Source organism: Onychostoma macrolepis, chromosome 23 (genome assembly GCF_012432095.1).
Source record: "Onychostoma macrolepis isolate SWU-2019 chromosome 23, ASM1243209v1, whole genome shotgun sequence".
Taxonomy (NCBI): Eukaryota; Metazoa; Chordata; class Actinopteri; order Cypriniformes; family Cyprinidae; genus Onychostoma; species Onychostoma macrolepis.
The window spans coordinates 2474824-2619002 of NC_081177.1; the positions used below are offsets into that span (position 1 = coordinate 2474824).

Sequence of the window (144179 nt, forward strand, 5' to 3'; positions counted from 1 at the left end):
TTCAGTAAGAATATCTACCACATATCATGTATCTTGTGAACCTGTTGTTATTCTAATTTTAGTCAAGTCAAGTCAAGTCACCTTTATTTATATAGCGCTTTTACAATACAGATTGTGTCAAAGCACTTAACAGTATCAAATTGGAGGATAGAGTGTCAGTAATGTATAATGATAAGATTAAACACTCAATTTTCAATTTTCAGTTAAAGGCATTTCATTATTGAATTCAGAGATGTCATTGTCTAGCTCAGTTTAGTTTAAATAGTATCTGTGCAATCAAATCGGCGATAATCGCTAGAAATTAAGTGTCCCCAACTGAGCAAGCCAGAGGCGACAGCGGCAAGGAACCAAAACTCCTCTGTGACAGAATGGAGAAAAACCTTGGGAGAAACCAGGCTCAGTCGGGGCCAGTTCTCCTCTGACCAGACGAAACCCGCAGTTCAAAAGTTTATATTTCTATTTTAATTTTGTTGCAATTTCTAACAATAGTAGTATTATGTAGTTAGGTATTTTATTATATTTTAGTTATTTTGTTATTTTTGGTTGATATATCTGGGGATATATCTCTGGGGCTCATCTGGGTGTCCTGGTCTCCGCTGACGATCAGGGCTGTAGACATCATCTCTTGGTGCTGATCCACCATCTGATCGGATACGGACTGAGAAACAGAATAGGAAAGAAACAGACAAATATTAGCGTAGATGCCATTCTACTTACGATGTAACGAGTACATCGTGTGTTATGGGGAGTGTTCCCGGTTCCGGTTGATCTAATTAATGCAGCCTAACAATCCTTTAACGGATTTGAATAATAGAAGCGTATTAGTGTGTTATGTGTAAGCCAGGCTAAAGAGATGGGTCTTTAATCTAGATTTAAACTGACAGAGTGTGTCTGCCTCCCGAACAGTGTTAGGTAGACTGTTCCAGAGTTTGGGTGCTAAATAGGAAAAGGATCTGCCGCCCGCAGTCGATTTTGATATTCTAGGTATTATCAAACAGCCAGAGTTTTGAGAACGCAGCGGACGTGGAGGACTATAATGCGATAAGAGCTCGCTCAAGTACTGAGGAGCTAAACCATTCAGGGCTTTATAAGTAATTAACAAGATTTTAAAATCTATACGATGCTTGATAGGGAGCCAGTGCAGTGTTGACAGAACCGGGCTAATATGATCATATTTCCTGGTTCTAGTAAGGACTCTAGCTGCTGCATTTTGGACTAACTGTAGTTTGTTGATCAAGCGTGCAGAACAACCACCCAATAAAGCATTACAATAGTCTAACCTTGAGGTCATAAACGCATGAATTAACATTTCTGCATTTGACGTTGAGAGCATTGGTCTCAATTTAGATATGCTTTTAAGATAAAAAAAATGCAGTTTTACAGATGCTAGAAACATGGCTTTCAAATGACAGATTGCTATCGAACAGCACACCTAGGTTCCTGACTGATGAAGAAGAATTGACAGAGCAGTGTTAGATAATGTTCTAGGTTATTACATGTGGGGTTTTTAGGTCCGATAATTAACACCTCTGTTTTTTCAGAATTTAGCAGTAAAAAATTACTCGTCATCCAGTTTTTTATATCGACTATGCATTCCGTTAGTTTCTCAATTTGGTGTGTTTCACCGGGCCGCGAATAAATATAGAGCTGAGTATCATCAGCATAACAGTGAAAGCTAACACCATGTCTCCTGACAATATCTCCCAAGGGTAACATATAGAGCGTGAAAAGTAACGGCCCTAGTACTGAGCCTTGAGGTACTCCATACTGCACTTGTGATCGATATGATACCTCTTCATTCACTGCTACGAACTGATGGCGGTCAGATAAGTACGATTTGAACCATGCAAAGGGACTTCCACTAATGCCAACAAAGTTTTGTAGTCTATTCAAAAGAGTTATCATCCGCAAACAAATCTGAATTTTGAATTTTATCGAATCTGAATCTTGAATTTTACACAAGCCACGTGGTGTAGAATGCATCCACTCCCCCCACCAACAATCCCTGCTGGACCTGAGACTCGAACCCACAACCTTCAGGTTACAAGTCCGACTCTCTATCCATTAGGCCATGACTGCCCCATGAGTGTTAATCAACAACAGTATAAATAATTCACCACTTATGTGGCATTGCTACATAAATCCCCCCCAGCCATCGGCATTGAGAGCAACCATACCAGCGTTTCAGGTTTACCACATTAATTTTGTCTGTTTTAGGTGGGTTGCCCCAGCGAATGGTGTAATTTATTGGCCCCATTCTTTTTATTACTTCAGCCAGTCCCTCCCACTTGAGCGCTAGCTTGGCAGAGTATTTATTCGAGGCAGACGGAGAAGATCTTTCCTCCGGTAACTATAGTTTTTCGCTTGTCTGGCCTTTTGCACATCCACTCTATGTTTTACCTCCTCTGCCATCCTGGCTTGTCTTTCGATTATAGGCTGTTTGATCTGGCATGGGGGGCTTGTGAATTAATCTTTCCAGGGGTCCCTGTAGTTGGCGGCCAAGCATTAATTCAGCAGGAGTCTTGCCAGTGGTCTCTTGATAGGCAGAATTAATGGCGAAGCGGAACTCAGGTAACCAGTGATCCCATAACTGATGATATTGTCCCACATACGATGCAATCATAGTTTTTAATGTCCTATTTATTCTCTCTGTCAGATTCGTTTGCGGATGATAACTCGTGGTGAATTTCTGGATGCTTCCCCATGTCTTGCATAGTTCAGACAGTACATTGGAAGTAAATTGAGACCCCCAGTCAGACACAAGATAGTTCGGGACCCCTCATCTGGTGAAAATGTAATCTCTGAGTATCCTCACAATTTTTTGTGTTTTACTATCACGCAGGGGAAATAATTCTACCCATTTAGAGTAGTAATCCACTATTACCAGCAGATAGGTGTTTTGTTTCTTGCTGCATGGGAAAGGTCCACCCCCATTATTTGAGAAGGTTTGAGACTTGAGTTGTCTGTAGAAGTCCACTAGGTTTTAAATTGTCGTGTTTGTATTTTTGACAGATTTCACATCCCTTGATGTAACTCCAAACGTCAACACGCACTGTCAGCCACCAAGCCACCTCTAACAGTCTCTAATGCCTCTAATGTTTTTAGACGGCCCAGATGTCCACCTAGCAGGTTGTCGTGGAAGTAGTGCAGAAATCCAGATATCAAGGTTTGAGGGACCACCGCCTGGAATTTGTTCCCATTTTTCATTGGAACCTGTCGATATTACACCCCCTGATGTTCTTCAAATGTAATCTGCTGGTCTTTTACCTTCCTGATTTTAAATTCTGCTTTCAGACGACTGACCATGTCATCGCTGTTTTGAGCTTGAGCTATTTCGGCAAGTGAGTGGGGAATGACTGAAGAATGTTTAGCTGGTGTTACCGCCAGACAAGGTGCTTCTTTTTCCTTTACAGACCCAGGGGCTCTAGATAGCGCGTCAGGTCCTTGGTTAAGGCAGCCCTTCCAATGGTGGACTTTTTTTTCAGATTGTTGAGGGGAGCTGTGATATCTGCGAAATGAGGTATGAATTTGAGATACCAGCCAGCTAAACCAAGAAAGTGTTGGAGTGCTTTGAGATCTTTGGGTGGAGAATATTGAACAACAGCTTTGGTTTTTTCAGCGTCCACTTCGACTCCTCTTTCGGAGACCATGTGTCCCAAGAATTTTAGCTGTCTTTTAAAGAAATGGCACTTTTTCATGTTGAGGGTGAGCTTGGCCTGGGTGAGTCTTTGTAATATCATGTTTAGATGTGATGTGTGTTCCGATAATGATCTGGAAAAGACAATTATATCGTGAATGTATACAAAGCAAAACTGTCCCCTAAGTTCTGCCAAAACCTTCTCCATCAGCCTCTGGAACGTGGCCCCTGAATTCCTGAGCCCAAGATCGGTATTGATATAGCCCCTTGGTGGTAATAAAGGTGATCTTGTCTTTGCTGCTCTCCTCCATCTCCACCTGCCAATAGTCTGATTAGAGATCTAGGGTGCTAAACCACACAGCTCCTTCCATGGACTCCAAAATATCATGTACAAGAGGCATGGGGTAAGCATCCGGCACTCTCTTGCTATTAAGTTTTCTGTAGTCTACACAAAATCTGTATGAGCCATCTGGTTTAGGAACCAGCACAACCGGTGATGCCAAAGGGAACAAGAGGGCTCAATGATGTGGTCCTTCAGCATTTTTGTCTGTTCTGAGTGAGCTCCAAAACTGCTCCAGCAGCCCTCAGAAAGTCCAGGCCAGCCAAAAGCGGAAATGCTAAGTGAGCATCTTTCATTATGATGGTATTTAAGTTACATACCTTATTCTGCCACTTATAACTGATCTTTCTCTGACCTATCGTTTGGTGAACTTTTCCATCAGCCATGATGAACTTTTGGGGAGGGTCTGAAGGTCTTGTTGTAGCTTCACCTCCTAACCATCTCCACAGGGTGTCCTGCATTAATGTAAAGGTGCTTCCTGTATAGATCACTGCCTTCAATTATTTGCCTTGCACCACCACCGGAATCAACAAGAGGGATGTCGCTGCTTGGGGTTGGGCTATGGATAAGCCAGAGAGATATTTGGAGGTATTTCTTTCAGGTAGTTTTTTATCTGCCCTTTCCCTTGTATTTTGACTGCCAACTTTCTGCCAATAATCCTTTGCCCCCATACAGTCCTTCTCCATCATTGAACCCACTTTTACCAACTGTTCTACTGTCTTTTCTGTCCCTCTTAGGCAGCCTGCCACCCTGGGGTTGATATTATTAAGGATATGGCTCACCATCTCATCCTCGGAAATATCAGGTTTCCACTGTAGTCAGATAGTCATAGGCAAAGTCTCTCAGGCGCTGTTTTGGCTGCTGTATCATCAACCTCAATTTGTCTTCGACCTCAGTGAGGTAATCCTCTGGTAAAAAAGCAGCCATAAATGCTTTCTTGAAAGACCACCAATCCGTTATCTTCCTCTTTTCCACTTCCACCAGCTCAGAGCAGGACCCTGCAACACTGTGCTAAGGGTTCCCACGAGCTCAGCACTGGGCAGTGGCCTGATTTTCAGGTAGTTCTCACACTGTTCGATGAACATGAGCACATCTGCCGTCTCACATGCATCCCCAAAGGTGGGAAACTCCAGTTTGATGGGAAGCTGCGCACAGAAGGGCATAGCAAGGATTGAGCACAGTGGTTAGCGGAGAGTTGACCCGGGAGACAGCATATGTAATGTCAGTAGGTTTAATTGACGGTATTTTAGGTCTGGCAGCAGGAATCTGGAAAAAGAAGTAGCTGGAGTGTATGATTGAAGGAGGGACAATGAAGGGGCACATGTGTAACGCATTTTTTTCAACTGACTCTCCCATTTTGCTTCTCTCCTCAGGAAACAATCGGTCACAGCCTTCTCCAGCTTCTCCAGACTTTTCTGGAAGCATTCCTCCAATTCTGCCAAGCCAGCATCCACTGCCTGCCTGAAACTGGCCTCTCGATTTAAGGCGATTTCAACTGATTGTTTAAAATCATGCTGCCCAGCCTGTACCTTTGTGCTAAGGGCCAATAAAGCCACCTATAGTTTATCAATATTTGCTTGCATTGTTTGTTTAACTTTAGCCTAGACCAAACAGCTAGTCATCTCATCATCATCAGTTTTATCCTCAGTGTCAGGGAACTTAGCATAGATGTTACTTCTGCAGTAGGATTATGTCGGGTTACAAATGGACCTGCAGTGAAATCTACATCAGGAGTAACACCAGAATTATCCACAACATCAAGCTCTTCAGCAGGATCATTTAATGTCTGGATATTATCATTAGCCAGAGCAGTCTGGGTTTCAGTATCTTAATTATCCATATTTACAAACATAAACCACAATAACTCAAATTGTATAAACAGAACTTCCCTGTATGGGCCACCATTATGTAACGCTCCGCGTAATATGCCATGGAGATTACACAAACAATAAGGGAGGGATGTTTGTTTACCCAATAAAGAAGAGAGATTAATCATAAACATACACAAAATCTGTATCACATACCCCAGTGTATTATACAAGTATATCACATATACAGCCAACACAAAAATGAGTGTGTGAGGTGTGTGTGGTAATGTAGATTGTCTTTGAGTCCAAGATTTGAATCTGTCTCACCGGTTGAAAACCAAGCATGAACATCCGAGAGCAGATCCAGATAAGCAACCGAAACTGTTAAAGTCTTCCTTGGTAAGTAATCCACTGTCCAGAAAAAATAAACTCACGAAAACTCCACAAGAGAGGCAACAGTATAATCCCAAAACAGATCAGTAAGTATTCCACAAACGTTTGAAGACCCGGGCAAAAATAGATATGAACAGTGAGAGCACCAACGCTGCCGAACGCTGTAAGCCGGCTACCTATATAGTAAAACGAACTTCATTGTTATGATCACGTGGAAGTTCGCGAAGCCAGGTAAAGCGTAACATCTCGCAAGACTGATCTCATCCGGGGCAAATACACACACATATGAGGAGGCAACAATACAGATATCGGGGTGATAATTAGATTATACGATCTGTACATGAGTGTTGTCATGTAAGGGCCTATAAATAAACACTTTCCTGATCAATTCTCTATAGAGTGGGGGAACTATGATGTCACTTTGTAGGTGAAAACCCGGAAGCGAGTTAACATTTTAGCACTTCCGTTTCCATCGTCTCAAAGTCAATGGGTTTTTTGAATGGGATTTTGGTTAAATCCCTAAAATAAGGTCCGTGGTTCACATGGGCTCAAGATACTTTCACGTTTTATTCTACGACATAAAACACACCAGTCACACCACACTCGTGATTTTTTTAAGCTGTTACGTTTCTTAAAAAAGACGGTTGCTAACAAGTTGCTAAATGGGACTACAGGCGCTGTCGGCGACATTAAACATCATCACGCCGAACAGTATAACAGTTTAGTATTTTCCAGTTGTAGTATAATTTATAATACAATTAATTTTAGGATAACCAATAAATAGTTTACAGCATTTTATATTGTTGTTCGACAATGTTTTTTTGCTTTGCCCCGAAATGCGACATGTCTTCGGAGGGAAGAAGCTCGTTTTATCGCTTACTGATGCGGAGACTCTGGGTTCGTACCACAAGGTAAATTCATATTATGATTATTACATGTAAACACCACATTTACTGGCTTTACGTGGTGAAAGTGAAACTTTAATGATGCATAGTGCTTAAAGCCACGTCAAAAATAAATGTGTACAGCCCATGAAGTTGTTAGAAAGAGATTGTAGAAGCAAGGATAAAATAATATTTTGTGTACCCACCCTAACAAAATGATAGCTGAAAGTTTAAGTTTAATCTTACCATATCCAAAGACTCGCTCACTCTGCTGTTATTTAAAAGATTAAATACGCGGGGATGTTTTTAATTAAAATATTCATATTAATCAAGGATATTGACTTTCAATGCACCTTATTTCGAAATGTACAGAAATACGTGCTTTAAATGTCCTTTAGTTATGATTATTTCATTTATTCACTATACTATTTATTACTAATGTCTCATTTCAGTTTTATTTTGGCTCTAGTTTTGTATTTATTCCAGTTTATATGAAAAGGTTCATGTAGTGTGGATTAAAATTCATATACAGAGTAAATACGTTTCACTAAACATGTTAGAAATTAGTTTGAAACAGTTGTCGGGAGCGCGGTGGTCGTGATGCTGAAGACGAGCGACTGTGGTGCTTTAGTTCGTTTATAGCCTAAGTTTAGCTTTTTAGTTTTGGCGCTTTTATTTAGGCTTCAAAATTCAAAGTTATATTATTTTGTGAAGATTATCTTGATGGACAAAACGTGTAAGTTTCATGAACTATGATTGAACACAGAGCTTATTTTTTGCGATTATCCAAAAGTCTATGGAAAAATCCCATTGGCTTTTTGTCGAAAGAACCAGTTTCATGCTAACCGCCGATCCGCCTACAAAGTGACGTCATAGTTCCCCCACTCTATTGGAAACAGTAATCATGATCCAAGTAAATTAAATATTGATTTTGATGATTTGATCATTAAAGGATTGCAGTTGGAAGAGAGCCGGAAAATTAAAAAACAAGAGAAAGAGGAGCGGCGCCGCCAGACCAAGAAGAGACCTGGAACATCAGAAGAACATACATTTTAAGATGAGAACCATAATAAAGTTGATGCGAAAACAGGAAACATGGAATAAGAAAATGAAACTGTAAAGAGAAATGGTTGAACACAATTTTAATCTTGAGTTACAAACCTTAGCTAGTGATATAGAATCATTGAAATCTAAAGCTCCATCTCTAAAGTTATAGAAAGTTCCAGATGTACTTTCTGATCACATATCTTGTTCCTAAATCTATAAGTGTTGAAGGCTGGTGGTTTAATTGCTATATGCTTTGTAAGACGATGGAAAGAAAGAGGTATGTATACTTAGGCTATGCTTTTAGAGGCGTTACAAATATTTTTGTAGGCTTAAACAGAGGAAGATACTCATGTTGCGACGGCAGAGAAAACGTATCCGGACCCAGAATAATCAAAAGGTACAATAACCCACACAGCCACGGTAGTTCAGCAAAAAGAGAAGTTTTTACCATCTAAACAGAAGTGATATTAAAGGGGGTATTAATTTCAAAAGGGGGCAAGGCCAAAATAAACAAAGGAGCTAACTGTGTAAACCAACTGACTAAACTTTAAAGAAAAGAAAATACAGCAGATTTAAACTAACTCCCTAAACTAACATAACCAGGAGAAAAGTAGTAATACAAAACGGCACCCACCTTCCTACTGAACCCCAAAACAAGAGACATAAATAAAAGTTTAAGATTTAATATGGACTACTGAAATTAACACTCACTTCTCTGTAGATTAAGGATCGGTCTTAGCTGTAATCAACAAAACCAACAGTAGAAACTCTACTTCAACACTCAACACAATTGAGATAAAGGTACACCAAAGCACCATTTAGGGCTCCACAATAAAGTCTGAAGTACAGAGAGGAATTCTCAGCCGTCGCACACCATCCAGCCACCACCATCTGCTGGTCTGAGAAACAGCTGACGTTTAAATACTCGCTCTCCTCTCCCATTTTCCAATCACTGCAGAGCTCTTAATTAGCCTCAGGTGGGAGAGACAGGTTCTGCAGAGAGAGAGAGAGAGAGAGAGAGAGAGAGAGAGAGAGAGAGAGAGAGAGAGAGAGAGAGAGAGAGAGAAAACAAGACACGGAGTTCACACAACAGAACCTTACGGCTCTAGACGTAACAGTCAGCTGTTCGTCAGTCATGTCCGCTGGCCGCTCGTCAGTCAAGTCAGCCGGCCGCTATGAAGTCAAGTCTGTCACCCGCTGCTCACTCAAGCCCGCAGCCGTCCGCAGCTCCACTGTCAAGCTCAGCTCCAGTGTCGGCTCCAGCCTTATTTGGTCCTTCCTGTTTCCTGTCCTAGTTTTGTCTCATTATTGGTTCATTTGTGTCTAGCTGTGTTTAGTTATCTCGTTTAGTTTGATTATTTACAGTTGGGTTAAATGTTTAACCCATCCTTCTGGGCAGTAACCCAGCTGCTGGATCAAAACAACCCAATCACTGGGTTTGTCTATATTTTACCCAGCGCTGGGTTGTATTTAACCCAGCATTTTTTAGAGTATACTATTTTTACTATGGTAACGTTAATGGGTAGCGTGCACAGTCTTTTGCATCGCTTATAAATATTTCTGCCTTGTAAGGTGATTATAATCCACATCGGATCTCAAACAGAAGTTATTTCAAACACTCGCTGCTGTCTAAAAGTGAGTTTTGAGCTAAAATTATTTTATAAGTCTTTAATGCTGGTGTGTTAACTTTATGAAATGATCCACAGCGCTGATGCTCTCCAGATGCGGAGAAAGTCCGCCTTTGTTCATAACCACTCCTCTAGCCCCAGTTGGCCTCCTTTGGCCCAAGGTTTTTGTTGGGGCCAACGGCCAGGGTATTTTTGGCCCGACGAATTCCAGGAAATTATTCATGGGGTGGCCAGAGGTGGACAGTAAAAATCCTAGGGCCGCATACTAAAACATACACAGGATAAAGTGGGAACCTGCAATTTCAAGGTTCTATTTCTACTTTATTTAACCCACAATCTATTTATACTCTAACTTCCGTTTAATTGTTTTTTAATTTGTTCTCCCATAAAGCACATTTAAGCATTAACTGTATAAAAAAATAAAAAAATAAATTTAAAAAAAAAATCACAGATTTCTGCAATTGTATTTTCATTAGCTGTTTTATATCAACTTTTTAATAATAGAATTGTGTTTCTACTCTAATCTGTTGGTGAAATATTAACAATTAAAGATGCCAATAACTTGTTTTCATGACAGATTTATTAAATTACATTAAACAATGAAGACATCATTATAGGTTAATTAAAAATATACATCATGCTGTCACAGATCAGCCAGGCTCCACCACCAATCCATCACAGCGATCTCAATCACCTGAGTATTAATTCAGAGCACCTGCACCTCATTGGCATCCAATCACCCCAGCACTACTTAAGCACACACCCCACGCCAGTCAATTGTCCGATCTCGTTAATATGAAGTGGACTCTTATTACTCTTTGCCTACTACTTACCTTTTACTAACCTGTTTGTGTACTTTCCTCCAGTTATCTCCATCGCTGTTTCCCTGGATCCCCATCGTCTGCTCCACTCCGTGGATCATCCACTCTCTCCTCCTCCGGCAATCTGGGGTGTGTGCTTCTCAGCATCCACGAGATCCTGGCAAGATACAAGCCACGTCAGTTTATCCTTTCTCCATAACTTCAAGTATTCCAAGACCCCACTTGCCTCTATTGACTCCTTACCCTCTGCTGAATCCAATAAACATCACGTTGTGTTATAATCCTCTGTGTCCAGTCTGCTTCTCTAACACATGCACATATTTATAGAACTCCTCCTCTCTAGAGCTATTTGTCTAGTTAATTTTTTTTTTTAGTTAATTAAGTTTGGTAACACTTTATTTTGATCAGTAAGTAACTTTGCAACTACGTCAACTAGCAGTCATTAGAGTATTAGTAGACTGTCTGCTTAATATCTTCTAACACTTTATTTTGATGGGTCCACAACATACTCACTATGAGAAACTTTGCAAGTATATGTTAACTTATTCTACTAACTCTAAACCTAACCTAACAGTCCACTCTGAGAGTTAGTAGACATGTAGGTGCAAATTAATGAGAATTAGTTGACATGTAGTTACTTATAGTCCACTTTAGATATTCTACTGACTATCGAAATAGTGTAACCACAAATTTACAGTGAATAGCTTTCCTGAGGTAAATATGATGTTTACGTGACATTGGTTACAAGCTGTTCTAGGCTGGTGTCTTTTTGATCGCTGATTGAGCGATTTATATGATATATGGTTCATAGTACTGTACAAGTTGTACTGTATCTTTCAACACCATCGGAATTCATGTTTATTTGCTGCTGTCAAAAGAAAGAGATGATCGGTTTTCTTGCTGCTTAAACAGAGGCACTACAGCGATGTCACGACACAAAAAGAGCGGAGGTTTCATAAAATATACAAAATTTGAAAGCTAAGGCTTTGTTTCATAACAAATCACAAGCTTTATTGCAATTAATATTATTGGATGGTAGGTGTGCTACAAATGTGAAGTTGTGTTCATGCATCAACAAAAAAAACAGCATAGACAAAAGTATGATTGTAAAATTTAAGAATCCATATCAATTAAATCGAGAAATCTAAATTGTCAACATAGCTGTATATAACCGATGTACAATCCAATTAGTTAAAGTGCTCCTGTTATGGATTTTTGAAAATGACCTTTCATGCAGCGTGTAACACAGCTCTAAGTGAATGAAAACATCTTGCAAAGTTTAAAATCTAAAAGAGCACTGTGTATTATCAAAAGAAATAGTCGACTCTGAATCATTGAAACAAGTTGTTTTTAAAATGAATCCCTAGCCGTTTCATGTTGTCAACATGAAACATTAGCATATTGCCCACCCACTTGTTGGTCTTTTTGCAGTGGTCTGAATGAAAATACAAATTCATTCTTTGCCACTAGGTGCTAGTGTGTGCCAGGGCCAGTCGCATTTCCACTGTCACTTCTGGGGCTTGATCGTGATCGTCGGTGCTTATATATATATATTAGTGCTGTCAAAGTTAACGTTAATAACACGTTAACGCAAATTCATTTTAACTGTACTAATTTTATTACATTTACATTTATGCATTTAGCAGACGCTTTTATCCAAAGCGACTTACATTGCATTCAAGTTACAGTTTTTACATTTTATCAGCTCTTGCTTTCCCTGGGAATCGAACCCATGATCTTGGCGTTGCTAGCGCCATGCTCTACTATTTGAGCTACAGGAAACGCGCTATTAACGCAGCACGCATTTTCTGTTTGACCCGTGGCCTAGCCCGTAGTTGGAGAAATGGAGATGCACAGTGTTGCCAACTTAGCGACTTTGCAGACCCCTTTAGCGAATCCCCTCCCCACCAATTCAAAAAAGCGCCTAGTGACAAATATTTAGCGCGCACACACACCCTTTTCTCTCTCTCTCTTTTCAGCGAGCAGAGGACAGGAGAAGTGCTTTCAGTTAAACACAGATATTATGATGCTTCTCTAAATTTACATGCAATTATAGTCGAAATCACAGCACAGCTATTGTCATTATCTTATGTGTATTTGATTTTTATCAGACAACGGCTCGATCATCAGGATTTTTGTGCAGATTAACATCTTGGCAAGGAGAGCTGGTTATGTAGTCTTAATGTCACGTTGGTGTCTTCCAAGAAGGGTAAGGAGACGAAGGAACGAAACTTAAGTATTTTAATGATGAATAATGGTTCAGAAATCACATTACAAGATGACATACATCCTCACAACGACACTACTTAACTTTAAGACACGACAAGGGAGAAAACCAAACTGAATGCTTATAAAGGAAAAAGGAACAAAAGAGCAAACAACATAATCAAACTCAGGTGGGGACAATCAAACGATAATGAACTAATGAGGGCAGGAACTAAACCAAATAAGGGAAACAAGGACTGAGAACAGACAGACATGTAACAGTATCTCCCTCTCCCGGCAGGCGCGTCCCGCGCCGTAACAGTTCCAACCGGGGAGGGGGGGGGGGGCGCCCTGGATGCCGGGGCAGGACGGAGACCAAGACACAGAGGAGGCATCCAGGGCGGATCAGGGAGCTCCGGCGGCCATGGCGGGTCAGGGGACTCCGAGGGCCATGGCGGGTCAGGGGACTCCGAGGGCCATGGCGGGTCAGGAGGCTTGGAAGGCCTAGGCGGGTCAGGAGGCTTGGAAGGCCTAGGCGGGTCAGGAGGCTTGGAAGGCCTAGGCGGGTCAGGGGGCTTGGAAAGCCTAGGCGGGTCAGGGGGCTTGGGCGCCCAAGGAGGATCCAGGGGCTTGGGCACCCAAGACGGAGCAGGAGACACAGGGAATAGCCCCCAAATTTTAAGGCTGAAATTTGGGGCTATCCATATTTTTCTGGACTCTTGGGGACGCTCGGACAGGGCAGAGACAGGGAGGCGCCTTCGTGGCGCAGGCACAGGGGTGCGCTCTGGCAGTGCGGGCTCTGGTTTGCGCTCTTCCAGCGCGGATTCGGGGAGGCGCTCTTGCAGCGTGGAGACAGGGAGGCGCCTTCGTGGCGCAGGCACTGGGTGGCACTCTTGCAGCACGGATTCTAGGGGGCACTCTTGCAGTGCGGAACTGGACAGGACCAGCGGAAGCGAAGATGAGCTAGACGGGACCAGCGGAGGCGAAGGTGAGCTGGACGGGACCAGCGGAGGCGAAGGTGAGCTGGACGGGACCAGCGGAGGCACAGGTGAACTGGAAAGGACCAGCGGGCTTGCCATACTTTTTGGCGGGTTTGCCATACTACTTGGCGGGTTGGCCGCACTCTCTGTCGGCGGGTCGGCCGCACTCTCTCTCGGTGGCGGGTCAGCCGTTCTCTCTCTCTGCGACGGGTTGGCCGCTCTCCCTCTCGGCGGCGGGTTGGCCGCATTCTCTGTCGGCGGGTCGGCCGTGCTTCTTGGCGGGGTTCTCGGCGGGATCGCCGTGCTTCTCGGCGGGGTTCTCGGCGGGATCGCCGTGCTTCGCGGCGGGCTCCCAGGACTGAGGACGATGGCGGTGTTGAGGAGGACTTGGGGGTATTCGGGGTTGGGCAGGTGGTCCGAGCGATTGGCGCGGTATGTGGGGGTTCCGGGCTTTAGGTGAGCTGGAGCGATGCGGCATGCTTCTGCATGGGCTGGACGACTAGATTGACGGGGTTCTACAACTTTGTGAATTTCGAAGTTGGAATCATTTAACAACAGTACCAGATTAAGGAGTTCTTTCAGGGGAAAATCCGAGGAAGATCGCATCGGATAATATCATCGTCCAGCCCCTGCAAAAAGCACGCACCAAGAACGGCGTCGCGACAGCTCAGCTGATGGGCTAGCTCGCAGAATTCCTCCACATACCGCTCCAATATCCGACCAGCCTGCCGTAAAGTCCACAGCCTGGTTTCCGCATTCCGCATTTTCAGTGTAGGTCGTGTCTTCTGTCACGTCGGTGTATTCCAAGAAGGGTAAGGAGACGAAGGAACGAAACTTAAGTATTTTAATGATGAATAATGGTTCAGAAATCACATTACAAGATGACATACATCCTCACAATGACACTACTTAACTTTAAGACACGACAAGGGAGAAAACCAAACTGAATGCTTATAAAGGAAACAGGAACAAAAGAGCAAACAACATAATCAAACTCAGGTGGGGACAATCAAACGATAATGAACTAATGACGGCAGGAACTAAACCAAATAAGGGAAACAAGGACTGAGAACAGACAGACATGTAACACTTAATGGGTCGCGTTTCAGTCACTATTTCATATTCATTCCTTTGTCTGACAACAGAAACAGTAAAATATACATATATAAATATATATATAGTAAGGTAATAATCGCGATTTAAAATTTTAATCGATTGACAGCCCTGAAATATATATATATATATAAATATATATATATATATATATACACACAAATATAACAGACTGTAATCGATACCTACTACACCTAGCATAATACATTTAATAATGTTATGATGACACCTATGATAAAGCTAATGCTATAATTAATGCTTAATGTGCTTTTTGAGAGAAACTCAACTGTTTAACTCTTGGGGAGTTGGAAAATGAGCCTATTTTCAAAAATAGTGGAGTGTTCCTTTAACAAACACAAATTGTGGATTTAATAATACATTAGTAAATGCTGAAATTTACGGAGCCCCGCACATGACATGCAGGAAAAAAAAAATATTAGGCTAAATCGTGTGCACGATTTACTATTTCGTTTCCTCGATTTAAAATTGTGCACACGATTTACTAATTCGTTCCCTCGATTTGCTAAATCGTGCAGACGATTTATGAATTGAGGGAATTAATTAGTAAATTGTGCGCACGATTTAGCAAATCGAGGGAACGAATTAGCAAATCGAGTGCACGAATTAGCAAATCGAGTGCACGATTTAGCAATTCAAGGGAACGAAATAGTAATCGTGTGCACGTTTTAGTAAATTTATTATTTTTTTCTTGCATGTCATGTGCGGGGATCCGTAGAAATTAACTAAGATCAAGAAATGCTGTAGAAGTATTGTTCATACTTAGTTCATGTTTACTAATGTTGTTAACTAATGAACCTTATTGTAAAATGTTACTGAACAAAATGAAAACTAAAAGAATTTCAAATCACATGAGCCAATATTTTATTCACAATAGAACACAGATAACATAAATATTTAAACTGAGAAATTTTACAATTTTTTGCGCAAAATGAGCTAATTTCAAATTTGATGCCTGCTACAGGTCTCAAAATAGTTGGGAGGTTAGGAGTTTCTGGAGTTTTGGTGTTGGAATTTGGTCCCATTCTTGCCTGAAATAGGTTTCCAGCTTCTGAAGAGTTCGTGGTCGTCTTTGATGTATTTTTCGCTTAATGATGCGCTAAACGTTCTCTATAGGTGAAAGATCTGGACTTCAGGCAGGCCAATTCAGCACCTGGACTCTTCTACTATGAAGCCATGCTGTTGTAATAGCTGCAGTATGTGGTTTTTCATTGTCCTGCTGAAATACACAAGGCCTTCCCTGAAATAGACGTCATCTGGAGGGGAGCATATGTTGCTCTAAAATCTTTATATACCTTTCAGCATTCATAGTGCCTTCCAAAACATGCAAGCTGCCCATACCATATGCACTTATGCACCCCCATACCATCAGAGATGCTGGCTTTTGAACTGAATGCTGATAACACGCTGGAAGGTCTCCCTCCTTAGGCCGGAGGACACGGCGTCCGTGATTTCCAACAAGAATGTCAAATTTGGACTCGTCTGACCGTAGAACACTTTTCCACTTTGAAACAGCCCATTTTAAATTAGCCTTGGCCCACAGGACACGACGGCGCTTCTGGACCATGTTCACATATGGCTTCCTTTTTGCATGATAGAGCTTTAGCCTGTTTGCCGACAGTGGTTTCTGGAAGTATTCCTGGGCTCATTTAGTAATGTCAATGACAGAATCATGCCGATGAGTGATGCAGTATCGTCTGAGGGCCCGAAGACCACCGACATCCAACAAAGGTCTTCAGCCTTGTCCCTCATGCACAGAGATTTCTCCAGTTTCTCTGAATCGTTTGATGATGTTATGCACCGTGGATGATGAGATTTGCAAAGCCTTTGCAATTTGATGTTGAGGAATGTTGTTTTTAAAGTATTCCACAATCTTTTTACGCACTGATTTTCACAGATTGGAGAGCCTCTGCACATTTTTACTTCTGAGAGACTCTGCCTCTCTAAGACATCCCTTTTATAGCTAGTTGCTAGATGTTCTCTCAGCTGAATATTTTTAAAATTTCTTGCTTTTTCAGCCCTTTGTTGCCCCCGTGCCAACTTTTTTGAGACCTGTAGCAGGTATAACTTTACTTTGAGCAAGTAAAGTCATAACATAATGATATCTTTTCAAATCATTAGCTAATGATTAATTAAAGCAGACAACTGGAAGTTGAAATGCATGACTTCGACCCATTGTGGTAATTAACACATGAATTTACACTATTACTTAACATAATATGTTATTATGGAAATAATACATGATGACACATTTCACTAATGACAATTTATTGATTAATTAATCTATGAATCATATAGAATGTTCATTTGTTGCTGATGCAGTAATTATTAATAAATGGTTTAGTTCTTCATGAGTTATACATTAATTTATGATTATCTGTGCATTAGTTAAGCATGGATTAATGTATATTAGTGGCACCGTATTGTAGAGTGTTACCAAAAATGCTTTTGCCTATGTCACAATAAGAGGTAAATCCGGTCCTGCCGGTTATCGTAACACTTGTGACGTGCCACGATTATTTTTTTTATTGAAACTTCATTTGCATAAATACACAAACACTCACGTTCTCTCCCCAGTGAACCCAGGCACACTCACACACTCTCCTTAAGGCTGATAACATAATACACGTGCTGCGGCTCTGCGTCAGGTGAGTGTAAATACGGAGCTGATCAGGTACAACTAAGTTCTGCTAATTAGACTGAAATCTTCGTTTTAAGTCATTGATTTTCTTGCTGCATTAAATCTCATATTATGTGTGTCCTGTGATCCTTTTCTGAGTTCATGTCATCTGACAGCTGAGGATTTGCTGTTCCTCAGGGTTTCCAGGTGTAATGGCAGACACGACCGTTCAGATGATCGGAGTTGGAGATCTGAACAACAATGTGTTCAGGATACCGGTGTCCACCAGAATGTCCTTCTCATCGGCTAGACGAGCAGCGACTGTGAGCTTCCACCACATCAACTACAGCGTGAAGATGGAGAGTGGCTTCATGTGCAAGAGGAAGGTCACACAGAAGAACATCCTCATCGAGCTCAAGTGAGTCTTCCACTCTGATGGTGTGGTGTCAAATCTATTGCTGTTTGATCACATTACTTTTGTGTCCCATGGTTTTTCAATAGTAAGGCATTTCATAAATACCATACCATGGTATTTTTAATAAGCACCTTGGGTAACACTTTAGAATACTGTTCCGTCGTTAATGAATAACAACAAATGGCACTATTAACATTGTAGTAACTACTATTAACTAACAAGAAACTCTGATTAACGATTTATTAAATAATAGCGCTAAGTTGAAACTGGTAGTTCACTATTAGCTAACCAATAACTACTATTTTTTTCATATATCCTGAGAACTCCTAAGAACTACTTTATACAGGTTCATAATTACTGTGAATTATGCATAATGAATAATTAATTCTAAAATGAAGATCATGGTAACCCACTAGTAATGACTCAAGTATTACCAAATCCTTCTAAATGAACTACTAATTACATGGATCAGTATTCTAAAGTGAAAATCGTCATAACTTCCTAATATTGACTGACGTCATTGTGAGCTTTTGAGATATACGTAAGGTTTTGGATAGTAATGACTCAAGTGTTACTATACATTCTTCTGAAGGAACTACTGATTATTTGGATCAGTATTCTAAAGTGAAGATCACGGTAACCCACTAGTAATGATTTAAGTGTTACCAAATCTAGCTAAATGAAATACTAACCAGGACCTTACAAAAACCTCAAAAGTTTACAATGACGTCAGTAATTACTACGGAGTTATCACGATCTTCACTTTAGAATACTGATCCAAATAATGACTAATTCCTTTAGAAGGATGTAGTAACACCTGAATAACCACATTCGACTAAGCACTATTACTTACTAATTCATTAATCAGAGTTGCTTGTTAGTTACTAGTAGTTACTTGAGTGCTAATATTGCATTACTCATGTGTTCTTGTGTAGTTATTCATTAATGATGGAACAGTATTCTAAAGTGTTACCGCACCGTGGAGTAGCACATAAATAACATGGCTTATGAATTTCAGCACACTGATACTGTATCAAAGTACTGCTGAATTCTAAAGATGGAAACATAATTCATGTATTTAAAATTTTTTATTTCCATCTCTGTTGCAACAGTTTTGGAAGTGTTTAAAATGACTGTACCCATATGTACAAGTCACTGGGGCTTGGTGAAGAGTTTTTGGCTCAAGGTCTGCATTTAAATTCACACCAGACGTGTTCAGCTGGGTTTCTGCAGACCAGTTAAGTTCTTCCACACTGGCTCAGTCAATCACTTCTTTTTTAACCTTATCATGTTAGAATAGAAAAGGGTCCTGCCCAAACTCTTGCTATAAAATTAGAAGCACACAATTCCCTACAATATCATTATTGCTTTAACATTAAGTTAAGTCGTGACGTATTGTCAAGTATGGTGACCCATACTCAAAATGGTGCTCTGCATTTAACCCATCCAAGTGCACACACACAGCAGTGAGTAGTGAAGACACACACACAGTGAACACACACCCAGAGCAGTGGGCAGCCTTGCTCCAGCATGGTATTGAAGGTGGAGAGAGTGCTGTTCATTCACAATCCCCACCTTCAATTCCTGCCGGCGCAAGAATCGAACCAGCAACCTTCAGGTTACAAGCCCGACTCCCTAACTGTTAGGCCAAGACTACCATTGAGATTTGTATTCATTCAAATGACTGAAGCAGACAAGCCTGTTCATTAGAAGTGGCTGTCCTAATACTTTTGTCCATATAGTGTATTTTACAGTAACATTATGATATAGAATATGGTAATCAAAAAGTACCATGGTATATATGCTGCAAATTCTATTTATTCTGCATTTACATCTGCAAGATGTAATTTTTTGTGTTTGCTCATCTAAGTTGTTTCATATCAGATGTCAAATAGACGTCTACAAAATGCTTTTAAGATGTTTATGATTTCTGTAAAACTTGCATTTTAAAGATCTTTATCAGATGTTTGTTCCTGATAAAGCCATCTTTAACAGACATCTTGCACATGTAATATCTGGGGTGTTATGCAAAACATCAGCTGAGCTCATGAATATTATGTCATGTTACATAAGTCTGTTATGTAAATGCAGCATGTGAGTGCTATGCATAATCAGATGTGAGTTGTTGTTGTTGTATTTCACTGTGGTCAAACAAAACAAAATACAATTTTCTTCCATAACGAAACTGCATTTCAATTGAGGCTCGTCCAATCAGCGATGTGTGTTTGGTTTTATCTCGTTTTATGTGATTATATGATAATGATGATAATGTGGTGATGCTAATTATGAAGTAATTCTGTATTATTTTCTCTAGTGGTGTCATTAGGCCAGGACTGAATGCCATATTAGGACCAACTGGGAGCGGGAAATCATCGTAAGAGCTGACTGTCTGTCTTTATCTGTCTGTCCATCAGTGTCTTGGTTTTTGTAGAATAACCAGTAGGCGTGTGACAAGATCTCATGCCATAAAATCTTGCAATATAAAAAAGTTATGAGATTTCTCATTGTAGTTGTTACAACCTCTTAGCTCTTGTCTCTGTTTGCACTTTGAATATTGAGAGAGTATTGATTATACTTTTATCTGACGATATGCGCAGAGATGCAGGTTTTTTTTTTTTTTTGCTGTTGAATGAAGGCATCTCTAGACACGCAAAAAACTATTTTAACCCAGAAAACAACAAAAAACTGATCACAGTTTAATAAAAACATTGCAAGCTACTAATTATTTTATTTCCACGGTTATTCAAACAGCGAGTAAATTATAGAGCAAGCGAGTAAAGAACATTTACAATCACATTATCACTGACTGTCGTGAGTTTAAGCACTCTCAAAAAAAACCCCCAAAAAACGTTATAATCAATGAAGCCGTCTACACTGTCAAATGAAACTTGTACTTGCATCTTACATATATTTCAGTAATAAGCGGTTGTGTTCTGACATGAAAGTTGTGTGTTTTTTAAATCAAATGTAAATTCATGTCCCAGTCACATTTTCTTGGTAAAATAAACAGTACTTACACTTTCAGAAACAGAAAATAATCAAAAACAATTCTATTTTGTATTTTTGCATTAACAATGTAATCAATATTATTTATTAAAGGCAAAAACTAATCTCATCAAGTTAGTGTTTTTAAACATTTTACATTTATTCCAAATTGATAACTCAAGGCAGTAACAATTTAAACACTATTTTTGAACATATGTTCATCTATTCTTGAATTTTTCGGAACATCGATCATCAAAGCTCAGTAAATATTGGTCACAGATGGAGATTTACTTTAAATTTCAATTAAATTTGCTAATTGCTAATTGGCATGTTCTATTATTTTTTATTTTTTTATTTTTTATTATCTCTTACAGTACTTTTAATTGCTGCTGGACAATAATTTGTATTCTATTATAATTTTCCTATATATTCCTATATATTTCCTAAATTTTATGAACGATTTATAGCTATACAAAGTACAAACACTCTTTTTGCTATGTTTATCACAAAATAACGCGATCTACAAATGTACAGGACACAATTGACAAATGAATGCGAGGCAAAGTTATGCTTGTTACGTAAAAAATATATTTGTGAATATGTTTTTTATTTGCAAATCTCATTTTATTTCACTGAAAAGAGACTCGAAAGAATGATTAAATCATGAATGATTGGCATCGCAGGTTCATTTGGCAGAAATACGGAACTCAAAGAGATAACCGCTGATATATTCGCTGGGAAAATGTTTCTCAGGTCACTCAGAGTTTTCATGGTACACTCAGTACCATCAGGCATCACTGACTGCAAAATGTTACAAAATGCACCTGCAAACTATTTTTCCAGTCATGTATTTCATCATTTCTTGAAAATACTTTGTAAAAATCTTATTTCATCTTGTTCTTGTGATCCCAATCTCATGTCTTGTGAATCAAGTGTCTTATCACACTCCTAGTAACCAGTGTTAAAGAGCAACTTAACGTAGTTCAAATGTTTTCAAAACAGAGCAGCTTTTTCAGCAACAAAAAAGTTACATTATAATGTGACAAAACACAAAACTGTTTTTAAAAAACTATTTATTAAAAAGAAATATATATATGTGTGTGTGTGTGTGTGTGTGTATATATAACACTTTATTTCGATAGTCCACTTTAGACATTATACTAACAGTAAGTAACTTTGCAACTACATGTCAACTAACAGTCAGTAGAGTATTAGTAGATTGCCTGTTTAATATCTTCTAACACTTTATTTTGATGGGTCCACAACATACTGAGTATGAGAAACTTTGCAACTACGTATATGTCAATTCATCCTACTAACCCTAAACCTACCCTACTGAGAGTTAGTAGACATGTAGTTGCAAATTAATGAGAATTAGTTGACATGTAGTTACAAAGTTACTTATAGTTAGTAGAATGTCTAAAGTGGAATATCGATATAAAGTGTAAACTATATATATATAATACATATAATTTTTGAAATAAGTCTCTTCTCCTCACCAAGGCTGCATTTATTTAATAGAAAATGCAGTAAAAACAGTAATATCATGAAATATTATTGCAATTTAAAAGAACTGTTTTCTTTTTGAATATGTAAGAAAAAATGATGAGGACTTTGAAGATATTGTTGAAGATGTTTATTGCAGCATAACAGTGACAAAGTACATGTTGTACCTTGGGTTCAGCGGAGTTGGAATGAACCCAGAACATCCTAAGTTCAAACCGTTTATACAGTTACAGTTTACTACCCTTCATGTAAATGAAGTTGCTCCTGTCGTAACAGCTGTAGTCTGTATGTTAATTAAGTTCTGACATTTCTTTGTCTGAGATAGTTCTCATTCTACAATTGGTCACCATTTGCTCAGAATGTGATCATCCCAAATGGTCTACAAACAACATAACTGTTCACTTTCTTCTTCTCTATAATAATTAAGCCATCTTTGGGAAATGAACATGATCAAACATATACTGTGGAGTGGAATCTGGGTCGGGGCAGACTATAGATTCTTTCAAATATGTGTTAAAATGTAATTTATTTCTGTGATCAAAGCTAATTTTTCAGCATCATTACTCGTGTCACATGATCCTTCAGAAACACAGTGATTGGCTGATAGTCTCTCTCAGAGATTTATTCATAGAAATATTGCAGAGTGCGATATTATGTTGCCACATTCAAATCAAGATTTTAAAATGCAGGATAAGAGTCGCTAATTAAATTATAAAGTATATGTTCAGCTAATTGTCAGCCTCTTACATGTGTGCTTCTCGTAAACAATTAGTGAATATGCATATAAAAAGCCTTTTAATTAACAGAGTAGAATAATCATGGCTGATAGTAAGACATGCAAACGTAAAAGAAAACCAAACTGGACTCAAGAACAGCTGTTACTTCTTGCCCAAATGATTAATGAAAACAAGGATATAATCAAAGGAAAATTTGGAGTTGGGATAACCTCCAAAACCAAAGGTGATACCTTTAAAAGCTCATTATCATCAAATGTTTCTAAAATGTTTACGTTCAGAGGCAGATTGCCGGCAACAGCTATTGTAGGATAGTTTGTGGCTTGGTCTTAGAGTGACTTAGGACTTCACTACTCATAACGTTTCACAGATTTAGGAGCTAGTTTTAGTGCTAAAACGCTTTGTGAAATACTCTTAGAGCAAAACTTTAGGAGTCCTAAATTTAGGCCCATTATTTTAAAGATTTTCTTCTAAATCGGCAAGTTATGAGCTACTTTTAGCCTTCAGATGTTTTGTGAATAAGGGCCCTGATTTGTTGCTGAAGAAACACTGCTGATTATTATCAATGTTGAAAACAGAAACAGTTCTGTTTCATATTTTTGTGGAAACCGAGAAACATTTTATTTTTCAAGATTCTTTGATGAATGGGAAGTTTAAAATAACAGCATTTGTTTGAAATAGAAATCTTTTGTGACTTTATAAATGTTTTTGCTGTCACTTTTGATCAATTTAATGCAAGAATAAAGTATTAATTTCTTATGTATATTTAATATATATTTAATATATTTGTATATTTAATATACATATTAACAAATGTTTGTGTTTTACTGAAGGTTTCTGGATGTTCTGGCCGCTCGTAAGGATGCTGCTGGTCTTTCTGGAGAAGTTCTTATAGACGGAGCTCCACAACCTCCAAACTTCAAATGTCTGTCTGGATACGTAGTGCAGGTATAAACCACACAAACACTCATTTACTACATTTCCTTTCTTCTGATCATTTAGTGAAGTAGCAGCTCTTTCTCCTTACGTCTGGAGCACAAACGTTGAATTTACACATTAGACATAGACTCTCAAAACTGAATTCAGCAGTTAAAACTTGTTATTCTGTAGAATTCATATCATGACTAAAGGGAATTGTGGGATCACTGACTAAGTTTAGAAGAGCTGGACCGAAACCATTCAGCAGTTTCATTTGTTTTCTTTCCATAAATACTACTGCTTTATTTTTCGGTAACACTTTAGAATAATGGTCCGTTGTTAACAAGTATGCATGCAGGAAGTAATAGGTAGTACTACATTAACACTTAACTTTTAACTATTAGAGAAGCAAGATCATCTAAGCAATAAGTAGTAGCAAATTTAGGAGAGAGGTAGTTCCTCGTTTGGTAAGAGTAGTACTAGTCACAATTTTAAAATGTAGCCGACTTATTTGGGGGATATCATATTCATAAATTAGTTTCCACAAAGAACCCAATTGTTCACTTTTAAGATGTTACTGTTATTAGTAATGAATTGGTTATTCTTTATTAATTGGTCATAGTTTGCAAGTAGTTCTCAATGAGGTTATTTTTATTTAATAATTATCACATATCTAATAAGGAACTACTTTTGTCCTAAAATTGTTACTACTTACTGCTTAGTTAATCTTGCTTCTCTAATAGTTAATAGTAATAAGTTAAGTGTAAATGTAGTACTACCTATTACTTCCTGCATAACAACGGACCATTATTCTAAAGTGTAACCGATTTTTCTTTAGGAGTTTGAATTCCTCCAGTGATAGTGTAATCTCATCTCAATTCACACCAGCATGTCATGAGACACCTTGTGTCAATTAAACCTTTGTGTTTAAAAAATGCTCTGTCATGGTTTAAACATGAAAAATGCTGATAATCAGGTTTTGTGTTTAAAACTAGGACTGTCTTCATATCAGATTTTCACTACATGTCTATCATGACCACAAAAATTCATGATAACGATCAGGAGTGGAAAGAGTACTGAAAAAAAGAAAAATATATTCAAGTAAAACTACTATTACTTTCTAATAATTTAATTAATAATTAATAATTTATTATTAATAAATTAATAATAAATTAACTTTCTATTTTTAAAATAGCAGGGAAAGACTGTTACAGAGATGAAAAGGTGAAAAGGGCATTTTTAGTACACTACAATAGAATAGAGTTTCATTGCTTTCAATGACCTTATCTAAATTAATTTAACTGTTATATCATTACCCTTTGATGTGATATGTGATTATGCATGTATGTCACTACATACATGTTTTTTCTTATCTCTTACTTGTAATTGGCTAAAAAAAATTATATGCTGCTAGAAAATAACCAAGAATTTGTATTCTGCCCCCAACATTTTCCAAATGACAATTTTATGATTAGTTTGTATACTATAAACATTTGTTTTCTATTTTATCACAGAATAAGGCAGAAAATAAAATTTATAGTTTTCATAGGCTACTGCAATAAATTATATGTCAGTTAGCACTGCTTCATTCATATACTTTATTTATTTATTACCTGGGAATGACTTGGAAAAACACACATAAACCATTTCACGAGTTCACTTACATATAATAAATAGAGTAAAGTTTATGTGTATGGACTACTTGCACAACTACTTTTTTCTTTTTTTTTTGTACTAAACAAATTTCATACCTGTTGAATGTACAGTTTTAAATGAATTTGTCTGATAAACACCTGTCAAGCCCCTGGACTGTTTTGTTGTGTTTTTGCTCCCCATGTGTTCCCTGTGACCCAGTTTTTCCCCTGTCTTGATTATTAATTGATTCCAGGTGTGTCCCCTTAGTTCCTTGATTGTCCTGTCTTTAAAAGCCCCAGTCCTTTCAGTTAGTGTTTGTCGGTCTTTAAGTGTCTACCCTGCCTGTGATCTGTGTTCCTATTTGAATATTAAACTCCTCTGTTGTGAATTCCTCGTCTCCTCGTTCCTGTTTCCCGTGCTCCCCGTGAGCTGTGACAGAAAGACCGACCAAAACAGTAACCTCCGTATTTTTCCCTCCGTTTTGTTTCCTTGATTTTACCCAGTGTTTTTTGTTTCTGTTGTGCCCCATGTATCCCCTTGTCCGGCCCGAATTCCTCCTCCTCCTCCTGCTGGAGCAGGGGGACAGATCTCTCGAGGACCACACAAGACTGTTCCTGTGTTTAGCTAACTCCACCAGCTACCCGGATGGCGCGCTCTGCTCTTTCTATCACGCAAGCTTGAACACCGCGTGCAGAGCGTTGTCGTCCGAGGATGGTCCTCGGGAGGATTTCGCCGCCTTCGTGGAGTGGACTCTGGTGAGAAACGGATCGCCCCTCACCGTCTCCATTGAGGATGATCTCGCCAGATCCACTCCAGACCCAGAGCCCAGCCCAACAACTCCCAGCGGTGCGGAGTATCAGCCCGAGCCCACCGATGACAGAGAGCCATTTCCCGCCGCGATCTGCGAGCCAGCGCGAAGCCAAGCGACTGAGTGGACGATCGTCCCGGAAGTTGAGCCCAACCCGTCAGATCAGGTGCGAGAGCCGGCCACCCTCCCACCCGCTCCTGCCTCCTCCACCTCTGTCGTCTGGCAGCCCCTCTGCTCGCCCTCAGCCCACCATCAATGCGGTGCGAGACCCACGGTACTGCCATCCTCCAGTGTTGCCGGGGCTGGAGTATCCCTCACCTCCGCCTCCAGCCTCCTCGGCCCAGACTCCGCCTCAGCCCGTTGACCCAGCAGCTCCACCTCGGCTCCTAGCTCCTTCGTCTCCACCGTCACCCGTTGATCCTCCAGCTCCACCGGGCTCCCTCGTCCCTCCGGCTCCGCCTTGGTCGGGCGTCGACCCGCCATCGCCTCAGGACTCCTCTCCTCCGGCTGCACCTCGTCGCTCCGTCCCACCGGCTCAGTTGGGCTCCTTCCTCCCGCCAGCTCCACCTTGGTCCTCAGTCGCTCCGGCTTAGCCGCGGATCTCCGGAGCTCCGCCTTCGCCTCGGTCGCCAGAGCACTTGGCTCCACCTTGGCTCCCCGGATCCTCGGCATCCCCCTGGCTCGTCAGCTCTCTGTCTCCGCCTCGGGCTCCTCCACCACCTGCTCCGCCGCCGTTGGTCAGCCCCCTGGAGTCGGAGGCCATTCCTCCTCCATAGCTCCTCCCTCCGTGGGCTATCATCATGGCTGTGGCCTGGGTCCTGCCAGGCTCCTCCTGCTCCGGGTCCCTCCTGTCTCCTCCCTGGCTCCTCCCTCCTTAGTCGCCTAAGTGCTAAGACGCATGTTTTTATCATATTGATTGCATGATCAATGTCCTACTATTGGGAGAGAATTCGTCGAGAGGAATTGAGGTGTTTATGCTTGAAAACAGGGAGTTATGTGGAGCTGACAGATCGATTAAAAGGCGTTTCTTACCTAGTATTTTCCTAGTAGCCACTTCACTGGGCTAATGCAAAACTGAGAAGGCGGGGCATCGAAAGGGCTGATCATGAACCCTCGTTTAATTCATGCCGCCTATGGGGAAAAAAACTGAACAGATTATTTCTGTGAAATGACTGAATGTAATGAAAAACTTTTGATGTCCACATTCAAGGATTTACAATTGCTGTAGCATTTCTGTTGTAAAGAAATGGCCAACTATTAAAGATTAAGTGTACATTTAAATTGAATGTGGTTTAGAATTGCTTATTGCTTTAGAATTGTGGTTTAGCCAAATGAGAATCAAATTGCACAGTGACGTGTAAAAACGATCGCCGGGCCGTTGGTGCCCTCTGTAGGCTTTTGATATAATGCGTAATGTACATTATTTTGTTTAACAGAACCATATTGTTACTTGCTTTTGGTACTTTATTTGAACCAATTATTATGGCCTCATTGCTATTATATACAGTATCTCACAGAAGTGAGTACACCCTTCACATTTTTGTAAATATTTTATTATATCTTTTCATGTGACAACACTGAAGAAATGACACTTTGCTACAATGTAAAGCTATTGAGTGTACAGCTTGTATAACAGTGTAAATCTGCTGTCCCCTCAAAATAGCTCAACACACAGCCATTAATGTCTAAACCACTGGCCACAAAAGTGAGTACACCCCTAATTGAAAATGTCCAAATTGGGCCCAAAGTGTCAATATTTTGTGTGGCCACCATTATTTTCCAGGACTGCCTTAACCCTCTTGGGCATGGAGTTCACCAGAGCTTCACAGGTTGCCATTGGAGTCCTCTTCCACTCTTCCATGACGACATCATGGAGCTGGTGGATGTTAGAGACCTTGCGCTCCTCCACCTTCCGTTTGAGGATGCCCCACAGATGCTCATGCTTGGCCAGTCCATCACCTTTACCCTCAGCTTCTTTAGCAAGGCAGTGGTCGTCTTGTTTGGGGTCGTTATCATGTTGGAATACTGCCCTGCGGCCCAGTCTCCGAAGGGAGGGGATCATGCTCTGCTTCAGTATGTCACAGTACATGTTGGCATTCATGGTTCCCTCAATGAACTGTAGCTCCCCAGTGCCGGCAGCACTCATGCAGCCCCAAACCTGTAGGCAAGACACACTTGTGTTTGTACTCCTCACCTTGTTGCCGCCACACACGCTTGACACCATCTGAACCAAATAAGTTTATCTTGCTCTCATCAGACCACAGGACATGGTTCCAGTAATCTATGTCCTTAGTCTGCTTGTCTTCAGAAAACTGTTTGTGGGCTTTCTTGTGCATCATTTTTAGAAGAGGCTTCCTTCTGGACAGCCATTCAGACCAATTTGATGCAGTGTGCGGTGTATGGTCTGAGCACTGACAGGCTGACCCCCCACCCCTTCAACCTCTGCAGCAATGCTGGCAGCACTCATACGTCTATTTCCCAAACACAACCTCTAGATATGACGCTGAGCATGTGCACTCAACTTCTTTGGTCGACCATGGCGAGGCCTGTTCTGAGTGGAACCTGTCCTGTTAAACCACTGTATGGTCTTGGCCACCATGCTGCAGCTCAGTTTCAGGATCTTGGCAATCTTCTTATAGCCTACGCCATCTTTATGTAGAGCAACAATTCTTTTTTTCAGATCCTCAGAGAGTTCTTTGCCATGAGATGCCATGTTGAACTTCCAGCGCCCAGTATGAGAGAGTGAGAGCGATAACACCAAATTTAACACACCTGCTCCCCATTCACACCTGAGACCTTGTAACACTAACGAGTCACATGACACCGGGGAGAGAAATTGGCTAATTGGGCCCAATTTGGACATTTTCACTTAGGGATATACTCACTTTTGTGGCCAGCGTATTAGACATTAATGGCTGTGTGTTGAGTTATTTTGAGGGGACAGAAAATTTATACTGTTATACAAGCTGTACACTCACTACTTTACATTGTAGCAAAGTGTCATTTCTTCAGTGTTGTCACATGAAAAGACATAATAAAATATTTACAAAAATGTGAGGGGTGTACTCACTTCTGTGAGATACTGTATGTATTTTAGGTCATTGTAAAGGCTATTGTTTGATTAGGCCTATATTTATTACCATAAAAATAAATTACAATTAACAATCAACCGATAACTCTGTTACCAGATTTATCGTTAGTCAAGTCAAGTCACCTTTATTTATATAGCGCTTTTACAATGCAGATTGTGTCAAAGCACTTAACAGTATCAAATTGGAGGATAGAGTGTCAGTAATGTATAATGATAAGATTAAACACTCAATTTTCAGTTAAAGGCATTTCATTATTGAATTCAGAGATGTCATTGTCTAGCTCAGTTTAGTTTAAATAGTAGCTGTGCAATCAAATCGGCAATAATCGCTAGAAATTAAGTGTCCCCAACTGAGCAAGCCAGAGGCGACAGCGGCAAGGAACCAAAACTCCTCTGTGACAGAATGGAGAAAAACCTTGGGAGAAACCAGGCTCAGTCGGGGCCAGTTCTCCTCTGACCAGACGAAACCCGCAGTTCAAAAGTTTCTATTTCTATTTTAATTTTGTTGCAATTTCTAACAATAGTAGTATTATGTAGTTAGGTATTTTATTATATTTTAGTTATTTTGTTATTTTTGGTTGATATATCTAGGGATATATCTCTGGGGTCATCTGGGTGTCCTGGTCTCCGCTGGCGATCAGGGCTGTAGACATCATCTCTTGGTGCTGATCCACCATCTGATCGGATACGGACTGAGAAACAGACTAGGAAAGAAACAAACAAATATTAGCGTAGATGCCATTCAACTGACGATGTAACGAGTACATCGTGTGTTATGGGGAGTGTTCCCGGTTCCGGTTGATCTAATTAATGCAGCCTAACAATCCTTTAACGGATTTGAATAATAGAAGCGTATTAATGCGTTATGTGTAAGCCAGGCTAAAAAGATGGGTCTTTAATCTAGATTTAAACTGACAGAGTGTGTCTGCCTCCCGAACAGTGTTAGGTAGACTGTTCCAGAGTTTGGGTGCTAAATAGGAATAGGATCTGCCGCCCGCAGTCGATTTTGATATTCTAGGTATTATCAAGCGGCCAGAGTTTTGAGAACGCAGCGGACGTGGAGGACTATAATGCGATAAGAGCTCGCTCAAGTACTGAGGAGCTAAACCATTCAGGGCTTTATAAGTAATTAACAAGATTTTAAAATCTATCCGATGCTTGATAGGGAGCCAGTGCAGTGTTGACAGAACCGGGCTAATATGGTCATATTTCCTGGTTCTAGTAAGGACTCTAGCTGCTGCATTTTGGACTAACTGTAGTTTGTTGATCAAGCGTGCAGAACAACCACCTAATAAAGCATTACAATAGTCTAGCCTTGAGGTCATAAACGCATGAATTAACATTTCTGCATTTGACGTTGAGAGCATTGGTCGCAATTTAGATATGCTTTTGAGATGAAAAATGCAGTTTTACAGATGCTAGAAACATGGCTTTCAAATGACAGATTGCTATCGAACAGCACACCTAGGTTCCTGACTGATGAAGAAGAATTGACAGAGCAGCCGTCAAGTGTTAGATAATATTCTAGGTTATTACATGTGGGGTTTTAGGTCCGATAATTAACACCTCTGTTTTTCAGAATTTAGCAGTAAAAATTATTTGTCATCCAGTTTTTTATATCGACTATGCATTCCGTTAGTTTCTCAATTTGGTGTGTTTCACCGGGCCGCGAAGAAATATAGAGCTGAGTATCATCAGCATAACAGTGAAAGCTAACACCATGTCTCCTAATAATATCTCCCAAGGGTAACATATAAAGCGTGAAAAGTAACGGCCCTAGTACTGAGCCTTGAGGTACTCCATACTGCACTTGTGATCGATATGATACCTCTTCATTCACTGCTACGAACTGATGGCGGTCAGATAAGTACGATTTGAACCATGCTAAGGCACTTCCACTAATGCCAACAAAGTTTTCTAGTCTATTCAAAAGAATGTTGTGGTTGATAGTGTCGAACGCAGCGCTAAGATCCAGTAGAACTAATAAAGAGATACAACCACGATCAGATGATAGAAGCAGGTCATTTGTAACTCTAATGAGAGCAGTCTCAGTACTATGATACGATCTAAATCCTGACTGGAATTCCTCACAGATATCATTTTTCTCTAGGAAGGAATATAATTGTGAGGATACTACCTTTCTAGTATCTTTGACAGAAAAGGGAGATTTGAGATCGGTCTGTAATTAACTAGATCTTTGGGGTCAAGTTGTGGTTTTTTAATGAGAGGCTTAATAACAGCCAATTTGAAGGTTTTGGGGACATATCCTAATGACAACGATGAATTAATAATAGCCAAAAGAGGATCTAAGACTTCTGGAAGCAGCTCTTTTAGAAGTTTAGATGGAATCGGGTCTAACATACATGTTGTTGGTTTAGATGATTTAACAAGTTTATACAATTCTTCCTCTCCCACAGTAGAGAATGAATGAAATTGTTCCTCAGGGGATCTATAGTGCGCTATCTGATGCGATACTGTAGCTGACGGCTGCAAGGATACAATTTTATCTCTGATAGTATCGATCTTGGAAGTGAAGTAGTTCATAAAGTCATTACTGCTATGCTCTTGGGAAATGCCAACACCTGTTGATGCTTGATTTTTCGTTAATTTAGTTACTGTATTGAATAAATACCGAGGGTTATGTTTGTTTTCTTCTAGAAGAGACGAAAAGTAATCAGATCTAGCAGTTTTAATGCTTTTCTGTAGGATAGGGTACTTTCCCGCCAAGCTAAACGAAATACCTCTAATTTAGTTTTCCTCCAGCTGCGCTCCATTTTCCGGGCTGCTCTCTTTAGGGCGCGGGTGTGCTCATTATACCACGGTGTTGGACTCTTATCCTTAATCTTCCTTAAGCGTAAAGGAGCAACCGCATCTAAAGTGCTAGAAAAGAGAGAGTCCATAGTTCCTGTTACATCATCAAGTTGTTCTGAGCTATTGGATATACTGAGGAACTGAGATAAGTCAGGAAGATTATTTATAAAGCAGTCTTTTGTGGTAGAAGTGATGGTTCTACCATATTTGTAACAAGAAGTTGGCTTTACAGCTTTAGCTATATGGAATATACAGGAGACTAGATAATGATCTGAGATATCATCGCTCTGCTGTAAAATTTCAACGCCACTGACATCAATTCCATGTGACAGTATTAAATCTAGAGTATGATTTCGACAATGAGTAGGGCCTGACACGTGTTGTTTAACACCAATAGAGTTTAGAATGTCTATAAATGCTGATCCCAACAAATCTCTTTCATTATCAACATGGATATTAAAATCACCAACGATTAGGACTTTATCTGCAGTCAGTACTAACTCCGATAGAAGATCAGAAAATTCTTTAATAAAGTCTGTATGGTGCCCTGGTGGCCTGTATACAGTAGCCAGTACAAACATCACAGGATTTATCATTAACACTTATTTCTTTGGATAACGTTATATGAAGCACCATTACTTGAACGAATTATACTTGAAACCTGACCTCTGAGAGATACTGAAAATATTTCTATAAATTGTAGCAACACCTCCCCTTTACCTTTTGGACGCGGTTCATGTTTGTAACAGTAATCTTGGGGTGTAGACTCGTTTAAAGTAATGTAATCATCTTGTTTTAGCCAGGTTTCTGTCAAACAAAGCACATCTAGTTTATGGTCAGTGAACATATCATTTACAAAAGTGCTTTTGAAGAAAGGGATCTAATATTCAATAAGCCAAGCTTTATCATGTGTTTATCTGTATTATATCGTTTTTATTTGTTGAACATCAATTAAATTGTTACTATTACTTTGGTTTGGATGTTTTCTGTATTTTCTAGTTCGGGAACAGACACAGTCTCTATAGCGTGATATCTAGATGAAAAAGATTCTATGTGCTGAGAGTTAACTGCCTTTGGTGACATGAGGCGGCTAGCAGACGATCGGTTTAGCCAGTCTGTCTGCTTCCTGACCTGGGCTCCAGTTAGTCAAGTACAAACTCTAAGACTATGTGCCATATTTCTAGAGAGAAGAGCGGCACCACCCAGGAGGGATGAACACCATCTCTTTTCAACAGGTCAGGTCTGCCCCAAAAATTCTTCCAATTGTCTATAAAGCCTATGTTATTTTGCGGGCACCACTTAGACATCCAGCCATTAAGTGACGACAGTCTGCTATGAATCTCATCACCACGGTAAGCAGGAGCGGACCAGAGCATATTACAGTGTCTGACATCGTACTTGCAAGTTCACACACCTCTTTAACATTATTTTTGGTGATCTCCGACTGGCGAAGTCGAACATCATTAGCGCCGACGTGGATAACAATCTTACTGAATTTACGTTTAGCATTAGTCAGCACTTTTAAATTTGCCAAGATGTCAGGCGCTCTGGCTCCTGGTAAACAATGGACTATGGTGGCTGGTGTCTCTATTTTCACGTTCCGTACAATAGAATCGCCAATAACTAGAGCACTTTCATCAGGTTTCTCAGTGGGTGCTTCACTGAGTGGGAGAACCTGTTTGATGTTCTGATCGAACGGAAGAGTGGTGTTTTGACCCGCGACTATGCCGCCTCACTGTCACCCAGTTGCCCTGCTGCACGGGCTCAACCGAAACCGAACAATGTACAGGACTCCCTGAGCTAGTCGCATCCAAAGCAGTATCTACAGCCCTCACATTCTTACTGTCCTCAACTAAAGTTTGGATGCGTGTCTCTAGTTCTAAAACCTTCTCTGTCAGCCTAACTATTTCCTGCATTTATCACATGTGAATCCCTCGCTGCTGACAGAGACAGATAAACTATACATGTGGCAGACAGTGCAAACAACAATAGCAGGAGAAGAAGCCATTACTCACCTTGATTGATGAATGATACCAACTTAACTTACCACTTACCACTGTTGTTTGATGAGCTCGTGAAAAACGGAGCGAGGAAAAAATAAAATAATAATAGGCGCGAATAGAAATGCAAATGGAACCGCAAGTGACAAGCTAACGGGCTAACAAGCTGCACTCGCGGTTTTTAAAGCGACGATCAAATTAGTTAGATTAGTTTGAAAGATAACACCAGAAATATGGTGAGAATTAAGTTATATTTTATCACTTTAGACAAAAGGGATTGAAAGTAAGGTAGAGATTCAATAAAAGCGAAGGTACACGGAGCTACAAACACAAACCTCACAGCAGCACAACAGACTGAAGCAATCGAACTCAGAGTAAGCCTTAGAGACCTAGTTAGTGATAGCCTTAGATGTCCGCACCTGCCAGGATCTGTGCTCAGATGTTGTGAGCCATTGGAGGTGGCTCCGAGGCAACAGCATTTGGTGGGACGGGCAGTGATGTTGCAATGAAAAGAGAATATTGTGATTTTAAATTAAGTAGAGAGCTGTGAGGGAGTGGAGCAGGGGCCGCAATTTTCAGCGGAAGCAGCCTCAAGCTTAATATTGGCCTCTGGGTCTTGATGTGGGAAACAGAGAAGAGTAAGAGAAAAATGGAGGAACAGAAAGAAATGTGTGGGTCTGTGTTGCGAGCAGAGGCAGCCTCACGCTAGTGTCTGCTAGGAGCTGCAGGCCACTGAAGAGGAAAAAGGGGTTATTAGTAGAGGGAGGAAAAAGGCTGAGATGTGTGTGCCTGGGATTGGGAAACGCTGGGTTAAGCAATGCAGCTGCCATGATGAACAGCAGTTAGCACCATCTACTGCTGAAATTAAAGTTTTCTATGCATGATTTGATTTAACAGGAATCACAAGACTGCTCTCTCCCTGGCCAATCACATTGATGGATAAAAATTTAATTTAAAAGAAAGCATGTAACGCATTACAAGTAACGCAAGTTACATAACACAGGTTACTTTTTTCCCATTTATTCATTGGCAGATTTCCTGTCCCTGTGTTGAGAGAAATTGAAGCTTATTCATTTCACTTTTGGTGTGGAAGGGTATTTACAGTTGGTAAAAATTGATTTTTGTTATTAAAAATTAATAAGCAAGCCCAGCTCAGATGTCCATAAGTAAAGCAAAAGTAACGTAATACATTACTTTCCATTAAAGGTAACTAAGAAGTGCAATTAGTAACTTTTTTTAAGGAGTAACTCAATATTGTAACGTTAACTTTCTCCCACACTGGTTACATCACTTCAAATGCACTCATGTAAAAGTACATAATTTTTAAACTACTTTAAAAAGTACAATTTCTGAGAAAAACTACTTGCCATATTGTTCCAACGTGTTACAATAATGTAAAACACACACACACACACATATACTGTACAGTATGTGTGTGTATGTATATATATATATATATATATACTGTATATATAAAAATTGAAGAGTGCGCACAATGAGCACAGTATAATGGCTGACAGGACAGGAAAGTAAATTTTTATGGCATGATAGGGACTTTTATTTCTTAACATGTTACGAAAATAACGTTAGAATAACGTCACTGACATAAACGGTATAACCCAACAACATCCTATCTAACCGCAGATACTGAATCAGGACAACACATTTTTCTCTGACACTCTCAAATTGCATCTCACGGAAGTGTCAACCGCTTTCACGCAACTTAGAATGTTTGTTGTTGAGAAACACTGGGCACTGATAGCATAACACAGTAATTTTTTACGCTTTTCACGTGCTTGGCACCACCTAATGTTGCAGGTATATTATTGACATGTAAAAGTCTAGACCCTGAATAAAAGATTTTTTTATATGTAGTTTTAAGAAAAAAAAAATACAGTCTTGTATTTGGACCAATATGGTAGTTTCAGTAACGAGGGTACTTGTAATTAGCTACTTTACACCCCTGATAATGATATACCACGATGTCTATAGAAATGTTGAAAAAGTAAAAATGTCAAATTCTTATTCATTTATTTGCCAATGAATCACATCATTGCAAACAAAAATAATAATTACACTTAATAGAAAAAACTAAAATGCTAGCCATTTTTGGCACAGTGTCAAAATAGGATAGTTTGTGAAAATAACAACCTAATGGTGCAGGATAATTATGTGTCATATTATTATACGTGTTCTATTAATATTTAAGTATCACCAATACCGGTAAATGGCGGCTAAATTTGAAAGGCATGTTTTTTGCAGGATGACGTGGTCATGGGGACGCTGACCGTTCGCGAGAATCTGCGTTTCTCAGCGGCTTTAAGGCTCCCGAAGTCGATCTGTCAGCAAGAAAAAGATGATAAGATTGAGAGACTAATTCAGGATCTGGGACTGAGCAAAGTGGCAGATTCACGGGTAACAAACCAAACACACCTTCATCTGACTGACTACATGTGCAATAAACACAGACTTAACATTCTCAGAAATCAGTAAAGAGTATACAGTATATATTCTCATTTTTGATTTAGATGTAACGGCTGTCTAAATAATTTTTAAGTGTTTTTTTCTTTTCTCCTCAAATGTATAGCTAGATAAAACATATAAACTCTCTCTCTCTCTTGCTCCCTTAATCAGGGGTCCCCACAGCGGAGTGATCTGCACAGATAAAATATACAAACTAAATAAGTAAATTGACGGCTGCTCTGATTGGCTGGTTTTACAGGTGGGCACGCAGCTGATTCGTGGTGTTTCAGGTGGAGAGAGGAAGAGGACAAGCATCGGCATGGAGCTGATCTTTGATCCACCGGTGCTTTTCCTGGATGAACCGACCACCGGCCTGGACGCCAGTACGGCCAACTCTGTCCTCATGCTGCTCAAGAGGTGCGTTTATACAAAACCGGTCATATTCCACACCTAAACCTCAAGAAAGACATGTTCATTTGAAATTAGGTGTGAAGGTATGTAATAGTTTAAAAATATATAAAGATATTATTATAAAAGTATTTTTTATATTATATATATATATATATATATATATATATATATATATATGGGTGATTCTTCAATTGGGGGAACTTTTATGTCCCCAGGTTATACATTAATGTTAAAAATATTATATTATAAAATAAATAGTTTAGTTAATTCAAATATTATTTATTGCACCAAAAAAAAAATGTTAGACACTAAAATTAGTATGATTTCCATTTTTAAAAATGTTTTCATCACTAATATTTGGCTACTCAGGCCTTGTCCCCAACCCAGACATTAAAACTTATCTGCTCTGAAAATGTGATAAAATGTTATCAGTTCATTAAAAAATCACAATATATGTTTAAACAGTAACTTAAAAAGGCACTTTATGCATAATTCGGGTTCATATCTGTGCAATTTGTGAATATTTTTAACAATTTAGTATTGTCCACAACAATACTGTCATTACATGACAGTCTATGATTACAACAAGGATATTTTTGAGGGTAAGACTTGTTTATGCCGTAACCATGGAAATGAAGACTAGCAGAGGAGCACATGTCAGCCATGGAAGAACAGTGATATTTGATGTCTGAAAAAGTAAGTAATTTAATCATGAATTCCTTCTGATCATGGAGTAGACTTATTCAGCGTCATTACCATAAATGCTGTAGCAGCAATATTTTGATAAATATATATATATATTCACATGATTTATGTGTATTTAAAGTTCTTTTTGTATTGTTGAGTGATGTTAGCAAAACCATGACCTAGCATCTTTTTTCCTGAAAAAAAATTTAAATGTCATTACCGCAACACGTCATTACCAACACACAGCTTGTTGTGATGGTAATGACAAGTGATGGTGGTAATGACATGTTCTGTGTCACTATCTATATCATATTATGTGTTTATAAATTAAGTTAAAGAAGCATAATAGTGTGATTTTGCAATGAAACTTAAGTGAGATGCCTTACTTCCTAAAACTATTTCTTCTTATTTTTTAACCAGAATGGCTCCCAAGAAATCAACTGAAAGGTCTAGAGATTATAGAAAAAAATTGAAGGAAGATCCAGTAAAATATCAGCAGTACATTGACAGAGAAAAGGAAAGATACAAAAGAAGAAAAGAAACAGGAAAGCTTAAAGTAATCTCACAACTTTCAAAACGGGAGCAAAGACAGAAACGCAAACAATGGAGAGTTAACCAAAACAATAAAAGAGCCAATGACAAAACTGAAAGGTTGTTGGTGTGCTGTGAAATATGACAGGGAGGTATATCCAGGAATAGTTCAAGATGTGGATGCAGAGAATTGCATTCTTGTTAAAACTTTGAGTCGTGTAGGCCAGAACCGCTTCTTTTGGCCAATGAGGGATGATATTCTGTGGTATCAGCCGCATGATTTTCTGGGTCTTATCCCACCACCTCAGCCAGTGACGAAAAGGCACATGATGCTGCCAGTAGATGTCTGGGAGAAATTGTTCTCCCACTTATAAGAGATCTGTCAAGAGGGCGGTCCTTGGAGATATATAGTTCTATAGTTAGAGAATATAATATTTCACCTAATGGTAATATTCATAGTTATGAAATGTTTATGAAGGATATGTTTATGCTGTTTATCCCATTGTGACAATTGATTCTCTAGAAAATATTGTATGGTTTCTGCATGATTGAAATAAACATGTTCAAGTTGATGGTTGTGTCATATTTATATACATCTCCTCACATCTGTCCATTTCTTTCAACAACACTCACGAGAAGTCATTATTTAAGCCTTTAAATTTGCTTTATGTATCAGTGCACTTTTCATTTATGTCATTACCAAAACACTATGTCATTACCAGAACAGTATGTCATTACCGCCACGTTGCTTAATTTACAGCAAACATACCTTTAAAACTGTTTTATGTTCAATCTTGAGGTGCTACATGAAAAGCCTAATGAAATACTCATCCACCTATTCAAAGAAAAAACATCTAAAATTAATTTTCCAGAAATTAAACAAATGTGTGCTTTGATGAACACAGAAAAACACATTTTGATGGTAAGAACAAGAAAATATATGTAATTCGCTGAATGGAAACATTTTGTTTTTTATACGTATTGTTGAAGGTTAACAATGTTTGCAAGATAAATGAGTTTAAATGATCTCCTTGATAAATTCTTTGCATTATGAGACTTTTTGATGTTGTGATGGGAATGACGTTTTGCAGTGCCAGTTGGCAAATAGATATAAAATACTCAAATTATATTTAAGCTCAGTCGTGGCCATTATTATATCTTTACATCAAAGGATGTAAACATTGTCTTGACATAATTCTAACAAAATTCAACCAAATTTAATTCATCAAAATGTAAGATGGCAAAATAGCCCCCAATTGAAGAATCACCCATATATATACAGTTGGTACGGAAAGTATTCAGACCCCCTTAAATTTTTCACTCTTTGTTATATTGCAGCCATTTGCTAAAATCATTTAAGTTCATTTTTTTCCTCATTAATGTACACACAGCACCCCATATTGACAGAAAAACACAGAATTGTTGACATTTTTGCAGATTTATTAAAAAAGAAAAACTGAAATATCACATGGTCCTAAGTATTCAGACCCTTTGTTCAGTATTTAGTAGAAGCACCCTTTTGATCCAATACAGCCATGAGTCTTTTTGGGAAAGATGCAACAAGTTTTTCACACCTGGATTTGGGGATCCTCTGCCATTCCTCCTTGCAGATCCTCTCCAGTTCTGTCAGGTTGGATGGTAAACGTTGGTGGACAGCCATTTTTAGGTCTCTCCAGAGATTGGGTTTGAATTGGGTTTAAGTCAGGGCTCTGGCTGGGCCATTCAAGAACAGTCACGGAGTTGTTGTGAAGCCACTCCTTCGTTATTTTAGCTGTGTGCTTAGGGTCATTGTCTTGTTGAAAGGTAAACCTTCGGCCCAGTCTGAGGTCCTGAGCACTCTGGAAAAGGTTTTTGTCCAGGATATCCCTGTACTTGGCCGCATTCATCTTTCCCTCGATTGCAACCAGTCGTCCTGTCCCTGCAGCTGAAAAACACCCCCACAGCATGATGCTGCCACCACCATGCTTCACTGTTGGGACTGTATTGGACAGGTGATGAGCAGTGCCTGGTTTTCTCCACACATACCGCTTAGAATTAAGGCCAAAAAGTTCTATCTTGGTCTCATCAGGCCAGAGAATCTTATTTCTCACCATCTTGGAGTCCTTCAGGTGTTTTTTAGCAAACTCCATACGGGCTTTCATATGTCTTGCACTGAGGAAAGGCTTCCGTCGGGCCACTCTGACATAAAACCCCGACTGGTGGAGGGCTGCAGTGATGGTTGACTTTCTACAACTTTCTCCCATCTCCCGACTGCATCTCTGGAGCTCAGCCACAGTGATCTTTGGGTTCTTCTTTACCTCTCTCACCAAGGCTCTTCTCCCTCGATAGCTCAGTTTGGCCGGAAGGCCAGCTCTAGGAAGGGTTCTGGTCGTCCCAAACGTCTTCCATTTAAGGATTATGGAGGCCACTGTGCTCTTAGGAACCTTAAGTACAGCAGAATTTTTTTTGTAACCTTGGCCAGATCTGTGCCTTGCCACAATTCTGTCTCTGAGTTCTTCAGGCAGTTCCTTTGACCTCATGATTCTCATTTGCTCTGACATGCACTGTGAGATGTAAGGTCTTATGTAGACAGGTGTGTGGCTTTCCTAATCAAGTCCAATCAGTATAATCAAACACAGCTGGACTCAAATGAAGGTCAAGTCAAGTCAAGTCAAGTCAAGTTGAGCTTTATTGTCATTCCGCTACATGCGGGGGCATACAGTGGAACGAAATGTCGTGCCTCACAGGACCACGGTGCTACATAAATACAGGCATACAGCAATGAAGTAAAACAAAATAAACCTATACACAACTATCCTACTGATAGATTTGACTATAAATATGCTATATATAAAAATTTGTTTTACCTATACATAAACTAAAAAATACAAACTATACAAACTATACGAGTGCTTCAGATAAATACTGTACATGTGCGAAGAGAACATTGTGAGTCAGCATCTGGCTGGGGAACAGTGCAGGATGATTTGTAGTGCATGAGCATGTAAACATACGTATATTACTGAGTCTTTTTGTGGGATTTGTATACACACAGCAGTGTGTGTGAAAAGTGACTAGTGCGCATAGAGGAGGAGAGTGTGCTACTACAGGTGGTTTGTACAGGCCCACTCACCTGTGTGTAGCACACTTCGATTGCACAAAAAAAGTTCCATAAGTTTCAGATGGTCCATGTTTCAGGAGGTAGGGGGTTTGTATGGGGTTTCAGAGAGGGGCGGGGTGATTTGAGTTCAGGGCTGTTGAGCAGTCTGGCAGAGCGGGCTCTGATGCTCCGGCACCATCTTCCTGATGGTAGGAGCTGGAAGAGACTGTGGGAGGGGTGTGTGGAGTCCTTCACGATACTATTGGCTTTGCTGGAGCATCGTGTGAGGAAAATGTCCAGGATGGAGGGGAGAGGGGCACCGATGATCCTTGCAGCTGTGTTCACTGTCCGCTGGAGGGTCTTGCGGTCTGCTGCGGTACAGTTCCCGTACCAGACAGTGATGCAGCTGGTCAGCACACTCTCAATGGTGCCCCTGTAGAAAGTGGTGAGGATGGGTGGAGGGAGACTTGCTCTTTTCAGCCGGCGGAGAAAGTGTAGGCGCTGTTGTGCCTTCTTGGAGAGTGCCATGGTGTTGGTGGTCCAGGTGAGATCCTCTGTGATGTGCACCCCCAGGAATTTAGTGCTGCTGACTCTCTCCACAGGCGAGCTGTCGATGGTCAGTGGGGGGTGATCACCGGAGTTCCTTCTGAAGTCCATCACAACCTCCTTTGTCTTACTCACATTGAGGGACAGGTTGTTAGTGCCACACCATTTCGCCAGCTGTGCCACTTCCTCTCTGTAGTGCGTTTCATCATTGTTGCTGATGAGACCTACCACTGTTGTGTCATCAGCGAACTTGATGATGTGGTTGGAGCTGGACTTGGCAGTGCAGTCATGGGTCAGCAGGGTGAAGAGCAGCGGGCTGAGCACACAGCCTTGTGGGGCACCTGTGCTCAGTGTGGTAGTGCTCAAGGTGTTGTGGCCGACACGGACTGACTGAGGTCTTCCGGTTAGAAAGTCCAGAATCCAATTACAGAGGGAGTTGTTAAGGCCCAGCAGGTTTAGTTTATTTATGAGCTGTTGTGGGATTATTGTGTTGAATGCTGAGCTGAAGTCAATGAACAGCATTCTAACATAAGAGTCTTTTTTCTAGATGAGTAAGAGCCAGGTGGAGGGTGGAGGAGATTGCATCGTCTGTAGAGCGGTTTGGACGGTATGCAAACTGGAGCGGGTCGAGTGTGTTGGGGAGGCTGGTTTTGATGTTGTGCATGACTAACCTCTCAAAGCACTTCATTATGATTGGAGTCAGTGCTATGGGACGGTAGTCATTTAGACAGGACACAGGTGATTTCTTTGGTACCGGTATGATTGTTGTGGATTTGAGACATGTGGGGACGACTGCCTGGCTCAGCGAGGTGTTAAAGATATCTGTTAGGACATCTGTCAGCTGTACAGTCTTTCAGTTCACTGCCAGGTATGTTGTCGGGACCCGCAACCTTGAGTGGGATGATCCTAGATAGGGTCTTCCTTACGTCGGCTGGAGACAGACAGAGCGCCTGGTCGTTAGGAGGTGTGGGCAGTTTTTGTGCAAGTGTATCATTCTGCATTTCAAACCGTGAATAAAAGTGGTTGAGTGTATCTGGGAGGGATGTGTCATCATCACAGGCCTGTGGCGGGGGCTTGTAGTCTGTGATGGTCTGAATGGCTTGCCACAGACTCCGTGTGTCTCTGCTGTCTGTGAAGTGATTGTTGATTTTTTGAGCATATGACCGTTTTCCATTTTTGATGCTGCGGGACAGATTGGCTCTTGCTGTTTTGAGGGCTGCTTTGTTTCCTGATCTGAAAGCTTCATCTCTGGTCTTTAGCAGCCCACGAACCTCTGCTGTCATCCATGGCTTCTGCTTGGCGCGTGTGGTGATGGTCTTGGTGACCGTCACATCATCAGTGCACTTTTTGATGTAAGCAGTCACAGTTTCAGTGTACTCCTGCAGGTCTGTGTGGTTGTTGTAGGTGGCCGCCTCTTTAAACATGTTCCAGTCTGTGTCCTGGAAGCAGTCCTGCAGTGCTGAGGTAGCATTTTCTGGCCATACCGTGATCTGTTTTAGAACCGGTTTGGCAAGTTTGAGAAGTGGTCTGTATGCTGGGATTAGCATAACAGAGATGTGGTCCGAGTAGCCGAGGTGGGGGCGGGGTTCGGCTTTGTATGCGTTCTTTTCTGTTGTGTAAACAAAGTCCAGTGTATTATTTCCCCTTGTTGCAAAGTTCACATGTTGGTAGAACTTTGGCAAAACTGTCTTTAAGTTTGCGTGGTTGAAGTCACCGGCTATGATGAAAAAGCCGTCGGGGTTATTTGTTTGTTGTTCGCTGATGGCGCTGTACAGTTCACGAAGCGCGTCCTTAGCGTTTGCACACGGGGGAATGTAAACCGCGACAATAACAGTGGCCGTGAACTCCCGCGGCAGATAGAACGGTCGACACTTCACAACCATAAACTCCACCAGCGACGAACAGTGTTTTGATACTAACGCAGCATTGTTACACCATTCTTTGTTGATATACACACACAAGCCACCCCCGCGAGTCTTACCAGACAGTGATGAATCTCTGTCCGCTCGGTAGCAGGTTAGCCCGTGTAGCTGAATGGCGGAGTCCTGGATGTTGTCGTTTAGCCATGTTTCAGTGAAAACAGACACACAACAATCCCTTGCCTCATGCTGTGTAGACCGACTGAGTTGAATTAAGTCCAGTTTGTTTTCCAGAGAGCGAACGTTTGAGAGCATGAGTGTTGGAAGAGCCGGTCTTGTGGGGTTAGCCCTTAGCCTAGCTCGTATACCTCCGTGCTTACCGCGCTTCCGTCCTCTCTCACACCGCTTGCGGCCGCCTTGTGCGGAGTAGCGTCAGTAAGCGAGCCGCGGTCTCGAGGTCCGGCTCCAGCAGTAAACAAAGGCCTCGTAGCTTCTTAGTAGCCGCCAGCGAGAGTTTGTGTTTGTATGTGTTGTCGATATCAGAAAGGCTTTGGCGATCATAGATGTATCCCGGAGTGATCTCCCGATGAATTAGCGGTAAATTGACATTGTTTGGAGACGAACAGACGACATTAAAAGACATAAAAGCACCGTCTTTGGGACCCGGAGAAGCCACTGCGTCTGACCGCGCCGCCATCTTGGATTTCATATGTAGTAGAACCATCTCAAGGATGGTGTAGAACCATCTCAAGGATGATCAGAAGAAATGGACAGCACCTGAGTTAAATATATGAGTGTCACAGCAAAGGGTCTGAATACTTAGGACCATGTGATATTTCAGTTTTTCTTTTTTAATAAATCTGCAAAAATGTCGACAATTCTGTGTTTTTCTGTCAATATGGGGTGCTGTGTGTACATTAATGAGGGAAAAAAATTAACTTAAATGATTTTAGCAAATGGCTGCAATATAACAAAGAGTGAAAAATTTAAGGGGGTCTGAATACTTTCCTTACCCACTGTGTATATATATATATATATATATATTTTTTTTTTTTTCCATACATAACATCCAAAAAGAAAAGAAAAGAAGAGAGTAAAAAAACAAAAAAAAAACAACAGACACATACTCAATATCTCAAAGTCCAGTCAGAGGAAGGGAGAGAAGGAAGGACAAGAAAAACATAAAAGTCACTCCATATATATATATATATATATTAGTGCTGTTAAACGATTCAATGCAATTAATTGCATCCAAAATAAAAGTTTTTGTTTACATAATATATGTGTGTGTACTGTGTATATTTATTATGTATATATAAATATACAAACATACAGTACATATTTTGAAAATATTTACATGTATATATTTATATTAATATAATTTATATTATTTATAAATCTATTTAATATATAAACAAAATTTTTCTGAAATATATACATGCATACATACGTGTGTGTGTGTAATTGTATATGCATAATAAATATACACAGTACACACACACATATATTATGTAAACAAAAACTTTTATTTTGGATGTGATTTTATATATATATATATATATATATATATATATATATATATATATATATATATACAGTATCTGACAAAAGTGAGTACACTCCTCACATTTCTGTAAAAATTTTAGTATATCTTCTCAAGGGTCAATACTACACAAATGAAACTTGGATATATTTTAGAGTAGTCAACGTGCAGCTTGTATAGAAGTACAAATTTACTGTCCTCTAAATATAATTCAACATATAGCCATTATTGTCCAAATAGCTGGCACCAAAAATGAGTACACCCTAAGTGAACATGTCAAAACTGTGTCCCAAGTGTCAATATTTTGTAGGGGCACCATTGTTATCTAGCACTGCCTTAATCTTCCTGGGCATGGAGTTCACCAGAGCTGCGCAGGTTGTTGCTGGCATCCTTTTCCACTCCTCCATAATGACATCACGGAGCTGCTGGATGTTAGACACATGGTGCTTCTCTACCTTCCGCTTGAGGATGTCCCACATGTGCTCCATAGGGTTCAGGCCTGGAGACACTCCATCACCTTCACCTTCATCAGCAAGCCAGTTGACATCTTGGCGGTGTGTTTGGAGTCGTTATCATGTTGGAAAACTGCCATTTGGCCCAGTTTCTGAAAGGAGGGCATCATCTTCTGATCATTCACGACCTGATCATTAGGTTCTTGAGAGATGTAAAGAGGTAGACTGCGCCTTGTTCCCTTTTAGGATCTCTCAATGGTCCTTTCTGGACTGCAGAAAGCTCCCTTGAGCAACTAGAGTCAGTCAAGTTTAAGATCTTCTTTCTGAAGACAAAGACAGAAGCGCTCCAGACCCCACACACTTCCATAAAGAGGGTTGGGAAACTTGTAGGCATTTTTGGCCAGTGAAACCTGCCTTGAATTCTGATTGACTCTCACATTGTCCTGAGACCAAGACGGTGAACTTGCAAGCGCTGCCCTTGAAGAAGGCAGACCCATCCTTGGCATTGCTGTGTCCCATCGAATGTGAATGACTGAAAGGTTTCCCTGAAGGAGGGAGATGTTACATACCTCTTGCCACAACCTTTAACTACACAGCTGAATGGCTGAGACACAGTCTTGGCTCCTTAGCGTTAACCTGAATGAGTGGATGCACACTGCCGTTTTACATATTCGTGTGTACGGGGAGTTGCTAGGCATGCTAAATCCACTCACAAATATTCATTGGCCTGTTTTTTACTACTCAGACGTGATTGGGGCTCCCAAGTAAGACCCCTAATGTCAGTGTTGACATAACGTCTCTGTTCCCTCCTTCAAGGAGGCATTCATATACATTTTATATAAATGTATTTACATAAATTGTTTATACATTTTATTTTTAAATGTAATTATAACTAATTACTTTATACACATTTTATTTATAAATTTAAATATTTATTTTTTATTTTATTTTATATTTTAAAGTAATGAAAAAATGTTTGTTGTTTTGGGGTGAAATATGACATTGACATTGTGGTTTGTTCAGAATTGCAAACAGCGGTCGCACCATCATCCTGTCGATCCATCAGCCGCGGTACTCCATCTACCGGCTGTTCGACAGCCTCACGCTGCTGGTGGGAGGAAGAATGGTGTATCACGGCCCGGCTCAAGATGCCCTGGACTACTTCAGTGAGATCGGTATGAAAACACACACATACGCACATGAACAGACCCTCACGTCCTGATACTGATGTGTGTGTGTGTGTGTCAGGATACACCTGTGAACCTCATAACAACCCTGCTGATTTCTTCCTGGATGTCATCAATGGAGAATCCACCGCCGTCGCTCTCAGCAAGTTATACGACAATGAGGGTACAGCAGTTTCCCTTCCGCTGTATAAAGGCCACTTTGCAGCTTATTTTAGTCAAGAACTAATACTATATATAAATATATATGTATGCATGTGTTTTTATTTTTATGTAATTATGTGTATGTGGCTTTATTTTTATTTCAGTTTTAGCTTTACTAATTGTAGTACTTCAACTTATTTCAGTTAGTTGCCAAGGCAATATTTGTATTTTTCGTTTAAGTATCTTCCGTTAACACTTCTAATTTAGTTATTGTTTTTCAGATTTAAAAAGAATGTTTAAAAGTTTTAGTTGTCATTTAAGTTAACAATAACATCAGACTGAGATTAATATTTATAATTTATTTCAGCTTTATTATGAACCATTAATGCTTTAAGGGTTTTTAAGCTTTTTATATAAGATTTAGAATTTATTTTATTCAGCCATAATAGGAATGTATTATAGTTTTTTCATGTCATATTTAGAACTTATTTCTGCTTTAAAACAATTGTTTAATAGTTGTAGTTTTTGTTTTATATCATCACTGACTGACTAATATTTAGAATTTATTTCATTTTCAGATTTAAAATGAATTTTAAATAGCTTTAGTTTGTTTTTCATGCAATATTTAGAATGTATTTAAGCTTTAATATGAATGTTTAATTTTTTTTTTAGATAGTGACTGAGACTAGTGTGTTAGTGTGAATAATTATAAATGTGTTTATGTGTGTTAGAACTGGACCTGGAGCAGCTGAGTTCGTCTCTGAAGGGCATCGAGGACCGTTTGGTGGAGGAATACAAGAAGAGCATCAGCTACAAACAGACTAAAAGCGAGCTGGAGCGAATCGTTCAGGGACAGGACTACAGCACACAACCCAAATCCAGAACCATCACCTACAGCACGTCCTTCTGCCACCAGTTCCACTGGGTCCTCAAGAGAACATTCAAGGATCTCATGCTGAACCCACAGACCTCGTTCGCTCAGGTCAGCACCACCATCTACTTCAGGCATTCACAGATGTTTCTACCTTTGAGCTGAAATAATAGTTTTTATGATAGTATTTTAATAATTTAACTACACATAACAGAGTACTGTATTAAAAAACAGTAGTTAGCTTAGAATCACTGAGATATGATTATTAGGGGCCAAGCGCCAAAGGTGTAATCGTTGGTGCTCTTTCTCCTCCTCCTCCTCCCCTTATTCTTCTTCTTCTTCTTTTTCTTCTGCTCTGGAAGTCTATGGCAGCCCATAGAACTGCTTGCGGGAAAGTTATGAAATATGGCACACAGATAGTGAACATTCTCAAAATTAACTATAGCTAGCTTTGAGTCTGTAACTCAACCCCTCTAGCGCCAACAACAGTTCAAATTTGCACTCAGTTTATGCTAATAACTTTTGAACTGTAAATTTTAGGAACAGTTTTTATGTAGAGTGAAATGGACACCAAAATAGTGCGGTCAAGAGTACCGACTTTGGTACCATTCGGTACTGAAATTTTAAAAACGTCCATTTCCCGCTAATGTTTGAGCGCTGTTGAGTGGATTCTTAAACACCGCTGACTGGCCATAGTGTTCACGCGCTCAACAGATATGACTGTGATTGGCTACAATGATCATTGCTTCACGCTCTTCACCAAGCGGTCACACAGAAGCACACAGGAGCATTTGAAAGCTGCATCTATCAGCGGATCCCTAAAATATCTGCACATAGATGGATCCGCGCTGATATACGCAGATTTCAAATTCTCCTATGACAACAAAATTGTACAGGTCAAGATTTTTTGCGATTTTTAATTAAAAACCTACTTTTTCGAACTCATCTTAGACGGTTTGTCTGATTCTCACCAAAATTGGCTCAGATCATCTTCAGACCATGCTGGCAAAAAGTTCTAAAATTCAAATTGATAAGTCAAACCGTTCTCAAATAACACGTGTATGAATTTGACGAAGAGCACACCAAAACAGACGAAATGCTATATATCTGCATCGCTTTAGCGTATTCAAACCAAACTTGGTGTGTGTTATAAGAACCATGGCCATACCACGTCAATTTGACAACAGTGCCACCCATGACTATTAACTATTACAGTTTTTCTTGATTGATGAAACACTATAACCAGGCTTTTGAACAAAAATTTCAAAACCATAACGCCATTTTTAAAAAAGCACACCCATTTCCCTTAACTATAAACACAATTCCCCTGCTTTGACATGTGAGTTAGATTTGGTGAACTGTTACTGCAAAACACACAAACCCTACATTTCTCAGTGCTTAGACCATGTGGTCATTTATAAAGCACTAGCATTCAATATTGTTCACTCAAGTCAGCACAGTTTGAGCACAATTAGCACACAATTACCCAAGTGGAAACACTAGGGGCCTCATTTATGAAGCATGTGTACGCTCAGATTTGATCTTAGTGTGCGCGTACACTTAAATTCACGCCAACGCTCATATTTGTAAAAACAAACTTTGACGTGGAAAAGTGCTTAGCGTCACGTCAGGCTCTGAGCAGGCGTATACATTTTTTCTTGTCGGAGTACTGTTCTTGCAGCTCACTGTTCTAAATTAAATAATTTGGATGATGATTGCGATCTTTTACATGTTAATGACATTAATTAGGAGTTGTTTGCAAGGCAGAGAGCTGAAGCCATTAATTTGCACGCAAGTTCAAGATCATTTGCGATTCATAGATTTCACATCTGAAAGAGACGCGTACGTGCGTTTTCTGCATGTTCGTTCATTCTATGAATCACACACGTACGCATATTTGAGAAATGATCGTAAGATCAAATTTAGGATGGTCTCTGCGCAACATTTTATAAATGAGGCCCTAGGAGTCAAAATTTATCACACACCAATCAGAACCTTCAATGGATAGATAAAAGGGCCAAAGTAGGCTCATTCAGGTTTGAATGGTCCCAGAGAGATGTCAAGGACACAAGAGAGGAGGAGGAGAAGGAGTAGGGAGTAGAGAAAGAAATGAAGGAAGAGGAAGAGTAGGAGGTAGAGAGGGAGTACGAAGAGGAGGAGGAGAAAGAGGAAGAGTTTTTTTTTCGACTTTATTCTCGTAATTTCTACTTTATTCTCGAAATATTTCGACTTTATCCTCATAGTGTTTCGACTTTATTCTCGTAACATTTCGACTTTATTCTCGAAATATTACGACTTTAATCTCGTAATCTTAGATTTTAGAGGCACTAAAACATTTGAAATGAGCTCATTTAGTGGATAAAAGTGTAAAATTTCTCCGTTTAAACATTTGTTATGTTCACTATGTTCTATTGTGAATAAAATATTGCATATTATTGCATATTGAATTATATATTCGGATTGTAATAAAGTGTTAAAATAAAGATGAAGTTTTACATTTAAGCTGATATTTCTATATTAATCTGAGTCTTTTTTTTCTCCAGATCGGGGTGATGATTTTACTGGCTCTGGCTGTTGGAGCCATATTTTTTGGAGTGGAGGAGAATTCAAGCGGCATTCAGAACAGGTATGGAAACACATTCATCCAGCTGAGTCGATATTTCTGTGAGATGAATCATTTCTGCTTGAATTAGAATTGATTCAGTGTTCAGATCTGATGAACAGAAGCTGTGACTCTTTAGCCATAGTGTTTTCAAATATAATTTCCTGAATAATACTTTGGTGTAACTTTGTGCACGTGTAATATATTTGGTAAAACTCCCTTTGGCTGTCCACTAACAGTGTGTTTGTGTGTTTATGTGTGTGTGTTTCAGGATGGGCGCGCTCTTCTTCATCATCACAAATCAGTGCTTCGGTTCTATGTCCTCAGCTGAACTCTTCATCACAGAGAGAAAACTGTTTGTGTGAGTAAATACACACACACATACACACACACACACACACACACACACAAATGAGTTTGAGAACTGGTTCTTCCTTTTCATGATGTTTGGTGAAATGAATGGTTCTTAAACATCTACTTCTGGACTGAATGTACAGAAGCACAACTACAACCCTAATTCCATAAATGTTGGGACGTTTTTTTAAAATTTGAATAAAATGAAAACTAAAAGAATTTCAAATCACATGAGCCAATATTTTATTAATAATCGAATATAGATAGCATAAATGTTTAAAAAAAAATTGGGTAATTTTATGCACAAAATGAGCTCATTTCAAATTTGATGCCTGCTACAGGTCTCAAAATAGTTGGGACGGGGGCACGTTTACCATGGTGTAGCATCTCCTCTTTTTTTCAAAACAGTTTGAAGACGTCTGGGCATCGAGGTTATGAGTTTCTGGAGTTTTGGTGTTGGAATTTGGTCCCATTCTTGCCTGATATAGGTTTCCAGCTGCTGAAGAGTTCGTGGTCGTCTTTGATGTATTTTTCGTTTAATGATGCGCCAAATGTTCTCTATAGGTGAAAGATCTGGACTGCAGGCAGGCCAATTCAGCACCTGGACTCTTCTACAATGAAGCCATGCTGTTGTAATAGCTGCAGTATGTGGTTTTGCATTGTCTTTCTGAAATACACAAGGCCTTCCCTGAAATAGACGTCGTCTGGAGGGGAGCATATGTTTCTCTAAAACTTTTATATACCTTTCAGCATTCATAGTGCCTTCCAAAACATGCAAGCTGCCCATACCGTCAGAGATGCTGGCTTTTGAACTGAACGCTGATAACACGCTGGAAGTTCTCCCTCCTCTTTAGCCCGGAGGACACGGTGTCCGTGATTTCCAAGAAGAATATCAAATTTGGACTCGTCTGACCATAGAACACTTTTCCACTTTGAAACAGTCCATTTTAAATGAGCCTTGGCCCACAGGACACGACGGCGCTTCTGGACCATGTTCACATATGGCTTCCATTTTGCATGATAGAGCTTTAGTTGGTATCTGAAGATCACACGGCGGACTGTGTTTACCAACAGTGGTTTCTGGAAGTATTCCTGGGCCCAGGGCTTAATTTGTGCCGGAACAAGCCGAATACGGATCCGGCACCTCCGAAATCCATTCCAGCACCTCATTTTGTCGGATCCCCCTCCTCACGCGCAAAATGAGCACGCAAAAGACTCGACATGTGAACTTCTCTGCTCTCACAAGACATAATGCATGGATCCAATAGCCTATACACATGCTTTCTTTCTCAACTGTTCACATTTACTTAGGAAAAAACCTGGATACTCGCCAGAACGGCCATTTTTGCGTAATTTTGTGTGTGTTTGGCCACTTAAGCTTTGGATGTGACTGAGCACTCAGACGCCGGTTTCACACTGCACGCGTAAGCAGGGCGTATTTTTTTCGGCGTGCATGTTAACATATGAGTGCATTCACACTGGTAGCAGGAGCAGCGTGTGAGCGTCAAGCAGGAGCGTCGTGTGAGCAGCAGTGCCGCGATAGTTTCGACACGAGTCTATTTTTGCTGTGCCGCTTACGCTGAATTAAAGCCACAGTGCATTTTTCTTGATCAAAATTGACCTGATTAACATGAAAAATTACACATTTCACCGTAAAATCACGTGAGGTGTTTCGTGTTTCACAGTCACGGGGTAAAAGGCACACTGTATTGATAAATAGTTTTTTTTTTAATACTAAAGTTAAGTTAATACTTGCTCAAATCAATCACTTTAGCAAAGTTTGTACTAGGCTATTTTCTGCTTATTTTGATAAATAATGTTCAATAAATATACTGTCATTAAAATATATATATATATATAAAAAATACATTTTAAAATACAGAAACAAAATAAAAAGTAAAGATTCTGAAAGCATTGAAGGAGATCCCATAATACGTTAATATAGATTTACAGTAGTAACAACTAATTTTATTTTAATTACATGATATGATTAATATCATGTTTTTAAATATGATGGTTTCATTATAAACATGCTGATTATCTCTAAGGTAGACACCCAAGGTAATAGGCTATATGATATTTACCATCTGAATCTAACCATGTCATTTCAACAATTGGAAAAGTCAGCCATCTATTAATTACCATGTTAATTATTGTGCCTTTCGCCCCAACAGCAGGGGTGCTTTTTACCCAAAATACCATACTTTTACATGTTCTTCTAGTTATTGAAAAACTGTTGCTTTAATTATCTTAAACCAAACTGGTAATCATTAAGAAGACCTTTGTCTCAAAATATATTAAATAATTTTAGCGATTCTCATTTTCTACTTAAAATAAAATAAATAAATATATAAAAATCAAATATTAGATTTAGCACAGAACTGAAAAGCGTGACCGAATGAACGATACTCGTCTGTATTTGCAGTAGCTACACAAGCCGCGGTTGAAACCGCCTCTGGAGGGCGCGAGTACCGATTGGCTTAAAAAGACGTGCATTTTTGTGACAATGCAACAATGACCCGATTAAGCAAGTGACAATTCTGTCAACTGTCCCGAAATGCAAGCGAAAGTGTTGGATCAGGACAGCATGCAGCAGCAGATGAGACGCGCTGATGTGAAGCCGCTTTGAGAGAGTGAAAGAGAGAAGACGCGGTCCAGCTGAATCACCCCCCCACCCCATGTTTTTTTGTTTTTGTTTTTAACAATTATAATATATAAACAATATAATGATGAAAAAGTACTAAATTGTTTTCATAATATTTTGAACAGACACTTATTTTGAATTGTAATGGAGAAGGTTTTTATGACAACAAAAATCGTAATTGCTAAAAATTAAACACTAATTTCATTCATATTGTTTTCATATTGTCATTCATATAGGTCAAGCACCTTTTCAGAAATATGACTGTATAACAGTATAACAGAGCAGGTTTTAGGTTTTTAGATGTTTAGGTGCAGATATGGAAGAATTCTAAAATAACATTGAACATGAAATATTGATTCTTCTTAAAGCAACAAATAAATAAATACAAGAAGCCAAGGCCAACAAATGATTTTCTGTTTTTTATGGATTAACATTGAAGACAGAAAGCAGCTGGTAAATGCTGTGGCTTTAATATTCACATCCATCCACCTCAGATTTATTTCTCAACGGTTTATATGAGACATAAACGAATGTTTTCGATTATATTCGCCAAGCTATCATGTATTCTGAAATAATCTTGTCTGTGTTTGTCCAAGAGAAGTCTTTCTTATTGAGAGAAGTGAGGATGAATGCGAGTGTCCTGCGACACGTTGCTCTGCAGTTAGACAAAAAATATCTCACAAGCACTCATTTTATGTTCTTCTATATGTACTGTGTTCGATCGCTGGAATGTTTTGTTTATAAGCTGTAAAACACATGGAAATTATGTAGTTTGTTGTATGCATTTCTCCTTTCAAACATGGAGGGCAGCTGCAGCGATTGCAATGTGCATGTCAGTAAAACATTAAAAAACAGCTCACGTGCACTCAGTTTAGCTTTGCACTATGTTCTTCTACATGTTTTATGATCAGTCGCTGGTGTGCTTTAACTTAAAAGGCTGAAACAAGTGAAAATAAACAAGTTTAAGAGGACACTGCAGTGAGCTCGCGATCTCGGCGATCAGACACAGACTTCAGTTTCACACAAATCAGCTCACAAACACCTGCATTCAGGTCTTGTTTTGTTCTAATTAGTGTATTGCATGCGATCGCTGGACTATTTTATTTTAAAAGTCTCTAAAACACGTATAAATGCTGTTTATTCGTTCGGACTGCACTCGCTGATCGGTGCGGTGAGTTATCTCCGTTTCACACTCTTCTCTGGCCAGAGAATCATTATTAATGAGCCCTGACCCGGTTATAATCAGATATGTTGGTTTAGCTTGTCAGTGTGAATGAAGTTGATGTATTTATTTGTATTTTTAACCGATGTAAAAGTGAAACTGATCGAGTCATTCGGCTCCGCACGAGGGGAACTGCTCCTCTAGGGGCGCAATTTTTCTCAGACAATGGCAATGACAATCAGTGTTGCCAACTAGTTTTCAGAGAAAGTTGCTAAAGGAAGGTCAATTTGTTGCTAGAAGTTGCTAAATGACGTTGTGATGTCATTGCGCGATGACGTCATTGCGTAAACACGGCGCAAAATTGTGTCACAACATCAAATCTCAGCAAAAATATATTTTATATATGTTCATTTAGATTTGTTTGTAAAATAACATGCATAATACAATATTAAAATATAAATAACTGTATTTTAAAAAACGTTGAATTATTGAACACTTACACATTTTTGAATGATTACAATTTAAGGTTTGCTTTTTTTTAATAGCTAGTAAACTAGTAATATAACACATTCTCAACAATTATGCTTTAAGCAGTGTATTAGTAGTTAGTATGCTACACTCCAAGAAAAGGCTGTAAAAATAGGGCACAATCTACTATGTTAATAAGAAAGAATTTTACGTATTGGTTTTTTACCTGCATTTTAAATTACGCATTGTTTTTTCGGGTTACAGGGTTACAATGGATAATGTATAACGTCCTGGAAAATTACTAGCAGCCTATATTTTCCATTTTTCTTACAGCATACTAACTGATCAACAATCGCAAGTACAAGCTACTAACAAAGTGTAGCCTATCATAAATGAACAATTATTCAATTATTCAGTTGTTATTATTATTATTATTATTATTATATTGAAGAAATGCAAATAGCAGCTAATTCAATTCACGTGATGTGTGTACTGCTAGGCATCTTTGGTTTTCTTTTTGCGTAATTAGGATGGAAAATGTGTGTCTTTTTATTGTCTGAGTCACTTATCAAAAGTTGCTAAAAGTTGCCAAATAAATGTTAAAAAATTGCTAAATTTGTTGCTAGGTGCTTTTGGAAGAAAAAGTTGCTAGGGTAGTCTGAAAAGTTGCTAAATTTAGCAACAAAATTGCTAAGTTGGCAACACTGATGACAATGCCTTTGCCAAGCCAACATAATAATAATAATAATAATAATAATAATATGTATTAAAGTGTTATTTTGCAATGCTTAATTACAATCAGTTTGAAATAACCTACTGAAATCATAGAACATTTTACCTTTGGGGGTTTTAAGAAAAGTTGGAGGTTATCCTAACTTTTTTTTTTCTAAAGTAAGAAAAGAAAATTTGAGTTAAAATAAGATTGTCGTGTGAGTGTGATTAGTGATGTTTTATGTGCAGTTAAAGTTGTGATTGTAATTTGATTGATTAAATGATTGATTGATTGATTATGTTTATGGTGGGTGTGTCCTCAGGCACGAGTACATTAGTGGATACTACAGAGTGTCGGTGTACTTCCTGTCCAAGATCCTGTCTGAGATCCTAGCTCTGCGCACCATCCCGGTCATCACCTTCGGCTGCGTGGTCTACTGGATGACTGGTCAGACACACATTTCCGTCATTCATGTTTGTCTGATGTGGAACGTGCATTCTGATGTGTTTGCATTTCCTGTGCAGGTCTGAAGGCATCAGCTGAGGCATTCTTCATCTTCATGTTCTCCATCATTCTGGTGTCGTACACAGCCACGTCCATGACTCTGGCCATCTCTGCTGATCAGACGGTGGTGGGCATCGCTAACCTCGTCATTAACATGACATTTGTATTTATGATGGTAAAGAAACACACACACACACACACACACACACAAAGCACTATTCCACATGAGGATGTATAATCGATTAATATATTTAATTGTGATTAAATCGCATGATTGTCATGAGTTAACTCGTGATTATCCACAGCTTAATCGCACATTTTTATTTATTAAAAAATTTAAGTATTAATTTAAGGTACATTTAGAACACTCTAATCAACATGGGCATGGACCAATATGGATACTTTATGCAAATGTATGTTTATTATTATTAAAACCATAGTTAGCATAGAGCATGAAGACTAGACATGTTTCAAAGAACTTGTTCATGTCTATTAGACACATGAAAAAAGAAATTCCTGGTTCCCTTTACTTCTCTTTCTTTACACTGAGCAATTTACTGACAAGCCTGTTTACATTTTTGCAGGATAGGGCAGCTCACTTCTTCTGAACATGCAAAATGTACATTTATTATTTATTATTAGATTTGTCTGCCTCTCTGTGTCCACATACTGTATTTTGATGCTGCTAAATTCTCAATAAAACTGTTTTCATTGATAAATTTTACTGATAAATTTTCTGTTGTCAGACAATGAAATGAATATGAAATAGTGACTGAAACGCGACCCATTAAAGTCCACGGACACGGACGGCCGAAGTATACTTTGTCCTTAAGGCTACATAACCAGCTCTCCCTTCCAAGATGTTAATCTGCACAAAAATCCTGATAATCAACTGATGAAATCAAATACACATAAGATAATTACAATAACTGTGCTGTGATTTCGGCTATACTTGCATGTAAAATTAGAGAAGCAACATAATATCTGTGTTTAACTGAAAGCACTGCTCCTCTCCGCCACTCACTGAACAGAGCAGACGCACAGAGAGAGACAGAGAGACAGAGAGAGAGACAGAGAGAGAGAGAGAGAGAGAGAGAGAGAGAGAGAGAGAGAGAGGTGTGTGTGCACGCGCTGGGAAGGCAAGACCTCACGCGGCAGTACCAGCGAGTCTCAGAAACTAAATAAGATTTGGGCAAACCCTAAAGATTTGTTGCTAGGCGCTTTTTTTGAAGAGGGGGGAAAAAAAGTCGCTAAAGGGGTCTGCAAAGTCTCTAAGTTGGCAATACTGTGCATCTCCATTCCTCCAACTACGGGCTTTGCCATGGGTCAAACAGAGAATGTGCGCTGCGTTAATAAATCAGTGCCGTTTAAATTAATTTGCATTAACGCGTTAATTTTGACAGCACTAATATTCTATATATACACACACACACATACATATATATATATATATATATATATATATGTTTCCCTTTAGGTCAGTCAGGCTTGACTTTATACCGATACTGATGTTAGAATTGCCTCTGAGCATTACAAGAAACAGCTAATGAGTATTAATGAGTGGAATTTGCATGCCAAACCACTCCCTGTACATATGGATATATAAGTTGGTGGCATTCATCCACTCATTCAGTTTTTTTTTTTCTTCATAGCTGATCACTTCATTAGCCAGAGTATCTCTTTTCACAGTATGGAGTTGGAGTCTCACGAGCAAGCATGGCCATTCACTGCTGAACTGCCTGAATTTGTTCAGGGGGAAAACAGCGGTTCCTCTGAAACAATTTCAGAGGCTCCTGGGGCATATGGCATCTGCAGTCACATTTACGCCACTTGGATTATTACAAATGAGACAGCAAGTCCTGATATGGGCATGGTGCTGCAGCATGCTCTGGGGGTGTTTTATCCCGATTTGCTGATGTCTTTCCAGCCCTGGTTAGGCCTTGCATTTTGACTGGCAGGTGTGCACTTGGATCAAGTGTGGAGGCCCTTTGCTGTCACAATAGATGCCTCCAGGATTGGCTGTGGCATTGTATGCAATAGGCATACCTTCTTGGGCTCCTGGATGGGACCTCGACAGCAGTGACATATCAGTTGCCTTGAGTTGCTGGCAGTACTGCTCGCTCTTCACTGGTTTTCCCGATACTCATCTGCACGAACAACACTGCGACAGTTGGGTACATCAGCCATTAATGGGGAGTTATGCTTTTGTTGTATGTTGCAGCTTCCCTGCCATCTCCTCATTTGGAGTCAATCATGGCTCAAATCAATGCATGCTGTTCATGTTCTGGGGGAGCTCAGTTGTGCAGCTGATGTGCTTTAACAACAACTGACCCTTCTGGGAGAATGGAGACTCCATCCCCAGGTGGTCCAGCTGATTTGGAGTCGATTCAGGGAAGCCCAGGTTGACCTGTTTGCTTGTCAGGAAACCTCCCACTACTAGCTGTTTAGTCCCTGACTGAGGCCCCCCTTGGCATGGATGTGCTGGCACTAAGTTGGCCCTAGGGTTTGTGCAAACACACCTTCCCCCCAGTGAGCCTCCTTGCACAGAGTCTGTGCAAGAACAGGGAGGACAAGGTGCAGGTCCTGCTGGTTGGGACCTGGGCCTGGTTTTCTGATCTCATGCTCCTCACGACAGCCCCTCTGTGGAGGATTCCCCTGAGGAAGGGCCTTTCTCAGGGACAGGGCGCCATTTGGAACCCATGTCCTGATCTATGGAACCTGCATATCTAGCTTCTGGATGGGATGCAGCAGACCTCACTTTTTGGTGTGTTTGCACTGCAGGAACTAGGAGTGTATTGAGTTCTAGTTCTGGCTCCTACTTCAGAATAGGGTCTACTACCAGTGATGAAAGTGTACGCTAATTGGCCAAATGCATATGAAACACTGGCCACCTGGCATTTTTAGAATGCCATGTGAAAATATTTACTCCACGAATATGGAAAACAGCTATAACAGCATTTACCTGTTGATATGCAACTCTTTAGTCTTTTTATTTTCTTGCTCTTTAAATTAGGATAAATTGTATGTTCACGTTCCATCTCTGTTATCATGAGACCCACGGCACACAACATTCCTACATGGATGTGTCTCTGCACCCCAGTGATTGCTCAATCAAGTATTGTGAGAATGTTGGGACACTTTTTTTGGCTTCCTAATAATCCTCTTGTACTTTGTATTCCCTGAAGGATGGAATAGAAGTGTTATTTCCCCTCATGCAAGGGTGCAGAACAAGGGTTACATAATGGAAGCGAGATGTGTTCATTGCAGAGAGGTGAAAACAGAGTACTACGACATGTATGAATGAAAATTAACTTTAACTATAAATATATACGTCCTCCATCTCTCTCTCTTTCTGTCTAATATATATATATATATATATATATATATATATATATATATACACACTGTATATAATTTATGCATATCTACCTGTACATGTATGTATGTATGTATGTGTAGTTATATACAGTATATCTATATAGATAATTGTGTGATTATGCAAGTATAATAATAAAGGACAGTTGTATTATGTAGTGTTTGAAATGTGTGTCATTCAATGTGTTTGAATAGTTTGAGTGTATAATCATGGCGACATAAAAAGTGTTAGCTGTAGTGATAGCTGTAATATTTAGTGTTATTTCTCCATGTGTTCAGATCTTCTCAGGGCTGCTGGTGAATCTCCCCAGTGTTGGTGACTGGTTGAACTGGCTGAAGTATCTCAGTATTCCTTATTATGGTCTCGCTGTGAGTGTAAAAATTATCCATGTTCTGCTGGAGTGTTTGATGTGTTTATAATGGTTTACGTGTGTATGTGTGTGTACAGTATATATATATATATATATATACACACACACACACACACACACACACACACATATATATATGTATATACATACAGAACTAGTAATGTTATGTTGTATTGTAATTGTGATTGTATGTACATAGAAGGTGTGCACATGAATGTGGGTGGCAATTGTAATTGTTATGTTAATGTATTAAGTAAAAGCTGAGAATTATTTGTGTAGGTGTTGTATAATTTGTGTTCATAAATTAATTTGTGGTTTATTGTTTTAGTGAACGATAATGTGTAGTTGTGGCTGATGTTGATGATGAATGTGTGTGCAGGCTGTGGAAATCAATGAATTCATTGGCCTCAACCTGTGTGACATGAGGAACACAAGTGGCATAGAAATACAAGTGTGAGTATGAAGGTGCATATGAGTAGCATTTATTACTTGAAATGCATAGTGTTGAAATAGAAAGTGTTTGAAAAATGGCACTGCAAGAAACGTGTTACTTGAAAAGAGCATGTGAATGGAAAAAAAAAGGGCATTTGAGTTTCATTTGTATGTCAGCTTTACTTGAGTGTAAGTATGTTTGCAAGTATATATGTAAAAACCAAAAAGAGAAATGCACAGAAAAGTGTGAGAACCAAGTGAAATGAACATGAAAGCAGATAATATAGGAATGGAACCGAACAGAAAATCTGTGGAAAAACCTGTAAAAAGTGTGTCAATGCAACTGACATAAGTGAGGCAATGAAACACAGCTGAGCGGCTAATCAAGGCCTTCATGATGAGTGGAAAACCATAGCTGTGCAGGAAGGCCAGGTGTGTTTTTGTAAGGTTTGTGTGAAGTGCATGAGTTTCCAAGGCTGTAGTGAAATAAAGATGTGGCAAGAAAACCAATGTGTCCAAGAATCAAAGGATTACATGTGCATTGTTGTGATCGGAGAAGAGCATAGCTGTAGAGCATTTTCTGAAGTGCAGCGTGAAGAATGAAGCATCAGAGACAAACAAGATGGTGTTAGGGAAGAAGCAAGACTGAAAGGAAGAATAGGGAAGTAGAGAGAGCAGACTTGCAGAGATGTAGCGTGCCATGCGTTGCCAGAGTAGTTGCTCGGTGGAGTCGCACAGGTAGAGTCGCAGGTGTTTACACACGTAGGTCTTCGCACACGAGGGCTGCCGCTCCAGCCATTACGTCTTCTAAAATACTGCTTCACTCAAGCATCACAGCTGGACCACCTCGTCAAGCACATTCCCACAGCCTAACCAACACCTCCATCATATCAGCTACAGCTGCTCCATTGCATTTGCACTATCACTTACTTTAAAAGCCACAACAAGCTCATTCCACTAATGTACATTTCACCATGCTACACTACAGCTGCCTTACGTTTTGCACTTTTGATGTTATTTCTAGCAAGATATTAGTACTATAGTAATTAAATATTCGCTTATTTCTCACCAAATCTCCTATTTTGTTGTACACCATTAAACTGTTACATTGCTTCAGAAGCCTGTCCAAAATCAGTTTCATGAGGTGCCTTCGTGCACAAACGCCGACTGCAAACTCATTGCCTCATAAGGCAACTGCCTAGGTTTTCGGATGCAGCCTACTTCTCATTGCAAGCCTACAAAATGCTTTTCTTTCCTTCCACAATTACTCAGCATACACACATACATACTTAACTACTTTTGATCATGTTCTCATCGTTTCTCATTGCAGCTGCACCACAGGCGAGGACTTTCTGAGCGAACAGGGCATTGATTACTCAACCTGGGGTTTGTGGCAGAATCATTTGGCTCTGGGAATCATGATCCTCATCTTCCTCATCATCACCTACCTCAAGCTGCACTTCATCAAGAAATTCACCTAAACACAAGCTCATGCTCTTGCAAATCTCAGTCTTATCATATAACAAAGACTATAACATTAACATTTCCCATATATTCATAGCAAATATTGTACCATAATAACAACAACAAACTCTACTATTATTGCTATTACTCTTTTCTTCATACCATGTCTCATCTTATGTTGATTTAACTGATCGTACTCTACAATAACCATGATAAATACAATTAGACACACACACAGACAACAAACCATGTATATTCTTCACACCTCTATAAACAGTCAACTGCATTACTTACACTCCCTCGTCTACCTATTTTAACCTTTAAGAACTTGCCACAACTTCTATAATGTAAACAGCTAGTTTGGTCACATTTCAATCGCTAGCAGTTAAGCAATATGTTGCTAGTATAAACTACTTACTGTACAGTGTATTTCTCTCAAGTCAGGAGCTCAACAATAAAACATGACTACATCAAACTTCTCAAAATCAAATGTGCTTTTATCTACACATACAACAATATAACACTCCTATAATACATTGATAACAGTGAAACCAGCTTCACATACATTTCAATAGAAAACAAACAGCTGGATGTTACAAGGTGATGTGTGAATTCAGTCCGAAATAACCGTTTTCATACAGCTCTCCTCCTTTAAACAACTATTGCTTTGCCCACTAGTACAACGTCTTCTACTTATAATTGCATGTCAACCAACTACGTATAATACAAAATACTCTACATATTCTTTCCTAAATGCCTTAAATCAGCATATAATCTACTCTGCTGTTTCTCTTTTGTATATTTACATACACTTCATCTCCAAACTTTCTACATACATGCTACTCATCACAATCACAGACTCCATGTGAACATCCAGATCAGTCTGTGTCCTCATCAGAGCCATGTGTCCTGCAGCACAAACACACCAACGTGACATTAAAACATAAAAACTACAGAATTACAACACAGCTACACAATATAGAAAAGACAAAAAAAATGTATACATCAATACAATAAAGAAATCAGTCAAAAATACACCAATAAATTAATAGATAGAATTTTTTTCCTTTTTACTTTACAAAGACCTAAGAGCTACATTTTTCCACAACATTCATATTCACAGATTCTGAAAGTAAATGGCTAATTTTGCACTTCCTATCCCCAAATCAACACACCTGAAGACAAATCTACTTCAGTTTGCAGCTACAAATTACATTCACACTCTGATCATTTCTGAAAAACAGTTCTTGCATGTAACTAATGCATTCATGGTGTGTGGTTTGCTGACCTGCGTGAGCAGCAGCAGGGCATCACACATCCACCGCCGCCGCTGCTCATCCACACTGAAGCGGCCCGATTCTGGAGGATCCTTACACTGCATGATGAACGCCTGCAGATCCGACACGGGCTCCCCGTCCAGCTGCTGATGCTGAGACACACAGACATCCTCACTCACACGTCACTCATCATTTTACTGTTTACAATTACTGTCCATTGTATGGATTGCAAAAAATATCTTCCTCTGTATTTTTGATATCCAACATAAATATTTAAACATCATTAGATCAGATGCGAATGCAACATGTCTTGGAAACAATTAACACATTTAGCTGGTTTGTGCTAAAAACATCAACAAATATCTGTCAATGGCGAATAAAAAAAATTATTTGCCCTTTCAATTGCATAGGAACAAGACAAATGACAAGTATATCTACTGCAAAATGTATTACAATGTCATAAATCTGTCAATTTTATAACAAATGAATGGAAATTGCTTGTAAGTTGTGTTGCTATACAACTCATTGTGTTTCTTCTTACACGTTTACATTTAGCGAATATACTGATGTATTGTGTTCCCTTCAGTTTAAAAAAAGTCTCTAAAAACATATTACAGTAGTCAGCATTTGAAGTGGATCATCAGAAAAGTTCAAGGTTTTTCTACGACAAGAACACATTTTGGTTTTAGGTTTTAGGAAAGGTTTTGATCCACTTCGAATGTTGACTAGTGCACCTTCACCAAACATGCAGAAACCTGTTTGAAACAATTCACACTTACAAATTGCTAGTAAATTTCACTATTCGTTAAAAGGAAGCAGCAACACATTGCATTAAACATGACATTTTGACATCGAAAGACATGCATACTTTCATTTACAGCTTCACAAAGCTTACAGTGTAGCAACACTTCACAGTTCAGCAAGCTGAATAAACTTTGATCGTATCTCATAAACCGGTTACAGTAAAACACAGTCATTCCAGCACACGAGCGAGTGTGACGTGTGTTTCTCTCCTCGCTCACCTTGATGGTGTCGTACGTGTCGGTGATGAGCGTGATGAACAGACTGAGCACCATGTAGATGAACAGAGACACAAACGTGTAGAGATACAGGCGGCTGAAGAGCCACACCACGTCACTCTTCTGCTGCATGTTCTTGAAGGTGGCGAACATGTCGTCGCCGTTGATGAGGGAAAACAGACTCTCGGAAACAACGTTCAGCGTCCGGAACTGATGGACAACACAAACATACAGCTGAGGAAGCCATGCATTTCACATTTCACACAGTAAATGATGTACATTATTCACCTGCTGGCTTATTAACTCTTTACATCACACATGAAAAAAAGATGGATCAGTGTCATTTTAGCATTCATTATTATATAATAATATACTATACAAAATGACACCGTATTATACACTATAAAAATATTTGGAATTATCTTTTTTTTTTTTTTACAGGTTCTGTTTTTCAGTCATTAAGTTTTAGTAATTTGGGCTTTTTTTTTTTTCAATTCTACACTACTTTTTCCTTTTGCCATTTAGATTTTTTATTACTTTTCATATCTATCTATCTATCTATATCTATATCTATCTATATCTATCTATATCTATCTATATCTATATATATATATATATATATATATATATATATATATATATATATATATATATATATATATATATATATATTTTTGCCAATACCATATTTTATAGAAGGTGATTTCTGCCACAGGATAAAAATATTAATTATTTCTTACTTTTTTACTCACAATTCTACGTTTATATCTTGCAATTCAGGCTTTTTTCTCTCTCATGTGAAACTTTATTTCTCACATTTTTAAGTTTATATCTTTAAACTATAATTTTTTTCTTCCTCTGATTTGTGAGATATAAATTTGCAATTGCAAAATTAAATACAATTAAAAAAAAAAATCAAATGAATACATTTTTAACAGTTTAAACAATTATTTTCAGTGTGCACATTAACGGGCAAGTAAATAAATAAAAATCAAATAAATGAAGAAAATTTATTATCATTTATTTGTTTGTTTGTTAATTAATGAATAGCATGACTACTATAATGGTGTAGTGAAGTGTGGTGACATGCCTTGGTGTGGTAGGGTCCCAGTACGATCCATCCACAGAAACAGTAGCCGAGGTAAATCATGGCAGCGCAGCAGGTGAAGCGGATGACGTTCGGTAACGCCACTCGCAGAGTGATGATGAGAATCTGAGCAGAGGAAATAAAACACAGCCAGTTACATGTTACAGTCAACAGAGGGAGCAAACACCAAAAAAAACACTGCTGTTCTTTCTCAGTATTTTCGTCTTGTTTTCCAGTGAAATATCTAAAGATTCTTCAATCACCATAAATTTACTTGATAAACAAAGAGTCATATTTTCTGTGCAATTGATCAAAATTTAGTTTTTCTTTCAAATAAGAACAAATCTCTGCCGATGGGGTTCAGAAAACTCAACTTCATTCAAAGGGAAGAACAACTTTTCATTCCCCGTTGACAAATATTTGCTAATTTTAAGCATAAACTCACAATTTTCTCTGAAAACAGTAAATGATCTATCTTAATTTTGCATCTCAAGTAAATGAATCTTGATTTAAGGATGTTTAGGTATTTGTACTGGAAAACAAGACATCGGTATCATTAATGCCACGGCTACGGCAATTTAAGACTTTCTGCTCGGATTTCAGACTACAGAAACCCTCAAAAAACTACATCCGCTGTTGCGCTTTTCCTACGGCTAAACCGAAATATTCAAATGTATAATAATAAATATAAAATTAAAGTAATAAGAATAATAATTTCATTTTTATATCAAAACTACTAAATATTTATAAACAAAAATACAATAAAAACAATAAATAAATAAAAAAATTAAATATTCACCTCTATAAGCTCTTAAATACTAGCTAAAATAAAACAGGTCATTTGTGTAGATTTAACTACGTAACTACTTATAAATGTTTAAAATCCTGCCATTTTGCTTGTTTTATAAAGTTGAAAAACTACTAACATTACAACTTAATTAGCAGTTTGACAAAAAAATAAACATTTTTAGTTCTAAAAAAAACAAAACAAATTATAGTAGTTCAGATGTGATGTGAACACAACATAACTACATTTCCTTCAATCTCACATTTTTCTTAATAATATAATACTCAATCAAATGATGGATGTCAGCGCTCTTGTTGCAGAAACGCCCAAACCAGAGCATGTGTAACTCGCTCTCTCCTGCTGGATGCGATTAGTGAGAGCATTGTCGTACGTTGTATTTTTTGAAGTATCCCATGTAGCGTAAGACGCCGATCCAGACGAGCATGGTGCCGGTGCCCAGCAGGATACTGCACAGATCGTAACTCGCCACGGCCTGAGAGACCACAGAGCCAACGCTCGTTACCACACAACTGACACAAACACCGTAAAAGAGTCATTTCACTGAATTCAAATCAGAAAATCTTCAGACTGCTCATGTATTACATTCAAATATTATCTATTTGATTTTAACAATTACAACAAAAATGTATTTTATAAATATGCTATATGACATATTAATATCGTATGGATGCACTACCGTTCAAACATTTGGAGTCTATAAGATCTTTTATTGTTTTTGAAAGAAGTCTCTTCTACTCACCAAAGCTGCATTTATGTGATCAAAAATAAAGTAAACATTTGGGGTCGGTAAGATTACTTATGAAAAAAAAGGTTTTATTTAGCAAGAACACATTAAACTGATCAAAAGTGACAAGAAAGACATTTATACTGTCACAGTATATTTCAATTTCAAATAAATGCTGTTCTTTCGAACTTTCTAATCATCTGTGAATCCTGAAAAATAAAATGCATCACGGTTTCCACAAAAATATTGGGAAGCATTTTCAACACTGATAACAATCTGAATTGTTTCTCGAGCAGCAAATCAGCATGTCAGAATGATTTCTGAAGATCATGTGACTCTGAAGACTGGAGTAATGATGCTGAAAATTCAGCTGCGCATCACAGAAATAAATTACAGTTTAACAGATATTCACATAGAAAACAGCTCTTTTATATTGAAATAATATTTCACAATTTTTACTGCATTTTTGATCACATAAATGCAGCCTTGGTGAGCAGAAGAGACAGAAGGATCATCACAAAAATCTTATAGACTCCAAACTGTTGAACGGTTGTGTACATACACAGATAAAATCACCAACAGAGGGCACTAACTGACAAAATTGTATGTGGTCAATAATGACTATAATTCACACATATTACAGTACTGTGATGTTCCACACTTTTACACAGCAATTATCTGCTGATTTGACTCGCACCTTCAGCTGGATGATGATCTTCAGCAGAGAGCCTGTGATGGTCAGAACGTCACTAACGATGATGAGGATGTACCAGCCGTTAATGAACTCCATACGGTCAGAGAAGGACACACGTTTGCCATAATGAATGGAGAAGAATTCTGTATATTCCTGCAGAACAGATTGACATGTTATTACTGGGGGAATTCTGATTGACTGCATACAAATGAAAGCATCATAAAAGTTTTCCATACAACTCATAAAAAAATAACATTTCAGATTTATGTTTTATACTTGCATATCAAATTTCCATCCATTTGGATTATACATTTTAACCCAAAAACGAATAAACTTAGTGTGATGCATATTTGTCAATCATACATAAAACGGTCAGATTTCTGCACTCCAAAAAACCAGCATTTGTTTATTTTTATCAATTTGATTTTGATTTTTATTTATTTATTTATTTTTAAATGATCAGATTTTCAAAATGCATTTATTCAAATTGCTTAGAATCTACATAAATACATTATATTTATAACAACATTTATATTTGTTTAGTTAAGTATGAACTGTTAAAATATGGCTAGTTGTGGAAAAAGCAATATTCAATTACTCAAAATGATTTAAACATATTGGATTTAGTGATGATAAATATATAAAGCTGGTTATTGTGCATTTAAAACACATACAGTTTATTAGTACTATTAGAGAAATCTCACCGGTTTCATTCATGCATGACAGAACTAATAAATTTAATGTGATGTATGTTTGTCAATGTTAAAACTGTGTAACCCAAATGCATGGAAACTCTATATGCAGCTCAAATACATAGCCTAAATCTTAACGCCTAAATATTTTTTCAGTGTGCCTTATATTCGAAGCCTTATATTAAACATCACATGACTTCAGAGGACTACGAATATAAACTTTTATGGCTTGTTTTGGAACGTGACCATATAAATCACCGTCCACTTTCATTGTACTGAAAACAGCAGCTCAGACATTCCAACAGGTTTTTTGTGTGTAACAGTGAAAAAAAGTGTTTTTTGTTTGTTTTTTTCCATCTAAATAATTAATTGCACAAACACCACTGAATGAAGGAGCACAGCACAGCACACATAAACTCACAAACTGCAGCTGAACTCCAGCTTTGACCGAGCGCATGCAGAGCAGCAGCGACAGCACGAGAATCAGAATGACCATCACGTCAAACAGAACCAGCATGTACATGTTCCTCGGGGCTACAGACAGAAAGAAAAAAAAACATTCACGAATGCTTCATGTCAATCTTCAGTGAATCTTTTTTATGACAACAGACTACAAGGAAAACCTTTTTTTTCATGCACTGTTCAGTTATGATATGCTTTCCATAACATGTCTTCTTTTAGACTAGTGGAAAGAAAGCATCCTAAATATACAGTTATACATCTAAATATACATTTTTGTCTAAATGAATAAATGTAAACATAAATATACATTTAAGTGTTTATTTTATTGCACTTTATCTATCTGCGTTTGTACACTTCAATTACAATACATATCTTTGAAGAGTTTTTCCTCCACTTCAGCAGCACTTACACACACCAAACTTAGCAGTTTTATTCCTCTCTATATTCTGAAGGTTTTTACTGAAGGGTTTGTTCATATATCATTCACACTGATTTATATAATATTTTATTCCTAAGAACATTGTGAAAATGTATTTTTCTGGCTGTTGACAGTGTTTTCTGATTTATGGAGCGATAAAAAAAGAAATCCAAATTCCCTTCTGTAATAATCTTTAACTCTAATATGTCAAAAAATTCAAAGAAGAATTTTGAACCTGGCTTTAACCGACGTTCAGATTTATCTTCTGGACGTTTATGTAATTTAGCGTATATTTAATTAGATAATGCCTCATTTGCACATTTATTTAAACATAATATTTCAGAAACCTTGTAATACAAAATTTTTTTGCAATTCTTAAAGTAATCAATCAGCTGGAGAAGTAGATGATATTTATTTGATAAATCTTTTACACTATTCACCTGTGCTGTCTTGCCTTATGATCACAATGCTGTTAGTCAGATTTCTGATCACAATCAAATACATTTTACATTACACTTGTTCGGTTGAAGCAAATGTTCATTTTTGTCAATTTAAAAAACAAGCTTTTTAACTCTTTCCATCCTGTTCATTTTCTTTTCATTGTGTAATTCAAGTCATGATTATTAAAGCAGAAGCATCTTGGCCAAAGCAAATTTCTGCAAGTCTGCTATAGAACGGTTCATAGAAATACTTCCTTAAATGACAACACATTCATTTATTAAAAGTAAAAGATTAAGGGTTTTGCACAACAGAAATGACTCTTAGAAGGATTTGTAAACAGTGGAGACTCATGAGAAATGCTCACATGCACCAGTCACGCTCCAGACTCTGCATTCATAGATGTGCACGTCATTGTCCAGGTCAATCGTGATTCTACCGCTGTGGGCCTTGTTGTCAAAGGTGACCTGCTCATGGAAATAAAATTTTAAAAAAACTATAATTTATAGCTTTATCTTTGACTACCAATCAGAAGCTTGGGGTCTGTAAGGTTTGATGTTTCTAAAAGAATTCTCTTCTGCTCACCAAAGCAGCATTTTTTTAAAATCAAAAATACAGTAAAACAGTAATATTGTGTAATATTATTACAGTTTAAATTAGCTGTTTTCTGTGAACATATATTAAAATGTAATTTATTTCTGTGATGCGCAGCTGAATTTTCAGCATCATTACTCCAGTCTTCAGTGTCACATGATCTTCAGAAATCATTCTAATATGCTGCTCAAGAATAAAAAAAAAAGTATTTATCCAGGATGCATTAAATAGATTGAAAGTGCCAGTAAAGACATTTATAATGTTACAAAAGATTTCTATTTCAAATAAATGCTGTTCTTTTGAACTTTCTATTCATCTGTGAATCCTGAAAAATAAAATGTTTCACCATTTCCACAAAAATATTGGGCGGCACGACTGTTTTCAACATTGATAATAATCAGAAATGTTTCTTGAGCAGCAAATCAGCATATTAGAATGATTTCTGAAGATCATGTGACACTGAAGACTGGAGTAATGATGCTGAAAATCACAGAAATAAATTACAGTTTAACAGATATTCACATAGAAAACAGCTCTTTTATATTGTAATAATACTTCTCAGTTTTTACAATATTTTGATCAAATAAATGCAGCTTTGGTGAGCAGAAGGGACTTCTTTGAAAAACATTACAAATTTGTAATGATTCCAAACATTTGACCGGTCAAGTTAGTCATAAGAGGGTGACGATCATGTGTTCAGCCAGGGAAAAACCTGCTAACTTTTCCAGCTGAGAATCCTTCCCTTTTCATCCCACTCATAGGTTTAAAAATATAAGAGGAAATGGAAACAAATGTCATAGATGACCCATAATGCACTGAGAGACATACCATAATGTCGAAGACGTAACAGTCCGGAAGCTCGTGATACTCAACCGTCTCCAGGTTAATGGCTTTCAGAGTGAAATTTACAGTCACCGTCAATAACCTGAAGAACACAAACACACAAACTGATTCAACAAAATACATCAGTGCCTTTTCTAAAGATCTCTACAATTTTACGTGCAATATTCACATTATTTGTGTCATACAGCATCTATAATATATAGGACACACCTCTCAAAGTGCAGAGTAAAGTTCAGCGGGTTTGTTGTTAAAGTTGAGAAGGGAGGTACTGGATAAATCTGCAAACACTCTGAAAGAAACCAACACAAGATCAGCTGTGCAGCTACATGTGCAGCGCCACTGCAAAGCCAAGGTTTTCTGAGCATGGACTCATCATGACACACGCACGTCACCTTCATCCACCTGAGCATCAATGTTAAAGGTCTCGTTGGCTGGTGAGATGCTGGCGTTGCGGTAGAACTGCTGGCAGATGGTGAGCGGAGTGTAAACATCACCTTCCTTCTCATATTGATGGTTGCCCAACGTTATGCTTGGCAACATCAGAAACTGTGAGGCAAAATAAGACCTGTTCTGAACTGTTTTTGTTTTTTGGAGGAACTTTGAAAGGCCAGTTTGAAGATACATATCTTTAGCCTTGACATCAAGTATCTACATATATGTATATAAGGATCTACACACGATGAAAATGGCATGATATGTATAATTTATATACTCTATAACATGCTATTTAATATACACTTGTGCAATTTATAATGTTCTTTTGTGCACCTTTGAATATAAATATTTATATACATTTCTGCATCTTTTGTGCACTTTAAATAATAATATGTATAAACATTTTTGCATCTTTTGTGCAATTTTTACATAAATATATATTTTTTAATTTTTTTGCATCTTTTGTGCGCTTTTAAATATAACTTTATATAACATGACATTTAAAATACATTTTGCATATTTTTGCACTTTTACATTTAAATATTTACATAGATTTTTGCATCTTTTGTTCACTTTTAAATATAAATATGTATATATTTAACAGATCATTGGAACACAATTTTACAAGAAAATTATATTTCAGTCTTTTTACTTCAGTGTGTTATGTGCCGTTTCTTTGTAATTATTTGTGAAATTTACTAGCAATATTTAAGCAAAGATTGTTTCAAAGAAAATCCTACACCATTTTTTTTTTTTTAGCTTTTTTTGCAGTTTAAAATATAATTTAGCATTTTTTGTGCATTTATAGACATAAATATATATAAAATACATTTTTTAAATACATTTTTGCATCTTTTATGTACTGTAAATAGTGCTATCAAACGATTAATCGCATCCAAAATAAAGGTTTTTGTTTATATATGCGTGTACTGTATATTTTTATTACATGCATGTATATATTTAAGAAAAATATGTTACATTTATACATTAAATATATTTATATATTATATAAATTATAAGAATATAAATATTTTCAAATTATATACTGTATGTGTGTGTATTTATATATGCATAATAAACATACACACTACACAAACATATATAATGTAAACAAAAGCTTATTTTGGATGCGATTAATCGTTTGACAGCACTAAAATATTTATATACGACTTTTAATCACATCTGTACAATTTAATCAAATCCTTTGCGCACTTTTAGATATAAGTGGTTATATATGGAATGCAATTTCAAATACACTTCTGCAAATCATATGTGAATTATACTTTGTAGCTAGTTACTCTTCTACCAGAAAGCCATGAGTTTCAGAAGAAAGATCTCAGATCAATCACACATCATCTGAACACTCACCTGCTTCACGGTGTAGGCGATGTGCATGTAGACGTCATGCTGCGTGTAAATGGCGTAAGTATCGGTGCTGCTGTCGGTGAAGCTCTTCAGGAACAGATGTCTGAATGCCATTAGATTCTCCTCTTTAAACTGAACCACCATCTGATTACTGAGACCAAACAACACCAGCTACACACACACACACACAAAGAGAGCTTTCACCAATTTATTCTGTTTGGACCAACATTTCTGGCTGTGATTCCTCCTCCTGTCGTGATACCTGTACGGTGACCACAGCGATTTTGATGATCTGCAGTATCAGTTTCCAGGGTTTTCTTCCACGAGCTTTGTACTTGTCGCAGGGGTTCATGAAGAAATACTTGAGCTTCCTCCTGAACTTCTCCTGCTCCAGGTGAGCGGACCAGTGGACGGCTCTGTTGCCGTTGGGATCGTTTATGCATAAATAGGCCTCGCTGGAGTCGTCCATGTCTGAAAAACCAACACGATCACCTGCATTAAAACCCATCATTCACATTTATTAGTTTAGGAGATATATTCTTACCTGAGGAAACTATGATAAAATGCAAAGTTGTTTGTATGCTTGGAATCTAAGATTGGAGTGAGGATGGATCAGGGTTACTATAGTTAAAAGTTAAAACTTACAGTACTAAAATAAATAAATGAAATTAACAGAAATCTATATAGACATTAAAAAAACTAATTTAAAACAATGAAAAAAAAAAAAAAACATTTACTACAAAATTACAGTGGAAACAGAAAATATAAAAATTAATTAGATTTTTTGTGTGTGTGTGTGTGTGTGTGTGTGTGTGTGTGTGTGTGTGTGTTTGAAGTGGATCAAAACCTTTCATCAAAGTTGTCCTAAAACCTAAATGCACTCTTAGGACAAATTTGATTAGCTTTTTTGATCAGTGTTATATTTACTTATTATTAAATAAGTTATATATTTCATCAAAATATATCTGACATATATCGAATTTTATATATGATGGAAAAGTTCTGTATTATTTTCATAAAATATGCATTATATGTTTTATAGGTAATAGCGTAAATGTTTTATGTTGTTACATGTGGTTAAAACCTAAATGCATCTGGCATTGTCTATTTTTAAATGTTTACAAAAGAAAAATCAAAATCAGGATGCAAAAATTCATTCATGCAGGAAACCACCAATATTTAGCCTGTGTTATTCTTCCATTATATATCAGCATATACAAATCCTGTTGTATTCACAGCCATCTTAAAATCAGCAGACAACAAAGAGAAAATCTGTTTTATCAGTTTCATAAAAAGTTTCTAAAACTTCACGCCCATATTCTTGGGTTTTATTCTACTAAGCCATGGTTTCTGTGAAGAGAGAAACTCCTGACAGTATTAATAGAGAAATCAAAGACGTGCAGTAATGTGGCTCTTCCACTTCTCAAAGGCTGATGGACTGAATCCAGATCAGATGTCACTGATGAATTGACCCACATTCCTGACTGTAATTATGTTATGTCACATGACTCTCATGTGACTCCATCACACCTGTGCCATCACAAACTACAATCACACCTTGTGATGCCAGTTTCTCAAGGAAAACATGGGGTTTTTCTCATGAATAAGGTTTTTTTTCTTATTTAAAGAGCATCTGATGCGTTTTATAATCAAACATCACCAGCAAAACCCAAACCTATGCAGCTTTTCAATGTAGTTTAGTCAAATAGGTTAATAAAATCATAATGCAGAGTAATGAAACACACATCAGTAACTCACCAGGAGGTCAAAATCATCAATTAGTTCTCAATCAGGAGCTTAAGTTGTCATCAGAAGAGCACATTTATGTCTTTAATCCCAACTAACTTCCATAAAGTCCACAAAAACATGAAGCCAATCCGAATTAAAGCCCATTTCAACTGAAAAGTGCCGCGTTGTGCATCAGACGCGCTCTGTGCTGACAGTGAACAGGTGAAGGGGGCGGGGCTAAGCGAGGATTGCGTGTGCGTGCTGTCAATCAAATGAATCCCCGCCTTTGAAACCAATAGCAACCGGCTGTGATGCCGGAAACCGATGTTTGGATACAGTTCACGCTGTTTAGTCGGAAAAGTTTTTTTTTTCTTCTGTAAAACAACGCCATAAAGCTCTTAATCAGAGGTAAGATTTGTGAATCATACTGAGCTCATATATTAAAAAATATTTATGTTACAGTAGGACAGTTTTATATTTCGCTGGCGTGTGTATTTACATATTTTAGGATTGTATCTGTATATTACACGCTTGAATTGACAGAAATGTTGACATTAATGTTTTGATAGAAGTTTGTAAACAAAAAGAAGTTGTGTAATATTCTTTGACGTTCAAAAGGCTATACCATGGTAAATGAATACTGTTATCATTCAGTACCACGGTATTACCTTCTGAAACCATCACTGTTACCTTTCACACACATTACTTTTTTTTAAGTTTTAAAATTAGGACTTTAATTCACTTTTAATTCAGCTTCGTGTTTAAGGATTTTACAGTAGTTTATAAATAATGTATGGGCTGATTTTTTAAGATAATATAGTAATCTGAGACTTTTCAGTCATGTTAAATATTAAAATATAAATATTAAGGATTAAAGTTACACATTTTAAAAGACTGCGAGATTCAACTGTTTGTCATGTTACTTTTTAACACCAGATGTCGCCCATGTATTTTTGGAGGTTGGATTCCAAATATACTACATTATCTATTTTTTCCCAAAGATATTTTTTTTCATCTCAGCAATAAAAACTTGCATAATTCATTATATTGAATTTTTTATCCAAATTTGTGTTCATCTCAAACAATGACTCAATAGAAAGTGATGTTGACAACCTTGAGCACATTGAATTTGAAAAAAAATAATAATAATTGTCATTCAGCCTATTCCATGCATACAGTAAATTCACATACACATTCACATACTGCAGAAAAAGAAAGAGTATGCTAGCTATTGCACACACAGACTCTGTTTCAGATGAATAGAACCAATAAACCAAGAATTAAATCTCTCTCTTACTGTCTTGTCCACCGGCAGACATGAGTTCAAAGAGACCCAAGAGCAAAGAGGCCCGTAAAATCAAGGGAAAAGGTACAAATATTCAAAAATATGTAATCCTAATCTAACACTAAATCATTGCTCAGGATCCAAAGCATCTTCCGGTTTCTAATGCATTACTTTTTTTGCAGATAAAAAAAAGGAGAATAATTTTCCCACCGCAGATGAAGGTGCATCAGAACCTGGTAAGTGCCTCATATTGCTCTTATAGTGTCATATTTAGCATAGCATTTGTTTGTTTTTGTTTTTAACCAAAATAACTCATAATCAGATTCTCAGATCCGTTTAGAGCATCTCTGGGTGGTTTCCAACATGAATGCACTCGTTCTTTTCCATTCATCCTGGAGCTGTGATCAGATTAAAGATACTGAGATACAAACGACATGTCTGGAGGCACGTAGCCAGACCTCCTTTCTCTCGTCTTTTGTTCCAATTTACCTACTTGTCCTACTCATACAACGTACATACTTTTTAGTATGCTACATATTAGGATGCTACAGCAGTGCCAGGACTTGTTACCACATCATAAAAATGCATCTTGATACCCTTTTGTATTTTGTTTGTGTTTGCACTGAGAGAAAATCATTACCTGACCTCTACTGGCCAGAACATGCTACTGCATCATAACACACTGCTTCTATCAGTGAAATTAGGGCTTGTACAATCATAAACCCTCATTAAAGTCTAACAGGGCTTGTTCAATATCCCAGACAGCTTCCTTTTCATGTTTTCTAAAGGGCACGTGTGCTCAGTTAGTAGAGAAAGCGCAATTATGTAATTATACGGGCTATAAAACCATATGAGTTTCCATTGCAGTAAAGCGCCAGCGGCTCCTCTGGATTAAATGACCTGAATGCTGTCGCTTGTATCAGATGTTACCGGCTACAACATGTTCAGCTGGTTCCTGTTGAGAGAGATTGTGCTGATATTGTCTGGATTTCCCTCAGGTGTCCAAACCTGTGATGTCACACACATAAAATGCACACACACTTTGACATGAATAGATATAGTTCACCCAAAAATGTTCACACTGCTCATTTGGTCATTGTCGAATCTCAACAGCTCCAGTCACCATTGATTACCATTGTATGCTGTATGCCGGGTCTCACGTCCATTGGTAGTCTTTCAGGTTCAGTTACGTCACAGATAGCACTCTGAAGGGAAGCTGATATCTCTGTTTGTATAACACACTCATTTAAGAGCACATCTGTCAGTAAAACACTGGACAAAATGGCTAAGAGCTTTTGGTTGTGTAACACCTGTTAGACAAAAAGAGTGAAAACCCTCAATGCAGGATGCTGGAAATGTTCTAAATCATTTTATGATACAGTACTTAACCTCCCAATAATGTATTTGTAACTTAGCCTTTAAAACAAAGAAGTCTCAAATGAGATCACTTTAATATCAGTACTGAGATTAAACAAAGAGCAATTGGAGGATTTTGCTGAGTCCCCCACACCTAGTAACCACCCACAACACTCTAGCAACTGCATAGAAACCCCCTGGCAACCATCCAAAGCACTCTAGCAACTGCATAGAAACCCTCTGGCAACCGTTCAAAGCACTCTAGCAACTGCATAGCAACCCCCTGGCAACCACCCACAACACTCTAGCAACTGCATAGAAACCCCCTGGCAACCATCCAAAGCACTCTAGCAACTGCATAGAAACCCCCTGGCAACCATCCAAAGCACTCTAGCAACTGCATAGAAACCCCCTGGCAACCATTCAAAGCACTCTAGCAACTGCATAGCAACCCCCTGGCAACCATCCACAACACTCTAGCAACTGCTTAGAAACCCCCTAGCAACGACCCACAACACTCTAGTGATTGCGCAGCAACCCCCTGGCAACCAGCCAAAACACTTTAGTGGCTGCATAGCAACCCCCTAGCAACGACCCACAACACTCTAGTGATTCTGCAGCAACCCCCTGGCAACAATCCACAACATTCTAGTGACTACATAGAAACCCTCTGGCAACGACCCACAACACTCTAGCAACTGCATAGCACCTCTAGCAACAACCTACAACAATCTAGCAAGTGCATAACAACCCCCTGTCAACAATCCACAACACTTGCATAGCAATTCCCTGGCAACCACACACAACATTCTAGTAACTACATGGCAACCCCTTGGCAACCATCCACAACACTCTAGCAGCCAAACTATGCAGCAACCCCCTGGCAACCACCCACAACACTTTAGCAACTGTATAGCAACTCCTTAGCAACCATCCACAACACTCTAACAACCAAACTATGCAGCAATGCTTATTAAACTATGCTTATTATATACCTTAATAAGTGACTCCACCCTTCACAGATCATCCTGACTACATTTTCCCACTGGTCCTGACGTCTGCCACACAGGAGCTGTTTGGTTGCCGGGCAGATGAGGATTTAACCGGAGAAAATCCTTACAAGCTGCTGAAAAAAGAAGACATCATACAGGACATGAAAACCAGAGCGTCCGTGTCTGACTTCAGCCCCATCAAACAATTAGTGCTGGTAAGATTCAGAAACACATTCTGAACCCGTTCATGACCTGAAGAAGATCCAAACCTCGGCAGATGGAGCTGGTTTAGAGTAGCCTAGTGGTTAAAGATCTGGTTCAGAATGTTGAGACCCTGAAAGGAATTCTATTTGTTTTCTGCAGGACTACCCTGAAGATGAACTTCTGCTGGTGTTCGACAGAGACTTCACATACGGACAGAGCTTCTATCTGGTGCTCACAGTAGAGGCCAAAGAAAACATACTGAAGGTGAGGAAACAGGACAGACGGAGGGATGGACAGACAGACAGATGGATAGATGGAAATAGAGAGACAGTCAATCAGACGGATGGATAAAGATAGATAGACAGACAGATGATAGATAGACAGATAGATATTAACCAGTGTTCAGTTGTGTTTGTAGCCTTCAGTACAGGGTGATGATGAAGAGCAGATAAAGCATGAAGAGGAGGAGGAGGAAGAGATGATCATACCAAAAACTCCAGAGTCTCACCCATGGATATCTCTGGGAAGCGAGCAGGAGATCGAGGAAGAGTCGGTCACAGAGTCCAGACCCAGAGTAAGACAGATGCATCATGGGATATTTATCAATGCCATTTCTGATCTCATTTATGGGGCATTAGCTCACCTGTCTGTCTCTCTGTCCAGCTCAGGTATAAGATCTCTCCTCTGCTGCGCCGCTGTGGTGCTCCGGTGTGTTTCTCCGACCGCAGTGCTCTGGACGGGAAGGAGGGATTCGTGGAGTGCCTGTCATACCAGGACAAGAGCTTCAGCATCAGAGAGATGGAGAGACACACGGCCATTCAGGCCTCCAGTGACACCAAACACTCATCCACTCAGACACTGTGGTACAAACACCTCCAGACATTCACATGTCTCAACTCTCAACTCTCTCTGAAGTTTGTTCTGAAAGTTTAGTTAGCAGAGGGAACATATTTACATCCCATGATGCATGAATTACAGGAAGTACCCAAGGAACATGTGGACCCAGTACGAGTCCCGAGAGTTCAGCCCGGAGGAGAAAGAACATCACCTGCGGTCAGAAAACCTGAAGAATTTCATCACATCTGTACTGATAAGGTAGGACGAGAAGAACGTGACATCTCTGAGGTCCCACAACTCATTTCATTAGTCCAATGCAATTGTTATTATGTTAGCTCGTATTGTATGTTAATGTATTCTGAACTCACCTGATGTCTCACAGGTTTGAAATCTCCCTGCAGCAGAATCACATCACGGATGTTTTCTGTGATGACTGGACGGCGTTGTGTGAGGACGACGGCGCGCTGACGGGGAAAACAGAGACGCAGCTGAAGGAATATCAGTCCTTCATGGACCTTCACTTCAGCAAAGAGAAAACCATCAGCCACATCCACTGGCATCCCACCATCAGCGGTGAGAATGAGCTTCACTGTGGACAAATTAAGATTAATACGTCATTTTAGTAAAAGTAAACAAGTAAGGAATAATAAATGCATTTATTAAATAATTAAATAAACAAATAAAATAAAATAGCCATAGTACAAAGTAAAATAAAATAATTAAAATAAAATAGCCATAATGCAAAATAAAAAATAAAACATCCATATCAGAAAAAATAAATAAATAAAATTCAAATAAAACAGCCATAATGCAAAAACAAACAACAAAAAAATCCATAGTGCTATATAAAATAAAAATAAAAATAAAAATAAATAAAATAAAATTCAAATAAAACAGCCATAATGCAAAACAAACAACAAAAAATCCATAGTGCTATATAAAATAAAATAATTAAAATTAAAATAAAAATAAAATAGCCATATTCCAAAAATAAAATAATCAAATTAAATATCTATAGTGCAAAATAAATTAAAACAGCCATTGTGCAAAAAGCAAAAAATAAAAATAAATAAATTTAAATTAAAAAATCCATAGTGCTAAATAAAATAAAACACAATACCTATAGTGAAAAATAAAAATAAAATATACATATTGCTAAATAAAATAAAATAGTAGTAAAATATCTGTAGTGCAACATTTACAAATGACTCCAATAGCCATAGTGCAAAATTAAATAATATAGCCATTGTTTTAAATAAAATGATAATAAAATAAAATATCTATACTATCTATATTATAAATATCTATACAAATATAAATATTATTATAAATGATAATACAATATACAGAGTGAAAATAAAATAAAAAATAAATTAAATACTGTAAAATCAAAAACAATAAATATACAGTGCCCTTCACTAATATTGGCACCCTTGATAAAGATGAGCAAAGGCGGCTGTGAAAATAAATCTGCATTGTTTATCCTTTTGATCTTTCACTCAAACAATTCACAAAATTCTAACCTATCATTGAAGTAAAACAATTGAAAGTGGGGAGAAAATCTCATGATGAAATAAATGTTTTTCTCCAATGAATGTTGGCCACAGTTATTGGCACCCCTAGAAATTCTTATGAGTAAAATATCTCTGAAGTATATTCCCATTCATATTCCCAATCACACCAGGGTGACTAGGAGCATGAAATTGTCCAGCCATGACTTCTGTTCCACAGGATTATAAATATGAGGAACACAAAAGCCAATTCCCTTAATCATCCATCACAAGGAGTAAAACCAAAGAATATAGTTCTGATGTGCAGCAAAAGATTGTTGAGCTTCACAAAATATAAAGTGTCTGTAAGAAAAGAGTTAAAGAAAATCCCCATTTCCACCATCAGGGTAATAATTAAGAATTTCCAATCAACTAAAGATGTTACAAATCTGCCTGGAAGAGGAAGTGTGTCTATATCGTCCTAATGCACGGTGAGGAGGAGAGTTTGAGCGGCCAAAGACTCTCCAAGGATCACAGCTGGAGAATTGCAGAGATTAGTTGAGTCTTGGAGTCAGAAAGCCTAAGAAAATATATATATATCAAACATCCCTACATCAGCACATGTTGTTCGGGAGGGTTTCAAGAAAAATTCTCCTCATTCATCCAAAAGCAAACTCCAGCATATTCAGTTATCAGACATGACTGGAACTTCAAATGGCACTGGCTTCTATGGTCAGATGAAACTGAAAAAAAAGAGCTTTTTGGCAGCAAACCCAGCAGATGAGTTTAGTACAAACAGAGATAAAAAAGTACCCCATGTCCACGGTTAAATATACTGCTGTATTTTTGATGTTGTGGCCTGTTTTTCTGCCAGAGGTCCTGAATATCTTGTTCAGATGCATGGCATCATGGATTCTATCAAATACCAACAGATAAAAAATCAAAACCTGACTGCCTCTGTAAGAAATCTTCTAATGGACCGTGTTTGGATCTTCCACCAGGACAACAATCCAAAACAAACATCAAAATAAACACAAAAATGGGTCACTGAGCACAGAATGAAGCTTCTGCCATGGCTGTCCTCTGACCTGAACCCTACAGAAAATGAGTGGAGTGAACTGAAGAGAAGAAGTACTAACATGGAGCTGTGAATCTGAAGGATCTGGAGAGATTCAGGATGAAGGAATGGTCTCTGATCTCTTATCAGGTGTTCTCCAAACTCTTCAGGCATTATAAGAGAAAACTCAGAGCTGTTATCTCGGGAAAAGGACGTTGCAATAATTGGGTGCCAATAATTGTGGCCAACATGAACTAGAGAAAGCATTTATTTCACAATGAGATTTTCTCCCCACTTTCAATTGTTTTACTTCAATGATAGGTTAGCACTTTGTGAATTTTTGGAATGAAAGATAAAAAGGATAAACAATGCAGATTTATTTTCCTTTGCTCATATTTACTAAGTGTGCCAATATTAGTGGAGGGCACTGTAATAGTCAAACGCATGAATGATTGTATGGATTTTGTTCAAATGTAATCAAATGTGATCAATTTGCACATTTGCATTCTGCATAATAAATGTGTGTTTTGTGTGTGTGGCAGGTGTGATTGCTGTGTCCATGACGGAGAGACTTTCTCTTGAAGAACGGATCGATAACTCTACTAAACTCCTTTTAAACCCATCCTACATTCTCTTCTGGAACTTCACTGACCCTATAAATCCACAGGTAATCATAATTATCATTATCATTATCAAAATCACCAGTATATTTGAAGTATACCAGAGTACCAGTATACTGTATACCGTGCATGTAAAGTACAATACACACAAATATTGCTTTCAAAATAGTAATATGCAACACTGGTCACATGACCTCATTAAGTTGTCTTTAATTCAGTATGTGGCGTCCAATTATCGTGAATATAAAAAAAGGTTCATTCTGACTGTATAAACAGGCAGTTTTAGATGAAGATATCACGATCAGTGTAAATAAAAGCTTTCTATTGTTCATCACTTTAAATAGAAGCAGAGAGCCAACACACCTGAATGAAGTTTCAGTATTTCATTTAGTATGAAGCTAATGTGAGATACAGTGTAGAAGGTGTAATCTGATGAACAGAAGAGCTGTTTTGAGCTGAATCCGTCTGTCCATTGTTTGCGTTGCAGCTGCAGCTGGAATGTCCCGATGATGTTGTGTGCTTCCAGTTCTGTCCGTCCGACCCAAATATCATCGCTGGCGGCTGCATGAACGGCCAGGTGCTGAATTAGATCAGAAAAATGATCTTTTCTTTCTCAGTCTCTTCATTAAACTGTTTGTCCTTTCATTTTTTACTTTTTGATTAAGGTAAGACACGATAGGTGAACAGGGTGAAAATAGATATTAAAACTAATAGATATTACCATACTACCCCAGTTGATTAATCACAGTACATTAAGACAATTGTTTTGTATAATTCTCTGAAAAACAAGTTTTCTTAAATCTGCAAAAAGAGGCATTTTCTATTTAAATATGCAGTTATTTGTGTACAATTCCATAAAATAGATCTGAACAACAGGTTCAAAATTCTTGTTTGATTTTGTTGAAATATTAGAGTTAAAGGTTTTTATAGAGGGGATTTTGGATTTCTCTGTTTATCACTCCATAAATCAAAAAATACTGTCAACAGACAAAAAAATACATTTTCACCATGTTTTTTTTTTTTTTTGGAATAAAATGTTATGTAAATCAATGTGAATGATATATGAACAAACCCTTCAGTAAAAACCTTCAGAATATACATAGGAATAAAACTGCGTTTGGTATATATATGTGCTGCTGAAGTGGAGGAGATATGTAAAGATATGTATTGTAATTGGTATCTACAGATGCAAATAGATAAACTGCAATGAAATAACTTAAATGTATATTATGGAAGTTTTCTTTCCACTAGTCTAAAAGACAACATGTTATGGAAGCAAAAGAGCCCAAAATCTCAAAATTGACCAGTGCATGAAAAAAAAAAAAAAAAGGTTTTGTCTGTAGTGTTTTTTAGCACTTTGATTTGCCATTGTGCATAAAATGTGCTGTATAAATAAACTTTGCCTTACGATGCACTCTCAGCAGAAATGTTACTTCTTTTTTTCCTTTTAATGGCTTTCAGTCGCTTTCAATCCTGCTCTCTGGAAGCACTTCTCCACAAAGGCCTAAAACATAGCAAACACATTATGTTCTGGTTATATTAATGTTCAATATAAGTATCTATGTGCATCATCTATGACATGGTAACATATTGCAACACTTTTAACTCATGACATGCAGCATATTCATTAGCTTGTTTTGTGTTTACAGGTAGTATTATGGGATATCTCAGCACATGTGGAGAGACTGCAGGACACACGCAGCAGCAGCAAAAACATTTCAAACAAACTAGTGAGTTACACACACACAGCTGTTGTGTGTTATAGCGGCTGTCCACAACCAGTCATGTGACTCCTGATGATCTATTTAGAGGTCATTTAATTAAGTGACACTTAACCGATACCTTATGCAAACACAATCACAGAAAATTAAACCTGCTGTTATTAAGCACATGTGTGTGTTTACAACTGTTTACTTTGTGTGTACTGCCATATTGTGTCCATATGTGAGCTAAATGTGACAAAACCTGACTTTCATGACATCCTCAAATGTAAAAATTATATATAAATGAAGATTGTGTTAGTTTCATTAGCTTTATGTAAAAACAATCCTGGGTTATGGTATTTGCTTATTAAGATACACTGTAAAAAATATTGCAGTTTTAATGTTAAAAAAAAAAAACTTTTCTGTGAACTTTTCTTTTTTATATTATAAAGGTAAATTATTTGGTATGTTACCATATTTCAGTTTATGAAATATATGTATTTTTACTATAAATTTAAGATCTGTAAACTTAAATGTAAAATTAAACCGTAAAAATAAGTTCTGCCAACAACAGCTGCCAATTTTTACTCTAAATTTCACTAATAATTATTATTTCTGTTATTCCAGGACAAAATCAATGCAACTCCAGTGGTCCGGTACTGTGCTGTATCTGGTATAGAGAACGGACACAAAGCCCCGATCACAGACATTCAATGGCTGCCAGAAACCTTTGAGGTACATAAGAAGTTAACTGGCCTTTTTAAAATATGAAAAAATAACAGTTACTGTACCGTTTCACATTTAATTGAACTGGCCATGTACACACTGAAATATTAATCTTAATAAAATTTTCACTCAGTTGTCCAAATTAGGGATCCCAGTGGAAAATCCGAGTCGTATCTCCGTCCAGCTGGTCACATGCGCTCCTGACTGGTGCTGATATCTACACTTTATGCACACATTCATGTTTATGTTCTAGTTTAGTATCAAACTCTCTCCTCACTGTGTGTGTTAATATATATTTTAGCTGTGTGTTATTCTGGGACCTTCGGCCTCCTCGTGTTGTGTCTCAGTCCCTCACGGACGTGAAACAGAAATCGGAGGAAAAGCCTCTGGAAAACCCTCATGGTGTTCCCAATACGTTCAAACACCTCAACCTGACCTGGAAACCCTTTATCCGTGTATGTGATGCATACAAACATGGTTTTAAGACATATAAATCTCTAGGGCTTTTCACACTGTGCTAAACCCGGGTTAGCGTAGTTCTAAACCACGCATTTTAAACCTGGGTAATCATACGTTTCACAAATCTATACAGCGGCAAATTTGTACAACATGAAACAATGTGCCATTAAAACGTTACGTCTAGACGCTAAGCAACAGTAAACATTCGAATTCTGAGAAAAAGTCATAATTGCGAGATGTAAACTTGGAATTCGGAGAAAAAGTCAGAATTGCGAGATGTAAAAATGTCAAAATTGCGAGATGTAATGGAATCAAGCTTCCATAAACGGGTTGCGTGCTGCGTTTGTCCAATCAATGACACTGACACAGCAAATATACAAATAAGAACGTTTACCCAGGGTTTAGGAATTTACAGTGTGAAATGTAAGTTTATGAATAGGATTACCCAGGAATAATTGTTAACCTTGGGTAAATTATGGGCCATGTAAACCGTGACTGGATTCCATTTACCGCAGGTCTCCTTACCAAAGATTGGCTCTAGCGGTGAATACAGTCCTCTGAAGTTCAGCTTGAGGGACAATACAGTGGACTATCCTACAGGTGAGACACCAGCACTGAAAGATACACATGTATTTGGCTTGGTGAGACCTAACACAAGGTTAACTGTGGCCGTGCAGTGATGATAATGCAGTCAGCATGACGCCTCTCTGTTAAATAAGCAGAGCTCTGAAATAACATTCACTATCACACCACTGCTCTACAAACACTGACTCTACAGCGCCGTTTCATCTGTCAGCTCATTCCACAGAGACCATGAGGTCCAGCTGATGAAGAGTTTCAGCATAATGAAAAAAAAAAAAAAAAAAAAAAAATATATATATATATATATATATATATATATATAAACTTAAAAAAAAAAAAAAAATGATGATGAAATATTTTATTTGTTTACCTCAGAGACCAGGAGGTCCAGCTGATGAAGAGTTTTGGCATCTACAGCCTCCAGAATGAATTGTCTGCCAATGCTGGAGGATTTGAGAAAATTCCAGCTTGAATATTTATTTTATTATTATTATTATTTATTTTTTTCATACAAATGAATTATTAGGCTGTTTTCCCATTATATATACAGTATGCACAGCAAAGACAGATTTCTGGGGAAAAAACCTTAATCATCATGTAAAATGAAAACAATCAAAATATTTAAAATTAAAATAAATAAATAACCAAAAACATAAAATATTAATGAAATATTTAATAAATAATACGAAATAAAATATTTTGTCTTAATTTATGAATTCAATGTTTTATTTCCTGCATGTCATGTGACATTAACATTAACCGACATCAAAGAACCGCGAACTTGCAAATGTGTTGTTAAATTACGGAAGTATTAACTAAATTTATTATAATAATTTAGCTCACAGCTGCATTAGAAGACATTATGCATTACTGTGTGACTCCAAAAACTGAATTTTATTTGCACACCAAGTGTTGATTTGGATTCTCCTCGTATCCGTCTTCTCTTTAGGAGACAAACCTCCACAGAGCGCGGATCGTGAGGAAGGCTGTGGGTTCGCGCAGCTCCGTGTGGCGTCGGCCAAACAGCAGAAACCTCTGGAGAACATCAGCACCAGGCTGTACGTGGGGACGGAGGTGAGACACTCATCTGTGCATTTCAATGACAGAACGGTCAAAACATGTTTCATAAAACAGATTCCAGCTCTACTATCCCAATGCATGAGCCATATTCTTCTAACGCACATAAGCTGCTTGTAATGTCATTGATTTTGATGATTAGTCTATTTATAAATGTATTTTTGCATACTGCTGTTCTGGCTGTGCTTGCATCAGGATGGTGAACTCGTTTACACCGACTGGAAAATGGAGAAGGACAACGACTCAGGACGTCTGCTGAGTAAGACACTACAAAACAGTCGAACAACACATTTTTACACACATAAACAGATTTGAATTCAAAGGTCATGAGTGATAGTTGAGTTCTATCTCTATTGTACTCTTGATCAAGAACCTGAACCTCCAGCTGCTCCCAGGGATCCCAGCCTGTAGAAAATGAAGAGTAAATCATTTTGGATTTAAATCGTTTGCTTTGATTTAAAAAAAAAAAAAAAAAATTAAATTTTTATTTCCATACAAATACATTATTTAGCAATTTTTCAATGATATATAAATAGATGCAGCAAACACTAAGTTCTGAAAAAATGAAACTTCATAAAATGTAAAACACTTACTGAAAAAGATGTCAAAGTACTATTAAAATTAATTAATAATAATTAAAAAATTTAAATAAAAGATGAAATATTAAAAAATAAAAACAATCAAAATAAAACACTTACTAAAAAGATTAAATCATTTATTTAAAATAAGCTAAAGCAATAATTTGAAAATAAAAGCAGTCAAAATAAAGCACTTACTAAAAAGCTGAAAAAATGTACTGATGTAAAATAAATAATCAAAAACAGTAAAACAATACCAATTGTAATATTCTATTTTAAATAAATTCAAAATAAAGTACATTAATAATCTGAAAATAAAAACAAAATATTCAATCTTTTATTTTACATAAATAAAAAATTAAATGAATAATGAAATACTTTTAACAAAAACAATCAAAATAAACACTCACTAAAAAAAATATTTGGTATATTTAAGCAATTTTATTTGAGAAATGAAAAATGTTAATACTTATTTAAAAAAAAAAAAAAACACAAAAGAAGAAATATTTTGCTTGAAATAAATTACAATTAAAATAAATCATTTGAAAATAAAAATAAAAAATAAAACCAGTAATAAATATTTTTTTTGTTTACCTGCATGTTATGTAAACATTAACTCCCATTAGAGAAATGTGAACATGCTTAAATGTTAAATTGAGACAAAAACAGCAAAAAAAAAATCCACCTGAAATCTCACTGTAGCAACACTAAAGCCTTCACTATTAATGAGGAAACCACACAATTACCTGGTTATTATGAGTCTGTCAGGTAGCTGCGCTTCTCAGGCACTGACGAGTGTGTAATGAGTCAATAAAACAGGACTTGAGATCCATCAGTCTCATTGTTCATGTGGTTTCCCCCAGGCATCAGACAACCCTGAGCTCATCGCTTTTGGCAGAGATCAAACCTAATTCCACCAAACCGCCACCTTCAGCCTGTAAAACGAGCCAGTTACACCGGCGTGATTTCCAGAAATATTACAGCAGATTGAGTTTCATTAGTGCTGAAGGGCAAAAGCAGCGTGTCTGAACTGTGAGCGTTTGATCTTAATCAAGCTTTTTACTAGGATTTCAGATACACGATTTCAGTTTTGTTCTGTAACTTATGTTCCATCGATCATCGTTTTCCTGTCAAAAGTAGCTTTTTTAATGTTCACTGGACACGCAGGCCAACAAATAAAATATTGATTTTTTTTAGTAAGCGTTTTATTTTTATCAAATTTAATAAAAAATTTAATAAAACAATAATACATACAATCAAAATAAAACACTTAGTAAAAAAAGGTGGGATATTCGAAATAAATAAAAATATTAAATAAATAAATAATTTAAATAAATGAAACAATATTAAAAATAATCAAAATAAAACAATTACTAAATCTTTAAAAATCAATCACAATTGAAATAAATAATTCATCTTAAATTGAAAAATCTAAAGATTACTTTAAAGATAAAAGATTTACTTTGAAATTAGTTAAAATAAATACATAAAAACAATTAAAAACAAACAAAAATATGAAATATTTAAAATAAATAATAAATTACAATATTATAAAATTACAGATTATAAAATTTCTATAAAAATAAAATTTAAATAAATCATTTGAAATAAAAAATAAAATTACTAAAAGATGAAATACTTTATTTGAAATAAGTTAAAGTTAAAATAAGTAGTTTTAACAAAACCAATCTAATAAAACACTTACTAAAAATGTGAAATATTTTATTTAAAATATTTTTTTTAAAATCTAATAGTCTAAAATCTAATCTAAAAATCTCTTTTTTATTTTATTTGAATGTTTTTTTAGGATTTAATTAATTATTTGCTTTTCAATAGGAAATCTGACAGTACACAAAATTTGAAATTAGATTGCACTATTTTTATCAATACATCTCATTATTGAAATATATTAATAAACAACATTTCAATCAACTGATCTTGTTGCAGTGCATTCTGGGATTGCTTTCTTTGAGTAGGCTTCCACTGAAGGGACAGTTCACCAAAAAATGATCATTCTGTCACCATTTAATCATCCTCATGTCCTTTCAAACCTGTATGAGTTTCCTTCTTCTGTGGAACATAAAAGAAGATACTTTAAGAAATGTCTCAGTGTTTTTGTCCATACAGTGAAAGTCAGTGGGGTTCAATACTGTTTAGACCTGAACGCTCTTGAAAATATACTTTATGTTCTACAGAAGAAAGAAAGTCACACAGGTTTGGATCAACATGATCATTTTTGGGTGAACTACCATTTGCAGAATGTGTGTTTTGGGCCCTATGGGGTTTATTGTTAATATGATTATGATATACCACAAAACCAATCTTAAGGTAAATGAAAATTTCATATGCGTTTTTTCGTATCCGTCATCCTTTCCTATCAAAATGCTTGCTATGGATGCGAAAACGGAGAAAATCGAACCTAGTCCGATTTAAATTTTTTTAATACCGACGAAAGTTTCAGAGGCAGTGTGTAAATGTGATTGACACAATGTGAGGTCGTATTTATTTTTTAACGTGCAAAAATTTTGGATGAGAATTTTGGACTCAGTGTGCAAAGACCTTTTAAGCAGCACAGGTATATTTGTAGCAATAGCCAACAGTACATTGTATGGGTCAAAATTATACATTTCTCTTTCATGCCAAAAATCATTAGGATATTAAGTAAAGATCATGTTCCATGAAGATATTTAGTAAATTTCCTACCATAAATACAAACCCGATTCCAAAAAAGTTGGGACACTGTACAAATTGTGAATAAAAACAGAATGCAATGATGTGGAAGTTTCAAATTTCAATATTTTATTCAGAATACAACATAGATGACATATCAAATGTTTAAACTTACAAAATGTATCATTTTAAGGGAAAAATAAGTTGATTTTAAATTTCATGGCATCAACACATCTCAAAAAAGTTGGGACAAGGCCATGTTTACCACTGTGTGGCATCCCCTCTTCTTTTTATAACAGTCTGCAAACGTCTGGGGACTGAGGAGACAAGTTGCTCAAGTTTAGGAATAGGAATGTTGTCCCATTCTTGTCTAATACAGGCTTCTAGTTGCTCAACTGTCTTAGGTCTTCTTTGTCGCATCTTCCTCTTTATGATGCGCCAAATGTTTTCTATGGGTGAAAGATCTGGACTGCAGGCTGGCCATTTCAGTACCCGGATCCTTCTTCTACGCAGCCATGATGTTGTAATTGATGCAGTATGTGGTCTGGCATTGTCATGTTGGAAAATGCAAGGTCTTCCCTGAAAGAGACGACGTCTGGATGGGAGCATATGTTGTTCTAGAACTTGGATATACCTTTCAGCATTGATGGTGCCTTTCCAGATGTGTAAGCTGCCCATGCCACACGCACTCATGCAACCCCATACCATCAGAGATGCAGGCTTCTGAACTGAGCGCTGATAACAACTTGGGTTGTCCTTGTCCTCTTTAGTCCGGATCACATGGCGTCCCAGTTTTCCAAAAAGAACTTCAAATTTTGATTCGTCTGACCACAGAACAGTTTTCCACTTTGCCACAGTCCATTTTAAATGAGCCTTGGCCCAGAGAAAACATCTGCGCTTCTGGATCATGTTTAGATATGGCTTCTTTTTTGACCTATAGAGTTTTAGCCGGCAACGGCGAATGGCACGGTGGATTGTGTTCACCGACAAGGTTTTCTGGAAGTATTCCTGAGCCCATGTTGTGATTTCCATTACAGTAGCATTCCTGTATGTGATGCAGTGCCGTCTAAGGGCCCGAAGATCACGGGCATCCAGTATGGTTTTCCGGCCTTGACCCTTACGCACAGAGATTGTTCCAGATTCTCTGAATCTTTGGATGATATTATGCACTGTAGATGATGATAACTTCAAACTCTTTGCAATTTTTCTCTGAGAAGCTCCTTTCTGATATTGCTCCACTATTTTTCGCTGCAGCATTGGGGGAATTGGTGATCCTCTTCCCGTCTTGACTTCTGAGAGACACTGCCACTCTGAGAGGCTCTTTTTATACCCAATCATGTTGCCAATTGACCTAATAAGTTGCAAATGGGTCCTCCAGCTGTTCCTTATATGTACATTTAACTTTTCCGGCCTCTTATTGCTACCTGTCCCAACTTTTTTGGAATGTGTAGCTCTCATGAAATCCAAAATGAGCCAATATTTGGCATGACATTTCAAAATGTCTCACTTTCAACATTTGATATGTTATCTATATTCTATTGTGAATAAAATATAAGTTTATGAGATTTGTAAATTATTACATTCCTTTTTTATTCACAATTTGTACAGTGTCCCAACTTTTTTGGAATCAGGTTTGTATATCAAAACTTAATTTTTGATAAGTAATATGCATTGCTAAGAACTTCATTTGGACAACTTTAAAGGCGATTTTTCTCAGTATTCTGATTTTTTTGCACCCTTAAGATTCCAGATTTTCAGATAGTTGTATCTCAGCCAAATATTTTCCGATCCTAACAAACCATACATCAATGGAAAGATTATTTATGTATAGATCTCAATTTAAAAAACTGACCCTTATGACTGGATTTGTGGTCACATATGTATTGTGCAGAAATTGAGTTTTTGGCGTGTGTTTTCTGTCAGGCACGAAACCCATCCAGCGGTTCCTCGTACACGACACTCTGGTCAACACCGTTAGCCGCTCTCCGTTCTTCAGGGACATCATCCTGACGGTCAGCAGCTTCATCTTCGCCATCTGGAAGGAAGGGGTCACGGTGAGGTCACGACAGGATCACATGCTCAAACTCAAAACACACACACCTGTGTTCTATATAAACAATAATTGAACTTTAATCACCTGTTAAAGTTTAACTGATTCAGGTGTTTATATAGTCATGAAATATTATTAGTAGTAGTAGTAGCAGTAGCATTTTACTAGCAATAATTTTCTTATAGACACTTTAATATATCATCAATATTTTAGGTTCAAATTGATATAAATTTACAATTTTTTTTTTTTTACCACTTATAACGTTTGCACAAATTTAATTGAACATTTTTTTTTTTGTTGCTATTTTCCCCATATATACATATAAAGAAAAATGTCATCATCATAAAATGTAAAATGAAAACAAATTATTCTAAAATAAAAAATGATCACTAAAAATAAATAAATAAAAAGATTAAATATTTTATTTGGTTTATTTTTTCAGTAATAAATTTAAATAAATAAATAATTTTAAAATAAAAACTAAATAAAACAATAAGAATCTTTTAAAATAAATAAAAAATGAAATACAGTAAATACTTATCAAAATAAAACAGAAAATATAAATATGAAATAAAAATATTTTTTAAATAAAATCAATCAAAATGAAAGTAAATAAAAGTGAAATATTGAAATATTGAAAAATATGAAATATTGTATTTGAAATAAATAAAAAAACTTCTAAACTAAAAATAATCAAAATAGAATAACATGAGATATTGTATTTTAAACAAATAAAAAAATACTTTTAAAATATAAACAAACAATCAAAATAAAATGCACTAAAAACATGAAATATATTATTTGAAATAAATAAATATCATAATAATTTCAGGTTCAAATTTATATGAATTTCTCTCATTTTTTATATCACTTTTAATAACCGTTTTGCCTTCATTAGTTCAATTAAATTTTTTATTTTCCTGTTACAACTGATCCTATTATGAAACATAACCTTATGTGTGTTTGTAAATAAATAAATACTTTTTAATGCATATTATTCCCCTTTTGCTTATAAGAGAAGTAAAAATAGTTTTAGATGGAGTTGAGCATGTGCGGTTTGATTCTGTCTCACCTGATTTTTTCCCCCCTCCATTTCAGAGCGGCCCGATCCTCATGTCGGCCTGCTCCAAGATGCTGCGTACGGCAGGCCACTGGTCTCTGTCGCGGCCGGCGGTCTTCTTCATCGGGAAGGAGGACGGAAGCATTGAGGTGTGGGACCTGCTGCAAAACAGCCACGAGCCCTCGCAGATCCAGAACATCAGCAGCGCCGCCATCACCTGCATCAGGACCAGCAGCATCTCCTGTAAGACAGAAACCCGTCTGCTGATGTGAAGCGCTGGGGTCAGATACTAACGTGTCCCGTTTCTCTCCACAGCCAAGCAGCATCTTCTGGCGGTTTCAGACCGTCTCGGGACTCTACACATCCTACAGATTCCCTGGACCCTGCGCAGATCCTCCAACAGTGAGGTGAGAACATCACCTTCCTCAACTAAATGAGACTGACGCTCAAATATGTGACCCTGGACCACAAAACCAGTCATAAGGGTCAATTTTTGGAAATTGAGATTTATACGTCATCTTTGAGATACAACTATTTGAAAATCTGGAATCTGAGGGTGCAAAAAAACAAAAATCTAAATATTGAGAAAATTGCCTTTAAAGTTGTTCACATGAAGTTCTTAGCAATGCATATTACTAATCAAAAATTAAGTTTTGATATATTTACGGTAGGAAATTAAAAAAATATCTTCATGGAACATGATCTTTACTTAATATCCTAATGATTTTTGGCATAAAAGAAAAATCTATAATTTTGACTATTGCTATTGCTACAAATATACCTGTGCTGCTTATGACTGCTTTTGTGCTCCAGGGTCACATATAAGCTCTGTTTCAGTAACTACCTTCAGCTCTAGTGACTTTTTACAAAAAAAAATACTTCAACGTACTGAATAAAATACATTTAAAATCAACACTTTCCACATTTTATGCATTCAGATCATTGCAATGGATTTTGGGTTTGGCTTAAAAGATATATTTAAAGGAATAGTTCACCCAAAAATGAAAATTTGCTGAAAATGTGCTCACCCTTTCAGGGTCAGTCAGTTTGTTTCTTCATCAGATTTGGAGAAATGTAGCATTGCATCACTTGCTCACCAATGGATGTGAATGGGTGCCGTCAGAATGAGAGTCCAAACAGCTGATAAAAACATCACAAGTAATCCACACCACTGCAGTCCATCAGTTAACATCTTGAGTTGAAACAAATCCATCATTAAGATGTTTTTAACTTAAAATACGAGTCCATGATCCATAATAACGCTTCCTCCAGTGAAAAAGTGCATCTCCTGTTGTCTCTCACATCAAAATCCAGCCACATATTTGTTTATAGACTAATTTTGATCTTGTTTTGGCTTGATTTGAGCAGATTTCTCTCCTGATTCAGACCAGACCACTTTTTCACTGGAGGAAGCGTTATTATGGATTATGGACCCGTATTTGAAGTTAAAAACATCTTAATTACACTTAACAATTATTTAATACTTATAATTAAATATTATTGTTTGGACTCTCATTCTGACGGCACCCATTCACATCCATTGGTGAGCAAGTGGTGCAATGCTACATTTCTCCAAATCTGATGAGGAAACAAACTCATCTACATCTTGGATGGACTAAGGGTGAGTAAATTCTCAGCAAATTTTCATTTTTGGCAGAACGATTGCGTTAATGCTCAAAATGAAGTATCTTATAAGGCAGCTGCATTATTTTGTCAGAACAGCCTGTAATCGTGACTATAATGCTAAAAATGCCATCTAGGTAGGTTTCTGATCAGAGCCGCATGTATAACAGCGCTGTATGTTTCCTGCAGAGGCAGATTGTGAAGAAGTACTTTGAGAAGGAAGAAGAACGGCTGGAGTATTTCGAGAAACGTCAGATCAAACATGAGAAGGAAAAGAAAGAGATGGAAGCCGAACAACAGAGGAAGAAGACGGTGAGAGAGGAAACACTCATTTAAAGGAACATTTACCAGGGTTATTATAGTTAACTAAAACCAAAACCATAAAAAAAACATTTTAATTACTGGACCTAAAAATTTTTTGATTGAAATTAAATACAATTTTAAAAAGAAAAATTCAACTAGCTGTATATAAAAACAATAGAAGTCTATGCAATGTCCCCATTTCGATAGCAGAGTGAATATGTGTGTCTGTGTGTGTGTGTGTGTGTGTGTGTGTGTGTGTGTGTGTGTGTGTGTGTGTGTATATGTGTATGTGTGTGTGTGTGTGTGTGTGTGTGTGTGTGTGTGTCTGTGTCTGTGTGTGTGTGTGTGTGTGTGTGTGTGTGTGTGTGTGTCTGTGTGTGTCTGTGTGTGTGTGTGTGTGTGTGTGTGTGTGTGTGTGTCTGTGTGTCTGTGTGTGTGTGTGTGTGTGTGTCTGTGTCTGTGTGTGTGTGTGTGTGTGTGTCTGTGTCTGTGTCTGTGTCTGTCTGTGTCTGCCTGTGTGTGTGTCTGTCTGTCTGTGTGTGTGTGTGTGTGTGTGTGTGTGTGTCTGTGTGTGTCTGTGTGTGTGTGTGTGTGTGTCTGTGTCTGTGTCTGTCTGTGTCTGTCTGTCTGTGTCTGTGTCTGTGTCTGTGTCTGTCTGTGTGTGTGTCTGTGTCTGTGTGTGTCTGTGTGTGTGTGTGTGTGTGTGTGTGTGTGTCTGTGTCTGTCTGTGTCTGTGTCTGTGTGTGTGTGTCTGTCTGTGTGTGTGTGTGTGTGTGTGTGTGTGTGTGTGTGTGTGTGTGTGTGTGTGTGTGTGTGTGTGTGTGTCTGTGTCTGTGTCTGTGTGTCTGTCTGTGTGTGTGTGTGTGTGTGTGTGTGTGTGTGTGTGTGTGTGTGTGCGTAAGCTGATGGCAAACACAGATGCAACCCGCTTCAGCAGCTGTAGTTGAGCTGGAATGTGTGTTTGAGTGATTCCAGATCCGCTCAGACTTGCTGAATATATATTTACTAAATATGAAAGTATGCTGCCGTCTGTCTCTGAGGGTCTGAAGCACACACGTTTGTGTTTCACGCCCCGCTGACGCCCACGGACACATGATGCTGGAGGCCTTCTGGGGGGATTTCAAGACAAACACTTAATGTTTCTGATGTAAGGCAAGACGCTACAGGCTAAACCAGTGTTTTTTTCATGCACTGGTCAATTTTGAGATTTTGCGATATTTGGCTTTTTGTAACATGTTATTTCAGGCTAGTGAAAAGAACACATCTAAAATGCACATTTGTGTTTATTGTATTGCACTAGATCCATCTGCGTCTGTAAATGTCAATTACATTTCTTTAAAAGTTTTCTCTCCACTTCAGTTTCACTTACATAAACCAATTTTAGCAGTTTTATATTCAGAAGGTTTTTACTGAGGGTTTTGTTCATATATCATCCAGACTGATTTATATTTACATTTTATTCTTAAAATCATGGTGAAAATGTATATTTTTCTTTCTGTTGACAGTGTTTTTTTATTTATAGAGTGATAAAAAGAGAAATCCAAAATCCCTTCTGTAAAAACCTTTGACTCTAATATGTCAACAAAATCAAACCAAAAGAATTAACCTGGCTTTATCCAATGTTCAGATTTATCTTCTGGAAGGTTATGCAAATAAGTGCATATTTAGTAAGATCATGCATAATTTGCATATTTAAACAATATATCAGAAAAATTACAATACAAATACAAAACTTGTAATACACTGTAAAAAGTGATGTTCTTTCTCAGTATTATTATTATTTACTTGAGAAGCAAAATGACATAAGATATTAAGCTTTTCTTAAAAAGTTTGTGCTTAAAACAAGAAAAGTATTTTTTTATTTTTTTTTATTTTTTATTTTTTTATTTTACCTTATTGGCATTTTTTTCAGAAAACAAGACTTATTCTTGTGTAATTTTGTTTCAAATAAACATCCTGATTTAAGAATGTTTAAAAAAAAAAGTTCTGGAAAACGAGACAAAAGTACTCGGTAAGATTTGTTTTTTTTTGTATTGCGCGCTGTGTTTGTCTGATTTGGACTGCTCTTGAACTCAATAAGCCTCATGCAGCTTTGGTTCATATAAAAAACTGTAGCTGAAAATGCCTTTGAACTTGTGTGGTTGGTTGTTCATCAGGAGCCGGTGGTGCCACTGAAACAGGAAGAGGAACTGGAGGCAGAAGCGCTGAAGGAATACGAACAGTTTCTGGCTCTGGAGAAGGTCATTTTGAAGAACATGGGCCTCCTGACCGAATCAGAGGACAGATCAGACCTGTAACACATCATCACACTCCAGAACAACCAAGAATCTAGAACTTACCAGATGATCTAACAATAAGAGTTCAGTTTAGTTTAATTTAGTGTGTGTGTGTGTGTGTGTGTGTGTGTGGGGGTAGCTTAAATCATTCTGATTAGAATGATGTAAAAACATTCAGTGTTATTTATCATAAACTTTTCAATGGAATTGAAATGGAATTTCTTACTGTGTTTGAAACAACATTCCTAATCAAATATTAATTTGAAATCGGATCAAATAAGAATCAGATTTAAACTTCATTTGATTAGTTCCAAATAATGATGGAAATTCCATTAGCAAAGTATGAGAATTCCTTCAGTTTTTGAATGCTGTAGCTACAGCAGCTTTGCTGTGTATTGTAAGCTTTCTGAATGTAAAGCATTAAAAACCCATTTTTCTAAGCAGGGCAGATAGGGTGTTTTGTTCTTGTAAGCTTATACACTCTGACCTTGAAGATTGATTCTTGCTCCGGTTACTGGTCTCAGTTCATCTTCGTTTCCCCTCAGAGCCGTAATCAAACACGCTCTTAATTCAGCGGCTTCACCTCCGACAGCTAATCTATAACAGCTTATCTGCTTTCATACGGACACGTTCAGCCACTAATGTACAATATTGATTCAATAGATACTAAACTTCCTTTTTAAGCAGCGTACGTGACAAGAATTCATACGCAAAGCAGGTTTGGTCGACACATAGAAGACTTTTAAATCTACTTTATAAAATGCATTTCTATGAGTAACTATGAGGCAAAGAAAGGTTTTTAGCAAACCCTAGAATAATTCATTCATGTGAATTTCATATGTCCACTGAATTGAGTACTGTTTATTGTTTACCATTTAAAAACATAGTACTGATGAAACACGAGAAGAGCACATTTCTGTGTAAATCGATTATGTTCTTGCATAAATTGTCCCATTGAATCAAATACAATAATTTGATTTTGCATAATTCCGAAATTCCTTCAAATTCAGAATTGCAAGATATAAAAAAGGGTCAATTATGAGATATAAACATAAAATTGCAAGATATAAATTCTTCAAATAAAGTTTTCATCTCACAATTCTGAGATAAAAAGTCATAATTACAAGATGCAACAATTTAGATAGAACAATTTTGTTTATTTTTGCATTTTTAGCCATTCTGAGAAAAAAAAAAAAAAGTTCAGAATTGTGAGATATAAATTTCACAATTCTGACTTTTCTTTGAATTCTGAGTTTACAAATCACAGTTCGGAGTTTATATCTTGTAATTCTGAAAATTGTGAGATGTAAATTGCAAGAAAGATGCCCGAATTGTGAGATGAAAAAGTTATAATCACCTTTTTTATTCTTTGGTGAGATATAAATTCACAATTTTGACATTCAGAGTTTACATCTCACAATTCTACATTTTTTTTCTCGCGCATTTCTGAGTTTCTGTCTTGTTACTCTGAGAAAACAGTCAATAATTATGAGATATGAACCCAGAACTGCAACAAAAATATCTGAATTGTGAGAAAATTTGCAATTACCTTTTTATTCTGTGGCAGAAAAAAGCTTCCACAGTAAATGTCTCAAAATGTAGTACAGTACACAACTTTAATGTTGCATTAAATTGCATGGAAATCACAGCTGATGTCATTTATCGTTTATTTGGCTGAAAATGAAGGTGAAATTGAGTGCATTGCTTTATGGGATATTGTTTCTTTGTTTTTGTTTTTTTTTCATATTCTGCACATATTGGCAGTTGTATTCATATATTTAAGATGACTCAAGTTAATCTTGCATTTTGTGTGTCTGTTGCATGAAGCCGCACGTCTTCATGAACCAAACAATCGCATCTTCTGTTCTGCCTCTGTAACTCATTATCCAGCTGCATTACACGTCTATCTCAGTGTTTTCTTTCTTTAATCTGTTCCTGTTGGGCAAACAAAGGCAGTTTTGACTAAATCTGGCCACGTTTCAGCAATGATAAAGCTTTTTTCTCCTTTAAGCTCCATCTGATACTCTGATAGACGTGTAATTTTACAGCCATTTACGAGCGTGAGCTGCAGAAGTCTGCAGATGTTTAGGTATAAATGCTAAACGTACAATGACAGCATCTGCACGATCACTTAGCGCCGGCCAATCAAAGGTCATCTCTTCCAAGCAGCCAATCAGAAGGCTCTGCTTGACATCAAAGAGTCTTTGGGACATGACTGGGCCAATCGCACGTCTGAACTGCAGCCAAACGCTGACAGATGCTCTGGATGTTTATCACAGAGAGCAGGTGTCGCTGAAGACGCACATCTGCGCTGCTGGAGAAATCAACCTACAAAATGACATTTACCCAGCATACCTGCAGGAGAATAGGTACAACAGGCCAGTAATCTCACATGTGTCTCCTCATGGGTTTCAGAAGAGATCTTAATGTCTCAGTGATGGAAGCCTGTTTCCTCCACAGGGTTAAAAAAAAGGTCTCTCTCAATTATCTCAAATTCTTTATATCTCACAATCTGAGAAAAAAGGCAAGCTATAAAGTTGGAATTGCAATTCACAATTCTGAGGGGGGAAAAAATTGAATTGTGAGATTTTCTATTCCGTTGTGGAAACAAAAAGTCACAATTGCGAGAAAAAAGTCAGAAACTATATTCAGTTTGTCTTACATTTCTGCCTTTTTTTCCTCAGAATTGCGTGATAAATCATAATCGCGAGATATAAATTTGCAATTCCAAGAAAAAATTCAGAACTGTGAGATATAAACTCAGAATTGTGAGGCTGAATAGTGAGATTAAAAGTTGCAATTAACTTTATTTTTTATTCAGTGGTGGAAATAAAAAGTAAGGCTTGCGAGAAAAAGTAAAAATTCTGAGTTCATATCTTGCAGTTCTGCCTTTTTTCCCTAAAAAAAATGCAAGAAAAAGTTAGAACTGCGAGACATGAAGTCAAAATTGCAAGATAAACTTGCAGTTCTGAGAAAAAAAAAAGTTAAAACTGTGAGTTAAAAAGTCACAATTACATTTTTTATTCCATGGCGGAAACAAAAAAAGTTGAATTGCAAGATGCAAACTTATGAGAAAAAGTCAAAATTCTGAGTTTATATTCAGCATTTCTGCCTTATTTCTGCAGAAATGCAAGAACATTTAGAATTGCAAGATACAAAGTCAGAATTGTGAGATAAAAAGTCACAGTTACCTTTTTATTTATTTTTTACATTGCGGAAACAAATAATCAGGATCATGAGACGTAAACTCAGAATCTGAATTCTGGAAAAATGTCAGAATTGTGAGATGTAAAAAATCTTTTTTAAGGGAAAAATAAAAAAACTCGGAAAAACGGTCAGAAGTTTATTTCTCACAATTGGAGATAAAAAGTCGCTGTTTCATTTTTTATCCTGTGGAGGGAACGAAAAATTCTATACTTCCACAAGTATTCTCAGACTTTTGGTCCGTTTTTTTTTTTTTTTTACGTGAACTCACCTGATATATCAGACTGATGTTGATTCATCAGTGGTCACATGACAGATCGCCAGCTCATGTTCCAGTGACAAATTACAGGAACGTTTGGAAATGAAACGTGAATCCGTGGTGGACAAGCGTGACTCATTGTAGCCGATGCTGACCTTCGATTCACATGACCATCTGCAGAAATAAGCAGCTAAATATATCCAGACATTTCAAGAAGAACAGTCGAGTCGTCAGGGCTGCATGAAACATAAACTTTAATGTGATCATATACTTCTCAATATCAGTACAAAGAATATCTGCTTTAGTCGTACGTTCATTTAAGCACAACCAAACTTTTACAAAAACCGCAGCAGAGACAAAGGAGAAAAACAGGAATGTTTATCAAAGCAGCTCACAAGTTTCCTTCTTGCTGACCGTAGATCAGTCGTTGTACGACAGGAATCTGATCTTAAATCAGACTTTAAGAAACCAGGTCAAACACTCCAAAGGTGTGGTCACACTAGATTCACATCAATACACATTTAAAAACATGCATACTGAAATCTACAAACTGGAATAGTTAATATCCTAAATGTATTATTATTATTTATAATGCATTCAAATGAGAAGTCTGTATGCATGACATCGTATCCTGTTGCCTATATATATATATATATATATATATATATATAGCAAAAAACGAATGCAAAAAAAGTTAATACTTTTGCATGCTTAAAATCTAGTGTGACCGTCCCAACTAAGAAACAAACCTCCAGACGACTAGATTTGGTGGGAACACAACTGGTTTACCTCCTGTAACCCAAATTATTTCATTGGTTTCTACTTTCTATTGCTGTGTAACAAGTCCTTTATTTAGATCTTTTAAAATGAGATTTTCAACCAAAGACTGTAGCATTGTCAGGCGAGAAGCACAATCAGAAAACAAACCGCTCGTGTAAAGATTCAGTCTTTCTTTCACAAGACCTGCAAATTTACAACCGAGCCATAAACGTGAGCAGCTGCCAAATGGAGAAAAACAGAATTTCACTGTAATTAAAATAATCTCTATCTACACGCATAAATACATCCCGCTGTAGGAGACACTGAGAAACACTTAATTTTTGACCATAAAGCTCTTGACCATGCAATGCTCAAATTTCCTGCACTTTCGTGACCACAAAATATCCAGAATCCCTCGCAGTTCTGACTGTGGGTTATATCATTACATAGATCCAACAAAATATATATATATACTGTATATATTTATTTAAGGCTGATCTACAGGCCAAATACTACAAGGTAGCTGACGAACATTTAAATATGCACAAACCGAAGTGTATGTCCTCGAAAATACATAATCCGACTATATTCATACATACATACATACATGTGTCTGTCAAATACTGATGAGTTTGTATCCCTGGACTGCTGAGTGTTGTCATGGAGTCATCGTGTTACCATGGTTACCATTTAGATTGCTTTTTAATATTAAGTGAAATTATACCCATTCAGTATGTGTTTAGGGAGCGCACATCAAAAGCAAAATAAACGTCAGCAATTTTAAGTTACTTTTTAAAATTAATTCTCAAAAACTTACATTAAAGTTCTGCCTAACTATTATTAAATATTTATTTTTACTACTTACTACAAGCATATTCATGTTCAGCTGTCCATAGCTTGTTTAGCTCGTTGAAGAATTTTTACAAGGAAAAAACTCAAACAGTCGCTGTTTTAATCTCATACGACCACAACCTCAACTAGACCAGCAGCATTTAGTCGCTCCCTGAATGGAAAGGGTGTTGGGTGTCCGATACTGCTCTTGGGAGAGCCACCTTCATGCAAAGTTTATCTTCAACACATTTGCCTGAATGTTAAAAGATAGTAGTTAAAGACTGATTAGAGCTGGAGCTGAAGGTGGCCTTCCAGGAACAGGACTGGACATCCCTTGTTTAGGTGTGAGGGTTAAGGGTCAGGGTTAGGATATAACATTCAGAGTTTAGGGAGCAGGGTACAAGGACCTCAAACTATTGGCTAACACCACTTCACTAGGTAATTTGTGTTCCGAGACCCCTGATGTGGGGTTCAGGGTTGTAGGGTTGGGGTTAGGGTACTTAAGCCTGCTCCTGGTGATCTACCTTCCCTCCTCTTTAATTGAAGCTCAAGACCTTAATTAGCTGGTGTGGAGTGTTTGGAGATAACAGGAAGCTGGATCTGCAGGAGCAGGAACGAACCCACTGGTAAGGGTGTAAGGTTTAGGATAGAGTTAGGCTATAACATTCGGAGTTTAGGGAGTAGGGTGCAGGGATCTCAAACTACCGGATAATTATGTAGATTTTAGGGTTGTTGGGTTGGGGTGTTCAATCCTGCTTCTGGTGATCCATCCTCCTCTTTAAGTGAACCCCAAGACCTTGATTAGCTGGTTCAAGTGTGTTTGGAGGCTACAGGAAGCCAGATCTCCAGGAGCAGGAACAAACCGCCAGTAAGGGTTAAGGTTTAGAATAGAGTTATGCTATAAGATTCAAAGTTTAGGGAGTAGGGTGCAGGGATCTCAAACTACTGGCTAACACCACCTGACTAGCTAATTTGTATTCGAAACAGCTGATGTATTGTTCAGGGTCATAGGGTTGGGGTTAGGGTACTTAATCATGCTCCTGGTGATCTACCCTCCTCCTCTTTAAGTGAACCCCAGGACCTTAATTAGCTGGTTCAAGTGTGATTGGAGGGAACTGAAGACTACAGTAAGCTGGATCTCCAGGAAGAGGAACAAACACCCCTGGTTAGGGTGTGAGGTTTAGGATAGGGTTAAGATATAACATTTAAAGTTTAGGGAGTAGGGTGAAGGGATCCTAAATTACCAACTAAGACCATCTCACTAGGTAATTTGAATTCAAGACCCCTAATGTAGGGTTCAGGGTCAGGTGCTCAATTCCATTCTTTGTGATCTACCTCCTCTTTAAGTGATTAGTTGGATTAAGTGTGTTTAATTAGAGCTGGAGGGTTAAGTTTAGGATATAACATTCAGAGTTTAGAGAGTAGGGTGCAGGGATCTTAAACAACCATCTAACACCACCTCCACAATAGGTAATTTGTGTTTGAGATCCTTGATGTATGGTCTGGGGTCATAGGGTTGGGGTAAGGGCAGGGAATTCAATATCTCCATGAGAAGGACTGAGTACCCCTGGTTTAAGGATGTATCTGTAGTACCTAGTTATCCCACCATAAGGCTTCACACCTGTACCTGAACTGGCCGTGCATTTAACAGCAGGCCCCATAAGTGCATTGGTTTGTATCGTAATGTTTTGTACCTCCGTAGAAAGTAAAAAGCTCTCGCTGTCATAAGCACCACCTTAACACAATGAAGGCACCTGGTGCACCCCTCAGGGTTCAATGAGTTCTTCTCATAAGAAGAAAAACAATGATGAGATCAACAACATGGAGACCAGGAGACAAATGAAAACAAATCAGAAGTGAGGAATGTCTTCTTGTACATGCATCCCAAGTATGCATGGGAGCAATAACGTTCCATAGCGCTGATGTCTCTAGGGAATCACAACCATATTTCGTCTGTCCTCGTAAAAAGTCAGTACCCTATGTTGAGCTTGTTCTTGTTGAGCTCCCTCTCCAGGTTGCCGATTAGTGTGTCGATGCTCTCCTGCAGGTCCCGCAGGTTGACCCTGTTGCTTAGGACTGGGCTGATCTCCTGGATCTTCATGTAGGCCTGGTAGGTGTGCTCTTTGGGTCGGTGCTCTGGGAGGATCTCATCATAGGGGCTTGTGGGAAGAGGTTCCTCCACTTGTAGCTTGTCCAAAACTACTGTATTCTCTTCCTCACTCACTTCCTCTTCCTCCTCTATCTGCATTTCCTCAACTCTCTCCACTGCCCGGTCCAACTCGGGCAACTCTTGTTCGGAGACTACATCTGTAGTACCCTTCGATAAGTCCTCCTGTTCCTCCTGTCCTGCGTTCGAAGGTTCTTCGCTGGGAACGTCATCATAGTCTGCCTCCTCCGGGCAGCTCGGTTTGAGGTACGTTTCCCGGCATCCACTCCAGTCCCCAGCATAGCGGTTACTGGGACTGTCCAGACGGCCAGCTCTGGGCCGCAAAACGCCTGCCATGTCCGACTCTGTTAGATTTAGCACCTGTGGACGCTCTTTCCTCCTCCTTACGGCAGCCGTCACTGCTGGAAGCGACTCCACCGAGGCAGGAACCGGAGATGAAGATTTACCCTGAGCATCCACAACTGCGAAAAAAGACAAGAAACAATGGGTTTAATCATTTGATTATAAATTAACAACACATTTCAGATAATGAGAGCATATATGGAATAACCAGTGTTGGGGAAAGTATTTTAAAACTGGCCAAGCTAAAAGCAACTCAAATTTGAAAATGGTAAGCTACTAACAAAAAGCATCTTACTACAGTGAAGGTAGTACAGGAGGTAATATCTTTGTATACATAAGGTCATGGCCAAAAGTATTGGCACCCTTGGTAAATATGATCAAAGGAGGCTGTGAAAATTATTCCGCATTGTTAATCCTTTTAATCTTTTTAAAAAAAAAAAATTAAAACCACAAAAATCTAACCTTTCATTGGAGAATAAGAATTTTAAATAGGGGGGAAATATCATTATGAAATAAATGTTTTTCTCTAATACACATTGGCCACAATTAACGGTACCCTTTTATTCAATACTTTTTGAAACCTCCATTTAACAGCTCTAAATTTTCTTCTTTAATGCCTGATGAGGTTAGAAAACACCTGAAAAAAGATCAGAGACCATTTTTTTAAATCCAGAATCACTCCAGATCCTTTAGATTCCCAGCTACATGTTGGTGCTTCTCCTCTTCAGTTCACTCATTTTCTACAGGGTTCAGGTCAGAGGACTGGAATGGCCTGCAGAAGCTTGGTTTTGTGCTCAGTGACCCATTTTTGTGTTGATTTTGAGGTTTGTGTTTGGATTATTGTACGGTTGGAAGATCCAAACCCAATATAAGATTTCTAACAGAGTCAGTCACTTTTTGATTTTTTAATCTGTTGGTATTTGATAGAATCAGTGACGTCGTGTGTCTAAACAAGATGTCCAGGACCTCCAGCAGAAATATATGCCCACAACATCAAAAATACAGCAGTATATTTCATTGTACTTTTTATCCCTGTGTTCACCAAACCCATCTCGAGTGTTTGCTGCTAAAAATCTAATTTTTTAGTTTCATCTGACCATAGAAGCCAGTCCCATTTGAAGTTCCAGTCGTGTCTGATAACTGAATATACTGGAGTTTGTTTTTGGATGAGCAAGGAGAATCTTTCTTGAAACCCTCCTGAACAACATGTGCTGATGTAGGTGCTGTTTGACAATTTTTTTTAAGGTTTTCTGACCCCGAGACTCAACTATTTTCTGCAATTCTCCAGCTGTGGTCCTTGGAGAGTCTTTAGCCACTCAAACTCTCCTCCTCACCGTGCATTAGGACGATATAGACACATGTCCTCTTCCAGGCAGTTTCATAACATTTTATGTTGATTGGAAATTCTTAATTATTGCCCTGATGGTGGAAATGGGAATTTTCACTGCTCTAGCTCTTTTCTTAAAGCCACTTCACTAATTTGCGAAGCTCAATTATCTTTTTCTGCACATCAGAACTATATTCTTTGGTTTAACTCATTGTGATGGATGAATAAGGGAATTAGGCCTTTGTTTTCCCTCCTATTTATATTTCTGTGAAACAGGAAGCCATGGCTGGATAATATCATGTTCATAATCACCCTGGAGTGCTCAAAATTGTAAATATGAATGGGTATATACTTCAGATATATTATACTTATAAGAATGTCTAGGGGTACCAATAATTGTGTCCAACGTGTATTTGAGAAAAACATTAATTTCATAATGAGATTTTTCCCCATTTTCAAATGTTTTAGTTCAATGAAAGGTTAGATTTTTGTGATTTTTTTAAATAAAAGATCAAAAGGATTAATAATGCAGGTTTATTTTCAGAGCCTTCTTTGATCATATTTACCAAGGATGCCAATACTTTTGGCCATGACTGTATAATATGATATAAAATATTTTATAATTTTAATTACTCCCCAAAACTAGCAATAATATACCGTATTGACCCGAATATAAGACAATGGTTTTTTTTTTCTTGGAAATATATCTGAAAAAAACGTGGTCGTCTTATATTGAGAGTCTAGACTTAACAATAATACACCCACAACAATAGGTGGCGCCAAATACACGAAAAACGAGTGTGCCATGAAATACGTAATGTAATGAGTGTTGTAAAGATCGTGAGTGAAAACAAAAGAAATAGAAAAGCTTACAGCAACATGAGTCGTGACTGTCATGTTAGCCTGATGGGACCTATCCGTAATCAAGCAAGTAAAGCGAAGCAAAATCCTGATGGGACCAAACTTCCTCTGTAAGTAATTTTAAAAATGTAAAACAGTACCCAGATTTGAAGACTACAATAAGATTTATCTTCTACTGTAAATACAATTTTGGTAGGCTACTATGAGATGGATAGACTAAATGTTATATAATTCAGATGGGCTACCTGTTATTTTTATGGTATATCAAAAAGTGTATATTTTTAAATGTGATTGTTGGTACATTTTACCAGTATTTACCATACTTTCAAAACAAAAATTAAAATAGGAAAAATATGCAATATGAAAATAATTTAAGAAAAAAAAAGTTTTTTTTGTTTTGTTTTTTTCCTCAGTAAAACACAAGATTTGGTTTTCAAAAAGCCTTTTTCCAAGAGATAAATCTGGAAAAAGGGGGGTTGTCTTATATTCGGGTCAATACGGTATGTGGTTTTATTATGAAAAGCTCAAAGCATGCAGAACAAATTAGATACATGCCTCGAAACCCCAAACAAACTCAAAGATCCTGACTACTGACACCAACCCAAATTGGCTAAACCTCAAATACTTTTTGTTGAACTTGGCCAAACTCTATAAAACTTGCCAAGCCCTACAAACCCTCCAAACTTGCCACAAAAGTCGTAAACCTGGTAGAAGGACAGGAAAGCAGTAGAACAGTGGCAAGCTATCAGTAGTTTTAGCTTCTATTTGAACAAATCTGCGTACTAGCAAGATATTGACATAGTGTCATGAAGGGCTAGCAGAGGACACACAAAGCACACCCATTTAATCCTGTTTACCTGCCCCGATCTGCTCTCTAAACCCTCTGAGGATTTTAGCAGTGGCCTACATGTGATGGGACAAGTAAAATAAACAAACAAGCACAAATAAATATACAAAATACAGCCGAGTACTATAGAATTACTGTAGATTTGTAGCTCTTAGCCTTAACAAATTATGTTGTTTTTACAATAAGAGTACTAAAATAATGTTAAAGCAGGCTTAAGGCTAAAATTTCTATGTACACACAACCTGTTAAGCCGATTTAAACTTAGTTAACTTAGCTTAGTTAATCACTTGACATTATTTCCAGTAGTTAATCAATGCCAAGTTCTGTTTAAAATAGAAAGGTCTGCTTTAGAAACAGTGTTTTGATAATTAAACTGATTTAAATAAATAAATGGAAATTGAATAAAAATTTGTGACCATGGACCACAAAACCAAATTAAGTGTCAATTTTGCGAAATTGAGATTTATACGTCATCTGAAAGCTGCATAAATAATCTTTCCATTGATGTATGGTTTGTTAGGATCAGACAATATTTGGTTGAGATACAACTATTTGAAAATCTGGAATCTGAGGGAGCAAAAAAAATCAAAATATTGAGAAAATCGTCTTTAAAGTTGTTCAAATGAAGTTCTCAGCAATGCATATTACTAATCAAAAATGAAGTTTTTATACATTTACGGTAAGAAATTTACAAAATATCTTCATGGAACATGATCTTTACTTAATATCCTAATGATTTTTGGCATAAAAGAAAAATGGATAATTTTGACCCATACAATGTATTTTTGGTTATTGCTACAAATATACCCCAGCGACTTAAGACTGGTTTTGTGGTCCAGGGTCACATTTATTAAAGTAAGTAAAACTTCACCTTAAATTTAAGATGTAATTTAAGATATATTTAAGATTTAATTTAAAATATATTCTCTGGCATATTCTCTTAAACTTAATTTAGACTTGATGTTTTTACTGAAAAACAAAACATATATATTAACTATTTATATATATATATATATATATATATATATATATATATATATATATATATATATATATATATATATATATATATATATATATATATATATATATATATATATATATAAATTACATTTAAATAAATAAATGGAACTGTAATTTAATTTAAACAAATAAAAAGATTTTTAAGATAAATTTAGGTTATATTCAATTGAATATTTTCTTAAAGTTTAGACTTGATATTCAGATATTTTTACTGGAAAACAACAACAAAAAATATTTAAATAAATGAATAAAAATAGATTAAAATAAATTAAAGACATATTCTCTTAAAGTTTAGACTTGATGTACAGATATTTTACTGGAAAATGACACAAAAACGTCCAGAATTTTTCTCATTATCATGGTACATTGCCCAAAAACATGGTGAGCTACTTTTGTTTTATTAAAACCTCAAAGTTTACGCAACTCTGACAAAAAAAAAAAATACCCAGCAGAAATCTTTATAAATGCTCATAATTCAAGAAAACAACAAACACAGACACTACAGAATATGCATCAAAATATCACGTGCCCGTGTGGAGACACACAAGCAGACAAAAAGACAGCCGTCTCAGAGCAGGACGAGCGCAGCTGGCCTCATGGGAGTTTCTCCACGCCTGACGGAGGCTCTTTTGCAGCGAGAGGCCCCTCTAAACGGGCCGATTGTTCTGAGGGTGAGGCGGGTGGGTCGGCCGGAGTTGAAGGTTAAGACAGGAATGCGCATAATTATAGACTGAGGTTTACTGTACAGTTTCTGCATGCTGGAGGAAGTCACGCACACAGCGGGACAAAAATCTGTCTGAAACCACGAGTCAGGATGGGCAGCAAGAGTGTGATTAAAGCCCGACACGAGTTTATGAGACGACCCCGAGACACACGACGGAGCCTTAAAGGAACAGCTCACCTAAACATGACACACTTGTGTTGTTTTAAAGCCGTATGACATTCTTTCTTTTGCGTGTTTTGGAGAAATGTACCATACAGGGTCCAAACTCTTGCAAAAACTACATGCAAATGACTGGTGTATTATTTCATTTAAAAACCGGCAGATACTACTACCACTACTTAGGACTAAATGATGATTAAAGGAATGTAATAGCAATTTCTATGTTATCTACAATGTTTTCAATGATAATAATAATATATATATATATTTTTTACATTATTTAAATTAAACACTACTATTTTACAATGCTATTGTACTGTAAAAAAAAAAAAAAAAAGTATTTACTATAACCACAATAATAATAATTATTATAATTACTGTTGCTATTGCTGTCATTAATATGATGATAAATAATTATTTTGCTTTGTAATTACTTTATATATTCATTTTTTACTTTTATTATTTAAACAAAAAAAAAAAATCATTCTATTGTACTGTAAAATAAAAAAATAAAAAAACTTTATATTTCCTAAAACAAATTATTATTACGCTCATCATTATTGATATTATTTTACAGAACAACTGTAAAATTACAATCCTATTATATTCATGGCTATAACTTAACACCTTAAAGCGTCTCTTTATTTTCACAATCAATTTATAAACTATTCTCATTACAAATTTGGGAAGAAGCACTATGAAACTCTCCCAACAACTTTATGTCTTATATCTCCTTTTGCGTTTCATAGGAACACCATTCCAGCTTCTGTGGCGATTTTCATGGTGAGAATATTATATATATAAACCTTGCTACGTGTACTGCGTTAGGTTAACTGAGACTTGAGCACTTGCACGTTGTTGCTCTTCTGTTGGTTTTGATTGCTTCTATTGTCCTCATTTGTAAGTCGCTTTGGATAAAAGTGTCTGCTAAATGACTAAATAAATAAATCCACAAGAGGGTGATGCACTCTAGTGAAATGGTGTATGTGTCACCTGGCCAGAGCTGGAGCAGGTAATGAAGGACCTCGATGTGTTTCTTGAAGTGCAGAGCGCTGGCCAGCTCCTCAGAGTCGATGAAGACCCGGTTCCCGTGGCAGGACGCCTCCTGTCTCTGGCTGAGCAGAACCGGCCCGAAACACACCGCCAGGTTCTGACAGGTCATTTTATTCACCTCGTGATGGGACGCCACACGCTTCAGGTGATCCAGAAGCTTCCGCAGGGTCGCCTGAGCACAAACACACACACACACGTGAGAGATCAGAAACAGGACAACGGACAAGACAGTTCCCCTCCAGAACCTTCCCGTACCTTCTCAACCTCCGGTAGGAACTCCAGCAAACCGACAGCGTGATCCGAGTCGGCCGAGTCGTTCTCACAGCCGCCGCTTCCCATCTGCAGCGGCCTCTTGGCCATCGAGTCCAGAACAGACTCATACAGCGGCTTGGTGATGAGAGGATGAGGAAGCTCACGGAGGTAGTCCTTCAACACGCCTGCAGAGAGACACACACACTGTGTTTCTTATTTGTCTTTTATGTTTGCTATTTGCTGTTGTGTTTTTTTTCTAACTTTGTAAAGCGACAGATGTTATAAAAAGAAAAATTCTTTATAAATAAATAAATGAGATTCAAATTAGTGCTGTCAAACGATTAATCACGATTAATCGCATTCAAAATAAAAGTTTTTGTTTACATAATGTTTATTATGTATATATAAATACACACACATTCAGTATATAATTTGAAAATATTTACATGTATATACATTTATATTATTATATTTTATATTATATATAAATATATTTAATATATAAACAACATATTTTTCTTAAACATACATGCATGTGTTTGTATTTATATATACATAATATATGAGTGTGTACTGTGTATATTTATTATGTAAACAAAAACTTATTTTATCGTTTGATAGCACTAATTTTAATCTCATTTATTTATTTATAAAGAATTTTTCAGCACTAATTAAAAGAAACAAAATTGATTAAAATGAAGAAATGCAAAATATATTAAAATAACTCAATATAAAATTACACAAAATAAAAGCACATTAAAAATAAATACTAAAAAAGGTTAAAATGAAGAATGGATTTAAATAAATACAAATTAGACTAAAATACATAAAAATAGATAAAAATAAGTAAATAAATTAATTTAAAATACTTAATGCAGAATATAAATTAACAAATGTAAAAGAAATTATAAAAATAGATTTAAACAAATAAATAAATGTACGTTAATATATAACAATGTAAACAAAATGAATGAGTATAAGACTAAAATATGAATAAATGATCAATTTAAATAAAAAGATTAAAATAAGTTAAATAAATTAGTAAATAATACATAAAATGAAACATTTTATAAAATAAATAAATGCTAAAATATTATAATAAAAACATTAAAATAAGTGAATAATAAATAACAAAATAATATAAATAAGTAAATAAACAATGCATCTAACAATGAGGTATTATTTATTGTTACTATACTAGTACTAAAATAATGCACAGAAAAAAATCTAATGTAATAAATGTAACAATAGAAATGAAATATTATGACATTTATAATCTTAAACTTTCACAGTATAAATTAGGTCTTTATACAAGAAACTATATAGATGCCTTTTAAATTTTAAATGGGGGTTCTGTAGCATCTAAAAGATCGAACATCACTGTCATAGAGTGATGAAATTGAATTTATCTGCTGTTGGGAAGATGTATTACGAGGTGTGAGGTAGTCACAGTCTGCTATTATTGGTCAGTCAAGCAGATAGTCCCGCCCCCAAACTCGAGCCAGTTGTTGATATATCAGGCTGCTCAATATGACAGATCAATGTTTTGTGTTTTATTCTTCTGGAAGTCTATTAAACTTACTTCTCCAGACAAAAATGTAATTAGTCACTTTAAATCTGACAACAATCCTGTAGATATGAAAGTAGAGACTAAGATCTGCTGATTCAGTGAGATTAAACTGACAAATGAAAGGAAATATCATCTGGAGCCGGTTTCTCCAGGGCTCTGATAGGCTGGATTCGTTCCCGCTCTACAGGCCTGGGATCAGAGGAAGCGCTATTGTTGTGTTTTTGTGGAAGTGTTGGAATTTGGCCCGGAATGTTGAGGTTGGGAACAATGAGAGAGCGAACGGATCCAGACGCAGAATTCACACCTGAGCAACTAGAGACTGAGCGGAAGACATTAAAACACAGCCAGAGAAAAAGAAATTAATACTGTTATCCATCAAGGATGCTTTAAACTGATCAAAAGTGCCAGTAAAGACATTTATAATGTTACTAAAGATTTCTATTTCAAATAAATGCTGTTCTTTTGAACTTTCTATTCATCTGTAAATCCTGAAAAATAAAATGCATCACGGTTTCCACAAAAATATTGTGCAGCACAACTGTTTTCAGCATTGATAATAATCAGAAATGTTTCCTGAGCAGCAAATCAGCATATTAGAATGATTTCTGAAGATCATGTGACACTGAAGACTGGAGTAATGATGCTGAAAATACAGCTGCGCATCACAGAAATAAATTACAGTTTAACAGATATTGACATAAAAACAGCTATTTTAAATCATAAAAATATTTCACAATTTTACTGCATTGTTCAAATAAATGCAGCTCTGCTGAGCAGAAGAGGCTCTTTCAAAAACATTAAAACATCTTACAAAATACATATAGGTATTATCATGGCCAAAAGCCAGTGCTGATGCAGCAGTATTTCTGTAAGTTACTGACAGAGTTTTTCACAGGCCAATTAACAGACTGTAAATAGAAGCGCTAATTCAGTCAGACCTGACCTCTGACTGTCATGGGCAACTAAAGAAAACAGACAAGAATATTCACACACAAACACTCACACACACAAACACACGCACGCAAACAGCCTATTTTTTCTGTATTCAAATGTGTGTGGTTATGTTGTTCTGAATCAGTGTCTTTATACACTGTGTGTGTGTGTGTGTGTGTGTGTGTGTGTGTGTGTGTGTGTGTGTCTGTCAAACACCATCTGTGGGAGTTCACACACAAAGACACACACTTGTTAATGACTTTGCATGTCTTTTCAGGTGACACACACACACACACACACACACACACAGTGGATGGTAAGGGAACAGCATATGGAATAACAGTCCACCAGAATATATATATATATATATATATATATATATACAGGCAGACAGACAGACAGACAGATAGATAGATAATATTAAGTAAATTATTAATTTATATTAAATATAAAGAAAGATATATACAAATATAGTGGTATATGAAGAATAGCTAATTATAACATTGGTCATTTATATATATTTTTTTACAGACACAGCAGCAAAAACAGAAGCTGATTGGTTGGCTGGTGGCCAGGTGCATGATGGGACTTTGAGCCACAAGTTGGTTTAAAAGGCAAATAAACACCACCTGCTCATACATCATTACACAGCAGGCATCAACCTCTCTCTCACACACACACACACACACACACACACACACACTAAACACTGTGAAATACAACATAGAAGCTTCAGTGTGTTTAACACACAGCCGAGATTAAATACATACAGCTGCACTTCATCAAACTCAACTGCACAATGTATTATCTCACCGAGGCTGCATTTACTTGATCAAATATACATTAAAAATTGTGAAATATTATTACAATTTAAAATATCTGTTTTCTATGTGAATATCTGTTGAACTGTAATTTATTTCTGTGATGCGCAGCTGTATTTTCAGCATCATTACTCCAGTCTTCAGTGTCACATGATCTTCAGAAATCATTCTAATATGCTGATTTGCTGCTCAAGAAACATTTCTGATTATTATCAATGTTGAAAACAGTTGTGCTGCACAATATTTTTGTGGAAACCGTGACGCATTTTATTTTTCAGGATTCACAGATGAATAGAAAGTTCAAAAGAACAGCATTTATTTCAATTAAAAATCTTTTGTAACATTATAAATTACTTTACAGTCACTTTTTATCAACTTTTGTGTGTCCTCGAATAAAACTATCCGTTTCTTTAAAAAAAAAAAATAAAAAAAACGTACTAACCCAAAGCTTATGAATGGTCATGTATAATGTATGGCACAGCTTTAGTTCTCATTACAACACTGACCTCAGTTTTCCCGCCAAATCTTACACATGTACATTGGACTCTGTTCCTTCTGTGTGTGTGTGTGTTTTGTGACACTCATAGAGCTGAACACAAAAAAGCTGCTGGCCTTGTTACTGTCTGTGTTTTGCAAGCTTTCTGCTGAACTCTGACCTCTGGTTAATCTCCTTCACAAAGGCTGTATGACACAGTCAAGACTCACACACACACACAGGTTCATTCACGTTTCTTAATACACTCAAACTAGGCTTCAGGTGGAATGGTTTTAGCTGAGTGTAAATCTCAGTAAACGTGTGTGAATGTATCATGTGTGTGTAAGCGCTGATATGCAGTACCTGTAATGACGTTAATATCTGGGTAGTTGTTTTCCGAGAGCTCGACGGCGTGACTGTCCCTCTCAAACGCTTCCCGCAGCTCCTTCTTCACCGCAGCCGAACCGCACAGACGATACAGACCCACCACCTGTCAATCACACACACACACAACCCTTATACAACCTTCAGAGAACCTCACAACAACATGCAATGCTGATATTAACATAACCATTGTAGTAATTAGGAGGAAACAGCTCTGCTTTAATTGTGTATGGTTAGTTAAAAAAATGCACACGCATATATAGAGAGAGTGCAGGAAAGATATTTTTATTTATAAAGTACAACAATAATGATAATAAACAATAACAATAATTAATTTCTGAGTATTATCATTATTACTACTGAGAAATTTTAGCACACGTTTTGTATGTTCATCTGTATGTTGCATATAAGTGTCAGGGTTCTGTCACTTCGGACTAGTTTATTCGTGTTTTTGTGACATAGCCCTTTGAGTATCCTCTCTATCCGCTCTCTCGTCTGCGTGCTTTGTTTCATGTTGGAGCGTGGTGTTCGGATGCGTTGTTCAAGTTTCGATTTCGTGTCGGTGTACACTCTCGAGTTTGCTCGGGCCGTGCGCTCTTCTGTCCGCGTGTGTTGTTGTACATATCAATTTTAGTGCAGTACCAATACAAGATAGGTTAGCAAAGGTCTTTAACCTAAGCCTCTTCTTTGTTGCACAAGATGTAAAAATGTGACAGCTTGCACACAGAAGCACATCTCCTTATTATCCAATTCTTAAAAAAACATTTCCTGTTGGCTGTCGGAAAGACTGCAGGTATGGAAATTAACCGGCTTGGATCCGGACCAGCTCACACCTGCAATCCTGCGCACAACAGTCTGACAAACAACTGCAGTACAAACCTGCACGTACACAACACATTCATTCACAGAGGACTTCTACCGCCTGCTGTGGGCGGAGTTAAGAACAGAGGGAGCCAATCAGATTCAGCACTCAGTGCAACTGCCTGCATACTATTATTATTATTATTTTTAATTAAATAAGCATTATGCAATGACAAACATTATGTTTCAGTTTAATTCAGTGAATGACATTCAGCCATCATCTCAAATAAATTTGACTTTTTAGCATTTTTAATTGGTTCATATGTCACTGTCCACTTGAGTTGCTGCATTATATAATCAACACATTGAACAGTGTGTTCTGGTTGCATACGGACAAGTATTTTCATATACCATACTACCATGAATGCTGTGCACTGCTAAACATCTTTAATGACCTGCTACTTCTGCAGTATACAACAAAAAACACTGTGTGAAATACTGTATCCCACAATGCATTGTGCTCAACTTGATGAATGAACCTGAGTATCTATACAATATTGAAAATGTTTAAAGAAACAAACAAACAAACATAAAAAAAAAAAAATAAAAAATCAATGCATATATAAATGCATAAAGGCAAAATAAACAAATGCATAATTAAATGCACAAATGCATAAACACATGCAAAGTTGCATAAATAAAAAAATGCATGCAAACACTTAAGTAAATGCATACATGCATAAATAAATGCAAAAATAAACAAATGCAAAACGTTAGTATTTAATATACAGTATATATGCACACAGTTTAGTAGGAAGTAAGCTAGCTTTTCATCTCAAACAGAGCCTAGCACATTCTGCAATGATTTAGCAGCACAGGCTCCAATAAACAGAAGACATTCCCTGCAATGTGAAACAGCAGCTTGATTCAGACCAGTGGCGTGTGTGTGTGTGTGTGTGTGTGTGTGTGTGTGTAACTCTAAAAATGTCACCCAGAGGAAATAATAGCTTGACCACAGTCTTGTTAAAAACAGCTGAAGAGTTTCCTGAATCCACTAAAACCTTCCTCCTTTCTTCCCCTAGTGAAGAACACATCCTGCTTCTGGGTTGGTCTTCAGTTCTAGCTTGGCCTGTAACTGTGCATTTGACCACAGATTCCATGCTGCCGCAAACATGACACGTGCATTAAACCCAAAGAGGAATGTTTAATTTGGGCACAAGCCAAACTTTAGAGGTCACAGGCTAATTTGTAAAAATAACAGTTTGAAATGACTCTCATAACTCAAAACTTTGAGGCACGGAAAGTACATTTTAAAGTTATGAATTCAAAGGAATAATTCACCAAAAACTTTGTTGTGTGAAAGAGAGAATATTTTGTATATAAGAAACAAAAGTAAGAGAAACAAAATGTTCATTTTTTAGGTGAACCATTCCTTTAAACTGGCAAGAAGGGCTGCGGAAAAACCCTCACGGCACACAGCTAATCATTTACCCATCCAGGTTGGTGGTTTTCCTGCGGCCATAGCTCAGAAGAAACATTCCTTTAGCTTCCGTGAGCTGTGTATATTGTGCTTTCTTAAGACAAACTATACTGACTTCAGGCTTTAGTAAAGAACTCCACATAGTAAGCAGCTAAGCTCTGACCTTAAACCAAGTTCACTTATTTCAAGAACACTAGAGAAATACTAATTCGGTGAACTGAATGCATAACAATATATAACAACCACTAGGCAAGGCTACTGCAAATTCCACAGTATATACTCCAGTATACGTGTGCTGTGTTGCTGTCACATGACCAAGAATATTTACATTGGCAAGAAGCATCCAATTATCATCTCAAAAATAAATACATTAATTGCACATTTGTGCATCTCTGGTACCAGGAATACCACAGACTAGAGCTTCTGAAAAATGTTAGTTTCAATAGTGTAGTATAGTGTAGTGTAGTTTGTTTGGAGGCGTATACTTAAAGCTGCAGTCCGTAATTTTGTTTGGTTAAAAATGATCCGAAATCAATATTTGAGCAAGTACATAGCCAGCCAGTGTTCAAAACCAGCGCCTTCCTTTAGCCCGATTCACAACGGTTAGCTTATAATAATGTTTTCTAATTTGAGAGGTACGGGTAGGTTTTCGTGGGAAATTCGAGCATGGCACTGCGTCATTACGTCACGTCTGTAAACACGAAGAAGTTGTCCCGGCTACTAGGCAAAATCTACACGCTAATACACACTATACTCATTGTCACACAATGCTGATGTTGTTAACATTAATAATTTGAGAATAAAGTATAACAATAATAATACTTTGCACGGTTTGATGTGATATGAGCTAACCGATCTTTAGATTAAATCACCATTGGTAGCGCGATTTATGGTAAAGCTTTTTTCCTCAGTTGGTCAGAACAAACGTGGTAGACTTGTTACTTACTTGTTCAGACGGCAATATACGGTGAAAATTCTTATTTGGGTCACATATTCCAAGACGTAGGCTAGAATCTGTGATTGCGAATTACAGTATCCACACCGGTGCGGTGACTGACAGACTGTCACACATACTCCTCAAAACATTAGATTCATCCGTGCTGAAGTCGTGCCAAATCACAACCCACGCAAGCGAGATAATTCCGCAAAAAACAGCTTGCAATTTCAGGTTTTCAAACAGAGATGGCGACAAAGAGGCAAAACTTATGGACTGCAGCTTTAAAAAAATAAGGAAAAGCATAAATGCAAGAATAAATAAAAATGAATAAAAAGCTTAAAATAGTATTCAACAGTATGTAGTATGCAATAATCATTGTATTAAACGAGTATGCTGCACTCGTCACTATTTATGCATAAATGATTGCAAAAATAAACCAAGGCATTAATGCATAAACAATGCATACATAAATTCATAAAACATTGCATGAATGCATAAAAATACAAATACATGCATCATCTCAAAAAAGTGATGACTGAACAGCAATGCAACTTGGGAGCAGCGCATGAATAAGAAAAACCATGCTAAATTTGATATGCGGATATAAGCATCAGATATATGGGCTTGAGCTGCAGATTTAGCATACAGAGGCTGACAACACTCCACAAAGGGGTCAGCTGAGGTAAAAACAGCCTAAGACAGACTGAGAGAAACACTCTCATCATACCAGCAGAACTTTACTGCCTTCCCAAAGGACCTACAAGCTTTTTTTTTTTACACCGATAGAGGCTGAAAGTCTCTCTCAGCTGATATAGAATCAGATTTTCCATGTGTGAGTATTGAGCTGCAGGGGTAAATCTGATCTGAGAACAGCAGTTGGAGTTATTTTGTGGGTTGACGGCAGACACACTTGGTGGGATGAATGGACGAGAACAGCATTAAACTCTGGGTGACACTGTAACAGAGACAGATTGTGTGTGTGTATAACGGAGATGAATGGCTAGGATTTTGGCAATATGCCTGTGCACACAAACCACCGAGAGGCCTTGCTAAGCTTGTTTGTGTGAGTGTGTAATGTCCATGGACAAAGACTTTAGATCGGTTGGCGAGCTCACTTTAACCGAAGCCTAACGAATGACAGAAGAGACTCATGGGCTACGTTCACACTCCAAGCCTTAGTGCTCAGTTTTGATTTATTGCTCAGATCTGGCTGTTCACATTATTTTGTAAATGTGGCCAATATCAGATATAAGTGTAAACTGGTAACGGTCCTAAAATGACTCACATGCGCAAAAGAACAACAAAGGCGGCATGCAGTCGGCTGTCATACAAAGGTGAACATGGAGGCCACTGAAGTCAGCGTTTACACATTTATTGATGAGGTGATGTGGCATGGAAGCCAGACAAGGATGGGGAGAAAGAGAGCAAAGCTATTCCTGTACAGTTTTCCCTCTAGTTTTGCATGTAGATAGCTGTCATCATAATACTTATGCATACCACACTGTCCCTCCACTGACTACCTTCGCAGTCTTCCATATTAACCGAGTAACCAAGGAACTTACTGGTATGTAAAAACTTTGGAGTGACTCCCGTCATCTAAAGTGACATAAAAAGTACCATGAGCTCTAATATGACTGTTCAGACTGAGGTAGCATTGCAAAACATTGGCCTTAGGATGACATATGGAAGTGGCCCAAACCAGAATTGGAAATATCAGATTACATGTCTTTTGTGCTGTTCACACTGCTCTCATATGAATATAAATTGTATTTAGGCCACTTTTGGGCCTGCATTCTGAACGTAGCCATGGAGATACACTTTAAGGCTAAATGTGAAATTTCTGGGCAACTAGTGGGACCAATTACAACTGAAAAATACCAAGCAAGTTTCCCAAACATTCTTACTGCTCTTTCTGACCCATCAAAGGTAGTCACATCACAAACTCTTCTAGGACTCTTTTGAAGGTGAACCATTGTGACACTTGTCAGAAAGACAATATCTTAAACTCTTCCAGGACTCTTTTGAAGGTGAACCAGTGTGACAATCTTTAGACAGTCAATGTTTCAAACTCTTCCAGGACTCTTTTGAAGGTGAACCAGTGTGAAAATCTTTAGACAGTCAATGTCTCAAACTCTTCAAGGACTCTTTTGAAGTTGCCACAGTGTGGCACTCTTTAGAAAGTCAACATAACAATGGCTTACATATAGTTGCAGATTTAACTTAAATAGTAGGCCTACTTTATGAAGTACTGACATCAAAAGAATTGCACACTTCACCTTTAAATTAAAGATTTAGTTTGGAACTGCATACAGGTTAAAGAACCATAAAGATCTGCTCCACTCACTCACCTGACAACCCCTCCTCTCGATCTCAGAGATGCATTTCTCGATGAGTAGTGGAACCATTAATCCAGAAGCTTCCCGTTCCACCACGCGCCGAGCCTCTACGCCAAACACCTTCATTTTGTGATCCCCCTCCTGGCCATCAAGAGAGTTCTGCCTCTGCTCCATGAGGCTCAGCTTCACATAGATCATTCCACGTGGTTCCAGGCGGACAGCAAGCTGGTGCGTCTTACGTACACGAAACAAGGCCGGGAGAACCACAGTCCCATGGCAGCACACCCGGTTCCTTCGTGGTGTGGACTCCCAACTGAAAACGACAAGTTTGAGGTGCTGAGCGTTCTCCAAATCAATGTTGAAGGTGTGGTCCATGCCCAGGAAGGCTGTCCGACAGGTAAGCAAGGCCGTACGAGCTTTGTTGACAGAGTCCACCTGGATTGCACAGTAGACGTCGCGGGAATCAACCCGCGGTGGTTTCAAGTCCTCTGCGCCATAGAAGTGCAGACTCATTAGTCCAGAGATGTATGTTAGGCACTTTGGCTGCTCAGAGAAACTATACGAACGGAAGGCGTCGATATCCAGCTCCGTGCCAGGGAGCCTCTGACTTCCACCGTTCCCATTGGGATCCCTGTCCCGGGCTTTACCGTTCTTTCTTTCTGAGTTTCCGTGCTTTCCTGACTTGGCCACAAGTTCGGGCGAGTCTCCATCGCTTAGGTAACCTCCCTTACTGGCCGATTTGGGAATGCCACCGCTGTTGCTCCTCCTCTTATCGAAGTTGTGCTGTGTAGAAACACTGCTGTCCAAATGGTACCACCAAATCACATTACCACTCGCCAATGCAGTCGTCACACCTGCCGGGGACAGTCTGGACTGGGACTGGCCCAGCTCTGCCATCCCATTGGCTCTTGGCGAGTGAGCCCTGGGTTCTGATTGGCTGTTGCTGATGGCCACATTGCTAGATGGGTTCCCTTTAACACTAAGCTTCCGACTTAGATCAGGCAGTTTCTTCATCTTCATAGAGAGTTTTCGGACCGTCCGTGGTGACTTGATTTTATCAGGAAAAGACCAGTTCATAGTAGTGCTCCTTTTAGCTGGGTTGGGACTAGAAGAGGGAGAAAGTCCACCAGTGGACTGCTCTGAAGGATCTGTGGAATGAAAGAAGGAGGTTTAATTAGTACATTGACCAAGTCATTGATCCCCAGGTCTTAGCTGACCCTTAAATGAACTCAATACCATTTGCGGGTATATGTTTTAAGTGAATCTTATACCACAAGATGAATAAATTTCTCATTTGGATTAGTTGATAGATGCGTCAAGGATTCAAGCCAAATTCTTTCAAAAAAGTAACAGCGATTTGGATTATTCAAAGCAAGATACTTAATTGGTGGAAGCTGTACAAACAAGAGTGCTTTAAGGACTTAATGTCACATGATATAAACATGTACACATGGAAATAAGCAGAATAATTAACGTATGTCCAAGGTGTGACAGTTCAACACTTCTTATATCTTCAGTTCTTCAAAAACATGTCATCAATTATTCCTATACCTAACCAAAACTCTTATTGCGTGCTCGAAACAACCCCAGTAACTAGACAATTTGACACATTATCCATAATTCTTTCCTATTGCTTCTGGCCTGTTCGCTCCTGTTTAGTCCACAGGATTCCCCTTTGCTCTATGCACATACACGCCATAATAACTACATATATCCCAAAAAGTCCCTTTCCAGCTCAGTCACACACATCAAAAACAAAGAACATCTGTGGAACATTCCAGAGTGGAGCGATAAACCAGACCTTCCATTGGCCAAGAGCGCCGTGGTTAAATCGCTCCATCAGCCTCAGTATAATTTGCTCTCTCGATTAGTAGATTTCCTTTTACGAGAGACTTCTGGACCTGGGACGCAGTTATCTCCGCAGTGTGTTACCGCAGTCATTATGCAGTGGCTGACAAATCAGATTTCTTGAACATGCAACCCAGATCGGTCTCCTTCCTCTACCTCGCCCTCTCTTTCTCTCTGATCACATGGCACGTTCATCTGCTTTACTACAACAGCGGCTCTGTTGCCACAGTTCAGGGCCTCCTTCAACACCCGCCGTTTGATCTGGTACTTACCCGCCCAGATAAAACAAAGACCCAATTCTGTTAAAGAGAGAGAGAGACATGCCAGTGTGAAGAGACCAAAAAGAGAGAGGCAAGGAGAAAGAGAAATACTGTTTTGAGAAAGATTGATGTGGAGGAGATGGGGCAGAGGTTCACACTTTGACATCGCAAGTGTGTGTGTCTTTTTAAAAGGACAGTTCACCTAAATATGAAGATTTCGTTATCATTTACTCATATTTCTTGTGTTTTGGAACACTTCAGGACTCAACCTCTCTAAATTCTATCAGACTAAACCGGGTCGGAAAGACTCGCTGAATCCAATTGCACAATTTGAAGGCTTAACTAGACAGCTTACATTTATCTAGTTTGTTGTTTATCAGTGCATGTTATTCTGAAGAAAATTATTTTCTGAACTTTTTTTTGTCTCTGAAATGACATTCCATTCTGCTGATGTCACCAAGGCCATGTGGGCGGAGAACAATAATGTTAACCAATAATATCGTAATCCACTTTTCACAATCTAATCAAATGCCACCAATTACTTACATATAAGTAAATATACATATAATCCATATGAACTGAATGCAAGTGTAAATGAGATTTGAAAGCTAATTTGATTTCTTACAAGAAGTAATTTTAGGGATATAAAAATATAGGGCAGCACAACTGTTTTCAACGTTGATAATAATCAGAAATGTTCTTATGAGCAGAAAATCAGCATATTAGAATGATTTCTGAAGATCATGTGACACTGAAGACTGGAGTAATGATGCTGAAAATTCAGCTTTGATCGCAGAAATAAATTACAGTTTAAAATATAAATTTTAATCACATAGAAAACAACTATTTTGAATTGTAATATTTCACAATGTTTTTACTGTATTTTTGAGCAAATAAATGTAGCCTTTATTGAGCATAAGAGACTTCATTCAGAAACATGGGCAAATGTTAAAAATTTCTAACTTTTAGTGTATGCAAAAGCATAATAAACAATCCTGATTGTTTAATGCGATTATAGCTTTTAACTATTCTTGCAGCCCTGACTAATTTAACAGTATAAATCCCTACACGCAACCGAAAACTTACAGATGTAAATATGTGACACCTCACACACACCCACACACACCCACACACACACACACACACAGAGAGAGAGAGTCTCAGGGGCCCAGATTAGAAGGCAAGGTTGCATTCCAAAACACACACACACACCCCTGCTCTCGTCCATTTAGAATATGGCATCTCTAATCAAAACACTAGATTTATTTAAAGGGTTTATATCATAAAAAAAATCTAATTTCTGTTAACATACTGTAACTTGCAGAATTTAATTTTGTTGATAATACTCACTGACTGTGTGTGCATTTATTTTACATTTTTGATTGTGACAGGTGGTGAGTGGGCCGATCTGGTCACTAGTCACACTAATTATAGAGTGTCAGAAGACATTTTACAGCCTTAAATCTGTCTCACACACACACACACACTGTGCCATTAGTGACCGAGAGAAAACTGGAGCGTTTATCTGAGATCATGACGTCTCATGTCATGGACTGTGTGTTGAACTGATCACAGATCTTCTCTCTAAATGATTCAAGAGCTTCGTCCAGAACCACAGAACAAAGCTCTGTTTCACACACACACACACACACACACACACACACACACACACACACACACACACACACACACACACACTCACTTACACACACACACACACACTCACAGGGCTGGGCAAAAATAAGACGTTAATACTTTAAGGCTCTCGTTTAATTCATGAGTGTGAATTTGAATTGAACTGCTCACACCCTACAGGATGTTGAATTGGAATTTGAACAGAAGAGGAAGAGGAATTTACTGAATTACAATTTGAATGAAATTCAAACAGAGTCACACAATAGAGGACTGGCAATCATCCAACACAAGATCTAAAATGTAAATAATTGATCATTAATTTGTAAAGCTTTATTCTCTAACTAAGAATGTAAAATACTTTTTGATTACATTTCTCTAATATAAGTGCAATACTGTTTTACAGAACATTGTTTTCAGATCATTTTATAAAGTCATCAAATGTATTATGCTTTATAAAATATAATTTGTTCAACAGAAAAATTGTGTGAAAATAAGTGATCTTCCAACATTATCCACTGTTAATTTATTAAATATACATATATAACATACACGCACGAACACGCACACACACAAGGTCAGGGTAGACGGCTGCCTTTCGCAACGCCACACTCAGATCCGGTTACCTGCCACCCACGGGATTGTGGGTAATATTACCTTCTCCATGTCATCACTAATGTAAAAGGCGAGCGTGCGCTCAGTTTGTGTCGCTCATGTTTCAGAGGGGTGTTGGGACGCACATGCAGCCGGGAGCTAAAGTCAACAGCACACCAGGAAAGTTCCGGAATGGAACACAACACAGCATTCAGAACAGAGCCTAAAACACACACACACACACACACACACACACACACGCTTCTAACACAAACGTGTCAGAAGCTCAACCAACGCGCTGAAGAACTTCACATCAACACGCTGAAAAGTCACAACAATGACCTTTGAAGACATAAAACAGTCATTTTTTCAGTTTGATTTTATCCATCAGGAATTGACTGGATTGGAAAATAGTGGGCTTTTGTACCAGAACAGATCCAGACCTGGATTGCGTTCAGAAATCAAAACAGCACACTTGCATACTACCTGTGCTAATTCCACAGTATGCATCGAAAACCTGGATGAGCTACTACATTTGCCAAAATGTGCATCATGCAACAAATGACAAAATGCAATGTACTTGATTTCATATATTATGTGAACAGTGTTATTTATATACTATACTTACTGTACTTTTTATTAAGAGTTAGCTTTTATTTCAATAATATTTAATTTTAATAAAAAAAATGTTAATTTTGTTATATGCATTTGTCATTTTTATTAGTTTTTATTTAAAGGTGCATTAGGAGATCTTTGAAAATGCTAACTTTAGCCTGATAGCACTGAAAGCGAACGTCCCACCCTCCCTGCAATCGCCGTCTAAAGCCACGCCCCCTGAACGCATATACGCTCACAGACCAGAATACCAGAGACAACATTACTACAATAGGCTACATCAGCGGTTCTCGCACCCACCGCTCTGCACATTTCGTATGTATCTCTTATCACGTGCAACGTTTGTTCTATTCGACCGTAAGTGCCCTGCGAAGTGGACATCGCCGGATATTCTGCCATGATTCCAGTTCGAAGCGAGCATATATGTTCCATACAAAGGGCATTAAAGTGTGCGAGACGTAAATTTAAATAGTATTTATTTACAGGGGTATATTATGTCACACTTCTCTAGTAAGTTTAGTCTGTGTGTGAAGACGCAGCTCAGCGTAAATCCGTGAATGAATGTTCCGAAGTGAAATAAACTTCAACGGATTGCCCTGCTCAGAGAGTAACGTTAGGGAGCAATGAACACTGTGTAGGGAGCATGTCAATCGGAACACAGTTCATGCACGTAGCTCTCTTCTAATGAGCTGGTCATCTGATTCAGGTGTGTTAACTAAGCGAGACATGCAATATATGCAGAGCGCGGGGCGCGGGGACTGGAACTGGGAACCGCTGGGCTACATCATGTGTCATTCACCGGGGAGAAAACTTTATAGTACAGTTAGTAAAAGTACTACAATACCAGGAAGGAAGATCGGGTTGTTGATGTTTGTCTGCTATTCTCGCTCTGTCTGCAATAGCGTACGTGATCGCGCTGATGGTATGCAAATGCATACGTTGACAGGCATTGAGCATTTTGATTGGATGAACATTTCTTGGTCCTACGCCTTCCACAGAATATATAAATACATTTAGACCACTTAACTTAATGATTGCTATCGGGATGTGAGGAGACTTTCAACCAGAATAACAAAAAAAATTTCTGAAGACAATCACCTATTGCACCTTTAAAATATTAACATTTAGGTTTAATTTATTTTTATTTCAGTATTTTAGTTTTAGTTTTTATAATTCCTTCCAGTTATTTTAGTGCTTCGACTGAAATGAATTAAAATTTGATTTTAAGCATTTTATTTCAGCTTGTTTCAATTAACAAAAATGTTTTAAATGTTTTATTATGGGTTTGTATTCATATATTTAATTAGCTTTTATTTTTATACTATGTTTTTATTTTAATTGTAGTTCATTTTGATATGAGCTTTTGTCATTTTATTAGCTTTTGTTTATTATAATAATATTATTCAGGTTTAATTTAATTTTTTATTGCAGTTTTAATTTTAGTTCAGTTTTAGTTTTACTTCCATCTAAACAACTGACCATAATAAGTTTGTTTGTCATCTAATAAATATTATATATATATATATATATATATATATATATATATATATATATATATATATATATATAATTTTTTAATTATTATTATTTCAGCTTTATTTCAATTAACACAAATGTTTTATTATTATTATTTTTTTTAAATTTGCTCTTATTTTTATACTTAGTTTTTTATTAGTTTGTTTATTTTAAATATTACTGTTTTAGTTTCATTTATTTTTATTTCAGAATTTTAGTTTTAGTTCAGTTTTTTTTAGTTATTTATTTTAGTGCTTCAATTTAAACAAAAGGAAATTAAGAAATTTTAGTATTAGTGTACTAATATCTATCTAAATGTAACACAAATGGTTTCACATGTTATTTTTTTAGAACACTGGTCAGTATGAAGTATGCGAGTTTGTCAAAATAGCATAATTTCATCATTCACAATGAGACCAGAAATATGTATCAAGTAAACAGCCTCCATTTGGATTTCATGTGACTTTAAGCAGCAGACTGTTTTTTAAATATGTCACAAGACAAAACGCATTTGCCCTCACAGATCCAACCAGACGTTAATTACAGGTTTAACCTCATCAGCTAAACTAATGTCACCACATCAAACGACCGCTAGTCAAACAAACAGAGCCGACGCTAACAACCGCTAACAGACATGAACTCAAAGATGTGTTCGTAGCCTCCAGAGAAGCGTTACGCTGACAGCTTCACTAGTTCACTGACAGCAGTCTTTAATAGGCATGACTGCATTAGTGAATAATGTCACACATTCATACAACGCTAAATATAGAGCTGCGCGAGTCCTGAGAACCAGACGATATGATACAACCCCGAAAACCCAACGATCCTCCAGCCCAGAGCTGCATGGGTAATACAAATAAAACTAAAATCACAATATGGCTTAGCGTGATTTTAAATAAATATATGTGCTGTGTGTTTGAGAGTGAAGCGCGGCACTGTGTTCATTTACACATGAACAGCTCATGATCTGGAGTTTGCAGCTTTCAAACTCATGTCTGCATTTGCTGTGAGTTTGAATTGTTTTATACATGCATCTGAAAATGCAATATGCACCAAACGCCTTCACAAACTTGTAATAAGAAGCGCTTGGTTTTCCATCAAAATAAAAGTGGTTTAACATTTGAAAATTAGAAAACTAAAACAATTAAGGGCATAAATATTAGTATTACAATTTTACTGTTGTTCTGTAAAATTAAATAAAAAAATACATTATTATTATTATATTTTTTCTTTTCATGTCTTATATGTTTTAATATTTTATTGGGACCAAACTGTGCAGTCTTACAAACAAGCAAAAATTGTACAAAATGTTTATTTGTTTGTTTATGTATTTTATTTTTCGAGAACATTTTACAAAAAAATACTCTTTAGGTCTTTCTGCTTAAAAATTTCATATTTAAGAATACATGTTAAAATACAATTATTATTATTATTATATTTTGTTCTTTAAATTATTTTACAAATAATTTAAATAAAGTAATATTTCTCATTTTAGTAATATAATTAAATAATAATAATAACAATAATACAAATGTTATTATTATTATTATTATTATTATTATTGTTATGGTCTTTTTGATGTATAGTCACAAATTTCTGGGCCAAACTGTGAAGCCTTTTTTGAATGTCAAATGTTTAATGTTTAATGATTAAATACTACATAAAAAATAATAATAATTTCAGTGCAGCACACATTTTTTTTTTTTTTTTTTTTTAAATCGCAGTTGCAGTTTTTAATCAGAAAAATCACAATTAAATTTTTCATGCAAACTCAAAACCTGAAACATTTCTGTCTGGAGAATGACACTATTTCCCCGTCTAAATACTGTAAATCTGATATAAAGCCACCCAGCTTTATATCAAGCTGATGTAAAGCTGCTTTGACACAATTTGCATTGTTAAAAGCGCTATACAAATAATAGTGACTTGACTTAACTTGACTAAAACCTCACAAACCTTACACAGATATGAATAATTATTTTCCAGACAGGTTTATTATCCCAGTACGCTGAACATGAAGCGCATCTCAAACTGCTAAAGCTGCACCTGTGGCTCTGCTCTCCTCCTGCGTCTGTCTTTCGTCTGCTTCCGCTCGTCTCGTCTGGACTCTGATGACGGGAACGCAGCGCAGCAGATCGGCCTCCTCATCCTCCGGGATGGGATTGTACCAGATCTCCCCCTCGTCATCGGCGTCGTTCTCCTCGGCTGGGTCGGTCCGGCGCGGGACTCGGCCGTGTTTGACTTTAGCGGCGGACAGCGGGAGGCGGCGAGGACGCGCTTCTGCAGACATCAACCAAACGCCATCAAACCACTGGACATTTACAGGACCTAACTACTAAAAACATTAGAGATAAAGCTGAAGAAGAATATTAGTGTATAAATATAGTATTTATTAGTATAAATTATAAGTAAAATATAAAATATTATATTAATTATAAGTACAGAGATGTAAAACTTAAAATAAATTAAAATTAGCAATGTTGCTAGAACTGAAATTAGGGAATTAAACTAAAAATAAATAAATAAAACTATTTAGAAATATAAAAACAAAATAAAAATAACAAAAGCACAAAAGTACTAAATTACAAAAAAACTAACTAAATTGAAAAAAATAAATCAAAACTCAAAATATAAAAATAAAATAGCTTGGCAAAAAAATGAAAATGAATGCAGTTATTAAGTTGAAGTACTAAAATTGTTAACTGAAATAAACCTAAAACTAAAATAAAAATAAATTAAATATAACTATTTAGAAATATAACCACAACTCCCACCCCCCCGCAAAAAAAAAAAAATTAAAATGACAAAAGCAATAACAAAATGACTAAAAACGAACTAAACTAAAAACAATAATTATTATTACAAATATTTGTTAATTTACATAAAGCTGAAATCAAATATAAGTACCTATTAGATGATCTAAAACTAGAAAAACATTTAAATGTTGCCTTGCATTACATTTCTAAAGTACTACAATGACTAGCTAAAATAAAAGTAAAACTGAAATAAGAATAAATTAAAACTATAAATTAAATCTATTTAGAAATTTAAAAAATAAATAACAAAATGTAAAAATTAACAAAAGCACATACCAAAAATACTAAAAACTAAAATTAAAAAAGTTCCTATTTTAGTAGTTTTGGTATGTGTGTTTGTCATTTTTTTTTATATTTCTATAAAATGTAAATGTATTTTTATTTCAGAAAAAAAAAACAGTTTTAGCATTAATTAAATTTTAGTTCAATTTTAGTAATTCTTTTATGTGCTTTTGTATTGTATTCTTATATCAGTGTTGTTATCATTAATGAAAACTATTAAAAACATTTTTGTTAATTGAAATAAAGCTGAAATATATCAAATATAAATGCTGAAGTTAAAGTACTAAAATTAATAACTGAAATAAAGGTAAGTTAAAAATAAAAAAAAAAAAACACACAAACTGCTTTAAAAAAAAGTAAAAAAAACTTACTGGAAATAACTTTGATAAGTTATTGAAGTGTAGTCATATTTGACAAAGAAGAAAAAAAATGGGACAGATGTGTGGATTATTAAAACACTTCTTGATCAACTTCCAGCAGAGTGAAACTCTGGAAAACATTCACTATGAGAATCAAGGCATTCTGAGTGTGAATGTACACAGTCACACCTCTGTCTGTCAGAAGTGAGTCAGATGGCGGGTGTGTTTGTGTTTGCTCCTCCTCAGCTGCAGGGGGCGCTGTGACGGAGCTCTGCTGGAGCCACTGGCGTTTCTTAGAGACGGTGATGTGGTTAAATGGGGTCTGACGCTGACAGACGAACTCCATCACTGCTGCAAACACAAACAAACAAAACCAACACTTCTGCTGATTCAGCTCATCTGACTGCTGCCATTGGCGCAAAACATGCAAGTGCATCCGGTTAGATCAAACGAGTCCAAAATCAAACCTAAAAGAGTCATTTATTGTTTTTGTAAACCATGTTTTTGGTTTCATAAAAATCTCAAAACCTTCAGCGTCAAACGGGACTGACAGCATCTTTCATCATGAAACCATTTACAGACTATGCACTGCTTTCTAATATTCACACGCAGTGCTGTTATCGATAACTAAAACGAAGCTATTAAAACATTTTTGTTCATTGGAATTAAGCTAAAATCAAATAAAATATATAATAATATTATATATTATATACATTATATTATATATCTATAATATTAGACAAAAAACAAACCTAAAAATGAGAAATAACTGAAATGTTTACTAAAATTACTAACTGAAATTAAACAAACTAAAACTGAAATAAAAATAAAGTAAAACTATTTAGAAATATAGAACAACTAATAAATGCACATAACAAATTTACAAAAAAAACATAAAAAAATTCTAAAAAAAATTCTAAATATCAATAAAACTATAAAAGTACATAAATAAAAATTAGAAAAATTGCCTTGGCAAGACATAAATGTAATATGAAGTACTAAAATTACTATCTGAATTAAAAATAAAAAGCCATTTAGAAATATTTAAAAAAAACAAAATGGCAAAAGCACATAACAATATTACAAAAAATAATGAAATAATATAAAAGCTAATTAAAAATATCAATATATAATATCAATGAATAAACAAAAATGAGAAATGTTGCTTTGGGTAAGTAAATGAGGTAAGTTGAAGTTGAAGTACTAAAATTACTAAACAAAAAACAAATAAAACTATTAATAAAAAATGACAAAAGCACTTAAAATGCCTAAAAATTTAAATAAAACGAAAACTGAAAATACAAAAATAAAAGCTGTAAATAAGTTTAAAAACTAAAATTACTAACTTAAAAAGTTTTTTTTTTTAAATATAATAAAAATGATAATAATAATGACAGAAATAATTGAATAATAAAAATGACAACAGATATAACAAAATGACAAAAATTGCACTAAAATAAAAACTTAAAATACGTAAACGCCACAAATCTACAATAGCGCTGATTTCCGAGAGAATTTCAGCTTCTATATTCAGAAAACAGACTGAGTAAAAACCACAATCTGCAGACAGTGTATCTGAAATGACGAGCAGCAATATAACTGTGACTCAAACGCTGTGTACACTCTGCTGGGGCCGAGGGAGCGTTATTTTGTGTTTGTCAGGCTGGCGCTTGGACACTTTCACACGAAACAATGCAGCCGCAGTGTGTTATTATGCCAGGATGAGAAACGCTGGCCAGCACTCGCTCAGCATGTGTTTGAGAGGTCAAAGAGACCTGAAAATAAAACTCAAACGCTTAATTAGAGCTGCTGTTCTGTCAGCGAGCCAGAGGCGACTCGCAGCCCACGGCATTCTGGGATACGGGACTCAACGGCAGCCTGAGAAGCGTCTCAAAGTTAGATAACTTAAACACTTTATTACTCCAACAAAACTTAAATATACACTAGCGTTCAAAACTGTTTGGGGTCAGCGAGATTTCACAATGTTTGTGAAAGAAGTCTCTTCTGCTCGCCAATTGTGAAATAATCTTACAATTTAAAATAGCTGTTTTCTGTGTGAATATATGTTAAAATGTAATTTATTGTTGTGACCAAACCTGAATCAAAAGCTGGACAACAATTCTGAATAGTGCATAATCGAACTACCAAAAATATAAAGAGGTCCACAAATATATATAAATATGTATATTTTAATAACTGTTCTTGCTTTTACAGATGGTTATTTAAATATTTATTTCAATACATGTTTAAAAATAATATTTTAAAAATATAAATACACTGCCTTGCAAAAGTATTCATACCCCGTAATTAAAAACAAACAAAAAAAATTCATGTTTCTGCCTTATGTTAAACTGCTTTAAATTACTTCACCATACACCATAACAGTAAAGCAAAAAACAGGTTTTTAACATCTTTGCAAATTTATTAAATGATTCCATTGCATAAGTATTCATACCCTTATCTGGGACAGTTGACATTTAGCTCGGGAGCATTTATATTACTTGTAGATGTTACTACACTTTGAGTGAAGTTAACCGGTGGCAAATTCAATTAAATGGGTATGATTTGGAAAGGCACACACGTCTTAATAAAAGATCTAACAGCTGAAAATGCATATCAGAGCAAAGACCAAGCCCTGAGGTCAAAAGAACTGCCTGTAGAGCTCAGAGACAGGATTGCTTCAAGCCACACATCTGGGGAAGAGTTCAGAAAAAAATTCTGCTTCATTGAAGTTTCACAGAAGCATGTAGTCTCTGTTACCCTTAATGCAAGACGTTTGAAACAACCAGGACTCTTCCTAGAGCTAATCAAACTCCTGGCCAAACTGAGCAATCGATGGAGAAGGGCTTTGGATAGTGTGGTGACCAAGAACCTGATGGTCACTCTAGTTGAGCTCCATGATCATACGTGGAGAAACCTACAGAAGGACAAACATCACTGCAACACTCCACCGATCTGGGCTTTATGGCGGTGTATCCAAACTCAATCCTCTCCTCAGTGAAGACACATGAAAACACACTTGGAATTTACAAAAAAGCATCTAAAGGACCCTTAGACTGCAGAGTACCGTCCCAAAAGTAAAGTGTGCAGGTAGCAGCCTCATGCTGTGGAGCTGTTTTTCAGCGGCAGGGACTGAGGAACTCATCAGAGTAGAAGAAAAGCTCAATGCACCAAAATATAGAGATAGCCTTAATGGAAACCCAGTCCAGAGCATTCAGAACCTCAGACTGGGCAGAAGGTTCACCTTCCAACAGGACAATGACCCTAAACACACAGCAAGAGTGGCTTATAGACAACTCTGTGAATGTCCTTGAGTGGCCCAGCCACAGCCTGGACTTGAACCCAATCAAATATTTCTGGAGAAACCTGAAAATGTGCGTCTGCCCCCATTCAACCTGACAGAGCATGAGACATGAAGAGGTGCGGAGAAGAATGAGAGATAATTACCAAATGCTGATGAGCAAAGCTGTCACACCAAACAAAAAAGACTTGAGGCTGTAAAGGTGCTTCAGCTTAATTTTTAGTTACTGGTATGAATACTTATGCAATTAACTTATTTCAGTTTTTTTATTTTACAAAGTTTGGACAATTCTGTTTTTGCTTTGTCAATACGGTGTATGGAGTGTAGACTGATGTGGAAAAAAAGTAATTTAAAGAAGTTTAACATAAGGTGAAAAAACAATTAAGGGGTATGAATACTTTTGCAAGGCACTGTAAATACTTAAAATATTTACATAAATATAAAAATAAAAAGTTTTACAAAAATTATAAATGTTTAAAATATTTAAATAATCAACCCTCTATAAAAAAGCACATCAGTATATCTATACATCTGATGTTCTTCAGTTGTTATTATCTGTGGTGCGTCGCGGGACACATTAGATTTCGTCGTGCTGTGACGCTAGTCACGCTACAGTAAAGATTGTTGTGATACGCATGATCCTCTCTGTCTTTGAATCAAAGCGGGTCTGGGGTGAATGAGGGCACGTCAATCCAAACATACCTGGACCATTTCACTGCTAAAATAGTCAGTATATCATTACAGACGCTCAGATGTGTTATTACAGCTCAAGCATTTACCAACAACACAATCATGTGATGCTGCACTTATGTAAGGTGGATTTGAACCTCTCGCTAAGCTCTTTAGCAGCTCTTTCCCGCTCGGATGATTTTCCTCTAAGAACAGGGTGGAAAAAGAAAAACAAGGTGTTGGAAATGCAGATTTGCCCCAATCATTGAAAAACAGGCCTCACATGATCAGATTCATTAATTCATATTAGCACTAATCATGAGCTGTAAATGAATCTGGGTCGTCTGCTATTTTCTGCACAACATCCACAATCACAGAATTAACCCTCGCCAAACACCAAATGAGAGTTAAAACAGCAATAGATAAAATGTTATGTATTAGTTCACCAGTGACTTCATTAGAAACTCAGAAACCATTATATGAATTCAGCTGAAGTGTGAGACGGTAAAAATGTACCATCAGAAGTTTCCACAGTGCTTGATGTTATATTTCCTTTCTCTAAAACTACATGTGACTACAGATGTGTATTAAGCCATTAAAATTACAATCACAATGTCTGACTTCAACATGCAAGCGGAAAAACAGTGTAATAATACTAATAAACAAATAAATAAAGTTAATTCATTATTAAATAAATGAGAAATGCAGATTACCTCAAACATGCAAGAGAAAAACAGTTAAAGAGGTCATATAATGCCCATTTTCCACAAGTTGATATTATTCTTTAGAGTCTTAATGAAATGTCTGTAACATAGTTTGGTTAAAATTTCTCATTGGTAGTGTATAAAACACCTTTTTCACCCTGTCAAAAACAGCTCTTTTCAGAGCAAAACCCGTATTGTGTCATTCTCCTTTAAATGTTAATGAGCTCTTCTGACTCCGCCCCTCTCTTCCGAGCCGCTCTCTGAGGAACTGTTTACATTAGCCGCATTCATCGTGAAACTTGCTAATTAGCACATTATTAGGAAGGCGATTTGCAAAGATTCATTTAAAAAACCTTGTACTCACTTCTTCTGGAGGTGAAGCTGGATCACGAATGATTCGCGCGAACATAGACGCATTTAGGTAGATCGAGGGCGCTTTCCCTTCAGAACCAAACCTACATTAATCCTCTTCAGCCGCTCAGATGACGGGAGTAAATGACTACTGCTATATTCATTATTACATCCAACAACAAAACAACTCAATCGCTTAGGAGTCATTCTTGTCTACATCTGCTCCGGCGGTGAAACACCTGATGACAGCTCACTCAGGGCGGGTCTGAGGTAACACACCAGTGCAGTCTGTGCTGAAACACTGCTGTCAATCAAACTATCGTGGGAGGGGCCTGTCTTTGTGACGTCACACAGAGATCGGCTCGATTTGAGAAAATGCAAGAGAAAACAGAAAAACAAATAAATAAACAAACAATTAAATGAGATGGAGGTTGACTCAGAAATGCAAGGAAAAAATAGCTAAATAATAATAAATAAAGTTAATGTATGCAAGTTAATTTTTACTTTTATAAAACAACAACTAAAACAGAAATAAAATCAAACTATAATAATAAAACTCATTAAAAAATGAATAAAAATGACTAACACTCGAGAAAATTGCCAAAATTTTAACTAAAATGAAAAATATAAACTAATTAATTTTAGCATCTCAATGCTAGAAAATAACACGGTGCAGAACAGGGATGCTTCAACAACTGATGAAGTTCACTCTAGACTGCGCTAAAACCCACTTCACAGCGGTTCCTGGTGAACAGAGACTGTGATTGAAGAGCAGACATGCCGCACATGACTGTCTGTGTGTCTGATGAAGCTGTTACTGGCCTTCAGTCAGACTGCACTGCTGCGGGGTTTGGGTTATTGTGAGGTTACACAGTTCAAAGCTCAGCTGTGACGCCGTTAAAGGGTCTTTCATGACAGAGGACGAGATCTCACACGCCCAGGATTCCTCTAAACACACACACACACACACAACACTACACAGACACAGACACTCACTCACACACACACACACACACACACACACACACACACACTACACACTCACACAGACACACAGACACACACAAACACTACACACGTGAACTTTAGACACGTCTGTATATGGAGCAGCGGATTCGATTACAAAAGCCATTGCTGAAGGGATCGGCTGAAACAATTACAGCGGGAAAAACAACTGATGCAAACACTTCCCAAGAACAGCTTTCAAGGAAATCAAAATAAAAGTAATAAAAGCCAGACGAAGCACAACAACCAGACAACTATTTGGAGACTTCACACATTTTCTCATTTAAAAATGCTAAAACAACCCAAAATTATTTTTAAATGTTTAAAATATTTATATATCAGTGATAATAAATCAGCATATTATAATGATTTCTGAATTGACTGAAGACTGGAGTAATGATGCTGAAAATTCAGCTTTGATCACAGAAATAAATGATATTTTAGAGTATGTTAAAATAGAAAACCATTATTTTAAATTGTAATAATATTTCACATTTTCTTCTGTATTTTTGATCAAATAAATGCAGCCTTGATGAGCAGAAGTAGTATGTCATTTCAACTGCCCCCCCAAATATTTTGCTTGTACAAGAAATGACACTTGCTTTACAATTTTTCTAAAAAATGACTATCAGAAGTTTCTACAAAGCCTGATACATGTTTTTAACATTAAAACTACAATCACAGTCTTGATGCTTCAGTTTCAAAAATTCACACATTTTCCTCATTTCAAAGTCCTACAACAACCCAAAAATCCAAAGCAAAATTGTTTATGAATATAAAAATATCTGAATGTTATTAGATTGCATAATAAAATATCAAATGAAGTGTCTGTATCTGCATGTCTCAAATGCTGAAGGGTCTTCATAAACACAAAAATGACAAATATTTGTTTTTAAATAATGTCATTTTCAACACTAGATCTATTGTTTCACCTATTCAAAGTGCACAAACTGCCTTTTTTTTTTTTTTTTTTCCACCAAATGTTTTTCCATTAAAACTTCAATCACAATGTCTCGACGCTTCAGTTTCATGGACATTCAAGGGAAAAAACAAAGTCACGCTTTTCACACATCTTCTCCTTTAAAAGTCCTAAAACAACCCAAAAGTTAACGACCCAAAATATCAAATGAAGTGTCTGCATCTGCATGTCTCAAATTTTAAAACATCTTTCACAGAAAGTGTCAATATTTTTCTCAATAATATCATTTCAACACGAGATCTATCGCTTTATCATTTCAGACTCTACAGACTGTTTTTCTCCTCAAATGTGTGGCTTGCAAAGGGTTTCTTTACAAAAAGTGACACTTGCTTTTATATTTCCTATCCAATGCAACAGCATTCCGACATGTTCAGGGTTGTGTGAGTGGCTCTGGGTTTAGAAACGAGCGACCGTTCCCCTCCTCCTCGTCCCGTGCTCCGGTTTCTGTCATCCGAGAGTATTCCCATGATTACTGCAGCAGCCGCATCCAGACACTCTTTTGCTCCAGACTGCAGACATTCCACGAACACAGCGCCGCATTCTGACATTCAATCTCATTATAATGTCATCGCCTCTGCCGGCCAATCAGATCACTGCGTTAGAGCAGCACTGGACACAATGTTACTGCACTGGTTTGCTAATATATCACTGCAACTACGGTGGTCTTATTAATGCTTGTGTGAAGCTTACATACTGATCTTTCTCCGTAAAATCAAGAGAAAATTGTATTTTGCATTAAAAAAAAATAATTGTTTGTTAGTTTTTGCAATGTGACATTTTTAACGAGGATCATGCACATTTTTTGTTACAAAAATCTCATTCTCATTAGTTTAAATACAGTAACAGTAAAGAAAAACTGGGAACAACTATTGTTTTAATAATTAAAACCAGCATCAATTAAAGGAAGTAAAACAAATACTACATTGCATACTCATAATAGTTCTAACCATATCATTTTTGTACAATTTTATTATTTAAATAAATCATTTATATAAAATACATAATTTTTGAATATAATATAATTATTTTTCTTTAAACATTAATAACAATACTTTTGGTAATTAAAACTTGGGAGGGGGCAAATTAATGTGGAATTGTCAAAAAATAATGACAATGCAAATAATATTAAAGATACTGATGTGATAAAAAGTGTTTTCTCTTAAAAAAAGGTGAAATATAGTAACAATACATTTATTTATTTGTTTGTTTAAAATGCACAGTAAAGAGAATCATAAATGGGAACAATGATTTTTTTATCATTAAAATCAGCATAAAATAAATTATAGCACAAATTATATGTATTATAGTAGTTGGAACTTCATATGCACCTTTGTACAATTTTACTAATTAAATATTTATATAAATATTAATATATATTATTTAAAAAAGTATAATTTATAATATTTTTCTTCAAACTATTAATAAAAATATTTTCAGTAATTAAACTTTAGAAGAGGGCAAATTCATGCATAACTGTCAAGAAAATAATGTCACAATGCAAATAATAGTAAAGATACAAAAACAGGTCACTTTATTATTTTTTTTTTTAGCAAAGATCTAATTTAATTTCGGGGTGAAATATGACTTGAACATGTTATTAAAGGTTTGTGTGAGATTAACCAGCGTTTTCCTAAAATAAACCAGGCTATCTAAATAGATCAGCACACAAACGCTACTAAAATAAGTTCAGTCTACTCATTCAAACCTCCGACACCTAAGATTAAATTAAGCTGTGGATAACAGGACGGACTAATCCTACCTTAACGAACGTGTAATGTCTCTTTTCTAATCCCTGCCTGCATTCAAGCCCTCAGGAACAGAGAGCAAACAAGTGAAACGATGGCCTTGGCATTCCAAATATTCCCTCCCTGGGGCTCCGCGTTTCCATGGGACGAGAATTCACTCGAGAACAGCTCCCTCCGGCCCAAAACAAACACCACCGGCTCATCAGCAGATACAATTTTTTGTGCAAAATTGTTAAGCATAATGTTGTCAGGGAGACACACGCACAGTGTTTGTGTGTAGCCAGTTTGTGTGTGTGTGTGTCAACAGTTGTCTTCTCAAAAACAAACATGCTTCCAGGCCACACTCCATGAAAATGCACTAGCAATGCCAAAGTCATGGGTTCTATTCTTAGGAAATGCACAGTGAAAAAAAAAAAAAGAAGAAAAAAAAAAAAGTCATCACTTGCTCAACAATGGATGCTCTGCAGTGAATGGGTGCCGTCAGAATGAGAGTCCAAACAGCTGATAATACAACAAATCTATCAAGACATTTTTAACTAAAATATGAGTCCATAATAACGCTTCCTCCAGTGAAAAGGTGTTCTGGTCTGAATCAGGAGAGAAATCTGCACAAATCATGCAGCCTTTACAAGCCAAAACAAGATCAAAATGAGCCTATAAATAAATATGTGGCTGGATTTTGATGTGAGAGACAACAGGAGATGCACTTTTTCACTGGAGGAAGAGTTATTATAGATTATAGACTATGGAATTTTTAGCAACAGTTTGAAGTTAAAAATGTCTTGATAGATTTGTTTCAACTTTTGTCTTCTCAAGATGTTAACTGATGGACTGGAGTGGTGTGGATGATTGTGATGTTTTTATCAGCTTTTTGGACTCTCATTCTGACGGCACCCATTCACTGCAGAGCATCCATTGCTGAGACACTGATGCAGCGACACATTTCTACAAATCTGATGAAGAAACATCCTAATCTTGGATTAAATTTTCATTTTTGGGTCAACTATTCATTCAAGTCACTTTGGATAAAAGCATTTTCCAAATGCATGAATGTAACTGCGTTGTGAATCTCCATGAACACCATGTCCACTTCCTCTAAATTTGCTCTCATGGCAGTAAAGAGCATTCGGGTTGAACTCTATTATTTTTACACCAGCTGCTCAAAGGCCACATTAAACACACAAGATGAGCTCTGCTTGTGTTAATGTTTTATAATTAAATCTGGCCTGGAAACCAAGTTACAAAGCTTTTGATCTTTAATTACATCGTTTTCTTAAAAGCTTGCATTTAAAGCATGACTATAAAATGCATTTGATGCATGCATTTTGAAGTTCACCTGTCAAAAACATTTGTTTACATGCAAGACACCTAAAAGAAGTCAAAGCAAAATACAACAAACTTGCATGAAATCTTAAGCACTGTGAAACAGTGCATGCACATCTGTCCCAAAATGAAGCCTGATGCACTCAGATTTGTGGTTTACACTGGAATTAGTAGTAATGAACTCAAACGCAAAATCAAAATGATTCCTGTTGGTTTCATGATACAAGATAACTGTCAACCACTTGTTTTCTGGGATACGCACTTGACCTTTAAAACAACCATCTGCTGGGTAACGTCTTATCAGGGTTTCAGCATCTCAACACAATAAACATTCGCAATTAACACCAGCACAAAACCACCACTATCACCAAGACAACAAGCATGAAATGAATTATTCAGAGAGTGAGTGTGTTAGTGGAGAGGGACCAATTGAGCCTCCGGCACGCTTCTGCCAAATGTGTTACGTGAAACGCCATTAAGGCCCGTTCACACCAAGGACGAGAACTATAATGATAACGATAAAGATATAGTTCTAAAAATCGATCTAAATATTAAAGAATAGCAGAGTCCATACCACAGCTATAACGATAAAGGCACAGAGAAACAATATCGTTGGAATCACTCTCAGAAAGATTTTTTTCCAGCTGATGAACGATACAAACTTCGACACCCAATCAGAATCCATCCTGCTATAACGAAGACGCATGTGCTTAGAATAAACAGACGATATTGTCTGCTGGTGTGGACGCTAATGTCTTTATCTTTATAGTTATCTTAATACAGTAGTCAACATTAGAAGTGGATCAAATAAGGTTAATCAAAGTTGTGCTGAGACAAGAACGCATTTTGGTTTTAGTAGGGTTGGGAATCTAAAATTGCATAATCAGATACTGGTTGAAAAATAAAAATATAAATTCTGCCTATCAATTCCGGTGTGAGCATTTTTTTTTTTTTTGGTGGCTATTAAAAATGTATTTTTATTTGAATCATTCATTCAAGAAATTCATTCTAAAACACCGATTCATCCAGTAATGAAAGGAGTAAATCTTGAGTGAGTCATTGAATCATTCCATTCATGTATTCCATGAAATTTTGTTTAGTTGTCTAATACATTTTCTTCAAAATTGTGAGAAAACCACAACCTCCATTAAAAAAATAAATAAATAAATAAAAAGTAAATTTATCCAGAATCGTGCAGCTGTATTTTGCACACAAACAGCTCTTAATCGAGTGCAGTTTTTATGTAGCCAGCTGATTTTTGTTTGTGGTATTTAGCAGCAATTAAATGTTTTGCAAAAAGAGACACAGAATAAAAATGTCTGATATCTAAATGTTTGACTTAACCACACTGGAATCGAAACTGGGAACCGATAAGAATCGGAATCGATCAAATTCAAACAATACCCAACCCTAGCTTTTAGGACAACTTTGATGAAAGGTTTTGATCCACTTCAAATGTTGACAGTGTAGTTATCGTTCTTGGTGTGAACGGGGCTTTAGTCATGAAGGAAGAGGAGGAAAAAACCCGGCACCGGTTAAAAGACACCCAGAAGCTCTCCCAGCGTTTTCCACAGGAGGCTGTGAGATGAATGAGATGGTCCTCCATGCCAGCGAGCATCCATACCTGTCTGCTGTCGCACCGTTTTTGGCCTCACATGATTGGCTCTCAGCGAAGAACCAGCGATCCTCTGCTTCATTTCGGACGAAAGCACGCGACCTTTCTGCATCCACTCTTGCATCTTGTTGACGGTGACTCCAGGATGTTTGGGCACCGTTGCGTCGTCGCAGGATTGTCGCGTCGAAACAGGCGTCGGTAGGGTTTCCATAGGGTTCGCCATTTGCGCAACGCGTCCCGATGCGACCGCAGATCGCGGTTCTTCCTCGCGATTTGACGAGTACTTCACCTTGCTATCGCTCACCGACCGCTGGAGCGTCGGTTTGGGATTCATGTTGCGAATATTCTGCAAGCTTCTGCTTTGCGAAGACCCCGTCAATCCCACCCCACATCGTCCGATAAACGCAAACAGCGGCGAATCAGAATCGTTCCGACGTTCTTCCGACGCGTCGCTTCCTGTGCTAACACTATCGTTGGATTGACTTGCGCTACTGGCCTGATCCACAAATCCGTTATCTTCAACCTGACCGTCGAAACTGATGTTATGCATTGTGTTTATTAGCAAATAATACGCCTCTTTTAGTTGCGACTTCAGTCTGTCTGTTTCTTGCACGGTTTTGTTTGACCCCGACGCCGATATTGGCTCACCGATATTTTTATTTCGGTCGTTCAACTGAGTGTACGACTCATAAAAGGGCAGAATTTGGTTATCGTAATAATCGTCGTCCTCACTGTCGACTGAGTGGTGTCGAGGGGCCCCGTCTCTCAGCCCAGGGGCCAATGTTATTTCCAGATCAGTGGGGAAAAAAGTTGGACTTTGTAACGTGGGCATCCTAAAATCTCCATGATACTCCAGAGAACTCTCTATAACCTGAATTAGATCACTTTCCGCGTCTATATAATCAAACACGTGAGGTTGTGGGCTCCTAAAGTCGCCCGTAATGTTTTTCTCGGCCTTTTGCTCGAGTAATGTAACATTTGGCTCATTATTCTTTAGATCTTGACCATCTGTTAGCTTTAAAGCCTCTCGTTTGGGTTTTAAATCGCAGCCGCCGAAGCCGATCGAGTCTCCGCGGACCCGCGGCGTGTGGAAGCGCTTCAGCTCGGTCCGTTCGCTTTGATCAGCGGGACCCCCGGCGCACCGGGGAACCGGATCCGCGTTCGCGCAGCTCTGCTCAGCCCTCATCGCGTTTGATATGTAAATTCTCTCTGTTTGCATCTGAGAAACTTTTTC

General features: G+C 37.3%; 4 protein-coding genes across 11 annotated transcripts in view; 2 read left to right on the plus strand and 2 right to left on the minus strand.

Annotated features, from left to right (window-relative positions):
- The first annotated feature begins 17459 nt into the window (after nucleotides 1–17459).
- Nucleotides 17460–62588, plus strand: LOC131532029 (broad substrate specificity ATP-binding cassette transporter ABCG2-like). 2 transcript variants are annotated; one of them, XM_058763323.1, is made up of 16 exons: nucleotides 17460–17522; nucleotides 17693–17912; nucleotides 20224–20283; nucleotides 23968–24082; nucleotides 36660–36812; nucleotides 37120–37277; nucleotides 46992–47143; nucleotides 47217–47318; nucleotides 48028–48278; nucleotides 50711–50793; nucleotides 51041–51130; nucleotides 56432–56556; nucleotides 56634–56788; nucleotides 60268–60357; nucleotides 60739–60812; nucleotides 62122–62588. In XM_058763323.1, exons 2-16 carry the CDS (start codon nucleotides 17707–17709, stop codon nucleotides 62270–62272), a joined length of 1965 nt encoding a protein of 654 aa, XP_058619306.1. In that variant the 5' UTR covers nucleotides 17460–17522; nucleotides 17693–17706; the 3' UTR covers nucleotides 62273–62588. The 2 variants fall into 2 exon arrangements, with proteins under 2 accessions (XP_058619306.1, XP_058619307.1); XM_058763324.1 differs by having other exon boundaries at nucleotides 17472–17912.
- A 180-nt stretch (nucleotides 62589–62768) lies between these two features.
- On the minus strand, nucleotides 62769–75029 carry mcoln3b (mucolipin TRP cation channel 3b). Of its 3 annotated transcripts, none has more exons than XM_058763326.1 (14): nucleotides 74870–75028; nucleotides 73374–73603; nucleotides 73115–73282; nucleotides 71704–71857; nucleotides 71522–71600; nucleotides 71297–71393; nucleotides 70242–70341; nucleotides 68978–69090; nucleotides 67868–68017; nucleotides 66817–66918; nucleotides 65642–65764; nucleotides 64555–64761; nucleotides 63544–63684; nucleotides 62769–63164 (listed from the first exon to the last, which is right to left on the minus strand). In XM_058763326.1, exons 2-14 carry the CDS (start codon nucleotides 73578–73580, stop codon nucleotides 63150–63152), a joined length of 1656 nt encoding a protein of 551 aa, XP_058619309.1. In that variant the 5' UTR covers nucleotides 73581–73603; nucleotides 74870–75028; the 3' UTR covers nucleotides 62769–63149. The 3 variants fall into 3 exon arrangements, with proteins under 3 accessions (XP_058619309.1, XP_058619310.1, XP_058619308.1); XM_058763327.1 differs by lacking the exon at nucleotides 74870–75028 and adding an exon at nucleotides 73656–73669 and having other exon boundaries at nucleotides 73374–73582; XM_058763325.1 differs by having other exon boundaries at nucleotides 62770–63164; nucleotides 73374–73582; nucleotides 74870–75029.
- Nucleotides 75030–75111: 82 nt separating this feature from the next.
- dnai3 (dynein axonemal intermediate chain 3) lies at nucleotides 75112–97904 on the plus strand. The gene is made up of 23 exons (XM_058763322.1): nucleotides 75112–75247; nucleotides 76155–76208; nucleotides 76307–76360; nucleotides 78503–78687; nucleotides 78836–78940; nucleotides 79095–79250; nucleotides 79340–79539; nucleotides 79655–79771; nucleotides 79896–80086; nucleotides 82603–82727; nucleotides 83168–83257; nucleotides 84330–84410; nucleotides 85011–85118; nucleotides 85243–85316; nucleotides 85411–85564; nucleotides 86084–86168; nucleotides 87100–87224; nucleotides 87423–87486; nucleotides 92399–92529; nucleotides 93624–93828; nucleotides 93901–93992; nucleotides 95398–95520; nucleotides 97668–97904. Exons 2-23 carry the CDS (start codon nucleotides 76157–76159, stop codon nucleotides 97806–97808), a joined length of 2658 nt encoding a protein of 885 aa, XP_058619305.1. The 5' UTR covers nucleotides 75112–75247; nucleotides 76155–76156; the 3' UTR covers nucleotides 97809–97904.
- A 3583-nt stretch (nucleotides 97905–101487) lies between these two features.
- The window catches only part of syde2 (synapse defective 1, Rho GTPase, homolog 2 (C. elegans)), a 43069-nt gene continuing 377 nt past the window's right edge, over nucleotides 101488–144179 (minus strand). Inside the window, exons 1-8 of one of the 5 annotated variants that reach the window (XM_058763037.1) lie at nucleotides 142955–144179; nucleotides 131443–131601; nucleotides 129843–130076; nucleotides 121345–122480; nucleotides 115758–115884; nucleotides 111599–111780; nucleotides 111284–111515; nucleotides 101488–105468 (exon numbers count right to left, since the gene is read on the minus strand). The exon at nucleotides 142955–144179 is cut by the window's right edge and continues 376 nt beyond it. In XM_058763037.1, the coding sequence (XP_058619020.1) occupies nucleotides 104810–105468; nucleotides 111284–111515; nucleotides 111599–111780; nucleotides 115758–115884; nucleotides 121345–122480; nucleotides 129843–130076; nucleotides 131443–131601; nucleotides 142955–144179 (3954 nt within the window). In that variant the 3' untranslated portion in view covers nucleotides 101488–104809. Of the gene's footprint in view, nucleotides 105469–111283; nucleotides 111516–111598; nucleotides 111781–115757; nucleotides 115885–121344; nucleotides 122481–129842; nucleotides 130077–131442; nucleotides 131605–142954 lie in introns of all 5 variants that reach the window. The other 4 variants (XM_058763036.1, XM_058763038.1, XM_058763041.1 and 1 more) reach the window with 4 other exon arrangements.

What these genes read in the sequence shown, in the direction of transcription:
- LOC131532029 (XM_058763323.1), top strand. Translation starts at nt 17,707, where the DNA reads ATGGCAGACACGACCGTTCAGATGATCGGAGTTGGAGATCTGAACAAC. An exon ending in GCAAAGTGGCAGATTCACGG is followed by an intron (nt 36,813 to 37,119) that starts GTAACAAACCAA and finishes CTGGTTTTACAG; the next exon opens with GTGGGCACGCAGCTGATTCG. An exon ending in CAAGTTATACGACAATGAGG is followed by an intron (nt 47,319 to 48,027) that starts GTACAGCAGTTT and finishes TATGTGTGTTAG; the next exon opens with AACTGGACCTGGAGCAGCTG.
- mcoln3b (XM_058763326.1), bottom strand. Translation starts at nt 73,580, where the DNA reads ATGGACGACTCCAGCGAGGCCTATTTATGCATAAACGATCCCAACGGC. An exon ending in TGATGCTCAGGTGGATGAAG is followed by an intron (nt 71,601 to 71,703) that starts GTGACGTGCGTG and finishes GGTTTCTTTCAG; the next exon opens with AGTGTTTGCAGATTTATCCA. An exon ending in TGGGACCCTACCACACCAAG is followed by an intron (nt 64,762 to 65,641) that starts GCATGTCACCAC and finishes GTTGTCCATCAG; the next exon opens with TTCCGGACGCTGAACGTTGT.
- dnai3 (XM_058763322.1), top strand. Translation starts at nt 76,157, where the DNA reads ATGAGTTCAAAGAGACCCAAGAGCAAAGAGGCCCGTAAAATCAAGGGA. An exon ending in TACAGTGGACTATCCTACAG is followed by an intron (nt 86,169 to 87,099) that starts GTGAGACACCAG and finishes TCTTCTCTTTAG; the next exon opens with GAGACAAACCTCCACAGAGC. An exon ending in CGACTCAGGACGTCTGCTGA is followed by an intron (nt 87,487 to 92,398) that starts GTAAGACACTAC and finishes GTTTTCTGTCAG; the next exon opens with GCACGAAACCCATCCAGCGG.